Here is a 144,179-nt window from a genome sequence, read left to right as displayed (position 1 = left end):
ACTGTTTGCATTGTTTGGTCAAGGAACTACAAGATAGAAAGTTAATTAATGCTTCAGGTTGAAGGCCTGAAGGAAGAGGCATCATCAGTTACCCCCAATTGTCTGCTTGACCTTAACCAAGGGAGTTGTTAGCCGTGCCGGGAATGTGGACCGAACCTATCATGAGAGGTCTCTCCATTGGGCGCTACTTGGAGCACGAGGATGCTTGGGTGCTAGGGGGGGCTCTGGCCGTAAATCCCTTGCCTTCTGGGCCCTTCACAAGCAGCCAACGTGACTCGAGATTTGATCTTGACACCCGCATACTAGTCTATGGGTTAAATCTTGGATTAGTAGTCCCTATGGATTGCTGGATAGCCTTCAGACGGATTACGGATTGCCTTTGGGTGGATTTTGGATTAGCCTACAAGCTGGATTATATGATGTTTTTCAAATATAAATAAGATCAACTGTTGAAAAGGAATTTGGTTGACACTGCTTTTCTATGTCAGTGCTAAGATTACATGAAGGAACCGTTGTCTAATTGGCTAATTAAGAAAGTTGTTTTATGCATGTCCAACTAAATGTGGTAGGTAATTAGACAACCAAAACAACCCTAAGGAAAGTGCTGTGGATGTAGCCATGGGTCCATCCTACGGTGTTACGCGAGCGGTGATCGAGAGCAAGCCTCACTCTCACAACCCGATAACGAGACATTAAGGAGTGCCGGTTGGGATAATTGACTTTGTTGGATATACAACACAACTTGAAAAATTCAAATATTTGACAATACACCACAAAAAACAAAACAATAAAGAACTGCCTCTTGTAGCTCAAACAACTAAAACCCTAATTCGGGTAGAGCATTACACAACCACAACTCAACAAAAACAATCCAACAATTTGAAAACAAACCAAGTGAAAAAATATTCTCGTACCTTAACAACCATGATCCGATGCTCGGCCCTTTGACATCCAAAGGCTCTGACTTTCAAATTAGCATGACAAGAGCTCACTCTAGCATGCGACCCTCCACTCTCCTCTCTCACATATAATACAATTGTAAGCAAGGGGAAAGGCCCTTAACTCTCCATTCTCATCTCCTTATATAGTTTTCTATCCACACTCACACACATTAGTCTTTTTGCTTTCAGCTTTTGGCTTTTGCTTTTCTACTTCTTTTCACTATTTTCGTTTTTTCTATCTTATGCCTGTTTGCAACTTGTTTGGATCACAACTTCGTCATTTGAACTCCGAATATAGTTGTTCGGGTACTCAAAACAATTGGAACGCATTTGGTCAACAACCTAGCGCGGTCACAATTACGAAAATCCATCAAAATCGGGAAAAAATACTGATATTCGTAAATCACATCGTTTTTCTTCATCTTTTATCTTGGATGACTTATTCCATTCCTTGGCCTATTGTTCTTGTAATTGCACACACTTTTAGCATACATGTCATCTTTTTCTTCAAGAAATACTCGTTGATGATGTAAAGCATACGATCTTTTCCTTTGATCCTTGAGTCTTCAAAATAAATATTCTCTGGATATGAACCTATTTTTTTATGCAGTGTGTCCTAGCAGGAATATGGTTTTTTGAAATAAACTCTGTGCCCAATCATTCATTATTTGGAAAAATATGCAATGTTGGATCCATGATATGCAACCAATCAATCAATGCTCACACGAAAAAAATATGGATGCATAGAAGAACTGTGCCTAGACTATCTATATGTGATCATGCGTCATACAAAATGCAAACATAGTTTCTTGATTAATTTAAAATTCCTTATCCTCACCTCTCAACTCTCTTCAAAAAGATATGATATACTCCGCTCCTCCCATCCAATTCTCACAATTGCTCTAGAAAATGATGGTCCTCAAGATATTGACAAGATAAGAACAACCCTTCTCACTATTGATGGCGTCCTTCACGATCCTCTAACTCACCCAACATCCTTACACTCTCAACTAGAGGTTCCTAACTTTGTGATGAACATCCCAAATATCGTGTGTGCAAGAAATGTGTGTGCTCAATGACAGGTGCTCTCTCATGTGCGCGTGCATCTAAAATTTACTGCATATAGCTGCAGCCGATCTCATGCCATGATAGTGCTCAATGATGGTGCAAAATTTGCATAATCCCAACCCATGGCATGGAAGTATTTGACAAGAACAAGAGACGACCCCCGAGTGTTGTGCATCAACAAGTACAACATGAAGTGCTCATGAACCCATTATCCCTGTGATGTGTAAGAGTCTCGACAAAAAAACATACCTAGCTCCTCAATGTTCAGTAGCTATTAACAAACACAAGCTTGATCCTGTTCAAAAAAATACCAAGCTCAACCAAGGCTATCAAGTTTCACACTCAACAATTCAAAAAAAAAGACAAAAGCAAATCCTAGGCTAAAGAAACACAAGAAATCCAACTACAAAACAACAAAACAAACTTTCACACAAACAACTAAGCTAGCATAAATTAAACCTAACTACAATTTGACTAGGGGTTTTCAATTTTAAAAAAAATGCTTGACATATTTAGCCCTTCCCCTAGTCTGCAAACATTCATGTGCAGCAGTTGCCTTCATAAAACGATGCAACATTTATGAGCCAATCAAAAATCAAATCCAATGATCTATCCACAATCTTCTCAACAAACACAAATGGCACGTTTCTCTCAAACAACTCCTTTACAAGTAGACAAAACACATCCATAAAATTCTCATCAAAATCCTTGAGACAATCCTCACCATCTAAGGAAAATACATCATCCTCTAAATTCTTCAAATCCCAACCATAATCCAACATCTTCAAACCCCTCAAATCGCAACCACACTCAAAAATGTTCATATCCCACCCATCCTCCCTAGGAAAAACCATTTTACTTCTAGAGTCTCTAAATAAAGTTTTGACCCTTTCTTTGTTGCCAATCTTAAATTCATTCACTGATTCATCTACAACTTCTCCTAAAGATACTATGTAAGGATCTCCCAACTCAATATCCAAATCAAACACAACATCAAAAGGAGTCAACTCTGGACTCATAACACCACAAGAACCAACAACATCCACAAATGGGGTCACTTCATCATCAACAATACAAGACTCCATCGAGTCTTTCACACACAAAGAGTGGTAAACACCTTCCATAGTATCCTTACAAGAAACCTCACAAGAAATTGAAGAAAGTTTCACCTCTACATCATCACGAATAACATCTTTACTATACAACAATTTTGGGTCTAAAACCTCAACCAAAGACTCCTCAACTACCAAATCCTTAACTTCCTCCTCACAAATACCTTCCAACTCTATTTTCTTGGTTTTAAATCTCTCTTCCCTCAAATTTTCAATTCTTTTTAAAGCCTTACTCAAATTCTCTCTCACATCCTCATCAATGTCACTCTCAAGATCCTCAAAACCCCAATCAGAATCATTACAAATAATATCAAAACCTTCAGGGGAACTTAAAGAAACTAAAAGACTATCAAATGAAGTTTTCTCTTCGTCATTGTTGCCAAAATCAACCAAACAATTATTCACACAACTATCAAGAAGTAAGAGATTAGGTCTACTCAAAACCACATCATCAACACCACAAACAAAAGCCTCTCCAGGGCTACTCAAAACATCACCAACCAACTCACAAGACTCAATTGAGTCAACAACACCAACATCAAAATCACAACATGAGTCAAAACCTAAAACCTCAATACTCTCTTGATCATTAAACTCACAACAAATCTCAACAAACTCATCAGGCAACAAATTCGAACCCTTAACTTCATCTTGAAAACTTACAGTTTCTAAGCCCTCTCCCTCATCGTCTTCTAACAAACTCAAAAATTCATCCTCTATTCTCTCTTCTTCTTTTAAACACTCAGGTCCATCAAGGAAAATACACTCATTCTCAAAGCTATTACTACTCTCTTCAATACTCCCAAGACTTTCAGAACTTCCATAACTCCTTTTCTCATAAAAAATATCAGATATCTCTTGACTCTTATATCCTCACTCAAAGAACATAAAAACTCTTGGTCTTTAAAACAATCAGATCTCTCCTTTTCTTCCTTACAACTTAGATCCATCTCAGGCTCATCTCTATAGTCCTCAAGCTCCAAAGTATCATCAGTCAATCCCTCTTCTTTAGTTAAATCACTAATCACTGGACTTGAAGTATCCCTGGTCAATGGGTATGAATTTACACTCCTAGACTCTTCACTCAAATCAGTCAAATAAGTATTTTTCTCCTCAACCACCCTAGGGAGTTTCTCCTCACATACTTCAATTGATTTCTCACAAGTCAAATCATCTCTCCTAAATAGAGAATATAGTATACCTCTCTTAGGATAGGCATAACTAACTCTCTGTTGCTCAAAAACTTTTCTCTCAACTTGCCTTGAACTCAACCTTTCCCTTGGTTCATCAAACCCTAACTCTTTTTTTCTTTTGGTCTTCCTTTCTTGATATTGAGCTATCTTCACTGCTTCCTCAAAAGTCTAAGGGTTTTTTACCTCTAACTTCACTCTCCAATCTTCTAATTTTAACCCATTTATAAAATACATTATCTTTAACATAACTAGGGCTATCTCACCTTCTAACAATGTTAAACTCCATCGATTCCACAATCTTTCAGACTCCCTAGCAAAGTCCTCAACACACTGATCATCTTTTTGAACACAAGTTTCTATTTTTTCCCAAAACTCACTTTGACTTTCTCTTTTTTTAAATCTAGATAGAAAATAATTTTTAATAGTCTCATAGTCTAAATTTTGTCTCCTAAATTGCAAGCTTCTCTCAAAGTCAAGCAACCAATTTCGTGCTTCTCCCTGCAATTGATACCTAAGAATCTGGAGTTTATCCTTAGGGTCAGTCACTCTCTCTATCAAACAAAAAGCTCTATTTTTTCTAAAAATCTTTCAAGATCTTCAGTATGATTACCATGGAACTCAGGAAAATTATCAACTATTTTCAACAATCACAAAAAATCAAAACAAAATCACATTCAAAATAACAACAATGTTAATTTCGGCACTCCTCAGTGGGGGCACCAAAAAAGAGATGTTACACGAGTGGTGATCGAGAGCAAGCCTCACTCACAACCCGATAACGAGACGTTAAGGAGTGCCGGTTGGGATAATTGACTTTGTTGGATACACAACACAACTTGAAAAATTCAAATATTTGACAATACACCACGAAAAACAAAAAATAAAGAACTGCCTCTTGTAGCTCAAACAACTAAAACCCTAATTCGGGTAGAGCATCACATAGCCACAACTCAACAAAAAAAATCCAAAAATTTGAAAACAAACCAAGTGAAAAAATATTCTCGTACCTTAACAACCATGACCCGACGCTTGGCCCTTTGACATCCAAAGGCTCCGACTTTCAAATTAGCATGACAAGAGCTCACTCTAGCATGCGACCCTCCATTCTCCTCTCTCACATATAATACAATTGTAAGCAAGGGGGAAGGCCCTTAACTCTCCATTCTCATCTCCTTATATAGTTTTCTATCCACACTCACACACATTAGGCTTTTTGCTTTCAGCTTTTGGCTTTTGCTTTTCTATTGCTTTTCACTATTTTTGTTTTTTTGGTCCTATGCCTGTTTGCAACTTGTTTGGATCATAACTTCATCATTTGAATTCCGAATATAGTTGTTCGGGTACTCAAAACGATTACGAAAATCCATCAAAATCGGGCAAAAATACTAATATTTGTAAATCGCATCGTTTTTCTCCATCTTTTATCTTGGACGACTTATTCCCTTCCTTGGCCTATTGTTCTTGTAATTGCACACACTTTCAGCACACATGTCCTGTTTTTCTTCAAGAAATACTCGCTGACGATGTAAAGCGTACGATCTTTTCCTTTGATCCTTGAGTCTTCAAAATAAACGTTCTCTGGATATGAACCTGTTTTTTTATGCAGTGTGTCCTAGCAGGAATATGGTTTTTTGAAATGAACTCTGTGCCCAATCATTCATGATTTGGAAAAATATGCAATGTTGGATCCATGATATGCAACCAATCAATCAATGCTCACATGAAAAAAATATGGATGCACTAAAGAACTGTGCCTAGCCTATCTATATGTGATCGTGCATCATGCAAAATGCAAACATAGTTTCTTGATTAATTTAAAATTCCTTATCCTCACCTCTCAACTCTCTTCAAAAAGATATGATATACTCCACTCCTCCCATCCAATTCTCACAATCACTCTAGAAAATGATGGTCCTCAAGATATTGACCAGATAAGAACAACCCTTCTCACTATTGATGGCGTCCTTCACAACCCTATAACTCACCCAACATCCTTACACTCTCAACCAGAGGTTCCTAACTTTGTGATGAACATCCCAAATATCGTTCATGCAAGAAATGTGCATGCTCAATGACAGGTGCTCTCTCATGTGTGCGTGCATCTTAAATTTACTGCATATAGTTGCAGCGGACCTCATGCCATGCTAGTGCTCAATGATGGTGCAAAATGTGCATAATCCCAACCCATGGCATGGAAGTATTTGATAAGAACAGGAGACGACCCCCAAGTGTTGTGCATCAACAAGTGCAACGTGAAGTGCTTGTGAACCCATTATCCCTGTGATGTGCAAGAGTCTCGACAAAAAAACATACCTAGCTCCTCAATGTTTAGTAGCTATTAACAAACACAAGCTTCATCGTGTTCAAAAAAATACCAAGCTCAACCAAGGCTATCAAGTTTCACACTCAACAATTCAAACAAAATGACAGAAGCAAATCCTAGGCTAAACAAACACAAGAAATCCAACTACGAAACAACAAAACAAACTTTCACACAAACAACTAAGCTAGCATAAATCAAACCTAACTACAATTTGACTAGGGGTTTTCAATTTTCGAAAAAATGCTTGACAACGAATGGGTGGTCCCGGTTGGCTAGGAACTTTTCTCAAGAGAAATGGACAGCAATAAGCTCTTCTCAAAGGAAATGAACAACAAGGGCACTGACCTAGAGTTAGGTTACTAGAATCCCGATTTATGCTATTTTAGGGGAACGGAATGGGACTATGCCTTATGGGCAAAGAGGTCGAGATTTGCATCCCTCTCGTTTCCCATTCTCCTTGAACCAAGTGCAGCATGAATCCCCTGACGTTTTTGCGTAAAGTAGTTCGCCTAAGGCTCGACGCTAGAGCTGCCATTCTAGGAGTTTGACCACTAGAAAAACCCATATTTAGGTCGGTCCTAAGTGGGAACGGCCAGAATACTTCCGCTACGTGGCAGACTTAGGAAGACCTGGATCGCAAACCCCATAACATTCCAAGGGAGTGCCGGGCAGAGCTTTCTAGACCCTTTTTCCGATGGGCTGCTAAGACGTGTCTTGAAAGCGGACAGGTGGATACGTTATAGCAAAGTAGGCTAAATAGGAGAAAAGAATGCAATAAAATAATGCAATTGGCTAGCAAGGCCAACATAATTTGAAAACAATTGACTACAACATAAACAAACAAAATAATCACCAATCAATCCTCCAACTACCACATGGCACCATCACTTGCTTGACAAACTACTCATACACTATGTCTATTGAAAATTTGACTTTGACAGGAATAATGAATAATGCCCTTTGAGAGTACCTCCAAGAGAACTGATTGCACCAATACTAACTTGAGAAATGCTAGTCCAGGGGATGAATAATCTCTAAGATCCCCTCTCAAATCCTAGATGTGGCATCAGACTCGCAAATCTAGAGCGTTGTCATAGAAGAAACTAAGGAATCGCCTTCGTAAACAAATCTGCAAGGTTATCCTCAATCTTGCAATAAACCAAATCAATGGTCTCATCCAAGATCTTTTCCCAAATGAAATGGTAATGAATCTCACTGTGCTTTGATCTAGCATGACGCACTACATTCTGTACCAAAGCAGTGCAACTCTCATTGTTGCAATGAAGTATCATAGGACCTATCTGAGTAGAGCCAAGCTTTCCTAGTAAGCTATGATGCCATACAATTTCACGTGGTAGAAGATGCCACTCTATATTTTTCCTTAGTAGAAGTAAAGGCCAACGGTGTCCTACTTCTTTTGTAATATTTCTGTCCAAAAATATTATAGGACTTGATCACTGCGCGCCCGTGTATAAGCTGTGCAAAGTCATTCCCTGCGTCGACTAATGACAGTGGCTAAGCGGTTAACCCACGCACGTGATAAAAAAATCCCCATCCGCATTGTGAAATTGAGGCCAGGGTTGAAGACCGTAAAAACCATGGGAGAACTCCCTTTTTGAAGGGTCAATTGGATAATGATGAAATTTATGCAAATTTTTTTTACTAGTTATCCCCTCCCCCAGCCGATGCATGGCTGGAGGAGAAGGAGTATGAGAAGAATAAGTAGGTGTGGGGGAGCTTGTAGATGTGGAGTGCATGGGGAGAAGGGAGAAGCATGAGGGCTCCACGTGTGTGGAGTCTCTCCCCTCCCCCCTTAGCACTATAAGAACACCCCTTAGAGTGGGCACATGAGGAGGATCAGAGAGGAGTAGATGAATGTCGACGTACTGAAGGACCGCCGCCCTGCGCCGAGCTAGCCGCCACTGCTTTCACGCCACTGATCATCCTCATCGACTCAATCTCCCCCTCGTCGTCAATCTTTCTCCTTCAAATCATTGGCCTTCCCCCTCCATGTTCTCTAGGAGACAGAAGCTCTTTATAAGCTTCTAAAGGATAAACCCTTAAGCCTTGTTTCTACACGCTTCCCCCGATTTTAAAACCGGGTTTGTAAAGCTCCAATTCCTATGCAAGGGAGAAGGTATCAACCTACAGGCAATCTCGAAGAGTGAGAGTAAAGGCTAGAAGGAATCCATGGAGTCCATAATCTCGTCTACAATGGCTCCCAAGAAGATGCAAGGCGCATCCGCGGGAGGTTCTTCCCCGAACATACACGTGGACATCCCCACGGATCCACAAGCCCAGGTTTTACGATTTTAATCCCACATATAAGAAATGCTTTAAACACACTTAATTCCATAGGGAGAATGCATTTTACGCTTACCATTAATTCATTTAGTAGTGATAAAAGTACATTTGAGAAATTATCTCTGTAAACGATGGACAAGGATTGGTGCATATCATGCAATTGGATCGTTTGCATTTCCAAAGTTGTGAACATAAACTACTTGTTCGTCTTAGGAGCTAGCTGCATGTTTCTTTTTCGGGCACTTCGAAAGTAACAAGCCTAAGCACATATTGCTCAGAGTTAAAAGTTGAAATTGTTAAGTGCATCCTTGATTGGCCGTGGAAGGCGTATCTTGCATTTAGTCAATAACTTCCTTGTTATGACTCACATGGAAAGAATTGTTAACGTCCATTGCATAGCATGGAAATGGGACCGTAGACTTGCACATTGCATGCGAAGATATTTGTCGAACGAATTAAAGGTTTCATGCCACATGAACTTCATTAATGATGTTGTATCTAGAAAAGGGTTGCATGTTACATATTTGTCATGCATAAGTTTCATTAATCAAAGTTGCAATTAGAAAAGATCGTATATCATATCAAAACATGAAATTCAATGGCTTAGACAAAAGGGTTGTAGGCATAATTCCTTGATGTAAATCCTAGTAGGTCCTATGTAAGTTATTCTCCAAATTATCATGCATAATGACTTTAGCAAGAAAAGATAGGGTTATTGCAAACCTTTTGGCGCGTAGAAGCAAGGAATTGCATGTTTACATGTATTGTGACGTCTTGTAACTATTTACACCTTAGAACAAGTTAGCATCTCTAGGAAAGGATCGTTCCTTGTCGCAAGACAAGTAGTCCAATTTAGCTAAATCACCTAACCCTCAAGGGATTTGTATAGGCATAACTAGTCGATACGATAACACCTCAAGTACTAGCTAGGGCTTGGCATGTTAGAAATGCAGCCAAGTATCGCACTTGGATGCTAAGTCGAAGCCCTCAAACCCAAAGATCCTACCCACATTCACGGAATGTTTGGGTCAATTGGATGCTCATGCAAACAATGATCTAGGGTTTCTACCCTAAGGATCGTTCGACCTAATGCTAAAACTCGGATTGAGTTTGGAAACCCTAGGAGGCCTAGTACAATGATGGACCAAAAAACGGGCCGGCACTGGCTCATGCACTAGCCGGACCTCGTCACTACGCACAAGACAACCCCTCGGCCTCGCGGCCAGGAGCGTCTATCAAAATCTCTGCCTTCCTAAACATTGCGTTTGTAATACGTTGTAGTCCAACTGATCCTAGCCCACTACTCCTCAGGGGGAGTCCCTTTCACATAGCCAAAAGGCTCAAATCACATACACATGGGGTTCCTCCTACGGCTGAATGCCGTCAACCCTCTGCGACTCTCCTACACCTTGGGGATTGGCCCCTCGATGCGTCGCTCAACATTTAGACATTTCGCACAAACGTCGCTCACGGTACCCAATAAGCGTGTCCAGGAATGTACCATTGTCCTTACTTGATTTCCCCTTTAGGATCCCACGACTAGCCTACAGCATGGGTATCTCACTGCCTCTCAACGTAGGTCATGTCCTCATAAACCAATTGCAATGCATGTCCAGGAGCTGATCACTGATACTTTTAAATTCTTTTTCATGCTCCATGCATTTGGTGGATGCCTAGTGCTCAAACATTTAGCAAAACGATATCGTGCACAAGTGCAAAAAACATCCCTTTCATGGTTTCTTTCTAACGATTGTATGCTTCGTTGCATGGCATTTTACGGCTTTTTCCATTATTTCTCATATCAAAAGCGGACAAAACCGAACTAAAACACGGAAGCAAGGCTGATCTGAAGCGACTCTTCATGCCTCAGCCCCACTATACATTCACGGACATTACTCATAATTTTCCTAATTTTTCGAAGCCCAAAATATAATTTCCCCCTATTTTTTAGGGTTTTTCCACCATTTTCTTGCAATTTTTATCATTTTCTCCCATTTTTTAATTGCTGAAAATTAAGTTCAGTTTATGGGCTGTGGCCCTTAGTTCATTTCAGCAGAAAAAGAATTTTAGTAGGTGTGGATTAATTTATTGCATCATTTTTAGCCCAAAAACCCTATTTTCCTTCATTTTTATGGTTTTTCGTGTCTCGGTTTTCTATTTTATGCTATCCCACACATGCTTTTCTGATTTTTAAATGATGAACAGCCAGAAAACAACTCAAAGCATGACATACTCAAAACTCAATCCATATGAACACATTTTTATCAACCAAATTTGCATCAAAAGGCCATTTTCTTTGTAAAAACAATTATTACCGTGTCTTGCGGGTTTTTCCATTAAATTTGGCACGTCCCACGATTGATTTCCAGCCATGAATTCTGCTTGGAATCAGCAATCTACAATGATTTGGCATTGCCCTTCAGTCTCGTCAAGAATCGGCATCCATCCGGCCATCCATTTCCATTCTACTCTTCTACGCACGAACGGGGGTTAAGAGGAGAGAGAAGGAGGAGAGAGAAAGACTGATTTTCTCTCTCTCTCTACAGTCCATCATTGCGGGAGCGGAGACCGGCGATACGGAGCATAGGATTGATGCAGAAGCTTGGCATGATCATCTTCATGGCTTGCTTATCAAGCCCCATCATGATTGGGGGGGGCGCGATTTTTTCGGCGGCTGAAAAACAGCCGCCGCCCCCCCCCCCCCCCCGCTACATCATGGTTTTTGAAGGGGGGGGTGCCAAAGGTCACCCCCCCTCTCTTACACCTTTTGGGATTTCCAATTTGGGCCCCCTTTTGGGCACCCCGGCCGGTTTCGGGCCATCTTCCGCGTACGGACTCCGATCGTCAGTCTGAAAATTTCTATGAACTCGTCTCGACATCCCGCACTGACCGGCAGCTCCACTGACTGGCACAGGCACACGAAAAAATTATGAAAATTCTCGGAGTGTCGCACGGGCGCCCGTCAAGCACTTGACGCTTAAAATCGTCCTAGGTCGAGCTGCCGCCTTCGTGGTTGAGCATTTTCCCCCACATTTCCACATTTTTCTCCTATTTTTAGGCACGTTCTGGGGCCTAAAATCCATCCTTCATTGGCGACCACGGGATAGGACGACTCAGTCCGTCGAACCCACGAACATATCTGCACATAAACAACCAAAGAAGCATCAAACTGATACAAAACAAATATATAATAAAACTCAGCACAATGCTCCCCCTACCCCTGGACAGAACCAAGGCATGACATCCACAAGGAGTAGGCCTAGCATCATCTAATAGAAGATCTGAAGTGAGTCACTAACCAGCTGCTCCAACACAGCCAAACTAAAAAACCTATCAAAGAGGTTGCCCTAGGTGGTATTCTGAACTACTTACCAACTAAAGACAACACCACTAGGAGCTCCTGCAAGGCGAGGACTCCTATAGCCTGATCAAAGAGTATTTTCTTTCAGTACATTTCTTCTTTTAGGGTTGTTATTGGATGAACATACTTGGGCATGTAAAAAGGAGGGAGCTGAGCGTAGTGACCCAAGGAGAACAGGGCATCGGCCTCAGGACCTGTCTCGGTACCCAAGAACCTACCAAGCCCTCGCAAGGCGACACTTAATCCTTTTCTAACGCTCACTTTTATTTTCGCTCCAGCCTTCCTTGTTTTGCCATTTCATTTGGTTTTCAGCAAGAAGCCACCCCTAGGAAGACAAGGTATCGGCCCCGGGTCTGACTCATCCCCAGGAACCTACCAGGCCCTCGCAAGGCAATGATCAACTGCTTATATATTTTCATTCCTTTTCTTTTCTTTGATAGGGGTTAGAACCCCTTTTTACACACCTTCGTATTTATAGTCATCTTTTAGGATATACAAAGTTTCTGGGCATCATCATTATTATCTTCTGGCAGGCTTCTCTAACTGCCTCACTACTAACAAGAACTCCTAGAACGGCTGCCTAGCAGGCTAGCAGGACAAGGCCACTAGGACTTCCTTCTAAAACAGGTCTTTCAATGTCTAACAATGTCGTTGCAGGAGGCAATGACTACTCCGACCTCCCTCAAACATACTTAGCCTAAACTTGGGACTTCATGCCTTGGTTGCTGGTCCCCAACAAAAATATATCCCCTCAACAAGTACAGATACACACAGAACAGGAAAGAAAAGTACTCGTAAAGGAGAAATATCACCTGGATTGGCCACAAGAAGCTTCCATCGCAGCAAAGGCTCCTCCAGGCTCCACCAAATTCCACGAAACACGAAACCTGTCCAGCACAACACTTAAAACAAAAACCCGATTAAACGCACCTGCACTAGACAGGGAAATGGCCCTCTTGGCCTAATGAAATCAAACACTTCACTACAAAACTGCATCGGCCCTCTTGGCCTAATGAAATAAAACAATACTATGCATAACATACTCCTGGAAACAACTATGATAGACAGCAAAGCATACTATTCCCAGGGGAATAGAGGCTCGTAGCCCTAAACTAGGTGCATTAAATTATGACCCATCCCTCCTGCGTATATCGCAAGAGGGGTTTGCATCACATGTCGTCTGATCAGTCTATGGGTCCATGATAATAAAGGCAGATGAGTCTTGCTTACCCTCTGCATCACCCAAATCAACCATCGTCTGCCAAAGAGGGCATGTTCAGAAAGCATACCCCACAAACGACCAGGTCCTGTCTCACCATCAATAGATATATCGGGACAGGGGCCACAATTAAAGAAGAGGTCTTCTTCGTACGCGAAATTTGCCAATGAATCGGCAAACTGATTCCAATTCCGTGGAATCAGCTGAAAAGACACTCTATCGAATTCGTCTAGCAGGGCTATGGCAGTATGATGGTACATACAAAGGATGGGGTTTTGTACCATGTACGTCCCATTGAGTTGATTTAAAACCAACTGAGAGTCCCCTTTCACCAACAACTGGCGGATACCACCCTTCTTCGCAATATTCAAACCCATCATCAGGGCTTTGTATTTTGCCATGTTATTGGTAAAATTCACCCCGAGATAAACAACTAACTTCATGACAATGCGTCGTCGGGGGTCTCGGATGACAACTCCTACACTTCCTTTTTTGCATGGACCCCTGGACGCCCCATCAAAGTACAAGGTGTACGTCCATAAGGGGTTTACACATCCCGCCATCCAGAACTCTACTCGTAATTATGGTAATCGAAATTCAGCATATTCAACGGGTGGACTGTAGGCTCCATCCCTCCATCATCATTGAATTCAACAGGGATACTCGTCAAAATTTGTAGGCAGTGATGGCAGAAGACCTTGATCTCCCAAATAAATGTCCCGCCTTCTTGCTCAATCACCTTGTATCCTTTGCTCCACCAAATGAGCTTTCCCTGATGATACCTCTGTTCTAAATATGGGTGTTCTAAATAAGGGATCAGACGACCCATCAACCTCTATCACGATTTCCTTGCAGATGTTTGATCGATCTCGCCTAGACCTGCAAGGCAGTCATAGCATTAGTGCAGTCAGAAATAATAAGGTTTAATCTTATTAAGATTAACCTTATTTTTAAATTCTATCCCCTCAAGGTCAGCTAACAAGACTGTGGATTTATTCTTTCCTATCCTAACGATCCTATAGGGCCCATCCCATTTGGGTTCTAGCTTGCCTGGAAATAATTCTCGTCGTGCGTCATAATACAGAACAAGCTGTCCTTTCTTGAAGGTGTATTTCTTGGCTTTGAGGTCGTGTAGCTGCTTCATTCGGCGCTTCGCCACTTCTTGGTGCAATAAGCTCTGCAACTTAAGCTCATCTAAATGTGCCAGTGTCGTCAAGCGCTCAAAAAGTGTGTCTTTATCGCTCAAAGAATGATTGATGGCAAACCGAATAGTTGGCAGCTCAATCTCTAAAGGCAAGACACACTCCTCCCCATATACGAACTTGAACGGGGTATGGCCAGTGGCTCGTTTGAAAGTCGTATTATAGGCCCACACTGCCACGGATAACTTTTTATCCCAATCTCGTTTCTTTTCCGACACGATTTTGGACAGGATGCCCCCAAGCTGCTTGTTGGTACTTTCAACCTGACCATTGGCTTGCGGATTATATGGGGTTGTCTTGTTATGCTTGATTTGCCACATCTTTGTCAAACCTTTGATCACCTTATTCAGGAAATGGGTTCCGCGGTCCGACACTAATTCTTTCGGCGGACCAAACCGGCATATTATCTGCTCTAAAAGGAAACTAGTAGTTTCTTTAGCATCATCTTTCCTTGTTGCACGTGCTTCTGACCACTTTGTGAAGTAGTCAGTTGCGACAATGATGTACCTCTTTTGCGTAGTCGACGACGGAGTAATAGGACCCACAAAGTCTATTCTGCACTTCTCAAATGGAAGTATCGCCATAATAGGGGTGAGTGGTCGTTTCCTATTCTCTCGACTATCATGCCGTTGGCAAATATCGCATCGCTTAACATACGCAAACGCATCCTGGAAGATGGCAGGCCACCAATAACCTGCTCTTAAAGCCTTTTGTGCTGTAAGCCGTCCAGCAAAATGGCCATCGCAAGTAGAATCATGGCACTCTTCCAAAATGAATGGCACCTCGTCAGGCATCACACACCGGCGATAGATATCATCAACCCCTTGCCGATATAATGTACCTGCGATCAAGGAAAACTTTAACGCTTGCTGCTTAATTTTCCTTCTCTCAGCTTTAGATAATTCGGATCCCGCCTCTCCTATTGATAAGTAATGCGTTATTGCAGCATACCAGGAGGGAATAGATGCCGTATCTATCTTAAGTAACAACTCCATGTCACTACCTTCAGCCACAGATTCTTTCGTCTCCCCAAAGTCCACAAGACATTCCACGATGCCTTGCAACCTTGCTGGCTTACTCTTGATTTCATAATCAAATTCCTGCAAAGTGATTAACCACTTCGCTAAATGATCAGGCGGCTGTAACTTATTCATCAATAGTCGAAGTCCCTCCGCCTTCGTATAAAGCACGACTTTCTCATAGAGAATGTAATGCCTAAACTTCTTGGTCCCAAATACCATCGCTAGACACAGCTTCTCCATGTAGGTGTAATTGATTTCGGATACCCCTAGCTTCCGACTAGCAAAAGCAATCGGGTGGTACCACTTCTCCTCCCAAATTTGGGCTAAACAGCAGCTGATACTATACATCGTGGCTGCTGAAAATATATAAAACATCTCACCTCTTTTAGGTGCTTTTAAAACGGGCGCTCTTGCTAGCTCTTGTTTCACATCCTCGAATGCTACCTTACAAGGGTCACCCCATACAAACGAACAGCTAAAGGACAATAAATTCGTAAGCGGTAACGCTCTTTCTGCTAAGGCATTGATGAATCTACGGTAGTAACCAACCGAAGACAGAAAGCTATGCACCTCCTTCGGAGTGCGTGGTGGACCCATGGCAACTATAACTTTAACCTTCTCGGGGTCTGTCGCAATTCCTACCGAACTGACCACATGACCCAGCAATAGCCCATAAGGTACTCCAAAAACACACTTCCGTGGGTTTAGGGCGATGCAAAATTGTCTACAGCACTCAAAGCATTTTCTTAGAATGATCAACTGCCTTTCTCTCAAGGTGGCAGTCCCTAAGTCATCAATAAACATCTTCAACTCTTCAGGGGATATGTCACCGAATGTCTTATCTGCTGTTCGTTGCCACGAACCAGGCGCATTGCATAAACCAAAGGCCATCACATGGTATGCAAAAGTACCAAATACAGTGATAAAAGTTGTTTTCAACTTATCCTCTTTTGCAATTGCCATTTGGTTGTATCCTGCAAAGCAATCCATAAACGAATATATCTCCCTACCCGCTAATTGATCCAAAATCTGGTCAATAAATGGCAACGGGTAGTAGTCCTTAACTATCTGCTTATTCAGCTCCCTGAAGTCTACACATAATCGGATTTGATTATTCTTCTTCTTTCTAATCACAACTGGCGAACACCATTCCGTGTGTTGCACAGGAAAAATCAAACCCGCTTTTCGAAGCTTCTGTAACTCTTCAAACAGGCCGTCCCTCAATTCAAAAGGCATACGCCTTACTTTCTGCCGTACAGGACGACTGCCCTCTTTCAACGGAATTGTATGAACAGCAAGACTAGGAGGAATGCCACTCAACTCATCATAACTCCAGGAAAAGATATCACGGAATTCCTGGATCAAGGCCACATAGTCCTCCCTTTCTGCTGAGCTGAGCATAGAACCTAATTTGATCGGCCGCGAATCATCAAGCGTACCAAGGTCTAGCTCAATAACATCTGCATCTCTTATACGATCTTGGCCCTCTATGGGCTCGTTCAAAGTGATCTGATAGATGTCCTCTGTGGTGGATCCCTCTTTGGACTCATCACTCGAGGATGTCTCACTGGCAGATAAATCTTCTAATGTCTCCAATTCTGTAGAAGATAGAGGAGCTCTCTCACTCTGCGGGGACTCAGGATAAGCATCAACCACCACACGCTGGGCACCTCTGCCGAATATCAATCGACCGGCGGGTATATCTACTTGGCAGTCCGCTTGCAAGATCCAAGGTCGTCCAAGTAATACTTGATAACTTGGGCGGCCTGCAAAACGAATCACCCTAAAGTCCAACAGGCATTCTACATTTGCAACAGTGACATGGACCTTAGTAATGCAGCCTTCCGACTGTCTCAAACTATCATCTACCATTCTAAGAATTGTGGAGGTATCTTTCTGGATCGCAAGACCCAACCTTTCCATCAGTTCAGAACTCATAATGTTAACAGATGATCCCGTGTCGACAATGGCATAATCTACTAATATCCCATCGACATAGGCTGCAACCCTTGGGCAATGCTTCTCAGCATGCTCAAACCAGTCATCACCAACTCGCGCAATACCCAAAGGTTCTACGATATACCCGGTACGTAGGATCTTTCTAAATTCCTTGCGTACTCCTGGGGAAAGCTTAATAAGTTGTAAGAGGTTCACATCCGGCTTGACTTCGCAAAGAGAGCTCGCCAAATCGAATTCATGATAGTTTGATAGAGCTCGCTTTTCACGCCAAACCATCCACTCTTTAGGTCGCTGAATTGGCTTTATTGCCTCTTTCTTAACTTTCACCTTCTTCTTTGGTGGTTCCTTATCGGCTTTACTTTCTACGGGCTTCAAAGGTCCCCCTTCCATGGCAGGATCCAAAACTTGCGTTCCTTTGTCGCCTTGTTTAGGGTTTCCGTCGACAGGCTTATCCTTGTCGGCTTCTCTACCCTTTTGACCTCTTGTAAGAACAGCTCGTAAATTAGAGGTTTCAGCATCATTAACGCGTACAGCCTCAATCAAACTAACCCACTACCACTTGGTAGCTCCTCCACTGTAGTCTTTGGTCGTTGAAGTATTTGTTTAGGCCCATCTTCTCGCTGGGAATCATTTCCTTGGGCACGATGATTAACAGGTCCTGGTTGCCGACTTCCTCGCTGGAGGGAACTGATCTTACTCCAGCAAGTAGCTGCTAAATGGCCGGATTTTCCACAGATGTCGCACTTAACATTCGGGCAATTCCTTGGATAGTGCTGCCCACCACACCATTTGCAACTAAACCGTGATGGTGCACCCTCCTCCGGGTATCTACTTCCTATCAAATTTTATTGTTTTTTAAGGAAGTTGACATCAACGGCTATTTGCCGATACTGCTCCGTAATCATGTCGGTATAATGCTTCATCATGTCCTTAACCTCGCCAAGAACATTGGAAGAACTCGACTCATAGCCTTGGTCATTACCATGTCATTCCATCGGCCTAACAATTCGATTAGGCACTGGTTGTTGAGCCACAGGCATGGTGTTAGAATTGACCGCCTGGCCTCCACCACTTGAAGCCATTTGACTGCCCGTAGGGATCGACATGCTAGGAGGAGCTGGTAATAAAGGGACATTCTGTATCATGTTCCCTCTCCCATTAGGGTTAGCCATCGCTATCCCTTGGCTACTACTGCCATTGGCCATTGACACATTATTTCCCATTACTAAACCCATGTTCGAATTGCCTCGAGAAGCATAGGCTGCTTGTAGTCGGGATTCCACCTCTTGTGCTCGTGTAATGGCAGTATCTATATCCCCCAAGGGGACACTACTCAACTGCAATTGGATATTAAAGTCCAAACCATGTAGGAAATATTGCAATTGGGCAGCTGCGGCGATAGGAATAGAGGTGTCCAACTTACGGAAAACCTCTTTTATCTTCTTCGCATAAGCACGAATATCCTCGTGTGGTTCCTGATGGGTCACGTTGAGTACACGCAACCAATATTGCCCACCCCTTTCAGGGGCAAACTCCCTTTGAAAAGATCCATAAAATGCATCAATGTTCAATATGGTTCCGGCTTCTAAACCATGATACCATATAGCGGCTCTTCCTTTGAGAGTCATGTTGAAGAACATCATTAAATGTCCTTCTTCTTGGATGCGACAATTAAACATCAGCTTTTGAAACTCCCTAGTGTGGAGTTCCGCATCTTCCTCAACTAGCCCATTAAAAATGGGTAGCAGGTAACCTAGAGCCGGAAAATCCGTCGTTCCTGCTGGAATTGCAATAGGCTGCGCCATGACGAGGATTGGATTTGCACTAGGAATAGGGGATGGTGGGGTTACACCTCCCGTACTTGACGTGGACTGGCTTATCGAAGGAAGGGGAGCACTAGAGCTTCCACCTTCTCCTAACTTACTGCTTGTGGTACTAAGACCACTAGATCCACTCCCTCGTAAGGGTTCAGCACCGCTATGCTTAGGGGAATATCTCCTAAAAATTTCAGCACATCGCCTAGCTCTTTCGTCTCTTTCTTGCTTTTGGATTTCTGCTAGACGATGCTTATCAATAAATAACGGATCAATCTCAGTATCCTTTGGCATAAACTGCTAGTTGGTCCCTAAACAACCAGGATTCGAGAACCGCCACTTTTAAGCGGCTCCCGACAAACGCACCACTGATGGACCAAAAAACGGGCCGGCACTGGCTCATGCACTAGCCAGACCTCGTCACTACGCACAAGACAACCCCTCGGCCTCGCGGCCAGGAGCGTCTATCAAAATCTCTGCCTTCCTAAACATTGCGTTTGTAATACGTTGTAGTCCAACTGATCCTAGCCCACTACTCCTCAGGGGGAGTCCCTTTCACATAGCCAAAAGGCTCAAATCACATACACATGGGGTTCCTCCTATGGCTGAATGCCGTCAACCCTCTGCGACTCTCCTACACCTTGGGGATTGGCCCCTCGATGCGTCGCTCAACATTTAGACATTTCGCACAAACGTCGCTCACGGTACCCAATAAGCGTGTCCAGGAATGTACCATTGTCCTTACTTGATTTCCCCTTTAGGATCCCACGACTAGCCTACAGCATGGGTATCTCACTGCCTCTCAACGTAGGTCATGTCCTCATAAACCAATTGCAATGCATGTCCAGGAGCTGATCACTAATACTTTTAAATTCTTTTTCATGCTCCATGCATTTGGTGGATGCCTAGTGCTCAAACATTTAGCAAAACAATATCGTGCACAAGTGCAAAAAACATCCCTTTCATGGTTTCTTTCTAACGATTGTATGCTTCGTTGCATGGCATTTTACGGCTTTTTCCATTATTTCTCATATCAAAAGCGGTTGATTTCCAGCCATGAATTCTGCTTGGAATCAGCAATCTACAATGATTTGGCATTGCCCTTCAGTCTCGTCAAGAATCGACATCCATCCGGCCATCCATTTCCATTCTACTCTTCTACGCACGAACGGGGGTTAAGAGGAGAGAGAAGGAGGAGAGAGAAAGACTGATTTTCTCTCTCTCTCTACAGTCCATCATTGCGGGAGCGGAGACCAGTGATACGGAGCGTAGGATTGATGCAGAAGCCTGGCATGATCATCTTCACGGCTTGCTTATCAAGCCCCATCATGATTTGGGGGGGGGGGGGGCGATTTTTTTGGCGGCTGAAAAACAGCCGCCGCCCCCCCCCCCCCTACATCATGGTTTTTGAAGGGGGGGTGCCAAAGGTCACCCCCCCTCTCTTACACCTTTTGGGATTTCCAATTTGGGCCCCCTTTTGGGCACCCCGGCCGGTTTCGGGCCATCTTCCGCGTACGGACTCCGATCGTCAGTCTGAAAATTTCTATGAACTCGTCTCGACATCCCGCACTGACCGGCAGCTCCATTGACTGGCACAGGCGCACGGAAAAATTATGAAAATTCTCGGAGTGTCGCACGGGCGCCCGTCAAGCACTTGACGCTTAAAATCGTCCTAGGTCGAGCTGCCGCCTTCGTGGTTGAGCATTTTCCCCCGCATTTCCACATTTTTCTCCTATTTTTAGGCACGTTCCGGGGCCTAAAATCCATCCTTCATACAATTAGGGTTGGGTTGGTAAGAAGACACCCCAAACCCTGCGTCTTGCCTAAACATAATTCCTTGACCAGGAAACATCATCCAATGGGTGAAATGATCCCATGAGTTAGGTGCGACACTTGTGCAACAAGTTGCAACGTTGCGCGGCTTTGTGATTTAATCACAAGAGAGATTGGCCACTCCTTGGAACGAGGTTGGCAGGTTCTAGCACAAGTCTAACTTGCAAGAGGATGAGTAGTCATCCTGCTACATCACCTTTCTTGGGCTGATTTGCCAAGTTGATGGAAGTTATGTATTTTCTTGGTAAGCAAAGGATCAATCAAGTTAGAGCTACATGGTCACTAGGATTTACTATTAATTTATGAAACCTAAGGTGTTGGTTAAGTTGGATTAACAAGGTATGGCCCTAGCCCAAGGACAAAAGGATGAACAAACAAACCCTTGGGGATCTTGCCAAGTCACAATTGATACTGGATCAAATGCTGGATGCATTCGGAGAGAAGGATTTACTCCTTAGCAGTTCGCCAAATAAACGTCCACTGGATTGATTGTGCTTGTAACAGCTTAGGAGCATTGTTTGCATTGTTTGCTCAAGGAACTAAAGATGGAAAGATAACTAATGCTTTAGGTTGAAGGCCTAAAGGGAGAGGCAGTATCAGTTACCCCCGACTATCTGCCTGACCCTAACCAAGGGGGTTGTTAGCCACGTCGGGAATGTGGACCGAACCCGCCACGAGAGGTGTCTCCATTGGGCGCTACTTGGAGCAGGAAAACGTTTGGTTGCCAGGGGGCTCTGGCTGTAAATCCCTTCCTTCTGGGCCCTGCGCAAGGCCAGCGCAACTCAGGATTGGATCTCAAGTCCCGCATACTAGTCTACGGGTGAATTCTTAGATTAGTAATCCCTGTGGATTTATGGATTGCCTTCGGGCGGATTATGGATTATATGAATGTTTTCCAAAGATAAATAATATAAATTAATGTAAAGGAACTTGTTTGGAAATGTTTTTCTATGTCAAGTGCTAAGATTACGTGAAGGAACCAGTGACTAATTGGTTAATTAAGGAAGCTGTTTTTGCGTGTCCAACTAAATGTGGTAGGTAATTAGACAACTAAAACAACCCTGAGAAAAGTGCGGTGGATGTGGTCATGGGTCCATCCTACAGATGGGAGGTCCCGGTTGGCCGGGAATGTTTCTCAAACAAATCAACAACAAGGAACTTTTCTTGAAGGAAATGAAGCAGCAAGGAACATTGACCTAGAGTTTAGATCACTAGAATCCCAATTTATGATGTTTTAGGGGAACGGAATGGGACTATGCCTTATGAGCAGAGAGGTCGAGCTTTGCATCCCTCTCGTTTCCCATTCTTCTTGAACCAAGTGTAGCTTGAATCCGCTTCGACCCTGACGTTTTTGCATAAAGTAGTTCGCCTGGGGTCTGATGCTAGCCGCCGTTCTAGGAGTTTGACCACTAGGAAAACCCTGATTCAGGTCGGTCCTAAGTGGGAACAGCCAGAATACTTCCGTTACGTGGCAGACTCGGGAAGACCTAGATCGCAAACCCCGTAACATTCCATGGGAGTGCAGGGTGGAGCTTTCTAGACTCTCTTTCCGATGGGCTGCTAAGTCGTGTCCTGAAAGGGAACAGGTGGACACATTACATCTTTCTTGCTACTCCATGAGATAACACCCAGACCAAAAGTAAAACAATATCCTATCGTTGACCTCCTGTGGTCAACATCTTTGGTCCAATTTGAATCCATCTAATGTGTAAGAACCAAAGGGAAATCTCAAGTACCTGTTGGATAATGAATACCAAGATTGGGGGTTCTCCTTAGAACTACAAAATCCTCATAGCATCCTGCCAATGTACCATCTTGGGTTCAACCATGAACTTGGCCAACAAACCTACAAGAAAAGAAAACCAACCACCCCAAGTGTTAAGAAGCCAAATCAAAGGCCCAATCAACTTCTTGTAGTGAGTAGCATTCGTTGTGAGAGAATCAAGGACACCTATCCATTTGATGAGGAAAATCCAAGAGGCTTCTCAACATAGATCTCCTCCTTTAAATCAGCATTTAGGAAGGTAGACCTCACATCAAGCTAATAAACTAGCCATCTCCTATAGCTCGTTAAGTGCAAGAATGGCTCTAATGATAGCCATCTGAGCTGTAGGTGCAAAGGCATCATGGAAATCCACCCCTAGCCATTGTGCAAAGCCCTTTGCAACAAACCATGCCTTGTGCTTATCCAGAGTACACGACCCATTTGACACCAATTACCTTCCTATGAACAGGCCTAGACAAAAGATTCCAAGTGCCATTCTGCTCAATAGCACCTTGCTCCATATCCTTCTTCCAATGCTGTGACTACAAAGCCTCCTTTACAAATGTGGGCTCTCTATCCTTTAAGGCATGGGTAATCAAACAATAGTTGGTATGAACAAGCTTGATAGTATATACATGGTTCCTTTGAGACTGCCACAGTCCACATCCTACAATTTCTACTCATCAAGGACTCCCTCAATCCTTGAATCATGGAGTATATCTTGCACACAATGAGGAGGAGGCTGTATCTCTCCTCTACGTGCACCATTTGCTAAAGTCCCTGATACATCCACTAGTGGTGGCACAAGCAGAAAAGCTAGTGGGGAAGCAGTATCCTCGTCTAAGGATGAAGCATCTTCATGAGACCTGGGCTCCAAAGGTATGGTTGTTGGCACCCAACTATCTCCTATATCACCAAGCGTGGGGTGCTTCTCACCCCCATCTGAGGCTGAAACTTCCACAAACTCAATATCTCAACTCCTATGGACATCCTATTTAGTAGGATCATCCAAAAAATAACCCTGGGACTACAAGATGTAGACCACAAACACCTGTATTTGGGAAGCTCCTTCAAATTTATCACGTTGTATCTTCAAAATGTGGACATAGGCATCACACCCAAAAACCCTAAAATAAGAAACACCATGCTAAGACCCAAAAAATGTGTCATAGGGTGTCATACCAACAATGGCCAAAGTGGGGGATCAATTTGTGGTGCTTCCATGAGTGCTTCCTTAGTTGTCCATATGGTCATCTAGCCAAGTGACTTGATTAGTAAGCTTCTGTCATGTCTTCTCAACTAGATACTCATTAATCAATTGGCAAGTAAGTTGTTTCACCACCCTTTGAAGGCTATGTTTTCATTATTTGATTTGTTGTCACCCATCCAAGCATCTAACAACTGTTACCATCAGTTTAAGTTGCAAATTAATGTGTTTCAAGCCCCCTAATAGTCCACAATACTCCTCTAGCACTCACCCATCAATAGACATATGCATTTTTCTCCCAAAGATCATTTCCACATGCTACACTCTGCATTTTACTACTAGGTGAGCCATCAACTTGCAGTTGCCTAGTCTCAAGCTATTGACTCAATCAACTAACATCATCATCTTCTCAGATACACCTAAATTTTTAGAAATTCCCTCAAGCTATATCCACCTGTATAACTTAAATTTTTAATTAGTATTTAGTTTTACCTACATGTGGATACATATCGAATTAAGCAATGCTTTTCTATTATTTAGGGAGCTACTATTTGGGTAGAAAACTAAATAGAAAGCATCATTTCTTGAGTGAGTATAGAGGATCACCTCTTTTTTTCCCGATTCTAATGCTAGTTTCAATATTGTCCTTATAAAACAATTACTTTATCCCTTTAAATTCTAGTGATAGCTTATAGAAATGCACTACAAGACCCAATCAATACAATCATGGCATGACTTGCTTAGATGAAAATATCAAATCAGGAAAGGTCACACTAATATAGACAATGACTATTGGCCCTCTGATATGCTGCCAACTTTTCTAAAATTTGATGGCCATCTATCTTTGCAATCTACTTATTGTGTCATTTGGAGTAGATAATTGCATTATCAAAGTCCTCAATTGATACAAGACAACTATAAAAGCCAAGATATTTACCAAATCACCACTATACGTGATACACACTAGTGTGTTCAAAGTAATTGTGATACATTACTAGTACAAAAAACTTTTGCAATGAGATGAGGCATGATCTCTTTCACCTTAGCATTAAACTTATTGGTATCTAGCTTGTCAAAAAGATCTTCCCCAATCTTCTTTGGTGTAGTGAGAGAACTAAAGTATTAATACATCTCCCATGGAAAGCACGATTCTTCATCAATGAGGTATATTCAATTCATGTTCTAGTTCTGAGGGAGCATTGGTCACATGGGATGGCTATGATATCTTCCAACTATTATGCACAAAGGAGGAGGCATCTTCCAATCAAAACATACTACTTGAAGAAGACATATATGAGGTTGTCAGCTCATGCATAGGTCTACTTCTATGAAACTCTTCTTACAAAGTGTTGAGAAAGCTCTGAATATGTGGGCCATCTAATAATTTTTGCAAAGTTAAGCTTAAAAACCATCAATCATTAGTTTAATATGTGATAGTCCATGTGTAATTCTCTGTTTCAAGGCTCGCTTCAATCTTGCATCTCATTTCATTTGTGACCCTAGCTATGGTAATTATGAGCTAGAATATGCTAACAATGGTGCACAAATCGGATACTATATGTGCACTAGTGAACACTGAAAGGTCTCCAAGAACAAAGAACTCTACTAAAACTCATAAAGTAAGAAGGAGGTTTTGCACGACATGAAGCAAAAAGACAAATTGGGTACCATCTCCCCCCATGCCTTGTGTGAGCGCTTCACAAGACATGTATTTATAAATTTATTAATCTCCAAGCTAAAAAATGGCCCAATTTACAATTATCATGCTTTGGCTTTTGTGTTTTCTTTTGTCCAAATAAAGAATAAAGTGGTTAGGCGTCCCAAAAGTGGGGCTATGCCCAAATACAATGTCCAATAATGAAATATTTAAACCAAGTTCCTATGCACATACAAAATAATAAATATTTGTCAAGCACTTCAATAAATAAGTGTGCCTAAATAAATATTAGTGTCACGCCTTTAATGATAAGGCGCGCGCCCATCGAAAATGATAATTTTTTCTAAGTAATCTGAATAGACGTTATTGCCTGGTGCTTCCCAACTCCACCGCTGCATGCTCTACACATCAATTAAAGTATTCACAATTGTTAAAAAATAATAAAATTAAACTGACAAAAGTGAATACCTAGAAATCTTCAGCTACAAAATAAATAAATAGATTGGAACTCTATCCTAACCTTAATTTAATATAAGTGCACTCTAAACTCATGAATTTCCATTAATTTAAATATGTATTTTGCAGAATCACCCGTTGTGGAATCATCCACATGCACATTAAATTAATATGACACCCGGAAAGGACAAGCGTCCCCGCGTCAACTTCTTGCACAAGGAATCCACATTGTGTATGAGCCCCAGAAAATAAATATAGTTTTATGGAATCCACCGCAAAACCTCAGGGAATCTACCCATGGTGAGATAGAAATTGTCCTCAATTGCTATTAGCTCAATGTGGAGGGAGGAGTGAGGAATAAGTACTTAACCAAATATCTAGAGTATCAAGTATTTCAAGTTCAAGTATTTCGGTTTTTTCTTCTAACAAAGGAGGGTTTTCATAGATAGGGTCGACAGGTAATTGGCCTCTAAAAGGTTGTAACAAACTGATATGAGAAGTATTATGAATTTTCCAGTGTTGGGATAGTTCTAATTTAAATGCATTGTCATTGATTTTGTGAATGATTTTGAAAGTTTCATAAAATCTAGGTGCTAATTTAACAACAGGGTGTTTCTCAACACTTTGCAATCTTTTCTTTTCAATGCATAACCAAACATAATCATCAACTTGGAAACTCATGGCTTTTCTTTTCTTATTAGCTTGTTTAGTGTATGATTGCAGGGCTTTGGCAATCATATCTTTGACTTCAGCAAAAATAGTAGCATACATATTTGCAATATTGTTAGCAACTTTAACTTTGTTTAACAATGATGTAATATGTGTAGGCAATTTATATCCATAAATGATTTCAAAAGGTGCTTTTTATGTAGCTATATGTGGTGTATTATTGTATGAAAATTGAAGTAGATGCAAATGTGTATCCCATGTTTGTGTTTTTGAAATTGTGTATGCATGCAAAAGATCTAGAATTGTACTGTTAGATGCTTCTGCTTGCCCATTGGTTTCAAGATGAAATGAAGATGCAAAATTAATCTTAGTACCTAAATTAGCAAACAAGGTAGTCCAAAAATTATTGCAAAATGTAGAATCACGATAAAAAATAATAACTTTTGGCAAACCATGGTTAGTGAAAACAGTCTTCAAAAACAATTGTGCAACTTTAGATGTGTTGAAAGAGTAGAGAGAGAGAAAGGGAAAGACTCCATATCCATGAGCCTTCAGGCTCTCAAGATCATTCCTTCATTTCCACACACTTAACTGAAAAGCACACACACACTACAAGATAAAGTGACCTAGTGTAAATGTAGACTAGATTGACTAACTCTAGTCAGGTCACTAACTGACTACTAACCTGACTTATTTAATGTAGTCACATGTAGACAGTTGTACACACTAGCTGTCATAGATGTCGGTCATAGATAAAGACACACTGACGGTGAGCTTGATTTCTAACACTCCCCCTCAAGCTCAAAAACAAAACTCAAATCATCTGCATCACTCCAAGTAGCTGTCTAAAGTGAATGAACTTATCTTTACCAAGTGATTTGGTAAAGATGTCTGCTACCTGGTCTTCAGTCTTCACATGCTCCAAGTCAATTTGATCTGCTAAAACCATTTCCCTGATGAAATGGTAGTGAACCTCAATGTGTTTTGATCTTGCATGATAAACAGGATTGCTTGCTAACATAACACTGCTCAAATTGTCACAGTACAGCTTGACTTTGCTGTCCAAGTGTACTCCCAAGTCATTCAGTAACTTCTGTAACCACTTAGCTTCACAGGCCGCTAAGGCCGCACCACGATACTCTGCTTCCATACTGGACAATGCAACTGTAGGCTGTTTCTTACTCTGCCAACTCATCATGCTACTACCCAATCCAAATGCATAGCCACTGGTTGACCTCCTGTCATATGTGCAACCAGCCCAGTCAGCATCAGTGTACCCCATGAAGTCAAGGGTTTTCCCATATGCATAAAACAGCCCATGATCTGTGGTACCCTTTACATATCTCAGAATTCTTCTGACTGCATCCAAGTGTGGTTTGCGAGGCTTCTGCATGAACTGACTGATCAGCCCCACAGCATAACTCAAGTCAGGTCTAGTGATCGTGAGATAGATCAAGCTGCCTACCATCTATTTGTACATAGTAACATTCTCAATCTCTGTCCCAACATCAATCTGCAGTTTGACATTCTGCTCCAAAGGCGTATCCATAGGCTTGCAATCAGCCATACCATATTTCTGTAACATGTCATGAGCATACTGCTTCTGTAGCAACCATATGCCTCGAGGTGTAGAGACAACCTCAATCCCCAAAAAATATTTCAGCTCTCCAAGATCCTTGACCTTAAACTCAGCTTGTAAACATGTCTTTATTTCTGCAATCCCATTTTCATCATCTCCTGTAATGATTAAGTCATCAACATAGACAACTAGAAAAACATAACCACTATCTGTCTTCTTCGCAAACAGACTATGATCAACATCTCCCAATCGGAAACCATGTTGCTGTAAATAACTGCTGATGCGAGCATTCCATGCTCTGGGTGCCTGTTCATATAATGCCTTTTTCAGCCGACATACATGTGCTGGAAATTCTGGATGTACATAGCCTTCAGGCTGTTCCATGTAAACCTCTTCCTGTAATTCTCCATTGAGAAATGCATTCTTTACATCCATCTACCATAGTTTCTAGCCTCTAGCTGCTGCCAAAGCAATCACAGTTCTAACTGTAGCCATCTTTGCTACAGGGGTGAAAGTCTCCTCATAATCAAGACCATACTGCTGCGCATACCCTTTTGCAACTAGCCTGGCCTTATATCTTTCCAATGATCCATCTGATTTACAATTTACCTTATACACCCACTTGCATCCAATAGGTATTTTTCCCTCAGGCAACTGTACCAAATCCCATGTACAATTTTCAGCCAAAGCTGAATATTCCTCATCCATAGCAGCACGCCAATTCTCATCTGAAACTACCTCATCAAACTTACTTGGTTCTCTAAAACCTGTTACTTTTGTCATATAAGCATAATGATGGGCTGAATATCCAGTGTAAGTATACCTGTCAATAGGTCGTCTGACCCTCTCTTTTGAGCTGTGGCTCACTGTGAGCTTGCCTCTCATGAGGCGGCACATAACGGCTCTGTCTAGCACCTGCAGTGAGTGGAATCCCCAATTCACTATCTAAGCTGTCACTGCTAGATGAATCATAACCTGCAGTGAGTGGACCTGTTACATCTTCAAAAACCTTTTCTTTTCCCTTATCTGTTCTCCCCCTCACTGACATATCCATGTGAGTGGATGCAGTAGTGCGACTCCGTAATCGACCTGTCCAAGGACTCACTGTAGATGATACATCACCTGTCTGACCAGTCATGGAAGTACTCTCTGCAGGAGTGTTTTCAGCATGACATACTGGGTGAGCCATCAGTAGGCACTGCAACAGGATTCCCATACCAAGATGCTAACTCATCAAATACCACATCTCTGCTTATGAGTGTCTCATGCGTAGAAGGTACATAACACTTATAAGCTTTCCATTCCTGTGCATATCCAATAAACACACTTTTCACTGCCTTAGGATCCAATTTCTTCCTCTTCTCATCTGGTATATGCACATATGCAATGCTGCCAAATACCTTCAAGTGTGAAATATCAGGTTTATGACCATACAGCCGTTCATACGGAGTGACATCATGAATCCCTGCTGTAGGGGTTCGATTCAGCACATACACAGCAGTCACTACTGCTTCAGCCCAATAACCATTTGGCAGACCTTTTTCATTCAGCATAGCTCTAGCTGACTCCATCAAAACCCTGTTTTTCCTCTCTGCAACACCGTTTTGCTGCGGTGTATAACTGCATGTGAGCTGTCTTCTGATCCCATGTTTAGCAAGATACCTGTCAAAGTAGTTTGAGACATATTCACCTCCTCCATCTGATCTCAAACATGATATGTAACAGCCCAATTCATTTTCAGCATGTTTCTTGAAGTCTTTGAATGCATCAAACACATCATCCTTATGTTTCAAGATATAAAGCCAAGTGTACCTGCTGAAATCATCAATAAATGAGACATAATATCGTGCACCGCCAAAAGAAGCATTATGTGAAGGACCCCAGACATTAGAATGTACCAACTGTAAAGGCCTAGTGCTGTTTTTTACATGTCTCATGAAAGGAAACCGTGCCTGCTTCCCAAACTGACATGCAGGGCATACATGACCAAAATCATTATACTTGAATTTAGGTAATCCAAGTACTACTTCTTTCTGCTGCATAGATTTTAGCTTTTGTACATTGACATGTCCGATTCTCTTGTGCCAGATCTCTACATCTCTGATGGCACTCTCATCATGAGCAAACATAGCTGCTTTAAGTTCAGGAATGGTCGCTTCCAAAGTAAACATCCTGCCATCCCTTCTGCCCTTGGCAATTAGCTTGGAGCCATTTCCATACTCCTCAATGAAACATCCATCCTTGTTAAACCTCACTTGCAAATTCTGTTCTGCCATTTGACCCACAGACAACAAATTCTTTGTTATGGTTGGTACATGTAAGATATCATGCAGGCCTTTCTTCTTGCCATCAGGCATCATCAATGGAACAATCCCTTTATGCTTTATGTCATGTTGGGTATCATCCCCAGTACATACATGACCATGTGTACCTGCAACCATCTCATCAAACCACTCTCCATGCAGGGTCATGTGGTTTGACGCTCCAAAGTCAATGTACCATCTGTCATCTCTATCATGTCTCGATGCATTTTTAGATACATGCTGCATGGCAAAGAGTCTATCAACTGACTCATCATGACCACCACTAGAGGATGCATAATGCCCATGCTATTTCCCTTTTGTCTTCATGTCATTCTGCTTTTTGTAACATTCCTTCGCTATGTGCCCATACTTACCACAATAATGACAGTCCTTGTCCTTGTTGGACTGATCAGTAGACTGCCAAGATCCAGATCCACCTCCTCTTCCTCGAGGTGATCTCCCCTTGCCTCTAAACCCACCAAATCCACGCTGGCCTTGTGTATTTGCACCATGCCAATTACTTTGCTGCTGCTGCTGTCCATAAGTATTACGAGTGTCACCACGACCTCGAAATGAACCACGACCTCTAGATCCTCTGCCACACTGGCTAGAGTACAACACAGTGTCTCTACTCTGAGATGCACTAGAACCTGTATTCAAACCAAGTTTGACTTCCTCATGCAGCAACAAAGCAACTAGCTCTTCCCAGCTAGGGGGGTCTTCTCTGACAGAAATGGAAGTGTCAAAAGCTTTGTACTCTTTGCCTAAGCCATTCAAAGCAACAGCATGTCAAGATTGTGGGAGAGAAGGAAGGAGTCTCACTTGTAGCTTTCTTGCTTGCACAATGGGGGAATACACACAGAGGTGGAGGCTGAAAACAGTTTTCCTCTTCTTAGTTGTGTAAGCCAAAAAGAACTCAAGTACAAAGAAATAGAAGAACCCTATATATGGGTCTCAAAACCAAACTCAACTAACTAAGGTGGCATACTAACTGAGCCACGAACTAGAGTAGATAAGGATAGCTATCATGTAGCTATTATTCATGGGCGGTGTACCAACCGCGTCTGCAACAACTGACAAGTCGGTGACATAAATACACAATGGTCACCCTGGCGTATCACGAGTGGAGCTCGATATCTCAACACTCCCCCTCGAGCTCAATCCCAATTCCTGCACACCAAGCAGGTCTCTGAACTTGCGCAGCTTCTCTGCGCCCAATGCCTTCGTGAATATGTCAGCTACCTGATCCTCTGTGCTGACATAAACTAGATCAATAAGACCTAGTAAAACCCTTTCTCGCACATAGTGATAATGCACCTCAATGTGCTTTGTTCTAGCATGATAGACAGGGTTATTTGCCAAGTGTATACTACTCATGTTGTCACAATAAATGACAACTGGCCCATCTGTAGACTAATGCATATCATAAAGTAGCTTATGCAACCAAGCTACCTCACATGCAGCCATTGCTGCACCCCTGTACTCAGCCTCTGTGCTCGACAAGGCAACTGTACGCTGTTTCTTGCTGCTCGAAGTGACTGCAGCACTCCCAAAAGAGAATACATATCCACTGGTAGATCGTGTATCAGAAATACTACCAGCCCAATTAGCATCAGTGTATCCATGCAACTGTATCTGAACCCCAGTCTCATAAAATAGTCCATACTGCAATGTGGACTTCACATACCTGAATATGCGTCTAGCCGCATCCAAATGTGGTTTCCTTGGAGCCTGCATAAACTGACTTACCAATCCAACAGCATAGCTCAAATCTGGCCTCGTAATAGTCATATAAATCAAACTTCCTACTATGCGTCTGTACATAGTAGGGTCTTCTAGAAGCTCACCTGCATCTGTGCTCAGCTTCACATTCTGCTCCAAAGGAACTGAAATAGGCTTACAGCCTGTCATCCCATATTTGGACAGCATGTCCAATCCATACTGCCTCTGCAAGAGCTGTATCCCACTTGGTGATCTAATCACCTCAATGCCCAAGAAATAACGCAGCTCTCCTAAATCCTTCATCTCAAACTTCTGCTTCAATAGCATTTTCACATGAAGGATATCTTCATCACTGTCACCTGTCATAATCAAATCATCAACATAAATGACAAGTAGCATAATACATTTCTCTGTTTTTCTCACATAAAGTGAGAAATCTGCCTTGGAAATTTGAAAGCCAATAATGACAAGATACTGTCCTATCTTGTCAGACCATGCTCTAGGTGCTTGCTTCAAGCCATATAAGGCTTTCTTCAACCTGCAAACAAACTCAGGATGAACAGCATGCACATAACCTGGTGGCTGCTCCATATAGACCTCTTCTTGCAAATCACCATGCAAGAAGGCATTCTTTACATCCATATGATGTAAAGACCATCCCTTTGATGCAGCCATAGCAATGACTGCTCTTACGGTTGCCATCCTTGCAACCGGACTGAATGTTTCTTCATAGTCAATGCCATATGTTTGTGCATACCCCTTGACTACTAATCTTGCCTTGTATCTGTTCACAGAACCATCTGCATTGTGCTTCACCTTATAAACCCACTTACAGCCAATTGCATTTTTACCTTTAGGCAAAGGTACCAATTCCCATGTAGCATTTGCTTCCAAGGCATCCATTTCTTTATCCATGGCTTTCTCCCATTTTTCTTTTCCCATGGCTTGCTCAAAAGAAGTGGGTTCTGGTTCCTGTATCACTTTGACCATATATGCATAGTGAATGGCTGTAAATCCATCATATTTCAGCCTATCCACAGGATACCTAGCTCTCGTAGACCTGCGCAAAGTAGGTTCTCCCAGGTGCTCTCAAAACATCCCTGGTCTTCCTTACTCTAGGTGTAACAATAGAAGGAATACCCAACTCATCATCAATGCTCTGTTCTGAGCCACTGGATTCACCATCCACATAAGAGTGACTTGCATTCACATCAAACATGGGCTGATCAACCTTCTCTTTTCCTTTTCGTGATACCTGCATACCACTATCTGCATTACTTTGAGAAGATTCTCCTGATCTCAATCTGCCTGTCCATGGCGAAGAATGTGAACCACTGCTAGAGGACGCTCCAGGTCCACTAATAATTTGTGACTGCTGCTGTGAATTCTGTGCAACATTACCATTTTGTGCATCTACATCATCAATCACATTTACTGGTTTATACCAGCTACTCATCTCATCAAAAACAACATCTCTGCTCACTGTAAACTTACGAGTAGAAGGGTTATAGCATCTATACCCTTTTTGCTGCAGAGAGTAACCAATAAAGATGCACTTCTCAGCTTTTGGATCCAACTTGGATCTCAACTCATCTGGCACATGTACATAGGCAATGCAACTAAAAATTTTCAAATGAGAAATATCTGGTTTCCTACCAGTATACCTCTCCTCTGGAGTCATTCCATGTATTGCTGCAGTGGGAGTCCTGTTCATTATGTAGACTGCTGTAGCAACTGCTTCAGCCCAATAAAAATCTGGCAAGTCTTTTTCATTGAGCATGGCACGAGATACCTCTCTAATATGTCTGTTTTTCCTTTCTGCAATTCCATTTTGTTGTGGTGTATGACTGCATGAATATTGCTGCTTTATGCCATGCTCCTATAGGAACCTTGCAAACTCATTTGAGAGGTACTCTCCCCCTCCATCTGACCTTAGGCATTTTATCTGCAGGCCTGTTTCTTTTTCAACCATCGCTTTAAGAGTTTTGAAATGCCCAAAAACTTCACTTTTCTTTTTCATAAAATACACCCAAACTTTTCTGCTATAGTCATCAATAAAACTGACAAAATAATGACAGCCTCCAAGAGATGTAGCTTTAGTTGTCCACACATCATAGTGGATTAATTCCAATGGCTTCTTACTCTCTTGAACATGTCTAGGAAATGGTTTCCTTGCCTGTTTTCCAAACTGACAGGCTTCACATACCTTATGCATTTCTGCAACCTTGAATTTTGGCAAACCTGCAACAATATTTTGGGCCTGCATTGATTTAAGTCGCTGTACATTAACATGACCAATGCGTTTATGCCAAATATCAATATCTGCAACTACACCAGTCCCATGAGCAAACATTGCTGCACTCAATTCAGACATGTCTGCATCCAATGTAAACATTCTGTCCTTCTTCTTTCCTTTTGCTATCAAGCGACCTTTATTTTTCATATCCTCAACAAAGCATCCATGAGGATTAAATCTAACCTGCAAGCCCTGCTCAACCATTTGACCAATAGAAACCAGATTCTTGGTGATATTTGGGACATGAAATACATCGGACATGTATTTCTTTTTCCCATCCTGCATAGACAAAGGAATTTTTTCAATCTGCACAATAGGATGTGCAGTATCATCACCAGTCTCCACAAATCCTGGTTTTTCCATTTTCCTTGCATCCTCCATCCATTCTGCATGACCTGTCATGTGGTTTGATGCACCTGAGTCAACATACCATACATCATTGCTTTCTTCTGCACTTGTCACAGAATTGTTCATGTGCTGCACCATAAACAAATGCTCATTTCTGTCATCACCCTCTCTACTAGAAGATGCATAATTCCCTTGTTGCAGTTTTCCATTCATGATGTCATTCTACTTTTTATAGCAGTCTTTAGCCATATGATCCATTTTACCACAGTAGTAGCATTCAACATTACTGTTTGCATTTTGGCCTCTTTGCCATCCACCACGACCTCTTTGGCTCCCCCTGCCTCTAGAGTTACCACGTCCTCCTCCATAGGACTGGTTTTCTTGAGTTTGCTGCATATTCTGATTTCTGCCACGGCCTCCAAATCGGCCTCCTCTACCTCTACCTCTTCCAGCATTTGAGTAGAAGACAGCTTCTTTTGAAGTTCCTCCTGAAGAAGATGCACCACCATTTCTCTGCTCCTCAGAAATTAGAAGAGCAATTAACTCCTCAAATCAGGAAATCTTTCACGAACTGAAATGGATGTCCGAAACTGTGCATAATCCTTTCCTAGACCATTCAAGGTCACAGAAACTAAATCATCATCTTCCACTGGCGACCCAATGGAAGCAAGTGCATCTGCAATCTTCTTCACCTTCATGTGGTAGTCATTGATGCTCATATTTTCTCTTTGCACATTATGCAACTCTTGCTTGAGCTGCATTTTCCTGGCTTGCGTATTTGTGCTATACATTTTTGACAAAGTATCCCATGCCTCCTTTGGCGTACTTGCATCCTGAATATGCACAATCATAGAGTCTGAAATACTGATAGACAGCCAGTACATAACTATCCTGGCTCTCTCATGCCATGCTTTGAATGCCTGCATTTGCTGTTGATTGGGAACATCAGGAAGAACTGGTTCTTCTTCATTTCCTGCAACAAATTCCCAATATCCTTTTCCCATAAGGAAATTCGTCATTCTAAACTTCCATGCCTGGAAGTTGTTCTTGTCAAGCTTTTCAGTGACAATCTATGAAAGAGAATCAGACGCCATTACAGAAAACTGCAAAAAAATTCTGTCACTGCAAAAAACACGGCTTCACCCTCACAAGGGCAAATCTGCAAAACTGGCGAAAGTGGTATTTGACCACACAGTCACTTCCTAGTGACAATTTTGCATCAACAGGCAACAGGGATGATTCTGTAACTCCCAATGTCTCTGCGCATAAGCATACGATGCAATTTCTACAGTAACTTTTCACCGACCTGTAGAACAGTGGCTGCACAGCATAAAACTGGGCCTTTTCCTGAGTGCGTGCAGAAAACTTTCGCCTCCAAAATAGGCCCCGAAATGCCCTCTTGCTTTACCGCGAAGGGCGTCTCAACCTGAGACAATGCACTCTTGCAATTTCCGACTGTGCTGCCTGCAGAGATCTGCTCCCAAAACAGAAAATGAAAGCAACACTGCTCCTCTTACCAGAACACCGCGAGCTTGGCTTGCTTTCTTGAGCTCCTTACCACGAACAAGGCTCTGATACCATGTCAAGATTGTGGGAGAGAAGGAAGGAGTCTCACTTGTAGCTTTATTGCTTGCACAATGGGGGAATACACACAGAGGTGGAGGCTGAAAACAGTATAGACATGTTGTTGAACTGCTGTTTCAACTGGATCTTTCTTGCATGTGTCATGGTTCCATAATTTTTCATCAGTATGTCCCAAGCATCCTTCGGAGTCTCACATCCAGTGATTTGAATTACCATAGCATCAGATATACATAAGGAAAACCAATGCAGCACCTTGCATGCTCTTTCATTCCATAGCCTGTAGGCTCTTTTCTGTTCATTTTGGATTGTGTGCAGGCAACTCAGGAGCAACTTCATCTCCTGTACATAAATCCCAATAACCTCTGCCAACCAGAAAGTTTTTCATTCTGAATTTCCATAATGTAAAGTTCTTATTATCCAACTTCTCTCCAACTATCTGAGTGATATTGTCAGTCCCATGTGCATTAGCCATGATGCAATAGACTGTCTATCAAGTGCCTGACTCCCTGCAGTCCAATAAGTATAACAGTTTATGACAGTTTTCTGCACTAAATTGCAGAAAAAACCAGGGTATTTCAGCCCACTGACACCCCAAAACAACCCTCAAACAAGTGATCTCAACTGTAGACATAACTGTCAATACATAAGCTATGTGTTTGCTTCAGCTTAAGCTTATGTAACCTCACTGCCAGGGTACATACATGCAGTCTGAAAACTGTAAACTGTGAGTAACCAGCAGCAATTTCAAGTCCAAAACTGAGTGTGTCAACAAATTCAGTTTCAGGTTGCAGTCAACCAGAATTCAGCATACCAAGCTCCAAGCAGCTCCAAAATGTCTTTTGACCATGTCATACATTTACTTTGTAGTGGCAAGTTCAATACATGAGCATTTGAGTAGGCATAGACAACCTGTCTTCATTGACCAATGGCATAAACCTCATGAGCTGTTTGTAATTAACCAGGACAGTGTAACTGCATTTACTTCAGCTTCAAAATTCAGTTTTCAATGATGCTCATTGCTTACTTCAATTCTCTATGCATTCAGTATATGTATAGGCCAGTTCATATAGATGATGGAACCCCCAAGATGACCTGTATTGCTTCAGTAATGCACAGTACTTGTCATTGACTGTGTATGACAGTTTTCAGCCTGTCATTGATTTTCAAATCTGAGTATTCTGTCATTGACTGTGTATGACAGTTTTCAGCCTGTCATTGATTTTCAGATCTGAGTATTCTATCATTGACTGTGTATGACAGTTTTTAGCCTGTCATTGATTTTCAGATCTGAGTATTCTGTCATTGACTGTGTATGACAGTTTTCAGCTTGTCATTGATTTTCAGATCTGAGTATTCTGAGCAAGAGATCTCAGCTCCAAGACATTTGATCCAATGTATACATGCTTTGACACATTCTTGTGCTCCAAAGATGCCTTCTGAGTGTAGTACAAGACTCCTGTGTGTCAGTAATGACTAAATGCATGCTGTCCATTCATGTTTACAGCAGTTTAGAAATGATTACAGGTCTGTGTCTGTCACTCCAGCTCATAACAGAGCTCCCACACAAGCATTTACTCCTTCCACACTTCAAATACCTTCAATAGTGAGCATACATGCTCTATGAACCTTGTCCAGGTGCCCCACTGAAGATTGACAGGTTGCTGTCCACTCAGATCAGCAGGCGCAGATTTTCAAACCGGGGGCGCAGATTTTCAGGCACAGGTTGTTGTCCACTCAGATCAGCAGGCGCAGATTTTCAGATACAGGTTGCTGTCCATTCAAATCAGCAGGAGCAGATTTTCAGATACAGGTGGCTGTCCATTCAGGAGGCAGTCCACGATTTTCAGAAGGCAGTCCACGCTGATTCCTTCCTTTGACTATGGCTTCATTTGCAAGTTTCCAGCTTCTTCCTCATTCCTTACTTCCATCTCCTTTGCACTGCAAGTTGTCATGCCCATTCTCCCACAGCCTCATGGATGAAGCTCTGATACCATGTTGAAAGAGTAGAGAGAGAGAAAGGGAAAGACTCCATATCCATGAGCCTTCAGGCTCTCAAGGTCATTCCTTCATTTCCACACACTTAATTGAAAAGCACACACACACTACAAGATAAAGTGACCTAGTGTAAATGTAGACTAGACTGACTAACTCTAGTAAGGTCACTGACTGACTACTAACCCGACTTATTTAATGTAGTCACATGTAGACAGCTGTACACACTAGCTGTCATAGATGTCGGTCATAGATGAAGACACACTGACGGTGAGCTTGATTTCTAACAAGATGCAGTTAATGTTTTCTTGCATGGAAGAAAATATGCTTGTTTGCTAAATCAATCTACGATAATCCAAATCATATCATGATTAGCTTGTGTGTTAGGAAAACCAATTATAAAATTCATTGAAATATATTTCCATGTTGGTTCAGGAAATTGGTAAAGGCATTAATAAACCATATTGCTTACCATGGTGTCACTTGACTCGTTGACAAATTAAACATTCAAAAACAAAGTTAGAAACATCAGATTCCATTTGTTGCCAATAAAATTCTTCAACTAATAGTAGAAATAATACCTTTATGGCCTTGAGATGGGGGACAATGAGTTTTTGCAACAAAAATGATCTAAATGGAATACTGACACACAATCTTTTCTCATAAAACATAAATCCATCAGAATAAGACAGAATCAATTGGAATTCAATTATTAGCAACTAATTTAATCCAATCAGCTTGAAACCTGGGGTCTTGGTCATAGCTATCTTTCATAGAGATAAGGGAATCAAAAGATATAACTGAAATATTATGGATACTTGGTCTTCTACTTAATGCATCGACAACAACATTCTCTTTTCCAAGTTGATATTGGATAAGTGGATGGAAAATTTGAATGAAAGTAGCCCATTTAATATGATGATCAGAGCTTTGTGGCTAATTAAGGAGATGTTTGATACTTTGTTGGTCAGTTTTGATCATAACTTCAAATCCCATTAGATAGTGTTTCCAGGCTTGTACTAGAGCTAACAAATCCTTATCATAGGTAGAATAATTCAGCTCAGAAGGTTTAAGTTTGCAACTAGAATAGGCTATGGGATGTGAATCTTGCAGAGCTCCTATTCATGATCCGCTAGCATTAGTGACTACTAGAAAGAATGGTCAATTAAAATCAAATAATTGCAGAACAAGTGCATGTGTCAAAGCATGTTTTGATAAATCAAAAGACTTTTGTTGATTATCAAACCAATGATATGCAACACCTTCCTTTAATAATTTCGTTAAAGGCAATGCAAGTAATGAAAAGTTTCTCATAAATTTTCTGTAAAAGATAGCAAGACCTAAGAAAGAACATAACTCATGCACATTTTTAGGGATTGAGCAATTCAAATTTGATTCTATCTTTTTAGGATCAACTTGAATACCATCAGAAGAAATAATATGACCTAAGTATTCAATATGGGTTTGGAAAATTTCACTCTTTTCAGGATTAGCATACAATTTATTCTCTTTCAATAATATGAAAACCAAAGATAAATGTTCATAATGCTCATTCTCATTTTTACTGAAAACCAATATGACATTAAAAAAAACAAATACACAATGCTGATATTTCAAAAATATTTGATTCATCATAAGACTAAATGTAGCTAGTGTATTAGTCAAACCAAAAGGCATAACAAGGAATCCATAGTGACCAAATTGAGTTCTAAATGCAGTTTTGAAAATATCATGTGTATCCAATCGTAGTTGATGATATTCAAATTTTAGATTTATCTTACTAAAAATAGTGGCTCCTTGTAGTTTATCCATGAGGTTATCTACCCTAGGGATCAAAAATCTATTCTTGACAGTGATCTTGTTTAGGGCACAATAGTCAATGCACATCCTATAGGTATTATTTTTCTTCTTCACTAATAGGACACTTGCACCAAAATGAGAACTACTAGGCCTAATAAGTCCTCAGGTTAATAGTTCTTCAACTTGGGCTTGGATTTCTTTCTGTTCAATTTGATTGTGTCTATAAGATGCTTTACATGGTGGTTGAGAACCTGGGATTAAGTCTATTTTATGATCTTTGGGTCGTGTAGGTGGTAAACCAGGGGGTAAATTAGTAGCAAAACAATCTTTAAATTGTGAAAGAAATTGTGCATGCCTAGGATGCATCTGATTTTCCTTAGCTTCAATTTCATTCACCCATAGTAAGTATGATTTTCTACCATTTCTCAATGCATGTTTAGCCTGTGCGTGACTAAGCAATGGAAAATTATCAAAGGTGTGTGTTCCATGTAATGTAATCTGTTTTCCGTTAGAATGAATTTTCATTAATTTTGTGAAATAATCTATATCGGGATTATATTTGTAACGCCAAGGCATTCCTAAAATAATGTCACTAGCTTGCAATGGCACAATCAAGAAATTTCTACGCTTAACATAATCACCAATTTTAATTTCTAAATCATGAAATTCTTGTGTACCATTATATCTAGTGCCTAAGAATGCATGTTTTATGCGATAATGAGTTGGAACGGTATATAAGTTTAATTATTTTATCAGCTTTGTAGAAATAAAATCATGTGTGCTCCCATCATCATGTAAAACAATCTTTTTGTGACCATGCATAAGACATTTCATCATTAATAATGAATGAGGGTTTGGCATATCTAGTAAAATATATGAAGTAGTACCGATATCATCATCATCTTCTGTGAAATCTGGCATTTCTTCATCATCTTCATCTTCAATCGCTCCCAAGTAGTTGATTTGAACTCTTGGCTTCTTAGATTGACAATTTACTACTAAGTGTCCAGGTTGATGGCACTTGTGGCAAACTAGAGACTTTGCTTTGGAAATGTTATTGGTAATGGTTGGAAGTTTGGATATGTTGGGATTTGGCTGGAGAGAAGGCTTAGGATTTGAATTTGTGTTTGATGGTAAAGTAGGGGGTCATGTCCAGGATTTACGGAAAGAAGAAGAAACAAAGTGATTTTGATTGAATCTTCAAAATTTAGAATTGAATTGCTTTGTACTAAAGTTACCATTAATTGAAAATTGTTGTGGTCACTTTTCTCGTCCATGAATTTTGTCTTCAGTATCATGGGATTAAAAAATTGCATATTTCAATGTTTTTGGCTTGAACATGTTTACTTCCACATAGAAGTGACCAAGCAAACTGGACATATACTTGCACTTGTGGATCCCTTTAGGAACATCTTCAAGCATTCAAAGTTGCAGTAAGGCATTCTAGAAATGCTCAGTGTATTGCGGTATAGGTTTACGATCTCTTTGTTGCAGAAGATCCCATTGTTCAATTGCTTTTTCATGGAATTGAGATGGATGAAAATTCTATAGAAATTTCTTTTGAAAGTCTCCCAAGTAGTAAGACAATCAATACTCTTGCGGACAACAGTCCACCATAACGATGCTCTGTCCACTAAATGGTTAGTGACACATTTGAGTTTATCTTTTTCGGCATACTACTCTTCATGGAAATAATCATCAAACAGACTGATAAAAGCGAGAACAATTTTTCCATTACATTGCCCATTAAAAGTATGAAATTTGATTTTTTAAAACTTATATTGGCTTCTTTCCTGAGAGATTGTGCTTTGAGTGTCGCATTGATCGTACATCATATAACATCTTCCAGTTGCAGTCCATCTTGATCGACAGTGGATCGTTGAAGAGTAGCCACTTAAGCTTAAAAATTTTGATGTGCTCTTCATTCCTCTTGAAGTTGCATCATGATTAGGTCCAATTTTTGCTCCATCATTGGTTCCGATGAATCACCTTCATCCATAAAATCTTCTGTGTTTTGATCGGTCATCCTGCAAAATCTCAAAAAACCTCGCACACTCAAAATCTTGTTAGAGGGATGAGTGCAGCTCAAGTTTGGGTTTACAAGGCTTGCTTTTTTTAAAAAAATATGGCTTTTTGTGATCTTACTTCTTTTACGGTTCTTCTCTTCTCTTTTGCTCTTCTCTTCCCTTCTCTTTTCTCGCGCGTGCATGGCTATGGTGGATGGAAGTCAATGGAGGAGGCTTGAGCATGCTTGAGCTAGCATCTAGGATTGTGGAGCTACCGATGTGTGCAAGGGAGGAGGCAACTCATTTTGGCTTCATGGTAAGCTCACTACACTCATAGGTTCGAAGGCACATCGGCTAGGTGAGAGATAGCCATTAGAGCTTGCTTGAAACACTTGAAACAATAAGCCATTCGTGGGTCTTGACAATTGAGTGTGAGCTCCCTCTACATTTCGGTTCCATTACTAGGACCAATGGATTCAAGATTGAGCACTTACGCGCCTCATATCGAGCATCGAAGTAAGAGATTCATCCCCAAAATGGAGCTTGAGATAGGTAAAAAGTTTGGGTTTTTTATCTTTGATATAGTAAGTATTTTGGTTATTTTGGTTGTTTGATATTGGAAAAGAAGGGGAAATCATTTTAGTTATTTAATTTCAATTCTTGTTGCATTTACCATAGGATATGATTAAAAAATCAGATTGGAAAAGCGTAGGGTTTGCTAGTGTAAAACCAAGCAAAACATGGCATAAATCATTGTAAACGGGAAAAAAAAAGTGTTTAAAATGATTAATGTCTGCAAGTGAGTGATTGGGGGATATCAATTCCTTACCTAGGAAGAGGTTTAAGGGCAAGGAGACCATAAAAGAGCTCATTTTTCACCCAAGCATTGAGAGAGAGAGAGAGAGAGAGAGCTTCCATTGTTGATTCAATTTGATCTTGCCATCAGGGAGTTCCTCACATGCATCACATATATTAAACCCTTTCTCCTATATCCTTGTTGTGAATCTAGACATTTGTGTACCTTGTGATTGCTTGGATCACTAGATTTAACGAAATCATTCTCGGTGCTACCATCCTCGCATGCGACTCGGCCCGTCTGAGTGGCTTGGTTTCCAACCGAGTCCGAGAATTAGCCCTCGGACCTCTTGCATTTGGCCAATTCGGCCTGTCCGAACGGAAAAATTGGCCAACACCTTTAAATTCGGCCCTTGGTAGTCGCACCTCGGCCTACGTCTGAATATACCATTCGGCCATGTTTTGGATTCAGCCCTTGATCAACTTGATTCAACCCAAACCACTCAGCCGTCCGAACAATCGACTCGGCCCACTAACTTGACTCGGCCCTCATGTCCATTCGACCATTCGAGTCACAAATTCGGCCACTGCTCCCATTCGGCCCTCAGCACGTCTAAGTCCACCACTCATTCCTTGCAATTTAGACGAGTTGGGTGAGCCAAATTTTTGTAAATTTTTTGGAAAATTGCACTAGAACCATCAGCTAGATTTCAACTGCGCAAATCTTTGTGAGCCATCCCGATGCCCAGAACTCAATTTTGGCGCAAGGAATATGCAAACTCACAAGACAGAGCCGCTTAGTGTAGCTTGAGTAGGTTGTTGAGAGAGTCAGTGCCTTAATGGCAGCAACCAGTGGAGTCATAAACCCCGAAACGAACCTAAAACGAGTAAGATGATGCAGTAAGGAACCCTAAAAGATAATGTAGTAAGGAGCCCTAAAACCTATCAAGATGACTAGAAATTGATCGAACAAGCCTATCAGGAAACGAGAGTGCATAAGCCACTTAGACACTTATTCTTCGCACTCATCTTTATTTCTAGCACTTAAAGTACACCAAAGAACAATCGAAATCCTAATTGAGTACAAGTGCATGGAAAAGAACACACACATACACACATGCTGAGTGGAGATAATTCGAGGATTGTATGCAATAATTAAGGAACTCACTCAGATAAAAGAACTAGAAGGAACCCGCCTATAAGAGAAGATCTCAAGACATAGATTGGCAATCAGAGCCCAGCCTAGGACCAAGTGAACAGTGGACAGAGACGTGGATCTACGCAACTTGCTTAACCTTATCGACAGCTTGGTGGAGCATGAGAACACAACCATGTCACAAGAGAATTTAGATCGTAGGAAGAATGAGGAACTCGACTTAGAAGTTTTCCCAGAAGTGATCTAGCAGTTGGTGAACAACTATGATTCTCACACTCAGTATGAGCACTGCAATAGAATGGTAGAAGCCATCCTAGTTGAGCTAGAGGAGGAAAGGAAGCTAGCCCACAAAGCACTGCAAGGCATAATGGAGTACAACTGAGACCAGGAGAATAGGATCTTGAGGCAGAACACAGAGATGCGAGAGATACAGCTAGTGCTGAACCTAGCAGGTAGGAATCGAACATGAGAGAGCGCTAGAAGGAGACTTGACATTGAGTGAGCTTATCATGAAGTAATTGCTAAACAACACAACAGTAGAGCAGAGCGCTACAATGTTAGCAACGTCACTATTAGCAGGGTCAGGGATAAACCAAGCCTCCAAGTGCCAGCCTAAGATACCAGTTGTCGCTAAGCAGCTCAATAAGTACTAGCCCCACGACGATCCATACAGCTTTATAGAGTAGTTCAAGCAGGTCTGCAAGGCTAACGGTCTCACCAACTTGACTCAGTGTTCTCAAGCATTTGAGCTTTGCTTAGGCGACAAGGGTAGGACTTGGTGCACGAGTTTAGATGTGGCAGAGTGAGTGAACTTCAATGGCCTTAGAAACCTCTTCATTAAGAGATTTTTCGAGCCCGGATACTTTGACAACTTGCTAGTATGACTTACGAATGTCAAGCAGAAAGAAAAAGAGGACGTCCGCGACTATGTGACCCACATGAGTAGTCTCTTCAAGAGAATCCTGATGGGGCGAATGACCCCAACTGAAAGAGCAGTGTCAACGCTATTCATCAGTGGAATACAAAATGAGGAGCTTTATAAAGCCTTGGCAGGCAACTCAAGCTTGCAACGAGATGCGCTAGCTAGTGTGTTTGAAGAAGCCATTTGAGTAGACGACCAATTGAAGAAGAGGAGCTCCAGGAACTCTAACCAAGAAGAGAACAAATCTAGAATTTTGGAGAGAGCTTTAGCATCCAGTGAGCAATTAGACACAAGTACACAAGATAAGGGAAAGGCCACGGACACCAACTAGAAATTGGCTAACATGAAAATGGAAATAACCAAGATGCAGGAGATGCTGAGATGACCAATGTACCCACACGTTCAATGTGTGTACTATGGTAGAAACCACTTACCAGCTGAGTGTCAAGACCCTAGGTCACGACCTTGACCTAATTGCAGTAGGTTTGGTCACGACATTGTGCATTGTAGATTTCCTAGAAGACTTTCATACTCATAATCATACAGTTTGCCTTACCTAGCAAATAGGCCGCAAAAATTCTTTGGAAGGGGAGTCCCATTGGCCCTTCTTGTGCCAAACGAGGTTAAGTCAATTGTTCCTAGATGAACACAAATTCTACTAGAATACATAGATCACCTGGTCCCTATATGACCCATCCACCGAGCGATGCTCCAATCCACTATGTAGAAGAGCCAACTGGGGAAGAGACTTACATATACCCTTATGTCTCGCACGACAATGAGGGCAACACAATCCTTATGGACTATCGACTAGTACCAGTGATGACATTAGGTAGGGGATGAGGTAGAGACCTAGGAGGGAAAATCCAAGAACCAATCATGTGTTGGATTTGCGGTCACCCAGGACGCGTCTCATCACGTTGTCCTGAAAGGGAGCAACAAAATAGAGACAAGGCTGACCTAAGGTGCCCTGAGTGTGGAATCACTCATCTCTTCATTGACTTTCCAAAGCGATAACCATCCTCGAGTTTGGCTAATATGCCATCCACCCCATTGGGGCTATTCGATGTCAAGAATCACGATGGGGAGGCTACACCTATCCCATTATGTGTCATGACTTGTGCACAAACGAAGTAGACCGGCATATCACTGCCAAGTCTTAACAATCTTGACGGAGCCTCAATAGGAAAGAAGATCCATAGGCGAAGGGAGAAGAGGTCCAAATCTAAAGTCACGCTCAAAGTTGAGAGTGCCGCAATGCTACCTGCTAGAAAGAAAGTCAGTGACGCTGAGGTAGAGACATCAGTACCAAAGATAGCTGAAAAGAGAAGTGCTAAGGTCACCTGAACCGCCAACTAAAGGCCATCAAGAAGGTGAAGGAGTGGATAAAGGAGGCCTAAGAATACTTGAAAGATGCTAAGCCCATCTTAGAGGATGAGATTGGACCAAAAAATGAGTCACTGCCATTGGCCCCCAAGAAAATCCGGAATAGGAGAAAGATGAGCAGCCAACGACCTCTCACCACTCTATTACCACCCGTGTGACGTTAAGCCTAGGAGATCTGCTTAGGCAGCATCTGACCGTATGGCAAGACTTGAAGCAGTGGGTTGAAGGATCATGAGAGCAAGGTGCTGCAGACCTAAAAGAACATGATGCAGAGACATAGATACCGAGTTTGACGTTGTACTTCGTGCCCAAGTCTTTGCAAGTTAATACTTTTTAGGAAGGCACTGAGATGCATGCAGTCTTATCGGTCTTAGCCTTAGGTGACACAACAAGGAAAGGGATTATAGACATAGGGGCAGGAGTTAATGTTGAGCCATGTAGTGCTCCAGATTTGGGGCAACCCACTGGTCAAGACTACTAGGTTCAATGCCACATTAGCTAATGGAGTGAAAGTGAAGCCATTCGCGGTGCTAAAAATTTGGCCAATGAAAATCGCAGGAGTCCAATTCTCAATTGACTTTATAGTCAAGAAGGGAGCAGACTACAATATCCTATTGGGCTGACCCTAGATGCGCAATACTAGAGTGATCAAAGATTGGGGGAATGGTCTCATCTTCCTAGGCAATAGATCAGAAGCCGTAAGGGTAGAAATGGACTCCTGGAAGACTACACCAGTTGAACTTGACACCATTTCCACGATGCTTAAGGGTGATGCTCATATTAAGAAATCCTACAAGCCCCTGACTAAGTATATCCCATGTCTTGAGGAAGACGAGTGAAATTGGATGCGTTTCCTTGCTACCATCGATCTATCATTCTCAAACAATGAGGCATTTGAACAGGCCATTAAAATGATTGGCAAGCCCAAGGGTACACCCTCGATTCCGGTCTACATGATGGCACGAAATCTTTGCAAAAGACCCAACCCTATCACTTTCAAAGTGCCAAACAACAAGAGGGAACTTCAGGAGATTTTAGAGTATTTGATTGGCAAGCTGGCTAGGAATCCAACAGCAAATTTCAAGCCACTCCAAGATCTCTTAGATGAACCAAGGTGGCAATGGACCAGGATGCATGACCTAAACCTCATGTACAATTGGGCCCTAGTCCCCGATCAAAGACATGAGACATACCAAGATCTAGGAGAGGATGAGTGGTCAGATGAAAATGCTTCCGATGATGAATATGAAGACTACCACTCCTTTAGTGATGAGAGTGAGGGTGAGATAGATAGGATAGAATACGACACTAAAGGATGAGAGATAGAACAGATACGAGTAGACTCTAAGCCACAGAGGAAGAATGCCTTTAGGATAGAGCGAGGGGTCATGCACGTGGATTGTGATCACACTTGGTTGGAACATATAGGAGCCATAGAATTTGAACAAGCCGGCCTAACCCAACCACATACCACGCCAATACTTAGAACAGAGTGACCCTTTGAGCTGCGACCGCCGGGAGAAACTACCTCTTCTACCAAAGACAGGGAGTTTGATTATGAGTCGAAAGTGAGTTTGGAGAGCAACTCAGAAATACCTAGGCCTCCCAAGACCAGAGGTACCAAGGGGGACCTACCCATCCATGTTAGGTTCAAATGGTTAAAGGAAGAAAAGGAAAAACACCTTAAGAACGCAAGAGCAGATGAACAATAAAAACTACAGGACCTCCCTAAGAGATTTACGAAGTTCAAGAAGGGTGATAGGGTAGTGATCCTACTGGGTGCCAAACCTCAAGGGCAAACAAGTGAACCCATCGAGGGACCTACCACTGGACCTCCCTAAGAGATTTACAAAGCTCAAGAAGGGTGATAGGATATTGATCCTATTGGGTGCCAAACGTCAAGGGCAAGCAAGTGAACCCATTGAGGGACCTGCCAAAGTCAAGGAGGTGAACCTAGCCCAAGAAGGGGAGACACCCCGACCTATCTTTATTGCCAAAGACTTGACGAAGAAAGATGACACAATTCTTGTTTCTCTCTTGCAAGAGTATATAGATGTATTCTCTAGCTTGAGGGGGTAGATCCAAGTATAGTGACTCATAATGTACCTATGACACCAGATTCAACGTCGGTCAATCAGTGATCATACCCTATGACTCCAAAACATGATCATGCAGTCAATGAAGAGATTAATAAGCTGATGAGAGTGGGATTCATCTATGAAATTGAGCACATAGACTGGGTGTCACCCATAGTCATTGTAATGAAGAAAAATGGAAAGATTAAAGTATGTGTCAATTACAAGAAGGTGAATGTTACCACTAAGAGGGAAAAATACCCATTGTCGTACACCAAGCACATGCTCGAGAGAGTGGCGGGAAAAGAGAACTACAATTTTCTAGATGGCTTCTCTAGATATAATCAGCTACAGGGGCATCCTGATGATCAGCATAAGACTGCATTCGCCACTAAGTGGGGGGCCTTTGCCTACATAGTCATGCCCTTTCTATTGACTAATGCTCCAACCACCTTTCAACGCCTTATGTGCACTATATTTAAATACATGCTTAGGAAAGAGTTAGAAGTCTTTGTAGATGACCTGTGTGTTCACTCGAGCTAGAAAGAACACTTAAACTCCGAGCATTCTTTGAACAGTATTACCTATATCATCTCTCTCTAAATCCCTTAAAGTGCCAGTTCTAGGTAAAGCACAGATGCATCCTAGGGCACATGGTGTCGAAGAATGGCATTGCCACAGAATTTTTGAAAGTCAGGGTCATTTTGATCTTCCACCCCCAACTAACTATGAGGGATTTCAATGCTTCTTAGATCATATAGGGTATTATTAGCGATTCGTGCTGAATTATGCATTGATTACTAGATCTATGTACAAATTGTTGATTATATTCGAATGAATTGAAGAATACCAACGCGCATATGAGGAATTGAAAAAGGCTCTGACCACATCACTGATTCTACAAGATCTAGATTGGACCATTACCTTCCAGGTGCATATTGATGCTTCGAAACTTGTTGTGGGGGAAATGTTGTACCAACCTGGTGAACACAATCTTGACTATCCATTGAACTCTGCTAGCCGACAACTCACTAAGACCGAGATGAACTACTCGATGATAGAAAGAGAAGGTCTGGTCATGGTACTTGCCATGAAAATTTTTGGCATTATTTATTAGCCACACCTTTCACTTTCCTTGTGGACCATCAATCCTTGCTATATTTAGTAAACAAACCTTGTGCTATAGGACACATAGCTCGATGGCTCCTTTTGCTTTTAGAATTCAACTTCTCTGTGGTTGTATGAAAAGGAAAGCAACACTACATGGCCAACCACATGTCATGCATCCTGAAGGGAGAGACCCCTAGACAAGGTATTGTTGATGAGTTGCCAAATGCACACCTGTTTTGCGTATCCAATGAGAGAGATTTATTTTGAGCCGAGTTGACGCCATATTGAGCAAATAACATAGTCCAAGTGCTTGAGCATGGACTACATGAATGATTGATAGAGAAAGCCCAACTTAGGTGACTTATCCTCATGATCCAACCCTATGAGTTGATAGCATGATAGTTATATAGACTAGAGCAAGACGGATTGTTATGTAGATGCGTATGCAAGCATGAGATGCATGATGTGCTCTTAGAGGCACACATCAAAATTACTAAAGGACACTTTAGCAGACATATGACAACCCGCAAGGTGCTATAGTCTCAACTGTGGTGGCCCACGCTTTTTCGCAATGCAGCATGATTTGTTAAGCACTGTGACCAGTGTTAGTAGACAAAGGTCTCGATTTGCAAGGATCAGATGGAGCGAACCCCAATAATTGCACGACAACCCTTCGAAAAATGGGAAATTGATTTCATAGGACCCATTAGTCCTATTGCACAATACTCCTAAGCCAAGTACATCATTGTACCACTGACTATCTAACGAAATGGGCAAAAGCAAGAGCTACGAGAAAGAATGACGCTAGAATGACTACGAAGTTCCTTTGGGAGTAGGTAATTTCATGATTCGACTGCCCCACCAAATTGGTTGGGACCAAGGAATGCACTTCATTAATGAAGTGATTGCACATCTTCTATCAACCTTTCTAATTATCCATAAAAAAATCCTCGCCATACTACCCTCACGCAAACAACCAGGTGGAATCCACAAATAAAATTCTAGTAAACGTCCTAACCAAGGTAGTCTTTCCTTCGCACAGTGACTGGGATAACAAGTTGATGGTAGTCTTGTGGGCTTATCGCATAGCCTATAAAACGATTGTAAACTAGATGCCTTTTAGGTTAACCTATCAAATTGAAGCCATTCTACATATAGAGTTCTTCATTTCTAGCCTGAGGATCGCACTTCATGAACAATGGAAAGGGAAGGAGGCATGAACAGAATGTCTAGTTGAACTCAAATGCCTCTTGGAAACTCAACTTCTAGCTACCCATGCACTCATATGTGAGAAATCATGACGCAAAAGCTGGTTTGACAAGCATGTCAAGAAGCGTGACTTTGAATAGGGAGATTTAGTGCTCTTGTACTCTGTTAAGGGGCATAAACAAAAATGAAGTCTAAAGGTCTAAGGCCTTTCAAGGTTCGTGCCATCAGTCGAACAAGTATTGTTAAACTTGAGACTTTGGAAGGTGAGGGCATAGGCTTCTTCAATGGAAATCACATCAAGAAGTACTACCATCCCACGCATCCTTTGCATGAACCACCAATGTTAGAACCCCCTATCAAGGTACGAGTAGCCACAATCACGGAGATTTACGATGAAGATGAGAAAGCTGTAGAACCTGCTTACCTCCGCATCACAATCACTACCAAGCAGACATGCACTTTCAATGCCTTGATCAATGAGGGAGCATACTTCAATGTCTTAACCCACGATCATTGGAACCACATTGGCAAACCACAATTATAGCCCACTAACGCCAAACTAAGCCCATACGGGGGCCGATCATATGCACTCCTAGGGAAGTGCAGGGTCACAGTTTCTATTGATTCTGAGAGAATACCAATGATCTTTTATGTGTTGCCAAATACTAAAGATATAGGCACGATGTCACTACTAGATAGAACCTTTAAAAGGCAAGCTCACTGCAATATCAATTATGAGTGGTAGCGTATCCACCTAGCCATTGGCAATGTTCGCATAGTAGCAGCCTTTAGCAAGGGCTGCAAATCTCTTATGAGATCTGTAAAGCCACCGATAGAAACACCTATAACCAAGTCTAAGGAGGGGGTTGTGACTTGTTACAACTCGCCAAGCCTCTACGCCAACAACCCGCTAAGGCCAAAGCCAATGCCCGTGAACTCCAGTTCAGATGGGTACCTAAACATCATAGCCTACCACCGAGGAGAGATCGGCCACGCCTTTTCAAGGATAAGAAAGTAACCTCAAAACCTACGAGGCCAAGACAAAGCTATAGACAATGATGTACATTCAAGCCGCAATGGGTTCCTAAGACCCTATTGCAAGCGTAAGGCTATTATGAGGGTAATTCCAGGATATGGACCCCTAAGGCTAAAATAGCCAAAGGCACCAATCAAACGCCACCCTCACGCTTAACCGTCATCAGTCATACAATGTGTCAAGGCATAAAGCCGCATAAGCCTCAAGACACCAAGCCCATTGGCTCACAACTGATTATACCCATGAAGACCAACCAAGTCTATCAACCCAAATCTTAGCTTGCTACTCCCAAACCAATACCATGTAACTCTACCAAGACTCACAAAGCCGCATCCACAAGTAGCAGAGCCCCATTAGTAGTCCAGTCCCAGCCTATTGTACAAGGGACCCAACCATGATCTCAAGAACAAGACTCTCTAATTTTGTCAAACCCCAACCACCCACACGCCTTAGACCCTCCTATGAGCAGAAATCATTCTTGACACTGGCCATAAATCTAGCGAAAGACACAGGGGATGACGTGAGTGATTGCCTTAGTAGACGCTTAGATGCCACATTCATGTCACTGGCTCTAAGCTATGACCACTTGGACTTAGACAACTTGCAAGAGCCCCTAGCGATCGAAGTTTGTATGATGCCTTGTTTATGGGACACATTCAAATTTTCATTCGTCAAAGCACCCACTAAATTGCAGAGTTTCTCAGCACTGAGATATCTAGAGAGCAAGCCATAAAAAAACATCTCATTACATCATACGATAAGTGAGCTATTTCTGCTATCACTGATAAGGAAATCGAGGAGTTAAAATAGCTTGCTAAAATCGAATCCCCATTCTTACAGAATTGGTATGCTCTTCGATTGCAATGGGAACTCAAAGGATGCCAAATAATGACCAACTCTGAGCAGCAACACGCAATCAAGACATTAGAGTATGACCCAACTTATGTAACTCCAACTTTGTATAGGGTGTTAACAACTATTTGGGGGCCGACCCATGGAAGAGCACATCAAAGGACACCCTTACCTTGATCGCCTTCCTGACCGAGAAAGAATTGCATATTGCTAGCCGTATCGACTCCGACGGCTTCCTAACAGATGTCCTTACTTACATCACACATGTAGGCAGTCGACCCTTCGATCTGGACCGTGAAGCTCAGTTGGAGTACAATCCACACTTCTATGCTAGGCTCATGTGAAAGTAAACACTTGACCCGTATGCTGAATGCCCTTGGCCCGCTAGCCTTCAATCCTAGGAAGGATTCTTCTCAAATCTAGAAGGGGAGGGGGGGTAAGGTAAGTCAAATCAAAACCAATCAAAAGGTGAGTCAAATCAGAACCAATCAAAATCAAGCAAACACATAAATACATAAGAAAAAACACACCACTGTGAAAACCTCAATCAACAAAAACACAATGCTCTGAAAACCTCAGTCTACACTTAAATGCGGAAAGGAAAGAAACATGTTAACTTGCAATTGAGGAAGAATATCGCAAAAAATTTGAAATAAAGGATGGAAAGTCTGAAAGGAAGTTTATGTTGGAGCTTAAATTTTTTCATTCAACAAACATGAAGTCTTTCTTTTCAGCAAATAACTATTTTGAAAGCACTAATGGGAATGATGGTTCATGACATGAATGAAAGATGTCGCATCAAGATCTTGCTCATCGACTCCCTTTCACAGAGGAGGAGATGACATAATATGACATTAGCTTAGAAAACCGTACTTATAATCAGCTGAAATTTCGCAGTATCCACAACTTCAAGAAGGTGGTAGCCAAGGAGGAGGCTGCAAGGAGAGTGGTGGAACACTGTAACCTCTCAAAGTACCTAGAGAAGTTTTCACAAGAGCCTGATCACACAAAGTGTATGGAATTTCTAAGAACGTACAACCCTAATCAAGAATGCAAAATAGTGACTATGGGAAGAGGGGAGAATGCTAAACAAGTGTAGGTGCCATTAAACCAAGCTTTGGTGGAGAAGGCACTGGGGTTGGAACCTAAGGTGGAGAAGAAACATAAGAGAGATGTGTATGCTATGCTAAAGATGAAGAGGGAGGATGTTTTGACAAACGACGGCATCAGCATATAGGATATTCCCGATGATGAGGCCTGCATGTAGGAAAAATTGGTGCACTCACTCTTCTCTAGCCAGCGCTATAGAATATGCCCGATGATGAGGCTTGCATGTAGGAAAAATTGGTGCACTCACTCTTCTCTAGCCAGCGCTATAACTCCCTCATTCACCAAATCAATGTGCCTGTGCTGGAGAATTTGGCAGCCCACACCTTGGATGAGGTAGACAGGAATGGCTACATGCGCAAGATTATAGACCAAGCAGCCAAAGCACTAGCCCTGGGTAGTAGCAGACAGGCAAGTAGAGAGTTCCTAACCTCTAAAAGTACCGAGAGGAAGAGACCTTCCTTAAAATCCTCTTTCATCGAATATGGAATTGTACTGACAACCATCATCTAGGAGGCTATAAAATAAGCTCGAAAAGGAGAAGAAGGAGTTGATGAGACTCCAGATAGGTTGCTGATCCACCAAGAGGAAGAGCCATCGAGAGCACGACATGATAGAAAGTGAGACAACGAAGGAAGATCAGGAGGATCAATCCAAAAGGAAAAAAGCAAAGAAGCCTACTAAAAATACAGCTCAGAAGAAGAAATAGGATGAGGGCAGGAAGAAGGAAAAAGAAGATCTAGAGAGAGCCAAAAGGAAATACTTAAGAGAGGCTGAAGAGAGGGAGAAGAAGAAGAACTAGAGAGAGCCAAAAGGAAATCCCTAAGAGAGGCTGAAGAGAGAGAAGAAGAAAAAGTAAGAGGTAGAGGAGTTGAAAGAGGAAGCCAGAAAAGCTAAGAAGGAGTAGGGAAAAGAGATTGAAGAGAGAAAGAAGAAAGAGAAGGAAGAAGCTGAAAAGCTAGCCGAAGAATTGGGGTAAACAAAGGAAGAGAGAGAGAAGAGTTGCGGAAAAGGAGGCAGAGTTTATGAGAAAGGAGGAAGAAGACATGGCGAAAGCAATTCGCTGGTCCATAGAACAACAAAGGTGACTCAATGACCTAGGGGCCTTAAGTCTGCCTAGGGATGAGAGACCTGGCTCAAGCACTCATGTACTCGAAGTCATACCACATGTTGTCATCGAAGGTAAGGGCAAGGCTCCCAATCCATCCCATTTCGCTCCTCTTGGTGGCCAACCAGCGAGGCAACCACTCCCACGCCAAGCATCCCTACCAATGTTGATGTAAACAAATTTGTGGCATGGATGCAATACTTCATTAATAAGGAACTGGCCCAAGGAAAGAGTGTGGAGATGTTTCTGGGCAAAAAAGACCGGCCACAGGTGTCGAGTCTAGGCAGGATCCAAAACGCCAAAAGGTGGAAGCTTCTACCACTCCAATCCCTACTACTATGACGCCACTGGCAAACCATGATGAATATGTTGTTGAATTGCTCTCTCAGCTAGAGAAGGAAAAGGAGGAAAGAAAGATAGCAGTGGTAGCTGAGTTGGAAGCAGAAAAGGAGTTGGCAGCAACCTTCCAGCTTGAAAAGATGAGGCAAATAGCTATACAACAAAAGGAGATATTTGACCTAAAATAGGAACTAAAGACCAAATATGACAAGGAGGAAAGCTGGAGAAAATAGCTCGAAGATGAAAATCAAGAGCTAGTGAAAATGCAAGAGAGTATAAATTGTTAATTGTACAATATGAGGATTTGGCAGCAAAAATAGATCAGATCATACGAGGCAGGGAAGAGTTTTCCACAAGGAAAGAAGAAAGGAAGCAAGAAGAGGAGCAACACCATAGAGAGATGGAAGCCATGATCGAAAAGTTGAGCCATGAAAGAAAAGAGCAAGTGAGAATGAGTAGGGAATTGGAAGACAAGAAGCAGAGACTCTTGGCCCTTGTACAAAGATAAGGAGAAAGTATGGAGGAGATGAAAAAGAGAGCCAAAGAGTGGGCAAGCCAAAATGAACAAAGAGTGAAGACCTTGGCGCATCGCCTGGCTCTCGTAGAAAAAGTCCTAGCAAAAAGCAGAGCAGAGGCAGCCCAAGTGGGCTTCAACACTCAACAACGAGATTTCCTGAATACTTTGATGGATGCCACTCATATGGAGGAAGGGGAGTCCCTTGAGGTGGTAAAGAAGAGGATGAGCATAGCACGCGGAGCTCTGCAAGTAGGGCTATACATGCTGCCATAAACCATTGTAGTTGGATTGAGCCTTGATGAACAACGCAAGTACGTGTTGTTGGCCAGCCAAACCCCCCAGGAGATTGATGCACTGGGTTTTGTAGAGGAGGTATATCAAAAGGATCGCCAAAGGAGTGAAGCTGAACTCAAAATTGACATGGGCAGATTCAAAGAAGAAGCGATCCCACAACCCCCTTCACCCCACCCTGAAGAACAACAACAGTCAACAGACACATCCTCGAAAAGAAAAACCACCTTGAGGGAAAGGAGAAAGAAAATGATAGAAGAAGCCAAACAGAGATTGAGGGCCAAGCCTATTGCACAGTCTTCCACACCTCTTCCACCATGCCCGAGTGACCTATCGGCCAGCGTCCATGCAAAACTCGTAGTTTGGGAGAGACAAGAAAAAGAGAAGCAGCCCTTTAACTTCAGCTTCCTCCTCCCCAACAGCCTGTGTAGAGTCCTTTGCCTTAAAGTAGTGGAAGAGGTGATCGGTGTTGGAAGCCGGCTAGGCCAACAATGGCTAGAAGAAATAGAGAAAAATCCCACCCTCTGGGGCACTAAGGATGCAGAGTATTAGCAAAATAAGGTTTTTGAAGTGCCTCGGTTTGTGCTCGAATACAAGTGTCAACCACTGTGGTGGAGACGCATTTGCAAAAACCATGTGTTCTCCTGGATGGCTTTTTGTAATACCCTCCCCTTTGAGAGAAACAACCCACCTTCATGGCGTATCCTCGTAGGATAGACATAGATTTTGATACAAACATCCATGGTTTCCACGACCTCCCTATCATATATAACCTCGAATTACTATCTTAGCACAAGCCCTAACTTTCACCTTAGGCAATTAGAGTTGGATTTTAGGACCTGATTTGGACCCATTCTTGAAGCATTGAAGCTCATTTTGGAGCTGGAAAGTGCCCAAGAGGTGTTAAACAGCCAATTTTCATGAAAAATCAAACGGTGTTGGATGGCCGAGCTAGAGTTTTCCTAGATGCATTTTGACATCAGGAATCCAACACAGGTCTCGATTTGTCAATCGGAGGTCGTTTGACCCTCCATTTAATCCCCACAAGGTTCAGCATTATAAAGCAGCTACCGGATCGAGAAGCCGTAAAGTGTGTGGGAGAGGCTAGGTTGATGGAGTTCGACGCCATGAAGCCGCTTGTCCAATTGGATTACAAATCGGAGTTCGTTTGGGCCTTCAAATTTGAAAAATCCACTTGCGGGACAGTGTGAACACAAAAAGATGAACCGTTTATTTTAATGTTTTAAACCTTAGGCTTAATAAAAGCCTTAAAACTAATGCAAAAGTTGTCAAACAGAGGGAGGCATCAATGCGTTTTTTGCTCGTTGCCTCTCTGATTCAATCTTGTTTGGAGAGAGATGGAGGTTCTCAATCATGGCAGGGAAAGGAACAAGATGGCTACAAGCTTGCCCGTTTGAATGGAGGATTTAAAAATCTCATTTCTTAGTATTTCTCTCTCCTCCCTCTCTCTCCTACAAGGGGCAGTTCCTGCGTGTGAAGAAGAATGAAGCCTGGTTGATAAATGCTCGTTCGGCGTGGTACCGAATTGCTTCTAAATCAAAGGTGGGCTGAAGATGGTAGTGTGGAGGTGGGTTGAGCATCAAATGGGCCTTGATTTGCAAACCCACAACCAGTTTCAAAACCCGAATTAATAAGAAATACACGGTAATGACATTTTTACAAAGAAAATGGCCCTTTTTTCACATTTGATAAGGTTAGCAATGTTCATATGGGCTGAAAATTTATGGACATATTGTTTGTTGTTGGTTTAAGTCTTTCATAATAAAAAAATTAAAAAATATACACTTAAAGTGTGGGAAATAAAAAACCCCGAAAAGCATGGTTTTTAGAGTAAAATAGGGTTTTTGGGCTTAAAATTGAAAAATTATAAAACAAAACACCAATAAAATATACATGTTTGATGTTTAAAGACTCAAGAGCCATAGCACTAAAATATTGCTAGTTTTCTTCCATTTTTATTGATAATAAATAAGAAAAAAATTAGGAAAAATGCTTTTTAAAAGGAAAAAAAATAGGGAACCGACTAGGAAAATTATGGAAAATTATGGATGTGTTTGTGAATGTATAATGAGAATAAATAATGAGGGTTTGCCTTAGGTTATCCCCATTTTTATATTTTTGTGAGTATTTACTACTTATTTGGTGCGAAATACACATAAAATCACCCCTTTTCCTAGCAACGAAGCAAAATTCTAAACGGTAGGGGAAGGAGGGAAGTTTGAGCATTGAAATATAATATAAAACCTGATGCATTTGTGGCATTATTCATATAGGATGATGTTAAGTTAAATAAAGGAAAGTACAGCAGGAGTGTAAGGCTCAGTTCGGTGTCTTCTCTCATCTCAGTAATTATGCGTTGGTGTATGGAAACATGAAAAGAATGGATTTGCACAATGCAAGAGACAGTTTTTCAATTGTTTGAGCACTTAAGCATATACACATTTGCATAAAGAATCGTTAAATGGTATCAATGACAAGCTCCTGGATGCATAGCACTTGGTTTCTCTAGGACTTGACCCACATAGAGGGAGTGAGCAACCTGGATGTAGGTCTAGAAGGTGGGTCCAAGGGGACTGAGAAGTGAGGATAGTGTTGAGAGAGAGAGAGAGAGAGAGTACGAGAGAGATACACAAGACATGCTCCCAAAGAATGATTCAAATTGATGTAGAGTTAGTATGTATAGGTGAGACCCAAGTCAAGTGAGAGATGATATATATAGTTGTAACATCCCCACTCAAACAAAGGTCTCTGGCTGCGAGTGAAAAAACCCTTGGGGAGAACAAGGGAAAAACCCGACCCCCTACACATATCTACGATACAAAAATTATTTACCACAATTTTTTCTTGAATACAATGATACATGAGACCCAAATCAAGTGAGAGATGATATATATAGTTGTAACATCCCCACTCAAACAAAAGTCTCTGGCTGCGAGTTAAAAAACCCTTGGGGAGAACAAGGGAAAAACCCGAGCCCCTACACATACCTACGATAAAAAAATGATTTACTATAAAGTTTTCTTGAATACAATGATACATGCCTCAATCAGTGAGAAAAGAACTTGGAACAATACCAAGTGCATGTCTTAATGAACTAAAGTGAGCTTCACTAAGAGCTTTTGTGAAGATGTCTGCAACCATTTGAACACTGGGAAAATGCTCCACCATAATGGAACCTTTCTTGACTTCATGACGAACATAATGATAATGAATAGCAATATGCTTTGATTTACTATGTTGTATATAGTCTTTGGTAAGACTAATAGCACTTTGGTTGTCGCATCAAAGAGGTGTACTAGATGATGAAGGATGTCCCAAATCTGCAAGTAGTTGTCGAAGCCAAACTAGCTCGTGACCTGCTAATGATGCAACAACATATTCGGTCTCAGTTGTAGAAACCGCAACACATCGTTGTGTGGGAGCCTTCGCTCAACCGCTAAGACCCACGGACCGGTTATTGTTCAAGCATTCCAAGCGAGCTCTAATGGCTATCTCTCACCTAGCCGACGCACCGTCGATCCTACAAGTGTTATGAGCTTACCTTGATGCCCGATCGAGTACCCTCCTCTCTCTTGCACTCCGGTAGCTCCACGATCCTTGATGCTAGCTCAAGCATCCTCAAGCCTCCTCCATCTCCAAGCTCCATCCTCCATAGCCACGCGTGCAAGAGAAGAAGAGAGAAGAGAAGAGAAGAAGAGGAGAGGAGATGGTGAAGAGCTTCACCCTCTTGATTCCTCACTCTCACACACACTCACTCCCTCACACTCCCTCTCTCAAGAGCACACACAAGAAAGGAGGGGAGAAGAATAGAGAAAGAAGAAGACTCTTTTTGCCACACACCAAAAGAATGAGCTCCTCATTCTCTTTTTTCAACTTTATATACAAAGCCCTAAATCCTTTTTGGGCGGTCATTCCTCTTTTACATGGCCGGCCATAGCCTAGGCCCTTTTTCCCATTTCCCACCATTCTAATTTATCATATTCCCAACTAATGCCTACACTTTGCACAGGAGCAAGCCTGGCACTCTTTTACACAGATTCGAGGGTGCTTCTGCATTTTAATGGTGCGCCTTTTTCCTCTTTCGTTGCCTTGGCCCGACACCGACGCTTCTTGCGGGTCGTGTCCGATCATTTGAATTTTTTAGGGATTGGTTGCCAGTCAAGGTGCCTTTTTCTATTTTTATATTTTTTTGCTTTTATCCTGTGCCTTTTTGCTATTTTCTCTTCTTTCCATTTTCCACTCCTTTGTGCTGTGGAACCACGGTCGAAAACACGATAACATTACCCCCTTCCTAGCCAAGTGCCAGTCCCATGGCACTGCGGAGGGATATAGTGGCAAGTTAGGCAGAACAGGTAGGTGGGTGGTTAGGGATGATGATCAGGAGAGATTTCGGCGTGCTTTAGGCTCGACGGAGATACTCGACGTCTATCACATGGTTGTGGCGTTGGTTATGTAGCCGATCATCTTTTGAGTATGAGAAACGCTTGAAGTAATAAGCAATCCCTTAGGATGGTGGTATTGGAGGGATTTATTCTAGAGAAACCCCTCGAACACTGTTTGGTTTGAAAACCCATGGCTTCGATTGAAGATCCTTGTCTTTGATTTAAAGGTCTTCAATTCTGAGTTAAAGGTCTTCAGGCTGGTGGAATCAATAAGTGATCTGTAGATCTTGGGGCATTGGGCATGGATCATTGGACGGTGAGGTTTCAAGATCTATGCCAATGGCAACTCTGCCTTGACTTGATTCACTCAGGGTAGCCATCAGCACAGGCAGGTGGCCAGATGCTGGTACAGGAAAAGAAGTGTTGATCATGAAGGGAAGCCGTGGGCGATCCTCCTCCGCGTGTTGCCATGTCTTGAAGTGCGAACATAACCTGCAAGAAAAGTTGTGCACTCCCTAAGGGGTGTGTCTGTCTTGCTGTGTAGTGCGTGGTGCGTGTGGCAGTGGAACTGGAAGATGGGTCTGGCCATGGGTAAGCCCTTGGTAACGTCCCACACTTGAGGACCCAGTTCGTGCTTTGTTGGCGGTGCAGTGCAAGTCTTAGGGTGACAGGTCTGAAAGTCCTGCCCTTGATGTACCCTAAGTGTGAAGTGGGGGGGGGAGGCTAGGGAGAATCCTAGGTGCGGTGATTGTGGTGCGTCTTTCTTTCTTGTTCTTTTTCTTTCTTTCCTTATATATATATATATATATATATATATATAATAGCATGAGGAGGCGTATACATGGAGGCAAGCAGTACAAGGGCATGACAGGAGTTTACTCCTCGTCATCTGAATGGTGGGTAGGGGTTGGCGGAGGGCGGGGGGCCTTGTTAAGGAATTTTTGACTTAACAAGTAGCCTTTGATGTAGAGGCGGGTTTTGAGGGTGGTGGTAGAAAGGAAGGGGTGGTTGCATTGGGTGAATTTGTTGTTATTCATGTCTTCGAGTAGTGCAACACAGAAAGATGGTAAAAGAGAAGCATGCACCATGAGGCGAGTCATGGTGTTGTTGTCTATGGCGTTGGGGTCAAAATAGAGGGGTGGGAGGTGGTGTTCTTGGGGTGTGGGCTCTTGGTGGACTAGGATCCTAATTAGCCTAAGATAATTACAAGTGGTGATGAATGCGGGGTTGGGACAAGAGGTGAACTCGCTAAGAAATCTATCTATAGAGCTATACAAATCGGGGAGGGTGAAGAGAAGGGCATCCCTATGGGAGGTGCTATTGGTATTATAGATAATGGGAAAATCGAACGTGCCGTAGATGGATGGATTGAAGTCTACCCCTACCCTTCGAGGATACGGCATAAAAGTAGGGTCGTTTCTCTCCGAAGGGAGGGTGTTGCAAAATGCCATCCATGTGTCCAGGTTGACGTCAAAAATGCATCTTCTCCAGGTGGGTTGGCAATTATAGCCTTCCACTGATCTAGGCACCTGGAGGACTTTATCTTGCCAAAATTTGCGGTCCTCAGCTCCCCAAGCAGTTGGGTGAGCCCCACGCTCCGCTAACCACTTGGCTTTGAGCCTTGCCTCCATAGCAATGACGTCCTCTACCAATTGAATGGGCAGCACCCTTTTCAAGGCAGTGGGGAACTCAAAGCGCAAGTCGAAGGGGTCGTGGTTATGCTCCTGATGTTCCCAGATAATCAATTCGGCACGGAACTTAGTAGGGGGATCTTGGGTGCGCGGTAGGAGAGGGGCACGCTGTCTTGGAACGGGTCTGGTATTCAGCTTTCTTCTTGCCTTCTCCACCATCTCTTTCCTGCGATTGGTTTGGGCCGCTCTTCTCTCGGCAGATGTATCAGGGAGCTGCACTTCCGCTTGTTGTGGGCTGAGGGGGTGGGGGGACGTATTCCTCCTCCTGAGGTCCCAGATCGTACTCCGGTTCACCCCCTTCTGCTTACTTATCTTCTTGTGCTTTTGCCTCTGTGAAACCAAGGTCATCTATTTTCTGCGTCGTCAGGCCTACCTGTGCAAGATATCTCCTCTGCTCCTCTAGGCTCTGTGGCGGGCCTCCTAGCTGTAGCGAAAAGTGTAGCCTACTGTGAGAGCTCTGCATGCAATGGTTAGTTTCCTTTGCAGCTGATCATTGGCTTCATCTCCTTCCAGTCTGGTGGAGTGGAGCAGCGTATTGAGAAAGATGTGTTGCTGGGCTATCATGGAGAGTTGGGCCGCCTCTGCCTGATTCTCGGCCAGCACCCTGTCTCCTTCGGCCTTGGCTAGCCAGCATGCTAAGTCCCGTACTCTCTGCTCATTGTGATCGGACCATTCTTTTGCCCTTCTTTCCATATCTTCCAGACTCTCCCCCTGATGGAGGGTCATTGCCATGATCTGTTTCTGCTGGGCCTCGAGCTCACGGTGCAGGCGGGACTCCTCGGCGTTCATCTGCGATCTACGCATTGAGCTGGTCCAACTTCACCTGCATCCTTCGCACCTATTTTGCACTTAACTAGTCCAGCTCTGCAGCCTCCTGTCTGATCTTGTCAAGCTGCCTTTGCGCTTCCAGGTTGACTGCAGATAACTGATCATTTTTGCGTCGAAGGTGGGCATTCCTTTCCCTCTCCCCGTTGAGACGCTCCATCAATATTTTTCTCCTTCCCTCCCAGGCAGCGTCACGTTCCTTCAGGGATTTTAATTCTTCCACCTCCTTAGTGCTAGCTTCCTCCCTGAGCATAGCGATTTCCCTTTGATATTCTGTTATCTGCTTCGTTCTTTCCAGCTGGAGGGCGGCTTGTGATTCTCGTTCCGCTGCCAGCTCCTCCACGGCTATCTTCCTTTCTTCCCTGGCCCTTTGTAACTCCGAGAGTAGTTCCTTAACATACTCATCGTATTGGCCTGCTGGAGGTGGGGGGTGGGGCATGGTCGTAGTGGTGGTGACATCTTCTATTTTTTGCCTTTTCAGTTCTAGCCCTGGCTCTAGTTCAGCCATGGCTGCCCTTTTGGCTCCTGAAGTTGGGGTAGCCACAGCCGCTTCCCTTGTCAGCTCCCTTTCCACCAAAAATTGCAGCCAAGTGACCACATTGCTCTCGTCAACTTTTGGGGTGGGCCCTTGGGTGGTGGTGGTAAGGGGTGTCTTCATGATAGGAGTGGCTGGCATGGACGATATGAGGAGGGGGGAGTTGGCCTGATCACTTCCTTTCTTTTTCCTTCTGCAGGGGGCAGGGCACGATTTTCGGCACACCGGTACTGGGACGGGTGCCTCTAGTTGGTGCGGACCCTTTGCTCCTTCCTCGTCTCTTCTGTGGTGCTCCTCGATGGAGCGACAGGTTGCCAGCTCCAATTCTTCCTCTTCCTTCCTTCTCAGCTCCTCCTCGGCCTTCTTTTTTCTTTCCTCCTCATCCTTCACCGACTCCCTTCGAGCCCTTTCCACATCTTCCTTCTCTTTCTTCTTTCGCTCCTCCTCTCTTTTTCCATGCAGGGCCTTGGTTCGTTGTTCCGCATGCCTTTGTGGTGTAGCCTGATTCTCCCTCTTCGTCGGCGTCCGTCTCCGTTTCATCAGACGACCTCTGCTGCTTTTCTATGTGAGGCGGGGACTGTGACAGTGACTCGCCACTTTCCTCGTCACCTCCCTCTTTGTCTTCTCCTGCTTGTCCCTGCCCTATCGCTTCTTGGATGATTGCCGTAAGGACAACTCCAAACTCTATGGTGGAGGCCTTGGAGGATGATGCCTTGCGGGTCGATCGGGACGACGGGGACTCTCCTGCCACGGCTCTTCCTCCTGTCGCCAGGGCCTTCGTCGAGGCCTCAATTGTCTTTCTCACGAACCCATTAAGGTTCACCTCATCCATCGATTGCACCGCAATGCTGTCGAGCAGAGGTACATTGATTCGGATCATAATGTTGTTGTACCTCTAGCTTGAGAACAGGGCGTGCACCATCTTTGCCTGCAGCTGATATTCTTGGTTGGGGATGTCTGCCAAGCTAATTTCGTCATTGGTGTGAACCTTCACTTTATCCATCCCCAACATGGCGTAGATGTCTCTTTTTGGCTTCCTTTCCACCTTATTTGGCAACCCTAGTGCCCTTTCCACCAACTCGAGGGTTAGCTCGATCTGCACCTGTCTGATAGCTTCCTTGTCATGCACCGTGATGGTGCCCCTGTTTCTGTTGAAGGTACGCAAGAAATCAGTGCACAGGGTATAATCTATCCTCTGGCCCACTACGTCCAGGTACTTCTGTAGGTGGCACTGCTCTATGATTTGACGTATCGCTGGTTCTTCGATGGCTACGTCTTCAAGGTTGAAGATGTGGCGGAACCTTGACTGATTGAAAGCTCTTGTTTCCACCGTGAGGCCGTACTTTACTTGTTCCTCCTCCGAGAAGGGAAGCTTGCCTGCTTTGTCCTGGCTTGCCATGGTCGCCACCTGCACATTTAGCCGTTTCCATCTTTAGTATTTTTTGACAACTAATTTGTTGGAAAAACAAAAGCATAGCAGATTTTATTGAACATAGCCTTAACTTTGCCTTTCAAACTTCTATCACCACATTTTACTTTTGCATTTCAATTTTAAGCAATTCACACTTGGTTTACTTTTTAGATTTTATTTCGTTTATCCACCTTACTACCCCTTCCCCCTTTGGAAAAGAAGAATCCATCCCAGGATTGGAGGTTGCGAGGCCAAGGCGTTCATCTTTATTTGTGTAGGAGCCAAGTATAGAAGTTGGGGTTATATTCCAGTTGAGCAGCGCGATCCAGATCAAAGGGCCGAATTCCTACATGTGTGATGTATGTGAGGACATCTGTGAGGAAATCACCAGAGTCGACCCGACTTGCGATGTGGAGCTCTTCCTCTGTTAAGAGGCAGTCAAGATAGGGATGTCCTGTGATATGCTCGTCCATGGGTCGATCTTGAAGAGTGGTTAACACTCTATACGAGGTAGGCGCGATGTAGGTGGGATCATACTCGGCCGTTTTGATGGCTCGGCATTGTTCGGCATTGGTCATTATGCGACATCCATCAACTTCCCATTGAAACCTAAGAGTGTACCACTGCCTCCAGAAGGGTGATCCCATATCAGCAAGGTGGGATAACCTTGTGATCTCTTGGTTGGTGATTGTCCGTGGGTTATATGATGTGATGAGGCATTGCTTAATGGCTTGCTCTTTGGAGACCTCGCTAGCGAGCAACTCAGTGGGGCAGAGTGAGAATCCTATGCAAAGGCAAATTCAAAAGTCTCCCAAGAGCAAGGCATATTGCGCACTTTTCTTGCAAAGGGTTTTGTTAATAGACCCAAGTCCAAGCGGTCATAGCTGAGAGCCAGAGCTACAAAGGTGGCATCGAGATGTTTCATGCAGTCCACCACATCATCTCCGGTGTCCTCTGCAAGGTCAGTGGCTAGCGTTAGAAATGACTTTCGTTCATAGGAGGGTGTAAGGCCGATGGGTGGTTGAGGTTTGCTAGAACTAGAGGTTCTGACTGTACAGAGTTGCGGTTGGGAGTCCCTTTGAGTCGGCAACCTGGCTATTGGCAAGATGGGTGGATTAGGTTCGGTCCCAGCAGCTGGGCTGTTTCAGTCAGCTAGGCTGCAGAGAGGCGGGTTGACCTGGTCGGATGATGCCACCTGTGGTGGTGGAAGTTGTTTGGGTCAATAGGTTTTTGCGACTCTCTTGGGCCGACGCATAGAGGAGTCGGATGGCTGGGACTCTGGAGAGCACTGCAACCTATGGTTTTGAGGTGTCGGGGGACATGGGTTGATTAGACTTGAGGTCGGCATAGGACTAGTGCCCTTGGCAGTAGTGGCCTTAGGGATCCACAGCGAGGCATTCCCCTCATAGTATCCTTGCGCATGCAAGAGGATTTTAGGGACCCATATTTGCTTAATCACGTGGCGCTTCCGGTGATGGCGTCTTGGTTTCCTAGATTTAGAGTTGTAGGTCTTATGCAGATATGCGCGTCTAGTCCTAGGTGGTTCTCGAGGATATTTAGGCACCCATTACAAGCGAGGCTGTTGGGGTTTTGCTTTGGTTACTGCGGCCTGGGGTTTATGGGAATCTGGGAGCGGCAGACATGCATTACCCCCTCCTTAGTCTTGCCTACAGCTGCTTCTATCGGTGGCCCTGTGAACGGTGATGGTGTTACGAGGCCCTTGCTGAAAGCTGTGACAATGCGCACATTGCCGATTGCTAAGTGGATGCGCTGCGACTCATAATTAACATTGCAGCAAGTCTGCTTTTTAAAGGTTCGCCCGAGCAATGACTCCATGCCTGCGTTCGTGGTACTCGGCAATATGTAAAACAGCATGGGGACAGTTTCAGACTCAATAGAAACGAGGACTCTGCATTTGCCGAGAAGCGTGTAGGATTGATCCCCGTATGGGCTTAATTTGGCCAATGTGGGATGAAGTAGTGGTTTGCCAAGTTGGATCCAATGCTTGTGTGTTAAGACATTGAAATCTGCCCCCTCATCAATCAAGGCATTGAAGGAGCACATTTGCTTGGCAATGACCGTGACATGGAGGTAGGCGGGTTCTATAGCTTCCTCCTCATTATCGTAGATTTCAGTAATTGTGGCTACTCGTATCTTGACAGGCGGTTCTAACATTGGTGGCTCATGCAAAGGATGAGTGGGAGGGTAGTACTTCTTGATACAGCTGCCATTGAAGAAGCCTATTCCTTCACCGTCCAGTGTCTCAAGCTCGACATTACCAGTTCGGCTGATTGTCCGAACCTTGAAGGGTCCGAGACCTTTGAATTTCATCTTTTGCTTATGTCCTTTAACTGAGTAGAGGAGCACTAAGTCACCCTGCTCAAACTCCCATTGCTTGACATGTTTGTCAAACCAGCTCTTGCGTCGGGCTTTCTCGCAGATAAGTGTGTGGGTGGCTAGAAGACGAGTCTCTAATAGGCGTTGCAGCTCGACCAAGCGTTGCGTCCATGCTTCCTTCCCTTCCCATTGTTCTTGGAGCGCTATTCTCAGGCTAGGGACGAAGAATTCTAATGGGAGAATGGCTTCAGTCCCATAGGTCAGCCTAAAAGGTGTTTGACCGATGGCCGTTTTATAAGCCATTCGGTAGGCCCACAAGGACGTTGATGAGAATTTTTTTGGTTGATTCCGCCTGGCCATTAGTCTGAGGGTAGTATGGTGAGGATTTGCAATGGATAATAAGAAAGGCAGATAGGAGATGGGCTATCACTTGGTTGATGAAGTGTGTTTCTTGGTCGTTAACCAGTTCGATGGGGCACCCAAAGCACGAGATTACTTGCTCCCATAAGAACTTGGTAGTTGTCCTAGCATCATTTTTTCGTGTGGCTCTCGCCTTTGCCCATTTTGTGAGGTAATCCGTGGCCACCACAATGAACTTGGCTTGTGAGTATTGCGTTGCGGGGCTGATGGGTCCTATGAAGTAAATCCCCCATTTTTCGAAGGGTTGGCGAGAAATAACAGGGGTTAACTCCATTTGATCCTTACGAATTAGGACTTTTGTCCATTGGCACTCGTCACAATGCTTGACGAATTACTTAGCATCATGGAAAAGTGTGGGCCACCATAGCTGGGACTGCAGCACCTCCCGTGCTATCGTGTCTCCACTACAGTGTCCTCCTGCAATGCTGTTGTGCACCTCTGAGAGCACATCATGCATCTCATGCTCACACACGCACCTACACAGCAATCTGTCTTGCCCCAGCCTATAGAGTTGGCCTGCAATCAGCTGGTAGGGCTAGATTTTCAGAATCAAGCGCCTAAGTCGTGCCCGTTCTATTGGTCGTTCGGGTAGTCCATGCTCGAGCACTTGGACTATGTCGTCTGCGCAGTATGGTGTCAGATCGGCCCTAAATAGATCTCCTTCTAAGTGGCTGTCAGGTAAATCGTCCATGATGCCTTGTCCAACAGCTTCTCCTATGGGTATACGGGACATATGATCAACCATGTAATGTTGTTTTCCCTTCCGTACCACCACGGAGAAATCGAATTCTAGGAGCAGGAGGAGCCATCGAGCTATACGTCTTGTAGCACAAGGTTTGTTCACTAAATAGAGCAGGGCTTGATGGTCCACAAAGAAGGTGAAGGGGGTGGCCAACAGGTAATGCTGGAACTTCTTCACGGGGAACACCATGGCTAATCCCTTCCTTTCCGTTGTTGAATAATTCATCTCCGTCTCAATGAGTTGCCTAATAGCAAAACTCACTGGGTAACACTGCCCCCACGGAAAACTTAGAAGCGTCAATGTGTACGTGTAAGGTAATGGTCCAGTCTAGGGTTCGTAGAATCGGTGCCATTGTCAGAGCCTTTTTCAATTCTTCGTACGCCCGTTGGCATGCCTTGGTCCACTCGAAGACAATTAGTAGCTTGTACAATGGCCTAGCGATCAGTGCGTAGTTCAGTACAAACCACCGATAGTATCCTGTGTGACCTAAGAAACATTGAACTCCTTTGTAATTACTTGGGGATGGAAGGTCAACAATAACCCTGACCTTCGAGAAGTCTGTGGCAATGCCATTCTTCAACACCACGTGTCCTAAGATGCATCCGTGCTTCACCCAAAACTGACATTTCAAGGGGTTCAGGGAGAGACGATATAAGCGGCACCGTTCAAAGACTACGCGGAGTCTGTCTAGGTGTTCGATCCAGGTCGAATGGACACACAGGTTGTCGACAAAGACCTCTAACTCCTTGCAAAGCATGTCCTTGAAGATGGCGCACATGAGGCGTTGAAAAGTGGCAGGGGCATTGGTCAACCCGAAGGGCGTGACTACATACGCAAAGACGCCCCACTCAGTGGCAAAGACGGTCTTGTGCCTGTCTGCAGGATGCACTTGCACCTGGTTGTACCCTGAGAAGCCATCCAAAAAACTGTAGGCTTCCTTGCCTGCCACTCTCTCAAGCATGTGCTCCGTGTACGGCAAGGGATAGTTGTCTCTCTTTGTAGAAGCATTCACCTTTTTGTAATTGATGCACACTCGAATTTTGCCATTCTTCTTCATCACAATGACTATGGGTGATACCCAGTCTGTGTGCTTAATTTCGTAAATGAATTGAGCTCTCATTAGCTTGTCAATTTCCTCCTTGATAGCATGGGTGTGTTTTGGATTCATGGGGTACGGTTGCTGCTTGACTGGCATTGCGTCCGACGTCATGGGTATGTTGTGAGTCACAACACTCGGATCTACCCCCCTGTAGCTCTTCTAAGGACCAGGCAAATACGTCCATGTACTCCCGCAAGAGAGCGACAAGACTCAACTCTTCCTTACCAGTCAAGTCATCGGCAATGAACACTGGTCGGGGTATCTCCCCTTCTAAGGCTAGATTTACCTCCTTGACCTTGGCTGGTCCTTCGATCAATTTGCTTGTTTGCCCTTGACGCTTGGCACATAGCAGAACCACTACCCTATCCCCTTTTTTGAATTTAGTGAATTGCTTAGGGAGGTCCTGCGGCTTTCGCTGCTCTTCTGATCGTGTCTCTTTGGGGTGCTTTGCCCTATCCCGGTGTGACCGTCTGCGTCTCAAGTGGACGGGTAAGTCCCCCTTGGTGCGTCTGATCATGGGCGGCCTAGGGATCTCTGGGTCGCTATCTGAAGTAACTTCCAATTTAGAGTCAAACCCTCCATCTTTGCTAGAAGAGGTGGTCTCCCCTGGTGGCAACAATTCGAATGGCGATTTGGTTCTAAGTATTGATGTCATTCCTGATTAGGCTAGGCTTGCTTGCTCCAGGTCTATGGCCCCCATACATTCCAACCACACACGATCACATTCCATGCGCATGACTCCTTGCTCCATTCTAAGGGCTTGCCTTTTTTGTGGCTTGCCGTCTGCTCGTATCTGCTCAATTTCCCGTCCATCTGTGTCGTACTCTATGGTATCCACTTCACCCTCGCTCTCACCACTGAAGGATTGGCAGTCTTCATATTCATTGCAGGAATCTTTGTCATTCAACTGCCCATCGTCTCCTAGGGCTTGGAATGCCCCGTCTTGTTGGTCTGGAATCAGGGCCCAGTTATACATGAGGTTCAGCTCATGCACTCTGGTCCATTGCCACTTAGGATTCTCTAAGAGATCCTGGAGCAGTTTGAAGTTGGCAGCCGGGTTACCCGCTAGTCTGCTAGATATTCCAGTACCCCCTGGAGTTCCCTTTTATTGGATGGTACTTGGAAGGTGACATGCTTAGGCCTTTCATGGAGGCTTGCTGCCATCGTGTAGACGGGTGTAGAGAGTTCTTCGTGTGTCTTGTCAATTGTCTTGATGGCCTTCTCATACACCTCATGTTCTGAGAATGGCAGGTCAATTGTAGCGAGAATGTGCATCCAATCCTGCTCATCCTCTAGGCATGGGATATACTTAGTCAAGGACCCATAGGGTTCCCTGACCTGAGTGTTCCCTTTGAGCATAGCAGAGATGGCATCTAGGTCGACTGGTGAGGTCTTCCAAGTGTCCATCTCTATTCTTACGACGTCAGTTCTATTGCTAAGGAAGATCAGGTTGTTACCCCAATCTTCGATGACTCTAGCATTGCGCATCCAGGGTCGGCCCAATAGGATATCATAGTCCACTCCCTTCATGAAGAATCCTCTCAACAATGATAAATAAGACCAAATTCCTTAGTACCCTTGAGGTACTTAAGAATATGTTTTGCAGCACTCCAATGAATAGTGGAAGGGGAAGAAAGATACTGTCCCAAAAAGTTAGCTGCAAATAAAATATCTGGTCTTGTGTCTAAACCAATAAATTGAAGACAACCAACAAGATTAGCAAAAGGTTGATGAATGGTTGATTCTTCATTACGTGTTGTAGATGTACCTTTGGTAGAGCTCGAAAGAATGGGAGTGTTGACAGAGTGCGCATTTGTCAACCCGAACTTCTTAACAATATCATTAATAAACTTTGTCTGGGAAAGAAGAAGAATGCCTTGTTGACGGTGTCGTTGAACTTGAATACCCAAACAAGAATGTATCTCACCAAGATCCACCATTTCAAATGTAGTCGATAAAAGCTTCTTCATAGCATCCAAGAAAGCAATATTATTTGACACAAGAATAGTATCATCAACATATAGAGCAAGAATAATAAAACATTTGTCCTCCCTTTTGATGTAAAGATTTGTGTCAGCAAAACATGCAACAAAACCTTTAGATGTGAGGAACTGATCAATCTTAATATACCAAGCACGAGAGGCTTGCTTCAATCCATATAATGCATGATGAAGCTGGCATACAAGATGCTCCTTTCCTGCAATCATAAGACCTTCAGGTTGCTCCATATAGATTTCTTCTTCAAGATCTCCATTGAGAAAATCCATTTTAACATCCATTTGGTGAATTTCTAGATCAAATAGTGTTGCAAAATCCAAAATCATACGAACAGTTATGGAGCACACAATGGGAGAATTTAATGTTTCTTGATAATCTACTCCTGCAATATGCGAGTAACCTTTTGCAATAAGTCGTGCTTTGCATAGCTTGTTGCCATTGATCCCTTTGAGACAAATTGATAGCTTCCATATACGATATTGGATCCTCTTGGACAAACATAGCATCATCAAAGACATCATATTCAATAGAATAGAATCCATGCTCTATCTCAATAGGAAAATCGACATATATCTCCATTTTTTCATCAATCTTCTTTGGAGGTGAAGGAGGTTTATGATCATCAGAATTAGTAGACTCACAAAGCAAGTAAGGAAATGCACTAAGCAAAGACTGTGTATCATCTGAAACATTTGATGATCATGTGCCACCCATAGTCTTCTCATCAAATATAGCATCACAACTAATGATAACCTTTTGAGTAGAAGGATCATAAAATTTGTAACCTTTGGAATGATCTGAATAACCAAGAAAAACAACCTTCAAACTTGGAGGATCCAACTTATGTCAAGTGTTCTTGGGCACATGAATATAAGCAATGCAGCCAAATGTGCGAAAGTGAGAGACTGAAGGTGTCTTCCCTGTCCAGATTGTTATAGGAATTTTACCAGCAGGTGTAGTTGTTGGAAGATGATTTTGAATAAAAACTGCTGTTAGAAGTGCTTCAGTCCAAAACTTTTGAGACAAACCACAGTGTATAAGCATGTAATGTGTAGCATTAAGAATAGTGCGATTTTTGCGCTCAGCAACACCATTTTGCTGAGGAGAATAAGGAACTGTAAACTCATAATGAATACCTTGATCCTTACAGAAGTCATCAAATAGATTGGATACATATTCACCGCCATTGTCACTGCGAAGAGTCTTTATAGAGAATCCAGTTTGAAACTCCACACTTATCTTGTATTGTTTAAATATAGATAAAGCCTTAGACTTATGTCAAAGAAGATAGACATGTGTGTACCATGAGAAATCATCAATGAAAGTTATAAAATATCGATATTGAGAGTTTGAGGCAGGAAAAGGACTGCAAATATCTGTATGAACCAAATCCAAGAGAGCACATGAATGTGATGAAGTAGAAAGGCGAACGATGGTGTTTTCCAAGTGCACAGTACTCACATATTCCCATACGTGGATGAGATTTAAGATCCATACCTTGCACAAGACCATGACGATGAAGATCAAGAATTTTAGCAAAATTGGAGTGTGCAAATCGTTGATGCCATAATTTGCAATCTGCATCTCCAGGGGCAGTAACAACATTTGCAATCATATCATTCAATGATAGCTCAAATAGATTACCATGTCGAGGAGCCACTACTATAGTATGTCCGTCTTTCTCTATACGACATTGATTATGATCAAAGCCAATAAACAAACCAAGATCAACTAGACGAGCAACAGAAAGAATACTTCTTTGCAAATTTGGAACATGAAGAACTTCTCTTAATATTATAGTGGATGAAACAGTCCCCAGATATAAATCACCCACTCCTTTGACTTGACAAGTCGTATCATCCGCAAGGTAAACAAACTTCTTAACAGGAAGAGAATGATAATTGTGAAGCCACTACGATTGGTATGTCATGTTTCTAGTGGCACCTGAATCAACGATGAATATCATGAACATGAAGCACCTTTTCTAGAGAGATATCATGATGGACAAAATTGAGCTCCTAATGAGTATGATCATCATCAGTTGTAATTTGTTGAACAATATAAGCTCGAGAACATTCTTCATCATATCTGCGTTTATAACAACGACGAGATGGATGATCTGTATGTGCACAATAATCACAAGGAGGAAAACTTTTGGACGAGTGAGGTTTCTTTGTAGTAACTCCATGCTCCTCATCATATTGACGTGCCCAGCAATCAAAAGCCACATGGCTTTTCTTATCACAATAAGAACAATGTTTGTTAGGATAAGCAAGACGAGAAGACTTACCACCTTGATTAGGGCATCCACCCTGTTGAAAACGTGAAGTGGGACACTTGCGAGCAACAAAAGTAGCATCAGATTTTTCCAAATGATGCTCATGACATTGAGAATATTCAATAAGAGATATACATGCTTTGTCAAAGTGGATATCATCCTTGTTAGACAAAATAGTGATGATATTGTCATATAAAGGATCTTTGATGGTATGAAGAAGTTGAGTAGCAATCTGATTTTTAGCAACAGGAGCACTGGCAGCACCAAGCTGATTGATAATGTCTTTAAAATCCTCGATATGAGAGTGCATAGAAGTACCAACCTTGTATTGAAGATTCTTCAAACAAGTTTGGAGATATAAAATTTTGGTGACCGATTTCTTCTCAAACGTTGAGATAAGATACTCCCAAACAGCATGAGAGGTTTCTAGATGAAAGACATCCAATATAAGTGAGTCAAGAAGTACAGAAAGTATATAACGACGAGCCTCTTTGTCATGACGAATCCAATCAGTATGATCAATTTTCCATTGTTCAAATAACGGGCCATCAGTTAATCAGAGAATTGTTATTCATCACATCAATAGGTTGAGCTGGGCAAGACAGGTCGCCCAAAACAATATCAAATAATTCGTCACCTTCAAGAATTAGCATCATCTTTGCTTTCCACCCAAGAACCTGTATCTCGAGAGAAAACAAATAAGATGAGATCGCAGAATTTGCAAACCATAAACAAGACGAGCGTAGTTAAGACGTGTGACAATCAAAATAGGGAGATGCATGTAAGAACAACAAAAAGTATTGAGTGACTAAAAAGAAAGCCCGAAATAGAAAGACGTAACCTGCAAGATGAGATGACGTGTATAAGAAAAGTGCTATTTCGATCGAATAAAGAACGTGAATGATAATAAAACATCGCTAAAAATAGCAAGATGTTTGCTTGTCGTAATCAACATCATTAACGAAGACGAGCAATTAATGAACTGTAATTGGGGATTAACAAACTGTAATTAGAATTACAGTTTTAAGTAAAGAATCACAAATTCAAGCATAATTCTTGTCTTGAATCCTAAACTGTCATAACTTTTGATCCAGAACTCCGATTGACAAGCGGTTTTGACAGAATTCGAGAGCACGACGAGAGTTATGTACTCAGACCTGGTTTTTTTAAAAAAGACAAAATTAACTAATACTTCTAATTTGAACAAGTTCATGTATCAAATTATCACTTGTGCAAAGAATTGAATCAATTATAAACAATGAAACAACTTATCTTCCTTGTTGTCGCTACGTATCCATAGCTCTAATACCATGTTGAGAGAAAGAGAGAGAGTACAAGAGAGATACACAATACATGCTCCCAAAGAATGATTCATATTGATGTAGAGTTAGTATATATAGGTGAGACCCAAGTCAAGTGAGAGATGATATATATAGGTGTAACAGATAGGTGCATTCTTGGAACGTTAAATATATTGGCACTAAGAGGGGAGTTTGTTTCGAATGTGTCTATGTGTGGAAGGAGCGCATCGAGGGGCCAATCCCCAAGATGTAAGAGAGATGCAGTAGGGCCGCGGCAATCAGCCGGTGGGATGCCCTTGGGTTTGTGATATGTGGCATTTTCATGCCGATATATGTATAATATTTCTCTAAGGAGATGGGAGAAGGGAACATCTGTTGGATTACAGACTATAAACGCGCAGTGATTAGTGTTTAGGATAGTGTATCCCTCGACATAAGCTTCTGGTCCGCAAGGCCGTGTGGTGGGGTTGTCTGTTGAGAGCATGAGGTCGGGCTAGTGCCTTAGCCAATGCTGGCCCATTTTAGGTCCCATTAGTGGTGCATTTGCCAGGGGCTACCTATAAGTCGCGGTCTCCGAATCTAGGTTGTAAAGGAACCTAAGTTTATAATTTCCATTAGGACTAATCTAAGCTAACCAAATGGGATTTGTTCAAGGATGGAAAACCTTGGCTTTCCCTATACAAAACTTACTGATGGACATAGTTAGTTATGTAAAGTATGAGTCCTCTACAGAAGATGATCTAGGTGATGAGAAGAGTAACAAATTAGTGGTTACCCCATCCTTTAATGCAATGGCATGGGTCGAGGTTCGCCTTGGTGTGGTCTCTACCCAAGAGAAATCATGTATAACCATCCATCAACCTAGATGGCATGGAATAAGTATGTTGGAAGCTATGGTGGTCATGGCATCAACAAGTGATTATGTTAAAGCCGCAGTGCCATGGAAAAACTCAACACACAGTGGAGTGCAGTTATGGCTGAAACATCGCATGTGGTGGGGCATCGCGCAAAAATTTTAAGTATTGTAGTATTTTCACTCAAAAAATATTATTAAACTTGACTCCCTGCATGCCGCATAAAACGTGTGCAAGGTTATCTCCCGCATTGTAATTACTGGTAGCTTAATCCGTACCTCGCACACGCAAAAATGAGGCCTCCGCATTGTGAAATCGAGGCTGGGGTTGAAGACCATAAAAACCCATGGGAGAACACCCTTTTTGAAGGGGTAAATGGATAATAATGTAAATTTATGCCAATTTTTTTTCCTAATTATCCCTTCCCCCAGCTGATGCATGGCTGGAGGAGAGGGAGTAGGAGAAGAGTAAGTAAGAGTATGGGGAGCTTGTTGAGGTGGAGATGCATGGGAGAAGAGGGAAGCATGGGGGAGCTCCACATCAGTGGTGTCTCTCCCCCCCTTGGCCTATATAAACACCCCTTAGGCCTTGAGGGGAGGGAGGATAAGGGAAACGTTGCCATCGCCAGACCACATGCCGTCGTGCCGTGGAGAGAGGAGGAGGGACTGCTACACCACCGCTATGAGAAACGCCACCCCCACAGCACCTGCTTGCTGCCGCCACATTCCCCCTGCCATCGTCAATCCTTCCCTCTTCCCAATCATTGGGACCACGTCAACTCTATTAAAAAAATTAGACGCTTCTTTAAGAAGCTTCTAAGAAGCTCCTATTCCTATGCGAGGAGAAGATATCGACCTCTAGGCAGTCTCGAGAGCAAGAATAAAGGCTAGAGGGAATCCGCAGAGTCCATTATCATGTCTATGATGGCTCCCAAGAAGTCGCAAGGCGCACCAACGGGAGGTTCCTCCCCGAACTTACACGTGGACATCATTGCGGATCCACAAGCCCAGGTTCCATGAATTTATTTCCACATAAAGAAATGCTTTAAACACACTTAATTCCATAGGGAGAATGTGTTTTACGCTTATCGTTAATTCATGTGGTAGTGATAAAAGTACAGTTAATAAATTATCTCTTTGAACGATAGATAGGGATTGGTGCATATCATGCAATTGGATCGTGTGCATCTCCAAAGTTATGAATGTAAAACTTACTCGCCCTATGAACTTAGTCACAAATTGCCTTGTTGTGCATTTTCAAAGTGGAAGTCTAAAACGCATATTTCCTAGGGTTAAAGATGAAATTTTTAAGTGCATTAGCCGTGAAGGAAAAGATTATATTGCATTTAGTCAATAACTTTCTTGTTATGACTTGCATGGAAGGAATTGTTAACGTTCGTTGCACGGCATGAAAATGAAACAATGGGCATTGCAAGTTGCATACAAAAGATGCTTGGAAATGGAATAAGTCAACACTAGTCCTATAATATTCGCTTTGCATGAACTTCATTAACTACATTGTAGCTAGGAAAGGGTTGCTTGTTGCATATTCATCATGCGAAAAATTCATTCATCAAGAGTTGCATTTAGGAAAGGTTGCATGGCTTATCAAAGCATGAAATTCTAAAGCTTCGATAAAAGGGTTGTAGGTATGATTCTTTGATGTAAATCCTAGTAGGTCCTAAATAAGTTATTCTTCAGATTATCATGCGCAATGACTTTAGCAAGAAATGTTAGGGTTATTGCAAACCTTTTGGTGCGTAGAAGTAATGATTCACATGTTTACATGTATTGTGACATCTTGCAAACTAGTTTAGCATCTCTAGGAAAGGATCGTCCTTGTCGCAAGATAAGTAGGTCAATTTACCCAAATCACTTGTGATATTATAACCGTTAGGGTTTCGTATAGGCATAACTAGTCGATACGATAAAAACCTCAAGTACTAGCTAGGGTTTGGCACGTCAGAAATGCAGCCTAGTATCGTACTTGGACGCCAAGTTGAAACTCTCAAACCCAAAGGTCCCACCAACACTCATGGAATGTTTGGGTCAATTGGACACTCATGCAAACAACAATCTAGGGTTTCTACCCTAACGATCGTTCAACCCAATGCTAAAACTCGGATTGAGTTTGGAAACCCTAGGACATTGTCGGCCTAGTACCATTAGGGTTGGGTAAGAAGACACACCAAACCCTGCGTCTTGTCTAAACATAATTCCTTGACCAGGAAACCCCGTTCAATGGGTGAAATGATCCCATAAGTTAGGTGCAACACTTGTGCAACAAGTTGCAACATCGCATGGCTATGTGGTTTAATCACAAGAGGGATTTGCCATTCCTTGGAATAAGGTTGGCAGATTTTAGCACAAGTCTAACTTTCAAGAGGATGAGTAGTCATCCTACTACATCACCTTTCTTGGTCTGATTTGCCAAGTTAAGGGAAGTTATGTATTTGCCTCATAAGCAAAGGATCAATCAAGTTACAGTGACACGGTCACCAGGATTTACTGTCTTAATTTATGAAACCTAAGGTGTTGGTTAAGTTGGGTGAACAGGGTATGACCCTAACCCAAGTATAAAAGGGTAAACAAATAAACCCTTGGGGGATCTTGCCAAGTCGCAATTGATCCCAGATTGAATGTTGGATGCATTCGAAGAAAAGGATTCACTCCTTAGCAGTTGGCCAAATAAACGACCACTAGATTTATTGTGCTTGTAACAGTTTAGGAGTACTTTTTGCATTGTTTGATCAAGAAACTAAAGATGGAAAGATAATTAATGCTTCAGGTTGAAGGCCTGAAGGGAGAGGCAGCATCAATTACCCCCGACTGTCTGCCTGACCCTAACCAAGGGGGTTGTTAGTCGTGTCGGGAACATGGACCGAACCCACTGCAAGAGGTCTCTCCGTTGGGTGCTACTTGGATCATGAGGATGCTTGGGTGCCAAGGGGGACTCTGGCCGTAAATCCCTTGCCTTCCGGGCCCTGCACAAGAGGCCAACGTGACTCGAGATTGGATCTCGGGGCCCGCATACTACTCTACGGGTGGAATCTTGGATTAGCAATCCCTATGGATTGCTGGATAGCCTTTGGGCGGATTATGGATTGCCTTCAGGTGGATTATGGATTAGCCTACGGGCTAGATTATATGATGTTTTCCAAAGATAAATGAGATAAACTGTTGAAAAGAAACTTGTTTGACATTCTTTTTCTATATCAAGTGTTAAGATTGCATGATGAAACCGGTGTCTAACTGGCTAATTAAGGAAGCTGCTTGACGCATGTCCAACTAAATGTGGTATATAATTAGACAACTAAAGCAACCCTAAGGAAAGTGTGGTGGATGTGGCCATGGGTCCGTCCTACAAATGGGTGGTCCCGGTTGGCCAAGAACTTTTCTCAGGCGAAATGGACAGCATGGAACTTTGCTCGAAGGAAATGAATAGCAAGGGACGTTGACCTAGAAATCTAGGATACTAGAGTCCCGATTTGTGCCATTTTAGGGGAACAGAATGGGACTATGCCTTATGGGCAGAGAGGTTGAGCTTTGCATCCCTCTCGTTTTCCATTCTCATCGAACCAAGTGCAGCATGAATCCACTTCGACCTTGACGTTTCTGCGTAAAGTATTTCACCTCGGATTAGACGCTAGCTACAATTCTAAGAGTTTGACCACTAGGAAAACCTTGATTCAGGTCAGTCCTAAGTGGAAACGGCCGGTGTTACACAAGTGGTAATCCAGAGCAAGCCTCACTCACAACCCAATAACGAGACATTAAGGAGTGCCGGTTGGGGTAATTTACTTTGTCGAATGCACAACTCAATTTGAAAAATTCAAATATTTGACAATACACCACGAAAAACAAAACAATAAAGAACTACCTCTTGTAGCTCAAACAACTAAAACCCTAATTCGGGTAGAGCATCACACAACCACAACTCAACGAAAAAAATCCAACAATTTGAAAACAAACCAAGTGAACAATATTCTCGTACCTTAGCAACCATGATCCGACGCTCCGCGCTTTGACATCCAAAGGCTGCGACTTTCAAACAAGCATGGCAAGAGCTCACTCTAGCATGCCACCCTCCTCTCTCCTCTCTCACAAAATACAATTGTACAAGAGGGGGCAAGCCCTTAACTCTTCAATCTCCTCTCCTTATATAGTTTTCTATCCACACTTACACATTAGGCTTTTTGCTTTCATCTTTTGGCTTTTGCTTTTCTACTTCTTTTCACTATTTTCGTTTTTTCTGCTTTATGCCTGTTTGAAACTTGTTTGGATCATAACTTCATCATTTGAACTCCGAATATAGTTGTTTGGGTACTCAAAATGATCAGAACACATCTGGTCAACAAGCCACCACGGGCAAAATTAGAAAAATCGCTCAAAAATGGGAAAAAATACCAATATTCGTAAATTGCATCATTTTTCTCCATCTTTTAACTTGGACGACTTATTCCCTTCCTTGGCCTATTGTTCTTGTAATTGCACACACTTTCAACACACTTATCCTCTTTTTCTTCAAGAAATACTCGCTGACGATGTAAAGCGTACGATCTTTTCCTTTAATCCTTGAGTCTTCAAAATATTCTCTGAATATGAACCTGCTTTTTTATGCAGTGTGCCCTAGCAGGAATATGCTATGAAAAAGAACTCCGTGCACAACCATACATGATTTGAGAAAACATGCAATATAAAATTGATGCTATGCAACCACTCAACCGATGCTTCACACAAAATTAATGTATGCATTGAAGAAATTGTGCCTAGCCTATCTAGATGTGATCGTGTGTCATGCAAAATGCAAACAAAATTTCTTAATTAATTAAATATTCCTTATCCTCACCTCTCAACTCTCATAAAAAAGATATGACATACTCCGCTCCACCCATCCAAAATCTCACAATCACTCTAGAAAATTATGGTCCTCAAGATATTGACCAGATATGAACAACCCATCTCACAATTGATGGTGTCCTTCACGACCCTCTAAACTCACCCAACCTCCTTACAAACTCAACCAAAAGTTCCTAACTTTGAGATGAGCATCCCAAATATCGTGCGTGCAAGAAATGTGCGTGCTCAATGGCAGGTGCTCTCTCATGTGTGCGTGCATCTAAAACTTACTACATATAGCTGCAGCGGACCTCACGCCGTGCTAGTGCTCAATGATGGTGCAAAACGTGCATAATCCCAACCCATAGCATGGAACTATTCGATAAGAACAAGAGATGACCCCCGAGTGTAGTGCATCAACAAGTGCAACGTGAAGTGCTCGTGAATCCATTATCCCCGTGATGTGCAAAATTCTTGACAAGAAAACATACCTAGCTCCTCAATGTTCAGTAGCTAATAGCAAACTCCTACTTTAACCTGTCCAAAAAAATACCAAGCTCGACCAAGGCTATCAAGTTTCACACTTAACAAATTAAACAAAATGACAAAAACAAATCCTAAGCTAGACAAACACAAGAAATCCAACTACGAAATAACAAAACAAACTGTCACGCAAATAACTAAGCTAGCAAAAATTAATCCTAACTATAGTTAGACTAGGGGTTTTCAGTTTCAAAAAAATGCTTGACAAATTAGCCCTCTCCCTAGTCTGCAAACGTTCATGTGTAGTAGTTTCTTTCATAAAATGATGCAACATTTATGAGCCAATCAAAAATCAAATCCAATGATCTATCTCTGAGTTCTTCAAATTCATAAATAAAAAAAATCCATGACACACCATTCTCAAACCACTTCTGAACGGGCATACAAAAATCATCAAAATTTTTCTCTTTGAAATCCTCAAAATTTTCAAATCCAAATTTCTCAAAACAACTTGCATTTTCAAAGCAAAACATCTCATCACCCACAATGACAATCCACATACCCTTCCCATCCTCCCATATGGAAAACATGACAAAGCTAGGTTTTTGAAACAAAGTTTGAACTCTTTCTATGTTACCAAAATCAAACTTATCCACTGATTTATCTATAACTTCTCCTAAAGATACTATGCAAGGATTTTCCAACTCAATCTCCAAATCAAACACAACATAAAAAAAAGTCAACTCTGGACTCATAACACCACAAAAACCAACAACATCCACAAATGGGGTCACTCCATCATCAACAATACAAGACTCCATCGAGTCTTTCACACACAAAGAGTGGTAAACACATTCCATAGTATCCTTACAAGCAACCTCATAAGAAACATCATCATTACAAATACCATATTCACAATGCAACAACTTCGGGTCAATAACCTCAACCAAAGACTCCTCAACTACCAAATCCCCAACTACCTCCTCACAAACCTCTTCCAACTCTATTTTCTTGATTTTAAATCGCTCTTCCCTCAAATTCTCAATCCTTTTTAAAGCCTTACCCAAATTCTCTCTCACATCCTCATCAATGTCACTCTCAGGATCCTTAAAACCCCAATCAGAATCATCACAAACTTCATAAAAAACTTCTAGAGAATTCAAAGAAACTACAAGACTATCAAATGAAGTTTTCTCTTCAACATTATTGCCTAAAACAACCAAACAATCATCATCACAACTATCAAGGAGTAAGAGATTAGGTCTACTCAAAACCACATCATCAACATCACAAACAAAAGTCTCTCCAGGGCTACTCAAACCATCAACAACTAACTCACAAGACTCATCAGAGTCAACAACACCAATATCAGAATCACAACAAGAGTCAGAACCCAAAACCTCAATACTCTCTTGATCATCAAACTCACAACAAATCTCAACAAACTCATCAGGCAACAAATTCGAACCCTTGATTTCACCTTGAAAACTTACAGTTTCTAAGCCCTCCCTCTCATGGTCCTCTAACAAACTCAAAAATTCATCCTCTATTCTCTCTTCATCTTTCAAGCAATAAAATCCATCTATACTATCACCAAGGCAAACAAACTCACTCTCTAAATTGTCTTTACTCTCTTTAACACTGCCATGACTATAAAAACTTTCATCACACCTTCCCTCATCAGAAATATTGAAACTTTCTTGACTCTCATCCTCTCCCAAGGAACATGAAAACTCTTTGTCCTTAAAACAATATGGTCTTTCTTTTCTTCTTTACAACTCAGATCCATCTCTAGCTCATCTCTATAGTCCTCAAGCTCCAAAGTATCATCAGTCAATCCCTCTTCTTTAGTTAAATCACTAATCACTGAACTAGAAGTATCCGTGGTCAATGGGTATGAATTCAGGCTCCTAGACTCTTCACTCCAATCAGTCAAACAAGTATTTTTCTCCTCAACCACCCTAGGGAGTTTCTCCTCACAGACTTCAATTGATTTCTCACAAGTCAACTCATCTCTTCTAAATAGAGAATATAGTATACCTCTCTCAGGATAGGCATAACTAACTCTCTTCTCCTCAAAAACTTTTCTCTCAAATCGCCTTGAACTCAACCTTTCCCTTGGTTCATCAAACCCTAACTCTTTTTTTCTTTTGGTCTTCCTCTCTTGATATTAAGCTATCTTCACCGCTTCCTCAAAAGTCTTAGGATTTTTTACCTCTAATTTCACTCTCCAATCTTCTAATTTCAACCCATTTACAAAATACATTATCTTCAACATAATTGGGGCTATCTCACCTTCTAACAATGTTAAACTCCATTGATTCCACAATCTTTCAAACTCCCTAGCAAAGTCCTCAACACATTGATCATCTTTTTGAACACAAGTTTCTATTTTCACCCAAATCTCACTTTAACTTTCTCTTTTTTTAAACCTAGATAGAAAAGCATTTTTAATAGTCTCATAATCCAAATCTTAAATTGTAGGCTTCTATCAAAGTCAAGCAACCAATTTCGTGCTTCTCCCTACAATTGATATCTAAAAATTTGGAGTTTATCCTCAAGATTAGTCACTCTCTCTATCAAACAACACAGCTCTATTTTTTCTAAAAATCTTTCAAGATCTTCAGTATGATTACCATGGAACTCAGGAAAATTATCAAACATTTTCAAAAATCACAAGAAATCAAAACAAACTCACATTCAAAATAACAACAATGTCAATTTCGGCACTCCTCAGCAGGGGCACAAAAAAAGAGATGTTACGCATGCGGTGATCCAGAGCAAGCCTCTTTCACAACCCGATAACGAGATGTTAAGGAGTGTCGGTTGGGATAATTGAATTTGTTGGATGCACAACACAACTTGAAAAATTCAAATATTTGACAATACACCACGAATAACAAAATAATAAAGAATTGCCTCTTGTAGCTCCAACAACTAAAACCCTAATTCGGGTAGATCATCACACAACCACAACTCAACCAAAAAAATCCAACAATTTGAAAACAAACCAAGTGAAAAAATATTATCGTACCTTAACAACCATGATCCGACGCTCGGCGCTTTGACATATTCCAAAGGCTCCGACTTTCAAATTAGCATGACAAGAGCTCACTCTAGCATGCGACCCTCCTCTCTCCTCTCTCACAAAATAAAATTGTACAAGAGGGGGCAGGCCCTTAACTCTTTAATCTCCTCTCCTTATATAGTTTCCTATCCACACTCACACACATTAGGCTTTTTTCTTTCAGCTTTTGGCTTTTTCTTTTCTACTGCTTTTCACTATTTTCGTTTTTTCTGCTTTATGCCTGTTTGAAACTTGTTTGGATTATAACTTCATCATTTGAACTCCGAATATAGTTGTTCGGCAACTCAAAACGATCAGAACACATCTTGTCGACAAGCCAACGTGTATAGAATTACGAAATCCCTCAAAAATGGGAAAAAATACCGATATTCGTAAATTGCATCATTTTTCTCCATCTTTTAACTTGGATGACTTATTCCCTTCCTTGGCCTATTGTTCTTGTAATTGCACACACTTTCAACACACTTGTCCTCTTTTTCTTCAAGAAATACTTGCTGACGATGTAAAATGTACGATCTTTTCCTTTAATCCTTGAGTCTTCAAAATATTCTCTGAATATGAACCTGTTTTTTAATGCAGTGTGCCCTAGTAGAAATATGCTATGAAAAATAACTCCGTGCACAACCATACATGATTTGAGAAAACATGCAATATAAAATTGATGCTATGCAACCACTCAATCGATGCTTCACACAAAAATAATGTATGCATTGAAGAAATTGTGCCTAGCCTATCTAGATGTGATCGTGCGTCATGCAAAATGCAAACAAAATTTCTTAATTAATTAAATATTCCTTATCCTTACCTCTCAACTCTTATCAAAAAGATATGACATACTCCACTCCACCCATCCAAAATCTCACAATCACTCTAGAAAATTATGGTCCTCAAGATATTGACCAGATATGAACAACCCATCTCACAATTGGTGGCATCCTTCATGACTCTCTAAACTCACCCAACCTCCTTACACACTCAACCAGAGGTTCTTAACTTTTTGATGAGCATCCCAAATATCGTGCGTACAAGAAATGTGTGTGCTCAATGATAGGTGCTCTCTCATGTGCGCATGCATCTAAAACTTACTACATATAGCTGTAGCGGACCTCACGCCATGCTAGTGCTCAATGATGGTGCAAAACGTGCATAATCCCAACCCATGGCATGGAAGTATTTGATAAGAACAAGAGACGACCCCCGAGTGTAGTGCATCAACAAGTGCAACGCGAAGTGCTCGTGAATCCATTATCCCCGTGATGTGCAAAAGTCTTGACAATAAAACATACCTAGCTTCTCAATGTTCAATGGCTAATAACAAACTCCTACTTCAACCTGTCCAAAAAAATATCAAGCTCGACCAAGGCTATCAAGTTTTACACTCAAAAAATTAAACAAAATGACAAAAATAAATCCTAAGCTAGACAAACACAAGAAATCCAACTACGAAATAACAAAACAAACTGTCACGCAAATAACTAAGCTAGCAAAAATCAATCCTAACTACAGTTAAACTAGGGGTTTTCAGTTTCAAAAAAATGCTTGACACCAGGATACTTTCGCTACGTGGCAGACTCAAAAAGACCTAGATCGCAAACTCCATAACATTCCATGGGAGTGTCGGGTGGAGCTTTCTAGACCCTCTTTCTGATGGGCTATTAAGAAGTGTCCTGCAAGCGATCAGGTGGACACGTTAGAGTTGGTATCAGAGCGAACCAACGAAGGATCTGTCTTTATAAGAAAACTTTAATAAGAAGAAGTAAAGCAAATGTTGATGTTAAGAACATTTCCTTACTTATCGATGCTTTCTTGCAGAGTCATGAAGCATGGAACAGGTTCATGGTGTTCCAGGTCATGTTTATGACCACGATGCATGCCTCGAATTATCGAAAAAGGATCGATATGATGAACATCCTAGACCGTATTTACAATCCATCACCTCTGTACGTGAAATGAAGATGGACGGGTGATTCAGGAATCTATTACATAGCTGCCCACCGGTTTACATACCTTCGAACCAACCTAAAGAGAATCAAATGGTTGGAGGACCTGAAGATCGTGAAGCTATTCATCTTTTTTGAGGCTCACGTAAATGCAACTTTACATGTCGAAGGTCGGAAGGTCAAGCTGAACACGTATGTGTACGAGGAAGTGACTTGCATAATCCCTGTCGACAGGATCAAGGTGTTGGGATGCTACGAGAAGAATGGGTACCAAAGGAAAGGATACCCTAATCTTCCGATGACTTATTGATTCCTAAATATCCATGACCCAAATCCATACTATTACCCAGTTCCCGTAGCTGAATGTAACACAACCTTATTCTCCCCGAATTAATGTATCAGTTTGCTCTAGTATCCTAAGAAATATTGTACTTCAAAAGGGCTATGCCCATACGAATGAAATAAGACTTCTTTTTATCAATAATTGTCTTGACTATGAGTATTGATAAAAAGTTTAGTGTTTAGGTCTCTTGGCTGAAAGCTGAATTGGGTATGAACTGTAATGTAAGTAACGATTAGCGAGTTGTTAACGTTAAGAATCTCTTACTCAGGCACAACCCCAAGTAAAGATTCCTAGTCCAACCCCTACACCAAGTACGGTCGTGATTCAAGAGAAGAAGTTTCTTCTCAAGCAAATCAAGCCACGAGAATTTGACGGGAAAGGAAGGACTATCCAAGATGATACTCAGATTTGGATCGAGTCCATGGAAGATTACTTTGAAGTAGCCGGTATTGCACCTGCCAACTAGGCAATGCTCGCCAAGCTGAAGCTCATCGGCGAAGCCAGACTTTGGTGGAAGCAATGGTGCAGAGACCAAGGGATCTCCGAAGGGTTCGTTACATGGGAAAATCTGAAAAAAGCTGTGCAAGGAAGATAATTACCACCTGCATATCGCATGCAAAAGATGAACGAGTTCTATGAGCTGAAATAGCTTGGTCTGACCCTTGACACATACTACTCAAAGTTTGTCTCTCTTTTGAAGTATGCGCCACAAATGGATATGACACAACAGGTGTCGAAGTTTTGTGCTGGATTAAACCCACCTGTAAATACCTGCCTCGAATCAATGTGCCTAACAGATCTTCAGGACGCACTCATTCGAGCTGTGCCCATAATTCAGGAGGTGTAGACCAGGCCAAGAAATAACAAGACTTGGTCTTATAATGATCAAAACAAAGGTATATATATATTTCCCAAGCAAAGAGAGTTCAAGGTCAAAACCGGGGACAAAGGAAGAAAGCAAGGACCAACAATGTCAATAACTTTGTTCCTATCCAAGGTATAGGCCGCAATCTCCGTTGCTTCCATTGCAACGAGCCCGAAAGGCAATGTCCCAAACTTGGTAGAGGAGAACGTCAATGACCTTTCCAAGGAACTACCCGTGGCCAAGGAGCTGCCACCCGGGGCAGAGGAAGAACCGCTTGTGTTGCCAATAGGGAAATGTGCGAAGAAGAAGATCCGACTATGGAAGAAGACTTTGAGAGGGCAACAGTTCATGCCACCCTTCACAAGAAAGGCCCGAATCGCCAATTTTTGGTGATTCAGACACCATCGGACTATCAAGGTAAAGCCTTCAAAACCTTGATTGATTGTGGCAGTACACATTCCTTTATCTCACTAGCTTGTGCAAGAAGATTAGGAATAGCCACAATAGAAGCACTACCTTGCTTGTGGAATTAGCAAATGGTCGTGAGGTCACTTGTACAAGGCAAACTGCTAAGGTGGAATTCTTTCTGGGAGGAAAGTTGACTTCAATCATATTCAGGGTCATGAACCTAGGTATCCATGAGTGTTTTCTCGGAATGGATTGGCTTAAACCCAATGATGCCCACATTCATTGTGGAAAGGGCCAAGTTTCCTTTCAAAAATCTAAAGGGGAATTGGTCACAACTCAAGGAGAGGCTGGAAAGCCGAAAATTCAATTGGCCAAAGCATCTCGGATAATAAAGGGAGTTAGAAAGGGACTACCTGTCTACTTGATTAAGCTTAACAAGCTAGATCAGAATCAGGAGTCTAGTGAATAACCTTCATGGCTAAAGGAGTACACAGACGTATTTCCTGAAGAGCTGACAGAACTTCCACCTCAAAGGGAAGTGGATCATGAGATTAAGCTAGTGCCGGGAGCTGCGCCAATTGCAAAGAGGCCATATAGGATGTCCATCCTGGAAGCAATTGAGCTGAAGTAGCAACTCGAGCAAATGTTAGATCAGGGCTACATCCATCCCAACAGTTTGCCATGGGGAGCTCCAGTGCTATTCCAGAAGAAAAAGGATGGAATGCTTCAGCTATGTATTGATTACAGAGGGTTGAATCAATCAACCATTAAGAAGTACCCTATTCCAAGAATAGATGAACTTCTTGACCATCTTCAAGGTGCGAAGATCTTCTCCAAGATTGATCTCAGGTCTGGATACTATCAGATAAGGATCAAGGAAGAAGATATCCCAAAGACGGCATTCAACACAAGATATGGACACTTTGAGTTCGTAGTCATGTCATTCAGGCTTATGAATGCACCTGCCACCTTCAACAGGTTAATGCAGGATATCTTTAGGCCATATCTTGATGACTTCGTACTCGTCTTCTTCGACGATACCTTAGTCTACTCCAAACAGGAAGAAGATCATGAACCCCAGCTATGGATTGTCCTTGAGACAATGAGAGCACACAAGCTTTATGCCAAGATGAAGAAGTGTGCATTCTTCAAACGTCAGATTGAATATCTAGGATTCATTGTGTCAGCGAAAGGAATCTCAATGGATCCGGCCAAAGTCAGAGATGTTCTAGAATGTCCAATACCAACAACTGTCAAAGAAATACGCAGTTTTCTTGGATTGACAGGATGGTACAGGGTCTTTATCAAAAACTATGCTTTGATTGCAGCACCTCTGACCGATCTACTAAAGAAGCAAACATCGATTGCATGGTCAATTGCCGAACAATCTAGCTTTGATAGATTAAAGAAAAGTTCGGTATCAATACCTATCCTGAAACTTATGGACCTCAGTAAGGAGTTCGAAGTAGTAACTGATGCTAGCACACTTGCCCTAGGATGTGTGCTTATGCAAGAAGGTCATCCTGCATACTCTTCAAGGAAACTGACGAGCCACGAGAAGAATTATGCTACCCATGATCGAAAACTGTTAGCTGCCATTCATGCCCTCAAGCTTTGGAGACACTACCTGTTGGGTAACAAGTTTACCCTAGTAACAGATCATAAAAGTCTCAAGTGGATCTTTATCCAGAACGAGCTCAACATGAGGCAACGTCGGTGGATTGAAGTGCTGGAGGAGTATGATTTTGAAATCAAATACCGGATGGGAAAGGAGAATGTAGTTGCCGATGCACTTAGTCACAAGGCATTCCTTAATTCTCTAATCTTGCAAAATCCATCAACAACTAGATCTCTAGCCACAAAGGTATCCATGCCAAGCAACCCAATACTTGAGCTAGCTAGAGAAGAAGTATGCCTTGATCCAACCTATCAAAAGATGCTAAGGGACATCCCTATCAAGGATCAAGACCCAAAGCTATAGGCTAAGTATCAAGAATTCTCTATCAATAGTGGACTTGTCTACTATAGAACGAGATTATGTATACCGGCAAGCCAGTCACTCAAGCAAAAGATACTTTGGGAAGCCCATGATTCCCCTTTATTAGGACATGCTGGCTATGCCAAGACCCTCAATGCAGTCAGGAAGAGCTACTATTGGAAGAGGCTTAAGGGTGATGTTCTCAAATATGTCACTAAGTGTTTGTCTCGTCAACGTATTAAAGCCGAACATGTCAAAATGCCAAGAAAGTTGCAACCACTTGACATTCCCCAAATGAAATGGGAATTCATCAGTATGGACTTTATTGTTGGCCTACCCCAATTTCAAGGAGGATACAACTCCATTATGGTTGTGGTGGATATGCTCACCAAGGTTGCACATCTTATTCCTGTTAAGACAAAATATAAAGCCTCCGACATTGCAAGGTTATTTATCAAGGAGATATTCAAGCTACATGGGTTGCCCAGAAGAATCATTAGTGATAGTGATTCTCTCTTCACATCACACTTCTGGAGAGCTATCTTTGAAGCCATTGGGACTCAACTCTGTTTTAGTACAGCTTACCATCCCCAAACCGATGGTCAAATGGAGCGAGTCAACCAAGTCATCGAGGATATGCTAAGGGCACACTGCTGCCGTGAACCAAAAAGGTGGATTCAATACTTGCCACTGGTTGAGTTTGCCTACAATGCTTCTTACCAACAAAGCATTCAGATGACCCCTTTTCAAGCATTATATAGGCATGACTGTCGAAGTCTTTTAAACTTCTTGGATCCAACCTTGAGGGTTGAAGCTTCAAGGCAGATGATGGAAGATATAGATGACCAAATGAAGTCAATAAGACAGGACATCCAAGCCGCCAAGGATAGACAAAAGGCATACGTGGATTTGAAACGTCAAGATAGAACCTTCGCTGAAGGAGACACGGTCTTCAATCGCGTACGACCAAAGAAGAGTTCCCTATTCTTAGGAGATTGCAAGAAGCTAAGTCCAAGGTATTGTGGACCCTACAAGATCCTCAAGTGCCTAGGACCCAATGCTTATAGACTGCAACTCTCTGAGAACCTAAAGGTTCATAATGTATTTCATATTAGCCTACTGAAGAAGTATGTACCTAATCCTAGCCATTTACTTGATGATCAACAAGTTTTAATGCCTAGCCAAGGAGTCCTTGAGCTACGGCCTGACAGGATTTTGGATGTTAGGGAGAGACAATTGAGATCTAGAACCTTCAGAGAATGCCTTGTCCAGTGGAAAGATTATCCCTAGGAGGATGCCACTTGGATGGATGAAAGCACTCTCAACCAACAATACCCCCAGTTCTTCTTAAAATGAGGACATCTTGATTCCTCCAAGGGGGAGAGAATGTAGTATTTCCACTCAAAACATATTATTAAACTTGACTCCACGCATGCCGCGTAAAACTTGTGCAAGCTTAACTCCCGCATCGTAATTATCGATAGCTTAATCCATACCCCGCATGCGCAAAAGAAATTTATGCATTTTTTTTTCCTAATTATCCCTTCCCCCAACCGATGCATGGCTAGAGGAGAGGGATTAGGAGAAGAGTAAGTAAGAGTATGGGCAGCTTGTTGAGGTGAAGATGCATGGGAGAAGAGGGAAGCATGGGGGGCTCCACATGTGTGGAGTCTCTCCCCCCTTGGCCTATATAAACACCCCTTAGGCCTTGAGGGGAGGGAGGATAAGGGGAACGCTGCCCTCACCTCACCACCTGCCGCCGTGCCGTGGAGAGAGGAGGAGGGACTGCTACACCGCCGTTGTGCGAAACCCCGCCCCCACAGTGCCTGCCTGCCTGCTGCCATATTCCCCCTGCCGTCGTCAATCCTTCCCTCTTCCCAATCATTGGGACCACGTCAACTCTGTTAAAAAAATCAGAAGCTTCTTTAAGAAGCTTCTAAAGGGATAAGGCCCATAGGCCTTATTCCTACGTGCCCTTCCCCGATTTTAAAACTCGGTGCATTAAGCTCCTATTCCTACGCAAGGAGAAGGTATCGACCTCCAGGCAGTCTTGGAGAGTGAGAGTAAAGGCTAGAGGGAATCTTTGGAGTCCATTATCATGTCTACTATGGCTCCCAAGAAGTCGCAAGGCGCACTCGCGGGAGGTTCCTCCCCAAACTTACACGTGGACATCACCGCGGATCCATAAGCCCAAGTTCCACATAAAGAAATGCTTTAAACACGCTTAATTCCATAGGGAGAATGCATTTTACACTTATCATTAATTCATGTGGTAGTGATAAAAGTACATTTGATAAATTATCTCTTTGAACGATAGATAAGGATTGGTGCATATCATGCAATTGGATCTTGTGCATCTCCAAAGTTATGAATGTAAAACTTACTCGCCCTATGAACTTAGTCACAAATTGCCTTGTCATGCATTTTCAAAGTGGAAGTCTAAAACGCATATTGCCTAGGGTTAAAGAGGAAATTTTTAAGTGCATTGGCCGTGAAGGAAAATAGTATCTTGCATTTAGTCAATAACTTTCTTGTTATGACTCGCATGGAAGGAATTGTTAATGTCCATTGCATGGCATGAAAATGAAACAATGGACATTGCAAGTTGCATGTAAAAGATGCTTCGAAATGGAATAAGTCAACACTAGTCCTATAATATTCGCTTTGCATAAACTTCATTAACTACGTTGTAGCTAGGAAAGGGTTGCTTGTTGCATATTCGTCATGCGAAAAATTCATTCATCAAGAGTTGCATTTAGGAAAGGTTGCATGGCTTATCAAAGTGAGATTCTAAAGCTTAGATAAAGGGGTTGTAGGCATGATTCTTTGATGCAAATCCTAGTAGGTTCTAGGTAAGTTATTCTTCAAATTATCATGCGTAATGACTTTAGCAAGAAAATTTAGGGTTATTGCAAACCTTTTGGTGCGTAGAAGTAATGATTCACATGTTTACATATATTGTGACGTCTTGCAAACTAGTTTAGCATCTCTAGGAAAGGATCGTCCTTGTCACAAGACAAGTAGGTCAATTTACCCAAATCACTTGTGATATTATAACCGTTAGGGTTTCGTATAGGCATAACTAGTCTATACGATAAAAACCTCAAGTACTAGCTAGGGTTTGGCACGTCAGAAATGCAGCCTAGTATCATACTTGGACACCAAGTTGAAACCCTCAAACCCAAAGGTCCCACCCACATTCATGGAATGTTTGGGTCAATTGGATGCTCATGCAAACAATATCGATCTAGGGTTTCTACCCTAAGGATCGTTTGCCCCAATGCTAAAACTCGGATTGAGTTTGGAATCCCTAGGACCGAACGTTGTGGGCCTAGTACCATTAGGGTTGGGTAAGAAGACACCCCAAATTTTGCGTCTTGTCTAAACATAATTCCTTAACCAAGAAACATCGTTCAATGGGTGAAATGATCCCATGAGTTAGGTGCGACACTTGTGCAACAAGTTGCAATGTCGCACGGCTATGTGGTTTAATCACAAGAGGGATTTGCCATTCCTTGGAATGAGGTTGGCAGGTTTTAGTGCAAGTCTAACTTGCAAGAGGATGAGTAGTCATCCTGCTACATCACCTTTCTTGGGCTGATTTACCAAGTTAAGGGAAGTTATGTATTTGCATCGTAAGCAAAGTATCAATCAAGTTAGAGTGACATGGTCACCAGGATTCACTGTCTTAATTTATGAAACCTAAGGTGTTGGTTAAGTTGGGTGAACAGGGTATGACCCTAACCCAAGGATAAAAGGGTAAACAAACAAACCCTTGGGGGATCTTGCCAAGTCGCAATTGATCCCGAATTGAATGTTGGATGCATTCGGAGAAAAGAATTCACTCCTTAGTAGTTGGTCAAATAAACGACCACTAGATTGATTGTGCTTGTAACAGTTTAGGAGCACTGTTTGCATTGTTTGCTCAAGGAACTAAAGATGGAAAGATAATTAATGCTTCAGGTTGAAGGCCTGAAGGGAGAGGCAACATCAGTTACCCCTGATTGTCTGCCTGACCCTAACCAAGAGGGTTGTTAGCCGCGCTGGAAATGTGGACCGAACCCACCGCGAGAGGTCTCTCCGTTGGGCGCTACTTGGAGCAGGAGGATGCTTGGATGCCAGAGGGGCTCTGGCCGTAAATCACTTGCCTTTCGGGCCCTACATAAGAGGCCAATGGGATTGGATCCCTGGGTCCGCATACTAGTCTACGGGCCAAATCTTGGATTAGTAATCCCTGTGGATTGCTGGATAGCCTTCGGCAGATTATGGATTGTCTTCGGGCGGATTATGGATTAGCCTACGGGCTGGATTCTATGATGTTTTTCAAAGATAAATGAGATCAACTGTTGAAAGGGAACTTGTTTGACATTGTTTTTCTATGTCAAGTGCTAAGATTACGTGAAGGAACCGGTGTCTAACTGGCTAATTAAGGAAGTTGCTTGACGCATGTCCAACTAAATGTGGTAGGTAATTAGACAACTAAAGCAACCCTGAGGAAAGTGCGGTGGATGTGGCCATGGGTTCGTCCTACGGATGGGTGGTCCCGGTTAGCCGAGAATTTTTCTCAGGCGAAATGCGCAGTAGGGAATTTTGCTCGAAGGAAATGAACAGCAAGGAAAGTTGACCTAGAAATCTAGGATACTAGAGTCTCAATTTGTGCCGTTTTAGGGGAACAGAATGGGACTATGCCTTATGGGTAGAGAGGTCGAGCTTTGCATCCCTCTCGTAATGAACAGCAATGAATGTTGACCTAGAAATCTAGGATACTAGAGTCCCAATTTGTGCCATTTTAGGGGAACAGAATGGGACTATGACTTATGGGTAGAGAGGTTGAGCTTTGCATCCCTCTCGTTTCCCATTCTCCTTGAACCAAGTGCAGCATGAATCCACTTCGACCCTGACGTTTCTGTGTAAAGTAGTTCGCCTGGGGTTCAATGCTAGCTACCATTCTAGGAGTTTGACCACTAAGAAAACCTTGATTCAGGTCGGTCCTAAGTGGGAACGGCCGGGATACTTCCACTATGTAGCAGACTCGGAAAGACCTAGATCACAAACCCCGTAACATTCCATGGGAGTGCCTGGCGGAGCTTTCTAGATCCTCTTTCTGATGGTTTGCTAGGATGTGTCCTGCAAGCGATCAGGTGGACACATTACAAGTATCACAAGGATGTTAGAAGCCCTAGATGTAAAGGGAAAACCATTGCTTAAAAGGCACGGTCCACAGGTCCTAAATGCTAAGCAGTTGTTGCAGAGTGGACAAAGGAAAGTAAAGACATCTTGTGTAGAGAAGATGCGGCATGCCAAAGGTCCACCTGTACTAAATAGAAGCCATAAGGCTGTAAGGCCATCTGGTAATGGTGATAAATCCACAGTGAGTCCATTGGATCAATGTGGGTAGATGAGGTAGTCTAAGAATATGAAAAGGAATATGAGATGGATTTGGAGGCCCAAAACCCCTAAAAATAGAGTTGGTGTGTCAGATGAAGGGCCAGGAATTGCATGTGGACATGTTTTGATGGATTTCCAAGAGGATGCGACTAAAGGCCATAATGTGACATTTGACAATAGGGATCGCCGCCCTATGATGCATCTATGTGATGGGTCTAGGCTTAAATCTTTGTCTAGTTTGGATCGTATCATTGACATATGTAATGGTCCAATTAGAGAAGAGTTGAATGATCATAAATCCATGATTCTCCCTATAGGAGGAGTTACTAGAAAGTTGGGACAAGTGATCCGTTTGAATGATGACCAACAGGATGAGATATATCAACCTAATGATGTCATTCATTCAACTTATAATACCCAAGAAGAGATGGCCATTATTACTGAGATATCAGTAGAAAGACTTGGGCTAGTGGATCTACAAAGAGCGTAGATCAAGCTTTTAGCTGACTTGCATGAGGCTAGTCCTCGTATTTTATGCTATCCTTGGTATCCTGGTTAGTTTGATAGGATGTGATGTATATGCCAAGGAGATCATATATTGCATGGATTAGAATGAACTATCCATTTTAGGCCGAGAGGGCCAGCTAGTTTGCAGTGAAATGTTTTATTTATTTAGGCCAAGAGGGCCATTTTTCTATTTGGTGCAGGTACAATTAATGGATTTTTGTTGTAGTGATTGCATCATACAAGTTACCAAAGTTGTTGGAGGGAGCCTTTGCTGTGAAGGAGTTTCTTATGTCCATTCCAGGTGGTTTCGTCCCCTTTTCGAGTCTTTTCCCTTAAGCGATTTGATATATGTGTGTGTAAGGGTTACTTTCTTTTGTTTGGTGGGGACCAGCAACAATCGAGGCATGAAGTCCTAGGATTAGGCTTTATATGTCTGGGGGAGGTCTGAGTAGTCATTGCCTCCTACAAGGCATTGTTAGGCATTGTAAGACCTATTTTAGTTGGGAATTCTAGTGACCCTGTTCTGCTGACCTACTAGGCGGCCGTTCTGGGAGTTCCTCTTAGTTGTGAGGCAGTTAGAGAAGCCTACTAAAATAATGATGGAAAGAGTCAAAACCCTAAATATCTGAAAGAGAATATATGAATATATAGAAAAAAATCTTTGAGATGTTGTTTATTGCCTTGCGAAGGTTTGGTAGGTTCCTGGGGATGAGACAAGACCAAGGCTGATGCCTTGTCTTCCTAGGGGTGGCTTCTAGCAGAAAAATAAGAATAAAAGAAGGTTGGAGCGAAAATAAAAGTAAGCTTTAGAAAAGGATTAAGTGTCGCCTTGCGCGGGCTTGGTAGGCTCTTGGGTACTGAGACAGGACCTAAGGCCGATGCCTTGTTCTCCTTGGGTCACTACGCTCAGCTCCCTCCTTTTTACATGCCCGAGTATGAAAAATAAGAGGCTAAAGACACAATGTGCTAAAAGAAAATATTTTTTGATCAGGCTATAGGAGTCCTCACCTAGTAGAAGCTCCTAGTTGAGTTGTCCTTAGTTCGGTAGATAGTTCGGACCACCACTTAGGATGACCTCTTTGATGGTTCTTGTTAGCTTGGTTGTGTTGGCGCAATTGGTTAGTGAATAGCTTTCAACTTTCTGTTCGATTATGCTAGGCCTACTCCTCGTGGATTTCATGCCTTGGTTTTGACAAGGGGGTAGGGTGAGCGCTGTGATGTGTTTTGTTGTGTATCTATTTTGTATCAGCTTGATGCTCTTTGTGGTTGTGTTTATGATTCGTTCGTGGGATTCAAGGGCTGAGTCACCCTATCCCGTGGTCCCCAATGAGAGCTGGATTTTAAGACATGATTTGGACCCATTCTTGAAGCGTTGAAGCTCGTTTTGGAGTCGGAAAGTGCCCGAGAGGTGTTAAAGAGCCAATTTTCATGAAAAATCAAACGATGGCAGATGGCCGAGCTAGAGTTTTCCTAGATGCATTTTGACATCACGAATCCAACACAAGTCTCGATTTGTCAATCGGAGGTCATTTGACCCTCCATTTAATCCCCGCAAGTTTTGGCGTTATAAAGCAACTACTGGATCGAGAAGCCGTAAAGTGCGTGGGAGAGGCCAGATTGATCATGTTCAACGCCACGAAGCCGCTTGTCCAATCGGATTGCAAATCGGAGTTCATTTGGGCCTTCAAAATTGAAAAATCCACTTGCGAGACAGTGTAAACACAAAAACGATGAACTGATTATTTTAATATTTTAAACCTTAGGCTTGATAAAAGCCTTGAAACTAATGCAAAAACTGTCGAATAGAGGGAAGCGTCAATGCGCCTCCTCATTTTTTCTCGTTGCCTCTCCGATTCAAACCCGTTTGGAGAGAGAGAGGGAGATTCTCAATCAGGGCAGGGAGAGGAACAAGATGACTGCAAGTTTGCCCATTTTAATGGAGGATTTAAACATCTCATTTGTTAGTCTTTCTCTCTTCTCCCTCTCTCTCCTGCAAGGGGTAGTTCCTGCGTGTGAAGAAGAATGAAGCCCGGTTGATGAATGCTCGTCTGACACGGTACCGGATTGCTTCTAAATCGAAGGTGGGTTGAAGGTGGCAGTGTGAAGGCAAGCTGAGCATCAAATGAGCCCTGATTTGCAAACCCGCAACAAGTTTCAGAACCCAAAATAATAAGAAATACACGGTAATGATATTTTTACAAAGGAAATGACTCTTTTTTCGCATTTGATGAGGTTAGCAATGTTCATATGGGCTAAAAATCGATGGACATGTTTTTTACTATTGGTTTTAGTCTTTCATAATTAAAAAATCAGAAAATAAACACTTAAAGTGTGGGAAATAAATGAAAAAACCCCGAAAAGCATGGTTTTTATAGTAAAAATGGGGTTTTTTGGGTTTTAAATTGGAAAAGTATGAAACAAAACACCAATAAAATGTACATGTTTGATGTTTAAACACTCAAGAGCCATAGCTATGAAATAATGCTAGTTTTGTTTCATTTTTATTGATAATAAATAAGAAAAATGAGGAAAAATAGGAAAAATTGCTTTTTAAAAGGAAAAAATAGGGAACGGACGATGAAAATTATGAAAAATTATGGATGTGTTTGTGAGTGTATAATGAGGATAAAGCATGAGGGTTTGCCTCATGTTATCCCCATTTATATGTTTTTGTGAGTATTTACTACTTATTTCGTGTGAAATACACATAGAATCACCCCTTTACCTATGCAATGAAGCAAAACTCTAAACGGTAGGGGGAGGAGGGAAGTTTGAGCGTTGAAATATAATATAAAACATGATGCATTTGCTACATTGTTCATATAGGATGACGCTAAGTTAAATAAAGGGAAGTACAACACGAGTGTAAAGCTGGATGTCTTCTCTCATCAGAGCAATTACACATTAGTGTATGGAAACATGAAAAGAATGGATTTGCACAATGCACGAGGCTGTTTTTCAATTGTTTGAGCACTTAAGCATATGTTAAATGGTATCAATGGCAAGCTCTTGGATGCATAGCACTTGGTTTCTCTAGGACTTGACCCACATTGAGAGAGTGAGCAACCTGGCTCTAGGTCTAGACGGTGGGTCCAAGGGGACTGACAAGTGAATATAAGTGCATTCCTGGAATGTTGAATATATTGGCACTAAGAGGGGAGTTTATTTCGAATGTGTCTATGTCTGGAAGCAACGCATTGAGGGCCAAATCCCTAAGATGTAGGAGAGCTGCAGTTGGGCTGCAGCAGTGGGGTGCCCTTGGCTATGTGATATGTGGCATTTAATGCCGATATATGTATAATCTCCCTCTGAGGAGATGGGGAAAGGGAACATCCATTGGATTACAGACTATAAATGCTATCAAAGGGTTTTCTGTTCATGGCATAAAACATGGAGTTCTTATGTTTGCAGAAAAACTTCATTAAGATCCACATAAGAAACTTTCATACATAATTCAGTTATTATTCCCTTACATTTGACTTAGATGTCATTTAATCTCATAAGTTCCTTTGTAACTTGATATGCAATTTTTAGTTTGTATCAAGAAAAATGGCAATGATAGTGTGTATGAGGACCTTCAACTTGATCAACAGGTGGTAATTGATAGTTTACAGGTTATATCACATTGGTTTACAAAGTTCATTAGCTTGGAAGATCCAACTGTTGTCAAGAGCACTCCAAATTTGACTAGGTCCACAAGAGACACGGAGTAATAGTTGTACAGGACTTATATGACTTGTATATGACTTATATGAACTTTTTTTTGTGTGGAAGAAGGAGAGGAATGCAACCCACGTTTTGCGGCGCATTTTTTGGGCCTGCACACCTGTAGAAGATGGAGGGAGAGTTGAAGACTATGTTGAATGCTCCAAAGCATGCAAACACAAAGCAAACTGAAGATAAAGAGGAGATACAAACAAAGAAGGTAAGAGTCCTTTTTGCCCATCCATTTGGTATCACGAAAATGAGTTGTATGACAGTCCATGAAAGGAAAAAATAGAGAAAAGTATTCAGCCTGCTCTTATGAGCGTCTTCTTCCATTCTCTTACCATATTCATATACCATTGAAGCCCTTCTTGTGCCCAAGTACTTGAGTGACTTTGGGGCAAGTCAAGAGGTGATTTTTGCCAATGTATGGGCTGAATAGGCTCTCCCAAAACCATCATAAACAAGGCAGCCATTAAAACTCATTCATTTTGAAGAGGTTTCTTGAAATCTATTTACTTCCTTGTGTAGACAATGCTCCTGAAACAATAGGGCATTGGTTGAGATTGTAATGAGAGACTTTCATGAGTTTGTATACATTTATGAGTCAAGTGTGAGGGCTAGAAATTACTATTTTAATGTAGGTTTGAAGTATATTTGTGGTTCTATTGATGTATTTTTATCATCCTTTGGACTTTATGTCAGTTGTAATGAGTTCTATCTCTCTATACCTTGTATCTTGAAGTCTCAATACATGTATCTTCATGAAATGGAGGGAATTAGAGCTTGAATTTTGTTGAGATGACAAGCTCAACACATGCAGACATTGATGATGGACCGTCTAGTTAGATAGGTCCACATGTCTACACTTAGCACGTCGGTGGTCATTATGACTCTTACATGGCCACTGACTCATTACTTATTATATTCAGGTTGTTACACCTATTTACAGCTGGCATAGTTATAGCGCCAGTCGACTAGTGTAGTCGGTTATGTATTGTTTGACTTAGTAGGCCACTTTCCTTTATGTTGTATCTTATCTATACTTTGTGTACATTGTATAGAGTGTGGAAGAAGAAGAAGAAATCAGCAAGAAAACGTTTTGGCCTCCATCTCTCTTCTTGTCTCTTGAGTGAGCTTCTCCTTGTGCATTCTGTGTGTGTTCGGCGCAGCATCATGAGCAAGTCCCCCCACCACGCGATTCTTGACATGGTATCAGAGTTGCGCCACTGAGAGAGGCTGATTTCGAAGGTTGAAGCAAAGGAGAAGAAGCAAGGTTCGAGCAAGCAAGCCACGGGTAAGAAGCTCTCCCATCCTTCCACTCTTTCTCTTGGATAGTGCCTGTGGAGGCACCGGAAGCAGGGCAGAGCAAAAATCTCAGATTGCAGTGAGATTTGGTGTGTGCAAAGAATGCTGTGTATTCTGTAGATAAGCCCTTCAAGGCTTACCGCAGTTATTTTGGGCATCTGAGGCCGTTTCAGGGCCCGTTTTAGAGCCGCAAAACTGTGGACAGCAGTTTCAGGATACGCTGTGACTTCGACTGTATTGACCAAAAGTGGGTGCGCAGGTTACAAATTTCAGATCTGTAAGTTCAAAGATGTTTACAGCAAGTAAACACAAGGTTTATCTGCAAACTGGTTTCAGATTGCATGTATTGTTAAGTAAACAGTGAAAAAGGCTATCTGGTGTATTGCTGTGCACTACAGGTCGAGGGTTGCAGAAGACTTGCTTGCTGTTTGGTATTAATTTTGTGATAATGGCAGAGAACAGTGGAAGCCCCATCATTGAGAAGCCCAACAAGAACAACTACCCATCATGGAAGTTTCGTGTCACGAACTTCCTTATTGGAAAAGGCCTCTAGGAGTTTGTTTCAGGTGAAGAAAAGGAGCCAGAGGTGAGTGATCCTCCAACTGCAGAAGAGACAAAGGCATGAAAGGAATGGAATGCAAAAGACAAGAAGGTCATGTATTGGATGTCAGCAGTAATTGACAATAATATGCTGGGACATATTAGAAATGCAGAGAATTCATATGCAGCTTGGACCATACTTGAAAGTATGTTTTCTGTAAATACAAAGGCACGAAAGATTCAACTCAAGCAAGAGTTGAATACATTGAAGAAAGGGAAGATGTCCATCAATGAGTATGCACTGAAGGTAAGAAGCATTGCAGATGCATTGGCAGTGATTGATGCAATGCCCGATGATGATGATTTGGTGTCGTCTACCTTGGGTGGACTTAACAATGAAAAGTCTTGGAAGTATTTTGTAACTTCCATATATGTCAAAAAGCCATTTCTAGATTTCGATGAGTTGGTATCCCTTATGATCACTGAAGAGATCAACATGCAGAGTGAGACATCTGAAAGAAGTGGTGAACAGGTCCAGGCTTTCTACTCCATTTCAGGAAAGGGACATGGCCGGTTCTCTTCAAGAGGTTGTGGTACAGGACGTGGTAGTGACAACTAGCAAAACAGATTAAATCAGCAATTTGGCGATATGCAGGTTTCAGGAGGTCGTGGTAACTTTAGAGGCAGGGGGAGCTTTAGAGGAAGAGGTGGATGGCAAAATAGAGGCTCTAACAATTCTTGTATTGTGCGTCACTACTGTGGCAAAACAGGTCATATTGCAGCCCAATGTTATGCTAAGAAAGATGATATTCGGAGTGGTAACTTGCAGCATCGTCTTCACGACAGAATGAAGACAAAAATGAACATTTGTTTGTTATGCAGCATATGTTGAATGCTATTACAGGAAAGGGAATACATGAAGATGTTTGGTATGTTGATTCAGGTGCATCCAATCATATGACCAGCCATGTAGAATGGTTTGGAGAGATGCAGGATTTGCAAAATGCAGGTTATGTGCAGACGGGTGATGATTCATGCCACCCAATTTCACACATTGGAAAAGTTCCCTTGTCCTTGCATGATGGTAAGACAAAGAGTCTTTCAGATGTATTACATGTGCCATCTATTACAAAGAACTTGGTGTCAGTGGGTCAGATGGTGGAGCAAGGGTTGCAAGTCAGATTTAATGCAAAGGACTGCTTTGTAGAAGACTTCAATGATAAGTGCAGGTTGGTAGCAAAGGGAAGTAGAGTTGGACGTGTGTTTACTATGGATGCTGGAATTCCTACTATGAATGCTGCTATGTATGCCAAAGGAAAAGGTGTTGTTGCAGACATTGAAATTTGGCACAAACGCATTGGATATGCAAATGTACAGAGGCTGAAATTAATGCAGTCCAAAGGGTTGGTTACAGGTTTGCCTACATTTAGAGTTGCAGAATTTCAGAAGGTATGTGAAGCATGTCAGTTTGGTAAGTAGGCAAGACAACCCTTTTCACATGACAGAGATGTAAGTAGAAATATCCTTGATGTTGTGCATACAGACATTTGGGGGCCTACACAAAATGTATCTCTTGGAGGTAGTTCATACTTTGTCACATTCATTGATGATTGTTCTAGAAAACTGTGGGTATATTTTATGAAGGAAAAGAGTGAAGCTTTTGAGCACTTTAGAACTTTCAAGGCTGCAGTTGAAAGAGAAATAGGCTTGAAAGTAAAGTGCTTGAGGTCAGATGGAGGGGGAGAGTACCTCTCAAATGAGTTCAGTGATTTTCTGAGGTCTCATGGGATAAAGAGACAGTTCACATGCAGGTATACCCCACAGCAAAATGGGGTTGTAGAAAGGAAAAACAGGCATATTGCAGAAGTTGCACGCGCCTTGATGGCTGAAAAGAATATGCCTAAGCATTTTTGGTCTGAGGCTGTTCATACTGCTGTTTATATTATGAACAGAACTCCCACAGCTGCAGTTCATGGTATGACCCCCGAAGAATGTTTTATAAGTAAGAAGCCTGATGTTTCACACTTGAAAGTGTTTGGCTGCATTGCGTATGCTCATGTGCCAGATGAGTTACAGAAGAAACTGGATCCAAAGGCTGAAAAGTGTGTCTTTATTGGATACTCTTTAGAGCAGAAAGGGTATCGCTGTTACAACCCTGTCACATGTAAGTTCAGAGTGAGCAGGGATGTCATCTTTGATGAAATGAGCAGTTGGTATGCATCTAGTGGTGATGCATTGGATGATGATGATGATCATGACACTCATGTGCAGGCTGAAAAGCAAGAATCACAGACTTTTAGTGGACTAGAGACATCATCTGGTAGTCCTTGGTCTGGGAGACTAAGGAGTACCTCTATATTTTCGGGTGCATCTAGTAGCACTACAGGTAAAGATAAAGGAAAGAATAAAGTGTCAGAAGTCATTGATGCAGTTCTTGATGGAGATTCCAGTGGCTCAGAGAGCTTGGATGATGAGCTTGGCATTCCTTCAATGAGGACTCCAGGTGTGCATAGAGCACGCGTTAATGCAAAGACTCCATTGAGTGATCCAGTGATACGCAGGTCTAGCAGGGTGAGATACCCTGTTAAAAGATTTGGTTTTGAAGGTTATGCAGCTCACCATTATGCTTATATGGTGAAACTAGTTGAAGATGTTGAGCCCACATGTTTTGAGGAGGCTGTTGGTCATGCTCATTGGGATGCAGCAATGGATGAGGAGATGGCTGCATTAGAGGCCAATAAGACTTGGGATCTAGTATCATTGCCGAAGGGTAAGAAAGCCATTGGATGTAAATGGGTTTGTAAGATTAAGCACAATGTAGATGGTTCTATTAGTAGGTACAAAGCTAGGCTGGTTGCAAAAGGCTATGCCCAGACATATGGCATAGATTATGATGAAACCTTCAGTCCAGTTGCTAGGATGGCAACTATCAGATGTATGATTGCTTTGGCAATAGCTAAAGGTTGGAGGTTGCAGCAAATGGATGTGAAGAATACCTTCTTGCATGGTGATTTACAGGAAGAAGTGTATATGGATCAGCCAGCAGGTTATGAAGATTTAGAGCATCCCACATATGTGTGCAGGTTGAAGAAGGCGCTCTATGGACTCAAGCAAGCACCTAGAGCATGGTCTGACAAGATCAGAGAGTATCTTGTCAATATTGGCTTTTATATTTCTAATGCTGATCACTCACTTTATATGAGAAAGGGAGATGTAGGTTTGGTCATCATAGTCATCTATGTGGATGACTTGATTATTACAGGTGATAGTGATAGTGGGATTGCTGAAGTCAAGGGCAATTTGAAGAAGAAGTTTGAGATGAAGGATTTAGGTGAGCTAAGGTACTTCCTTGGCATTGAGGTGATTAGATGTGATGATGGTATATGGTTATCCCAAAGACAGTATGGCTTGGATATGTTGTCCAAGTATGGTATGACAGCATGCAAACCACTTTCAGTCCCGTTGGAGCAGAATGTAAAGTTGAGTGATGATATTGGAGATGAGATAGAAGACCCTACTATGTTCAAGAAGACAGTGGGGAGTTTGATCTACATGACCATTACAAGGCCAGACTTGAGCTATGTTGTTGGTCTTGTGAGTCAGTTTATGCAAGTACCTAGAAAGCCACATTTGGATGCAGTCAGACGCATATTGAGATATGTGAAGTCCACATTACATTATGGACTTTTCTATGAGGCAGGTACAGATGTACAGGTGTTTGGATACACAGATGTAGATTGGGCTGGTACTATGTCTGATAGAAGATCTACAGGTGGATACATGTTCTCTCTTGGTAGTGCAGCAGTTGCATGGAGCAGCAAAAAGCAATCTACAGTTGCTTTGTCGAGTACAGAGGCTGAGTATAGAGGTGCTGTTGTTGCAGCATGTGAGGTAGTATGGCTGCAAAAGTTATTGGCTGATTTGGATGTGCAGGTGGAAGGTCTAGTTGTCATTTATTGTGACAACATGAGCAGTATACAGTTGGCTAGAAACCTTGTGTTCCATGCCAGGACAAAACATATTGAGGTACACTACCACTTTGTGAGAGAGAAGGTACTAGCAGGTGAGATTGACTTGGTGTATGTCAGCACACAGGATCAGATAGCTGACATCTTCACGAAGGCATTGGGTACAGAGAAGCTTCAAAAGTTTCGAAGCTTACTTGGAGTTGTAGAGATGCAGTTGAGCTTGAGGGGGAGTGTTGAGATGACAAGCTCAACACATGCGGACATTGATGATGGACCGCCTGGTTAGATGGGTCCACATGTCTACACTTAGCACGTCGATGGTCATTATGACTCTCACATGGCCACTGACTCATTACTTATTATATTCAGGTTGTTACACCTATTTACAGCTGGCATAGTTATAGCGCCAGTCGACTAGTGTAGTTGGTTATGCATTGTTTGACTTAGTAGGCCACTTTCCTTTATGTTGTATCTTATCTATACTTTGTGTACATTGTAAAGAGTGTGGAAGAAGAAGAAGAAATCAGCAAGAAAACGTTTTGGCCTCCATCTCTCTTCTTGTCTCTTGAGTGAGCTTCTCCTTGTGCATTCTGTGTGTGTTCGGCGCAGCATCTTGAGCAAGTCCCCCCACCACGCGATTCTTGACAAATTTGTTGTAGGAAATGGAACAAAATCTGATATAGATTTATGCATAAACCTCATGGTTATTGATATAATCTGATCCAAGTTTATTATGGTAAACTTGTATGACACGGCTATTTAAGATATTGGTTACTCTCTATCTCATCTACTCTCTCCATAACCCAAGAATCCATCAAACCCCAATCGTTTTCCTCTCTTCCCTTTGAATCTCTCACTCCTCTTCTGCTCTAAACCCCAGTGGTAGACCTTCAACCCCCAACACGACGAGAGCGTGTAGTGATTAGTATTTAGGATAGTGTATCCCTCGATAGACGCTCCTGGTCCGCGAGGCTGTGTGGTGGGGTTGTCTATTGAGAGCATAAGGTCCGGCTAGTGCCTTAGCCAGTGCCCACCCATTTTAGGTCCCATCAAACAGCCTAGATGCTACCATGACCCGCTTCATTACTGACTTCTCCTCCTGTCCCAATTCCACCTTCATTACCATATGCAACTACGTTAGGCTATTAAAAATCTTACTTAATTAGGATCCCACCCTAGTAGAATATGGTCTCCCTCCACTCTTTTTTTATCCTAACGCCATAGATAGCTACTCAATGACCCACCTAATGATGTGAGCTAGCCTTCTACCTTCCTTTTTCCTTGCTTTTCTCAAGGATATGAGTGACAATGAATTCGCCCGCTGTAACCACCCATTACTCTCCACCACCTCTCTCCATATCCTCTTGAACCTTAAGGGTACATGTAGAGCTAGAAATTTTTTAGTCACTCAATTAAATCCCCTTCCCCATCACATTCTGATGTTGATAACTAGCAATTAGCTACTGTCCCAATCATGTAACTTAGCAAGGCACAAAAACAAGCACACACATAGACAAAGACAACAAACAAATAACAATGAAAGAAGCATACGACATGTCCAAACACAAGTCATGGCACATAGCTCACAATCATTGTACCTAGGGGTCCTCAAGTTAGGCACGTTCAGTGGCCTCGGTCGGCTGACTCCGTTCCTAACCCCCCCTAGCCATTTTCAACTCCCCACTTCATGCTTAGGGCACCTCAAGAGCAGGACATACGTAGGGAGATAACACTCACCTATGGTTAGACCTGTCACCCTAAGCTACATACACATCACCTTCTTTTGCACAAACGGGGTCCTCAAGGGTGGGACATCACCCAGGCTTGCTTGTGGTTAGACCCGACTCACTGTTCCACCAACATGAGCACAGAGCACTGCACATTCAGGTAGACACTCCCCTTAGGTAGAGCACTTTCTCCTTGTAGGTGCAACAAGATGCTATAAACCACCAACTTCGGAGGCCCCCATCATCCACTCGACATACCTTGGGTTCTCCATCCAGCTTCCCAATCAAGGGATTCCACATGTGGCCCTATCATAACTCCACCAGCCCCTTGCCCATAGCCCACCCTTCCACACTTACGAGCTTGAAGTGCCATGGGACTGGCATCCATCTCCGAGGGGGGTAATGTTTACCTCAATTTAAGATGGCGGATATATGAAGCAAAGAGTGAAAAAATGACAGAAAAAGAGCAAAGGCACAAAGGTAGCCCCTAAAGCTAAGCTGAGGCAAAAAGTGCAATTTTAAATGAAAGGCACCTCAAAAAACTCTAAAAGCTCTTGTAAAAGAGTGCCAGGCTCTCTTCTATACCATTTGTAAAAGAATAGATCGGTGTAGGATTAAGAAATGAGACAAGAAGAGGGAAATGGAAAAAAGAACCTTGCCACAATGGCTAGTCATGTAAAAAGGGATGGGTTCCCATGGGATTTTAGGGTTTTGTATATAAATTTCAAAAAGTGAATGGAAGCTCATTCTTTGGTGTGGCTAATAAGAGTCCTCTCTTCTTCTCTTCTTCTCTTCACCTTACTTGTGTGTGTGCTCTCGAGAGAGGAAGTGTGAGAGTGTGAGAGAGTGAGTGTGTGGGAGAGAGGGATCAAGAGGGTGAAGCTCTTCACCATCTCCTCTTCTCTTATTCTCTTCTATTCTTCTCTTCTCTTCCCTTCTCTGAATCTCTTCTCTTCTCTTTTCTTGCGCGTGCACGCGCTGTCGTCGTGTTGGGGGTTAAAGATCTACCATCGGGGTTTAGAGCACAATAGGAGTGAGGGATTCAAAGTCAGGAGAGGGAGAAAAGAATAGGGTTTGATAAGTCTTGGGTTTTAGAGATGATTCAGTTGGAGAACAAGACCTCAAGCTTTCTCATATACTTAGCATACATGAAATGTGTATGAGGTTAATAGACCAATACATGTAGAGATTTTATCTCAGATTTAATCTAAATACATATTTCAAATGCAAGCCCAAAAGGTTTCAATTTCATGAATGCCAATGAAAAACAACTCCAAGATACAAGTATTTAAGTTGTAGAATCCACTACTTCCAAGACATAAACCAAAAACTCTTGAAATGCATTGACAAAGCTTTGAATTCACTTCAGCTCTGTTTTATAACAGTAATTTCCAGCCCATAAACAAGCTCCAAAACTGCACATAAACTCAAGAATAAGCCTCACTAATCACTCTCAAATGAAGCCCTGATATTTAGAGGTCAATACCATCACTTGCAACCACATAGATAACTTGATTTCCCTTCAAGAAGACAAGAACAGTGGGCTGCCCTATTTATGACAGGTTTTAGCAGTCCAAAACAACTCCAAATACCTCCAAGATCTCTCCTTTACTTGCCCCAAAGTCACTTAAGTACTTGGGCACAAGAGGGGCTTCAATGGTCCATGAATACGGTAAGAGAATGGAAGAAGACGTACATAAGAGCAGGATGAATACTTTATCTCCATTTTCCCCTTTTATGGATTGTCATACCTCTCATTTTCGTGATACCAAATGGATGGGCAAGAAAGACTCTCACCTTCTTTCTTTGTATCTCCTCTCTATCTTCAGTTTGCTCTGAGTTTGCATGCTTTGGAGCATGTACCATAGCCTTCAGCTCTCCCTCCATCTGCCACAGGTGTGCAGGCTCAAAAATTACGCCGAAAAATGCGGGCTGCACTTCTCTTCTTCTTCTACACAAAAGTGGACCATATAGGTCACTTACCATTACTTCAGGTCCCATACAAACCAAGTGGACTTTTGGGCACTCTTCTTGATTTCCAAGCAAATACACCTCATGAACCAATGCGATATAACATGTGAACTATCAATTACCTCCTGTTGATCAAGTTGAAGGTCCCCATAGACTTAATTTTTGTCAATTTACATGATACAAACTGAAAGTTGCATGTCAAGTTACGAAGGAACTTATGAGATTAAATGGTATCTAGATCAAATGTTGGGAAATAATGACTGAATTATATATGAAAGTTCCTCATGTGAATCCTAATGAAGTTCTTCTGCAAACATAAGAACTCCATGATTTATGCCATGAACATAAAACTCTTTGACATTCACCCCCTCCTAACCTGCACATCTTTCGGCATGTGCCACTTCATGAAATAGCAGGTTAAGGAGGCTCTTCTTCTGACATATCTTCATCTTCATCCTCTAAGTCTTCTTCTTCTTCCTTGTCTTCAAGTAGATGGCTCACATCCAAGTTTTCAAGCTCATAAGTAGAAGACTCTCTTCGTTTGAAGAGCTTGATACATTTGCTGGCTATTGGTATCTTGATCATGGTCCCATCCATTTCAGCCAAAGTGTAAGTAGCATTATCATGTACCACCTTCACCACATATGGTCCAAACCATCGCTTGGCTAGCTTCCTATGAGCACTATACTGATTGTCCAGGCTACTGTCATAGACAAGTACCCAATCATTCTCTTGGATAGCTCTTGGATGGAGTCGATGACACTTGTCAAACCTCTTCTTATTCTTTAACCTTGCTGCCTTCAGCCTTTCAATGGCAGTCTTGACATCCTCTGGCCTTCTTTTAAGCTGCCTTATGCGCAAAATTAGCAGCTCTTCTCTATTTATGCCTTCATCCCAAGGCAAGATACTCCATGTGATAATAGACTCCTCAAAAGGCATAATAGGTGTGCCCATATATTAGTTCAACTGGCATATAACCTGTTACTGCACTATGGGTAGTTCTATCAGCCCATAATGTGAATGGAAGCATTTTAGGCCATTCTCTCATCTTCCCACTGCAAGACTTTGCCAAAGCTTTGAGAATCGGTTGATGGCCTCTTTCACTCTTACCATTGCCTTCAAGATTGTAGGCTGATGTAAGAGATAGCTTGATTTCCAATTGATCAAAGAAATGGCGAGCTGTATCAGCATCCAATTCTCCTCTATCAGCAGTTACTTTGGCAACACAACCATACCTGCAAAACACTTCTTCAATTAAAAATCTACAAACAGCTTGAGTGGACTTTGTTTTCAAGGCTTTTCCCTCCACCTGATTTGTGAGATCTTCTCTAGCAAGTACTAGATATCTCATGTTCCAAATTCTTTGTAACGTTCACGTAAATTACCTCTTAGGGATAATGATATAACTTTTTTTTAAATGAATAATGGTAATTTTTTTTTCCTTATTCTCCCCTAGCCCCGACGGTCGTGCTGGAGGGGGGAGAGGGAAATAGAATGTCCAGCAAGCTCCTTGCTGGAGCTTCCTCACCTCTAATCGCCATAGAGTCGACACGTAGGGAGGGAGGATCCCCCTCCCCTCCCCTATTTAAATAGAGGGGGCTGCCTCCATGAGGGAGAAAAAGAGGATGCTGAGTGCCGTCCGGTTGGCTGAAAGGAGGGAGTGAGTCTCCCTATTAAACTTGTGGGAGTGAAGGCCTTTGCTGTGAGGAAAGACGGGAGGTGGAGGGAGTGGACTACCGTGACGACTAAGGGAGGGTCATAAATCGTGAAGAAGGTTGTTGTCGCCTTTGTGGAAGGAGGATTGACGCATGCCATCGGGCCCTAACATCCCAGTCCGCGTTTCCCCCCAGCTGTCAAATTGCCGCCCGAGTCGTTGATGGTCTTCTGCTTCCACGTGGCCTGGAAGCTTCCTGGGAGAGGAAGCTTCCAAGGGGCCCTTAAGCCCCTTTTCACCCCCCTTCCCCCCCCCCCCCCCCCCCGTGTCTTATCACCCCTCTTATCCCTTAAGCCTACAACACCTCCGTGTCTAAATACATTATATGGCTCTCTCCCATGGGTGTTGGAACCCCATGTTTTACCCTTAAGTCCTTTCTTTTGGGATTATTATCTTCCCTGTGATTTTAAAGTTCACTCAACCCCTATCCTTAAGCCCCTTTTGTTTTTTTCCCTTGGAACCACACCCCCGTGCTAATCCCTTAAAACCCCTATCCCTTTCCTTGGAACCACCCCTCTTTCCTCCGTGTTAAAACCTTCCCTAGCCCTTCCCTTATGGCGTATTGAAACCCCTTCCCTCCAAGTTGACCCAAGGTCCTTCGACCTTACTTATAATCCTTGCGGTTACTATATTTCCTTGGAGTTCTCTTCCGCACCTTGTGTTTTTTCCATCCCTTTTTGTTCCTCATTTGAGCGAGTCATTAAAAGACCATTAAGCCTTCCCCATGGCTTCAATGGGTCTTAATCGTAGAAGACTCTGAAACACCCTTTCGAATTTCCCTGACTTCCAAGGAGGGAGCCTTCCAAAAACTACTATCGACAAGCGGTGCAAGGAAGCGACGGTGGAATTCCTAGGAGGAGTTGTGGAGCTGCTTCCACGTTCGAAAAACTACAATTGCAATGCCTCCTAAGAAAGTCCAACGGGTAGCCGCGGGAGGGTCATCTCCCGGTATCCATGTGGATATCTCACCCCAAAACCAGGTTTTTCTTCTTGGCTTTAATTCGGTTTTAAGTCGATCATGCAAAGAGAAATTGTTAGGGATAGGATATATTTGTCCGAGTTATTTGTAATGAAGGAGTTTAGCTTATTTGAATGAATGATAATGTATAGAACCTAGTTTCCTTCGAATTGCATCAAGCATTATAAATTACGAGCAAGATTATCCATTTACTATAGTAGTATATTTTAGTTAAATCCTAAAGGTATAGAAATTATATCTTGCACCATTAGTCTTATTTCTTTCGCAACGAATCATTGTAAATGATTAAATTCATGAAAGGTTTCTTTCGTTGCTCAAATTACTAGGAAGTTATCATTGCTAATTGCACATCTTAGCAAGGGAAATGTTTGTTATTTGGCATGAGTTCTGTGCAGAAGAAGAGAAGAATGAGAGTCTAAATGAGCAAGGATGCAGATACTTTGTGGCTGATCATATTTCAACTTGTGAGAAGATTTTGGCCAGGTTAGAAGAAGTGAACTTGACACTATCAGGGCAAAAATCTATTTTTGGAGTAAATGAGGTTGCCATTGTTGGACATATGTGTGGATATTATGGCAAGAAACCCTCACCTGATAAGGTGGATGCCATAGGCAAGATTACGGAGTATTGTTCTACCACTTCAGAGGTATGGAGGTTCATTGGAGCTTGTGTGTTTTATATGATTTGGATACCTCATTTTGCACACATAGCAGATTGTTTATATCAGTTGCTTCGAAAGGGGCAAAAATTTTATTGAGATGAGAGCCACACTAGAGCCATGCAGAAATTGAAGAAGTTATTGCAGATTTCTCCTACTCTCAGGAAAGCGGATTATAATTGTGGAAGGCCTATTGTATTAACAGTTGACACTAGTCCAATTGCATAGGTTGGGCTGTGGGTCAAGATGATGCAGATGGAAACATGTATGCTATTCGGTTTGGAGCGAAAGTCCTAAACGAGAGACAGAGGAGATATCCGCAAATCAAGAGGGAGTTACTGGGAATTGTTATGGCTCTCAAATGTGACAAGGAGTACTTTATTGGAGCTTCAGTTGTGGTAGAGACAGATTGCTTGCCATTGATTGGAATGATTACGAGTTGCTCTACTCCGGATATAGCTATGCTGAGATGGATTGCATACATTAAGTCATTAAATCCAGAATTTAAACACATAGCAGGGAAGGATAATCCAGTGGCAGATATGCTGTCTAGAGCCAGATATGATGATGAGGAGACTCTACTTGCAAAAGAGGATGATGCAAAATTTTCAGCCACTATGGTTGATCATGTTTGCCATGTCTATGATATTGTGGCTTTCATAGAAGAACTCTATGTTGGAGATTGGTTGCAGATTGGCAAGTACCTTAGTACACTAAGCAAAAGAGATAAATGGACAGATGAAGAGTTCATGAAGATCAGAAGGAAATCCTATGGTTATTTTCTCAAGGACGGATTTCTTTGGAAGCATCCGAAGAAAAGAGGCGGATTACCTTTGCGGGTTGTCTGTGATAGAGAGACACAATTACAGGTGATGAGGGAGTTTCATGAGAGTCCTTGGGCTGGTCATAGAGGAGTGTGGGCTACTTATGAGAAAATCAAGGAGAAATATTGGTGGAATGTATTCGATAGTGCGTCATCGAGATGAGCTTCATCCGACCTATCCGCTATGCATTCATTATAAGTGGGTAGTTGACTTGGTTACTATGCCTATGGGTCTATGGCAGATGAGATATATTGTTTTGGCTAGAGAGGATCTTACCAATCATGTTGAGGGAAGATCTTTGAGAACGAAGACCACTAGTGCAGTGTGTAAGTTCTTATTGGAAGAAATTTTTTGCAGGTATGGCTGTGTGGGTAAGATCACTGCGGATCGTGGTGAATTGGATGCAGATGAAGCTAGGGAGTTTTTCTCTCAACTAGGAATCAAGTTGGCTCTAACCACAGCATACAATCCAGAGCGAAATGGAAAGAGTGAAAGAGGGCATCCGCCGATAGTGAAAGCATTAGCCAAAGCATGTAGAGGACGGATTGGAGAATGACCGAGACTTCTACCATTTGCTTTGTGGGCTGATCGTACGACTCATAGTGTTACCACAGGATATATGCCCGCAGAGTTGATATATGATCAGAAACCTGTTATGCCGACGACTGAGACTTGTGCTTTGACTTGGTCAGTTTTACCTTAGCAGGAGGATTTGACGAGAGAAGAGCTCTTAGCTCTTCGGATTCGGCAGTTGGAGAGAAGACCAGAGGATATTCAGCTAGCTATTGACAGGTTGAAGGTTGCTAGACTAAGAAATAAGGATAGGTTTGACAGCAGGCATCGCTTGCGGCCTAGAGCAATAGAAGAGGGAGATTGGGTATTAGTCTTTGATAGCAGCCTTGAAAATCAGCATACTGCACTTTGGAAGATGGTGAAATGATGGTTTGGGCTGTACATAGTTAGACATGTCTTTGATAATGCAACATATGAGCTGACAGAATTGGATGGGACAGTGCTTAGAGTGCCTATTGCAAGAAAAAGAATTAAGATTTTCAAGAAAAGAGATGATGAAGATTATGCATTGGAAGAATTTGCAAGAGAAGAGCAACGAGAAAAAACTCCAATGGAAGAGACAGATGATATGACAGATAATCTTGTTGATATACCGGAAATGCACAATGAAGAGATTGATCTGTTTGTGGATCTTGATGATAATGATCATGGGTAGTTGGCCCATCCGGAGGATGCGGAGGATTAGAGGGGGTGGATGTCGTATTGCTACGCATTCGAGGTGTGAAATCCACCCAAAAGTTGTGTGTGTGGGATTTGATACTTTGTACATATTTAGTTGTTGTGTTTATACTTTTGTTCTGCGTGGAAGGGGGTTTGGAGCAAGAGGAATTTATCTGTAATGCTCTGGTTGACATGTATGCAAAATCTGGTATGCTTGGAAACTCGATGGTATTTCTCCAAATGCTTTCACGTTTGCCTCTGTGCTGAAGGCATGTGGTAACATGGGAACCATTGACAAATGTGAAAAATTACTTTTGGACATGGCAAAGAGTGGATTGGAAACAGATACATCTATTGGAAGCATCATAACTGAGATGTATGCCAAGTCTGAGATGATGTCAAAGGCTTAGGAGGTTTTTGATAAGTCGCCAGCTCGTGACCTTGTGTTGTGGACTTCGCTGATTGCAGGCTATGCTGAACATGGACCATTTGTCAAGGCACTTGCTTCTTATCATCACATGCAATTAGAGGGTGTCTGTCCAGATGTTGTCACTATTGCTTGTGCCTTGAAAGCTTCTATGTGCATGAAAGATTTGAGTAAGGGCCAAGTCATTCACATGGAGATTGGTTTAAAAGGATTTGAACAAGATCTTCCTATTGCTAATACACTTGTTGGACTATATGCACAATGTGGCTTACTTTGGATGCCTAAGACAATTTTGACAAGCTCTCAGTCCATAATGTAATTTCGTGGGCAGCTCTAATTGCAGGATATGTTGAACATGGATTTAATCAAGAAGCCATTCATTTATTTGTTGATGCAGTTCATACAACCGTATCTTCTGCACCATTAGGAAGCCATTTGGACAAAAATTCAGTCACTGAGAGAAATGATAAAGCATACAATCAGAGTAACAGTCAACAGACTGGTCAACAAACTACAGTGCTGCAAAAGCCGATGTCATTGGTCAAGAAATAATACTGCAATATTAGCATGGGAGAAGCACTTTTCTGGTCAGAAAGGGGCCGCTTTTCTGGTGGAAAAAGGGGGCCATTTTCAGGGCGTGTGTTGTAAGCCTGGTGGAAAAAAAGCATCGGGAAGAAGATTTTTGGGAGATTATGGTGGAAGGAACAGGCGATGGGAAAGAAAAGATGAGAGAGTGGCCCATCATTGAACAAGAAATGGAAGATGAGGACTAGCCTACAAATGCCCATCTCAATCCTGCTATCCTACGGTCCTGATGTACTCAATTTCGGAGATTGCTGCTCTGGGATGTGCCTATTATTCTTGTGCTGGTTGATGATGCTGCCGACCTTGCTTTAGTGCAAGTAGCCAATGATAGGAAGGCAGGCAGAAGAGGAAAATTCTGATATGAAGGGGAGGATTGTCCTCTGGTTTTGGAGGGCGAGCTCTGCGTTCAGAGTGAGAGGAGCAAGACATCGAAAAGGAAAAGAAACGAAAGAAGTTGGAGAAAAGGCGTGTTGTAGGCCGCCTGGGGGGGGAGGAAAAGCAACAGTTGAACAGGTTAACAGAAAAAGAAATTGGAGAATCATCGTAATAGCACAGGAGCAAGAGCTTATGGAAGATCTTCTAGGTCCTGATTTTCGAACTCTAGGAAAAATCCATGATGAGAGAGCTCATCTTCTCCACCAACTCCATTCGGCATAGCTAAACTGGCTACTCAGCATTGATTCGAACCAACAATCGCAATGAGGATTTCATGCTTTGTCTCTCGCACACATGCATATGTCTATATATTAGAGTCGAGACTGCTCTGGAAGACGCCATTACCTTCTTCATCAAGCTTCTTAGAGCTTGAAGCCTGTTGAGGAATGACATCGTATCATCTTCTTCAACCTCTACTCCTCTTCATAATCTGGTTGATTCAGAGATGAGATTATTCCTGTGAAGACAAAGTTGGTGGATGCAAAAATTGGGGCAGAGAGGCATGTTGTTGTTTCGGTTGATGATGGGATCAGACCTGGAACTTCCCTTGCCGACCTAGCCAAATTAAAACCTGTTTTCAGAAAAGATGGTACTACACTTGAAGGAAACTCGAACCAGCTAAGTAATGGTGCTGCTACAGTGCTATTTATGAGAAGAGATGTGGCCTTACAGAGAAATCTTCCAATTCTCGATATATTCAGGAGCTATGCAGCAGTAGGTGTTGATCCAGCAATGATGGGGGTTGGACTTGCTGTTGCTATTCCAATAGCTGTGAAAACTGCTGAACTAGAAATCTCTGATATTGATCTTTTTGAAATAAATGAGGCTTTTGCATCTCAATACACATACTGTCTATAAAAATTGGGGCTAGATCCAGAGAAAGTAAATGTAAATGGTGGTGCTTGAATCCGATAGCTCTTATGTTTCTCACAAGAGCTCAGCTGGATACTTGTAGAACTATGATCTCTTATGTTGTACCTCCATCATAACAGGGCAGCTTAGGAGAAAGCTTGTGCCTTTGTATTTCTGGCATCCTCCACAAGAAGCTTTTTATGGTCTTACTAGACAGCCTGAATCCAAGAAGATCACGATAGTGTTGTATTTTTTTGAATCCTAGATTTCTGCACATAGCGTTTGAGGTCAAGGATCTACAAATGCAGCAGAATTAAATTGGGTGGCCTAAAATCAGTGGACTGATCAGATTTGAAGTCATCTTGTATTTTGCAAACTTCATGGCAGTAATATAAAAATTACTTGGCATCATTTTCTCGTCTTGCTTATTCACATGCTGGATCTTCTATCTTGAAATTCGTCAAGGTCCTCTGTGGTCGCGACTTTGCTTTTGAAAACCCTTCGACATCGTCCATGATCTATTTTCCTTTTTATTAAACAATAAAACAAATAGATCAATCCAAAAAGGAGTGTTTCTATGCATGAACCAAGGATATATGTTGATAGATTGTAGAAGCCTTCATTTAAGCACATAATGAAACTAGTCTTAGGAAGTGTCCTCTTATCGTCATAGAACTCATGGAATCATAAATGTCATCGTAGTTACAACATTGAGAAAAGAAATATCAAGCTTTTAGGAGGATAAAACTAGTAGTTGTGAAATGAAGACTCTTGATAGCCAATGGTTGAGTCCAATGTGAACAAGCCATTAATTCCAAACTCAAGAGAGGCACTGATGGCCAAGCGAAGTGCTTGGAGTTGAATGAGCCAATACACCATCTTATGTCAAGTTCTTGGAGTTGAATGAGCCAATATACCATCTTATAACAAGTGCAGGGTGTATTATCATAAAAAACAATCCTTTGAGTAGGACTCTTTAGTATCTTAGGTCTTTCTAGTCTTCAAAATAACTTTGATCTTCAATGGTACCTATCTTTTTAATTCAATGTGAAACCTACCAAAATTCACACTTGAAGATGTACTCTATGCCCATAACAATCTTGCAATTTGAAAGATGTGCGATTTTGAATCAATGTTATGCAACTCAAGCATACAATGTGTAACATGTCCACTTGTATTTTCAGGACATGTCTTAGCTGTCCATCGGAAAGGATGTCTAGAAAGCTCCGCCCGGCACTCCCATGGAATGTTACGGGGTTTGCGATCTAGGGCTTTTCGCATTTGCCACGTAGCGAAAGTATTCTAGCTGTTCCCACTTAGGATCGACCTGAATTAGGGTTTTCCTAATTGGTCATTTCCTAACAGCAACTAGTGTCAGACCCAAGCGAACTACTTTACGCAGAAACGCCAGGTCCGAAGCTGATTCACGCTGCACTTCGTTCAAGGAGAATGGAAAACGAGAGGGATGCAAAGCTCAACCTCTCTGCCATAAGGCATAGTCCCATTCCGATCAGGTCTTTTTGCAATTGGCGCAGCTCCTGGTACTAACCTAATCTCATGATCCACTTCTCTTTGAGGCAGAAGTTTAGTTAACTCTTCAGGGAATACGTCCACGTATTCCTTTAGCCAAGAAGGTCCTTCATTAGACTCTTATTTCTGATCTAACTTGTTGAGTTTGATCAAGTAGACAGGTAATCCTTTTTTGACTCCTTTTATGATCCGAAATACTTTGGCCAATTGGATTCTTGGCACTCTAGCCTCACCTTGAGTTGTGATTAATTCCCTTTCAGAGTTTCGAAAGGAAACTTGACCCTTTCCACAATGAATGTGGGCGTCGTTAGGCTTAAGCCAATCCATTCCGAGTAGACACTCATGGATACCTAAATTCATGACTCTGAATTTGACCGAAGTCTTCTTTCCTCCCAGAAAGAATTCCACCTTAGCAGTTTTCCTGGTACAAGTAACCTCATGACCATTTGCCAATTCCACAAGCAAGGTAGGTGCTTCTACTGTGGCTATTTCTTGCACAAGATGGTGAGATAAAGGAATCTGTACTGCCACAATCAATCAAGGTCTTGAAAATTTTACCTTGATAGTCCGACGGTGTCTGAATCACCGAGAACTCGCGATTCCGCCCTTTCTTGTGTAGGGCGGCATGGACTGTTGCCCTTTCAAACTCTGCTTCCATGGTCGGATCTTCCTCTTCTTCTTCTTCGCACATTTGCCTATTGGCAATGTAGGTGATTCTTCCTCTACCTCGGGTAGCGGCTCCTTGACCACGGTCCATTCCTTAGAAAGCTTCTTGGTGATGTCCTCCACCAAGCTTGGGACATTGCCTCTTGAAGTGACTGGGTTTGTTGCAGTGGAAACAATGGAGGTTTCGGCCATTGCTTTGAGTAGGAACAAAGTTGTTGACATTGTTAGTCCTTGCTTTCTTTCTTTCTCCCTGATTATGACCTTGAAATCTCTTTATCTGAGGTCTGAATGCTCCTCTGTTCAGGTCATTATAAGACCAAGTTTTGTTACCCCTTGGTCTAGACTGCACTTCCTGAATTATAGGCACCGCTCAAATGAGTGCGTCCTGAAGATCTGATGGACGCATAGATTTGAGACAGGTATTTACTGGTGGATTTAAACCAGCACAAAATTTGGACACCTGTTGTGTCATGTCCATCTGTGGCGCATACTTAAGAAGTGAGACAAATTTGGAATAGTATGCGTCAAGAGTAAGTCCCAATTGTTTTAGCTCGTAGAACTCATTCATTTTCTATGTGCGATATGCAATTGGTAAATATCTTCCTTCCACGGCTTTCTTCAGCTTCTCCCAAGTAACGGATCCCTTTCGATCCCTTGATCCCTGCACCATTGCTTCCACCAAAGCCTGGCTTCGCCGGTGAGCTTTAACTTGGTGAGCATAGCCTGATTGGCAGGTGCAGTACCGACTGCTTCGAAGTACTCCTCCATGGATTCAATCCAAATTTCAGCATCAGCTTGAACGAACCTACCTCTCCCGTCAAACTCGGGTGGCTTAATCTGGTTGAGAAGAAACTTTTTCTCCTGGATTACAGTAGTATTTGATGTAGGAGGCGAACTAGGAACTTGTACCTAGGGTTGTGCCTGGATAAAGGTTTCTTAACGTTATTATACGATAATCGTTATTGATTTATATTACATCTTCAATTCTGCTATCATGTAAGCAATGTAGCTACTTAACTTTTTATCAATTCTCATGCACAATCAGACATTGATAAAAAGAAGTCTTATTTGTATTTATATGGGCATAGCCCTTTCGGAATACAACATTTCTTGCGATGATAAGCCAACTGTTACATTTAGTTTGGGGAGAACAACGTTGTATTACATTTATCTACAGGAACTGTATAGTAGTATGGTTTTGGGTCATGGATCTTCAAGAATCGGTAAATCATTGGAAGTTCAGGATATCCTTTCCATTGGAATCCATTCTTCTCATGGCGGCCCAACACTTTAATCCTGTCAGCGGGGATTACACGGGTTACTTCCTCATATACATATGAGTTCATCTGAACCCTTCGACCTCGAATATGTAAAGTTGAATTTACCTGAGCTTCCACAAAAATGAACAGCTTCACGACTTTTAGGTTTTCCAACCACTTGATCCTTTTTAGGTTGGTTTGTAGGTAAGCAAACCGATGGGCGGCTATATAGTAGATTCTTGAAGCATCCGTCCATGTTCGTTCCATGTACAAGGGTGATGGATTATAGATTTTCTCCAAGATGTTCATCATCCCAGCCCTTTGTCAATAATGCGAAGAATGCATTACAGTCATAAACATGACTCGAAATACCAAGAACTTGTTCCACGCTTCATAATTCTGCAAGACAGCATTGAAGATAATGAAATGTTTGGACAGTAACATTTGCTTTACCTCAACTTATTAAGATTTCATAATAACAATTCCGTTGTTGGTCAGTTCTAAGGCTCTAATACCAACTGTAACGTGTCCACTTGTATTTTCAGGACACGTCTTAGTAGTCCATCGGACACGATGTCTAGAAAGCTCCGCTCGGCACTCCCATGGAATGTTACAGGGTTTGCGATCTAGGGCTTTTCGCGTCTGCCACGTAGCAGAAGTATTCCGACCATTCCCACTTAAGATCGACCTAAGTTAGGGTTTTCTTAATTGGTCATTTTCTAACAACAACTAGCGTCAGACCCAAGCAAACTACTTTACACAGAAATGCCAGGTCCGAAGCTGATTCACACTGCACTTAGTTCAAGGAGAATGGGAAACGAGAGGGATGCTCAACCTCTCTGCCATAAGGCATAGTCCCATTCTGTTCCCCTAAAACAGCGTAAATCAGGTTCAAATATAACTCTAGGTCAACGCTCTTGTTGTTCGTGTTCTTTGACGATCTTTCAACTGTCCATCGTGATTTGAGAAAAGTTCCCGAACAACTGGGACCACCCATTCATAGGACGGACCTACGGCCCATCCTCCGCACTTTCCTTGGGTTCTTTTAGTTATTTAATTACCTAACACATTAGTTGGACATGTAACAACCAGCTTCTTTAATTAACCCGTTAGGCACTGGTTCTTTCACGTAATCTTATCACTTGACATAGAAAAACAATATCAGACAAGTTCCTTATTAACAAGTTATCATATTTATCTTTGAAATACAAAGAATCCAACCCGTAGGCTTATCCACAATCCGCCCGAAGGCTATCCAGCAATCCACAGGGATCACTAATCCAAGTTTTCTCCTGTAGACTAGTATGCGGGCCTCGAGATCCAATCCCGAGTCACGTTAGCCTCTTGTGCAGGACCTAGAAGGCAAGGGATTTACAGCTAGAGCCCCCCCTGGCACCCAATCGTCCTCCTACTCCAAGTAGCGCTCAACGGAGAGACCTCTCGCAACGGGTTCGGTCCACTTGCCCGGCGCGGTTAACAACCCCCTTGGTTAGGGTCAGGCAGGCATTCGGGGGTAACTGAAGCTACCTCTCCCTTCAGGCCTTCAACTTGAAGTATAGATATCAATTTATTTTTTAATTCATTGATCAAACAAAGTCAAACAGTGCTCTAGAATCTGTAGCAAGCACAAACATTTCCATTTATGTTTTTTGTTGGCAAACTGCTAAGGAATGAATCCTTCCTTTCGATTGCATCCAACACTCGATCCGGGATGACTTGCAACTTGGCAAGATTCCCTACATCCTGGGTTAGGGCGTACCCTATTAACCCAATTTGGTCAAACCTTAAGTTCATTGGTTACTTCAGTTTATCGGCTAGTCTTTAGTTTCCAATCAATCTTCCTTACTCAAGAAGGATACATCCTCTTGCAATATAACTTGCGTAAGGATCTGCCAACCTCATTGCGAGAATTTGGCCATTCTCTTGTGATCCAATCACAAGATCATATGACTCCGCACTTGCTGCGCAAGTGTCGCATCAAACTATGAGACTTATTTTACTCATTGAACGAAGTCATGAAACAATCGATTCCTGATCAGATTAGACTGACCTTGTTAGACCTAGGGTTTCCAAGTTCCATTTTGTAAGAATCTTAGGGACAAACCCTAGTTCACTTTACAATTGCATTTCACTGTCCCTACATCCGGTGAATGTGGGCAAGTATTTAAGGTATAGGCATTTCTTGGAATTTAACTTATTCCGAACGAGTACTCCGCGGCTTAGGTGTTTTAGTTTTATGCCAATTTAGTTAACTCTAGAAGATAATTTCGAGATTACTTCCACATGATTCGTTGACTATGTGTAAATTGATTTTTCAACCCTAACTTATCTGTTTGAGGTCAGGTATAGGTTAGGTTAATTTCAACTAATCTTCCCTTTTCTTTGCGAACAAAATTCATGCTAAATAAGAAACCTTTTTCTTGCTAATTTATGCAATTGACAACGATAATTTCATAAAGTTTATGCATCGTAAGAATCGTTTCATGCTTTGCACTTTCCATGATGATTCATTGCGATATGGGTTAATAGTGCAAGATGCAGTTTATACTTCTAGGCTTAACCGAAGTATACTATTTTAATGGATAATAATCTAGTCTTATAATTCATTTCAATGCATAAGCTATTTGTTAGAAATGCTTTTATGCTTTCTTTATTTTGCATGTTTCATTAAAAGTATTAACGACTAAGTTCCTTCGTCGTGAGCATCTAGGACAAAAATATATCCTATTTCTAACAATTAACCTTGCATGATTGAATCACAACAATATCAAATAAAAATTAGGAAAGAAAACATGGGTTTGGGGTGAGATATCCACATGGATACCCGGAGATGACCCTCCCGTGGCTGCGCCCTGGACTTTCTTAGGAGGCATCGCAGTTGTAGTCTTTCAGACATAGAAATAGCTTTACAACTCCTCTTTGGAATTCCACCGTCGCTCCCTTGCACCGTCCGTCGAAGTAATTTTTAGAAGGCTTCCTCCTTGAAGTCGGGAATTCGAATGGGGTGTTTCAGAATCTTTCACGACTAAGACCCATTAAGCCATGGGGACAGCTTAATGGCCCTTGTAAACTCGCACGAACGGGGAATAGAAAGGTGTGGAAAAGAAATAAGGTGCGGAAGAGCTCCAAGGGTTATTTTTGCATGGCCTAGGGGGATTTTTAACAAAACACGAGGGGGGGGAAAGGAAAGGTTATTTGGAGTAACCTTTTATGGGGGAAAACCCAAAGGGGGGAAAACTCCAAGGGAAAATAATAACCGTAAAGGTTATAAGTAAGGGTCTAAGGACCCTTAGGGCAATTTGGAGGAAAGGGGGTTCAATACGCCACAAAGGGAGGGAGATAAGGGAATTTACACACGGGGGGGATAATAAGACCTTTAAGGCCTTAGTTCTTTTGTGGGGGGGAAAGGGGCTTATAAAGCCCAAGAAAAAAGAAGGCTAAAGGGTTTTAAACACGGTGGGGGGTGTGGTTTCAGGATGCCCAAGGAAAGGGTTTAAGGGTTAACACATGGGGGGGTGTGGTTCCAAGAACAACGGTCGTTCTGATCTTAACCTAGAAATGAGGCCCAATCTCATAATCATGGACATCCTATAGGACCCTTGATATCACCTTTCCTCCTCTCTTACTCAACTTGAGGGTCCTAAATAAGGACAAAAAATACCCAATGTGTGTGTAAGAAACTTTGCATGCATAATGATAGGCGCTCTCTCAAGTGTGCATGTGTCTAAACTACATATAACGATAGGGAGTCTTATACTATGCAAGTGCATAATGAAGATGCAATTATGCATCAACCCAGATCCATATCATCGAATTAAATTTGATCTAAGGAGATGACCTCTATGTGCATTTTTGTGACAATATATACATATGTAATGCCCATGAACCAAAATTTGTGAAGTGCAAAGTCGATGCCAATGAAAACTACATGTTCTCCTCAATGTTTGGCAACCTCGATGATGTTGGGGGTAAAGGCGCATGTGCCTAGCTACTTGTGTATTATTGAACTGACTATACCCACACACTTGTAACTGCAAGTGGCAGGTGCCTATCACTGTCACTTATTATTTTTTCTTTCAATGATATTTAAATAAAGGGAAGACTTGCCACACATTGTGACTGTTGGAGTTCCTACATCTTGTTCTCTCTCTCTCTCTCTCTCTCTCTCTCTCTCTCTTTGTCTCTCTCTCTCTCTTTCATGTTGATGCTCCTTCCACCATAGCTCTTGCTTCTACTTGCTTCCTTCCACTCCATGCTCCCTCCCTTCAATCGGTATCAAAGCCATCCTCCCCAAGAGCTCGAGTCCACTAACTCGACATTGCTTTAGCTTCCATTTGAATACCTATGGTAGTTTACAGTCAATGGCAGCCATGGCTTCTTCCATTCAAGGTGAGCAATGACCTCTATTGCTTCGAGACTTGTTTGTGCCTTCTCTAGGACCTTCTTTGTTGGGTTGCATGAGCCTTATCTAAGCCATCATTAAGGACAGAAATAGCATCAGGGCTAGTAGGAATAGCTAGCATGATTTGCATCATGTAGTTGTCATGCCCTCTTTGCCGCCCACATTCCAACTCCCATATGGTCTTTGGCACTTGGGCAATCATCTTTGACACACCCTAGCATTTGGCCACCTATGCATTGGAGCTCCGAACCTCTATTACTTTGCCTAAATATATAGCAAACCTACTATTATACAGATCTGAATAGAGTTTTCTTAGTCATTGGAGCTTGTACATGCTTCCCAAGATGCTTGTATGCACGTGTATGGATGTTGGATACTTGCAAGATGATGCGACATTGATATTAGATACTATTGAGATAATTTGAACCCATATTTGGCTCAATTTTCTGTGAGATTTCATTGTTAAAATAATAGGGCTAAATGTCATTTATTTAGAAAAAGCATATGCCTCTTGTCATTTGATGCTTTTGGGGCTTGGTATTCATGCCTAAATGTTAGCTTGACACTTGGGGATGCTTGATACATGTCTTGGAATGCTTTTGGGCTTTGATTGATCTCTCATGAGCTCATTTTGAGCTATCATATCACTGTTGTTCATAGTGGATAGCAAAGACTATGCTCATTATGCTTTAAAGCAGTTCATAGTGGGCATAAGAGATTATGCTCATTAAGCAGTTTCCTAAAAAGGATTATGCTCATTATGCTTTGAATCTGCTTGGGTATCCCATATTGGATTTATCAACACTTTGGTTGTCATGTATGCCTACGGATATGTTGATCACATGCTCCTGAGCTGAGGTTAGAGCTTGGATGCTTTGACATTGGTTATCATTCTTGTCTTTGGATGTTACTTGGATGCTATAGTAAGAGTCTTGCAGACTACTTGGGTTCGATGCTTTTGGATATCTATCACTTCAAACTTTGATGTATGGATGCCATTTACATGATGTTTTGAACTTTATTTGCTCTAATATTTGACTTTTGTTTTAGTAGAAGATATTCAACTTTATGTATTGAGCTACATTGGCACTTGGATGTACTACAAAGCATTTGGTTTGTGTAGTTTATCTTGAGATTATTATAGTGAGACAATGTTACTCATTGTGACATGTACATACTCTCTTGATATGTATTGGATGTAGTCACCCTATCATCAAATGATTTGATCTCTTGGCTTGGACATGATACTAATGTTTGTCAGGGTGTTGTTAGTGGTATTTATATGCTTCTTAGTTATGTATTGAGCTTTGCTCAATGTGTTATGCATCTGGTAGTTCTCTTCATTTATCCTTGAGACCTACCATGTGCATGATATTTATGCCTAATGCATGTATGGTTATTGACACACAGTTGTTGTGACAGTCTTTAGTGCTGCCAGTTGTTCTTGGATTCTTCCTTCTTGGTTGCTCATAGTTTGTTATGCACATATTGTTGCAGTTTATTACAGCACCCTATTATTTTAGTTTTGTTCATTCTATTTGAGGACACTCACTTGTACTTAAAAGTTACTTGCCTACAATTTGTGGATAGCTCATACCTTTGGCAATAGCTCTTGTCTCTTGCTTGATTTAGTAGTGGTTTTGGGATTAATTTGCATAGTATTAGAGCATCCCGTTTTACCCTTCTATACACTTTCTTGGTCTCATTATGGTTAGTGGTTCTTGTGATAGTGCTATTCTCAATATTGGGAAACTGGAAGGGCCAACTACAACTATTGGAATGTTACGATACCAAGCTTAGCATGTGTGGACATTGATGATGAAACACTTGACTAGATGGATTTGCATGTCTAGACTTAGCACGTTCGGGGTCATTATGATCCCCACATGGCCATTGACTTATCAATTACTATATTTAGTTTGTTGCACCTACCTACAATTAGCATAGTTATAGCACCAATCAACTAGTATAGTCAGTTATGTACTATTTGACTTTACATGCCACTTTTATTTATGTTGTATCTTATATATATTTTGTGTACATTGTATTGTCTGTGGAAGCAAAAGAAGAAACTAGAAAAAAAATGTTTTGTCCTCCATCTCTCTTCTTGTGTTCTTGAGTGAGCTTCCTACTGTGTATATGGTGTGTGTTTGGTGCAATAGCTCAAGTAAATCCCTCCACCATGCGATTCTTCACATGGTATCAAAGTTGTGCCACTCAGAGAGGCTGGTTTTGAAGGCTCAAGTAAACGAGAAGAAGTAAGGATTCAAGAAAGCAAGCAACAAGTAAGAAGCTCTCCCATTCTTCCACTCTTTCTCTTAGATAATATATGTGGAGGCACCGAAAGTAGGGTTGGTATAGAGTGAAAATCTCATATTGCTATGAGATTTGGTGTACAAGCAGAGCACTTTATATTCTACGAATTAGCCCTTGAGGACTTGCTTGTAGTTTTTTTAGCCATATAAGGCCATTTTCGGCCTTGTTTTAGACACACACAATTATGGATAACAATTTCAAGTCATACTGCAATTTCATTTGTGTCGATCAAAAATGGATATACAAGTTAAACTTTTCAAATCTATAAATTTTGAGATATTTTCCAGGAAGTAAACATAAGTATTATATGCAAACAAGTTACATATCACATGTACTTTTGAGCACTCACAGTGAAAAAGGTTGCTTGGTGTATTGCAATACACTTACTGTGAGAGATTGAATAAGACTTTCTTGCTATTTTGTATCACTTGTAAGATAATGGCAGAGAAAACTAAATCCCATCATTGAGAAGCTAGACAAGAATAACTACTTATCATGGAATTTATGTGTGATGAACTTCATTATTGGAAAAGGCGTTTATGATTTTGTTTGAGGTAAAGAAAAGGAGCCAAAGTTGAGTAACACTTTGATTAATGCCAGATGAATTAAAGGCATGGAAAGAATGGAATGGAAATGACAAAAATGTTGCTTGGTGTATTGCTGTACACTTGTTGTGAAAGATTGCAGAAGACTTGCTTGTTGTTTTGTATCACTTTAGTCATAATGGCAGAGAGCTGCGGAAATCCTATCATCAAGAAGCTGGACAAGAACCACTACCCATCATGGAAGTCCCATGTGATGAACTTACTTATTGGAAAAGTGTTTATGAGTTCATTCTAGGTAAAGAAAAGGAGCCAAAGTTGAGTAACCTCTAAGTGTAGATGAATTAAAGACATGGAAATAATGGAATGTAAAGGACAAAAATGTGATGTATTGACTATCTCTAGTCATTGATAATACTATACTTTGGTATATCAAGAATGCAAAAACTTCACATGGAGCTTGGACAATTTTTGAGAATATGTTTTCAGTAAATACAAAGGCATGAAAGATTCAATTCAAGCAAGAGTTGAATACTTTAAAGACATAAAAAATGGCTATCAATGAGTATATTTTGAACCTGAAGACCATTGCAAATGCTTTGTCAACGAGAATTGATGCAATTCCTGATGATTATGATTTGGTTTTATTTACTTTGGGTGGCCTTAATAATGACAAGGCTTGGAAATCATTTGTTACTTCTGTATATGTATGGAAGCCATTTTTAGATTTCGATGAGCTGGTCTCTCTCATGATTACCAAAGATATTAATATATAGGGTGACTCAACTTAAAAAAATGGTGAACGAGTCTAAGTATTTTACTGAAGTTCAAGAAAGGGACATGGCAGATTCTGTGTGAGAAGCCATGGTATGGGATATGCTGGTGATAACCAGTAAAATAGGTTAAATCAACAATTCAATGAAATACAAGTTTTTGGAGGTTGTTGAAACTTTAGAGACAAGGGGAGCTCTAGAGGAAGAGATGGATGGTAGAACAAAGATTTTGGCAATTCTTGTATTATTTGTTACTATTGTGGCAAAACAAATTATATTGCAACTTACTATTATGCTAAGAAGGATTATTGTCTTCACAACAAAATAAAGATAAAAATGAGCATTTATTTATTATGCAATCTATGATGAATGTTGTTATAAGAAAGGGGATACATGATGATGTATGGTATATTGATTTAAGTGCATCCAATCATATGACCAGTCATGCTGAATGGCTTGGAGAGATGCGAGACTTATAAAATTCAAGTTATGTGCAGACGGGTGATAGTACATGATACCCAATTTCACACATTGAGAAGGTTCCCTTGTCCTTGCATGATGGCTAGACAAAGAGTCAATCAGATGTATTACATGTACCATCAATCACAAAGAATTTAGTGTCTATTGGCCAAATGGTAGAGCAATGGCAGTTGCAGGTTTGTTTGACTAAATGTAAAAGTTATTTTGCAGAAGACTTTAATGATAAGTGTAGGTTAGTTACAAAAGAAAGTAGAGTTGGCAACATGTTCACTTTAGATGTTGGAATTTCGACAATGAATGTTGCTATGTATGCTAAAGAAAAAAGAGTAATTATAGACATTGAAATATGACATAAACCTATTGGACATGAAAATGTGCAAAGGTTAAAATTAATATATTCCAAAGGATTGGTTACAAGGGTACCTGCTTTTAGAGTTGAAGAATTTCATAAAGTCTGTGAAGCATGACAACCTTTTTCATATGATAGAGATGTGAATAGAAACATACTTGATATTGTACATATAGATGTTTGGGGACCTTCATAGAATATATATCTTGGGTGGCAACAAATATTTTGTTCCATTCATTAATGATTTTTCAAGGAAGCTATGGGTATATTTCATGAAGGAAAAGAGTGATGTATTTGAGCACTTCAAAACTTTCAAGGTTGTAATTGAATAGAAACATGCTTGAAAGTCAAGTGCTTGAGATCAGATGGAGGAGGAGAGCTCTCTAATGAGTTTAGTGTCTTCTTGAGGTCTCATGGGATAAAGAGATAATTTACTTGTAAGTATATCCCACAACAAAGTGGGATTGCAGGAAGAAAAATAGGTACATTGTAGAAGTTGCACGAACATATTCATACAACTATCTATATTATGAACAGAACTCCCACAACTATAGTTCATGAGATGAGCCCTGAAGAATGCTTTACAGGCAAGAAGCCTAATGTGTAACACTTGAAAGTGTTTGGCTATATCACATATGCTCATGTACCAAATGAGCAGCAAAAGTAACTTGATCTAAAGGCTGAAAAATATATTTTTATTGGACACTCTTTAGAGTAGAAAGGGTATTATTATTATAACCCTGCCACAGTTGATTTCAAAGTGAGCAGTGATGTTATTTTTTATGAGGAGAGCAGTTGATATATATCTAGTGGTGATGCATTGGATGATGATGATGATGATCATGTTAGTTATGTGAAAAAAAAAGACAATAATCACAGGGTCATAGTGTACTAGAAACATCATATGGTACTACATCTACAATTAGCCCTTGGTGTGCGAGACTAAGGAGTAGCCCCACATCTTCAGGTGGATCTACAAGTGCTGCAGGTAAACACAAATGAAAGAAGAAAGTATTTGATGTTAATGATACATCTACTAGTCACTTGGGATTATTTAATGGAGATTTTAGTGGTTTAGACAGTTTGGATGATAAGCTTAGTATTCCTTCAGTCAAGACACCAGGTATACAGAGAGCACATGGTAATATAAAGGCTCCATTAACTAATCCAATGGTATGTATGTTTGACAAGATCAGATACCCTCTTAAAAGAATGTGTTTTTTAAGGTTATGTAGCTTACCATTATACTTATATGGCAAAGGTAGTTGAGGATGTTGAGCCCACTTGTTTTGAGGATGTTGTTGGTCATGCTTATTGGGATGGAGCAATGGATGAGGGGATGGCTACATTAGAAAATAAGACTTAGTATTTGGTATTCTTTCCTAAGGCCAAGAAAGCTATTATCTTTAGTGGATTTAAAAAATCAATCATAGTGTAGATGGTTCAGTTAGTAGGTATAAGGCTAGGCGGTTGCAAATAGCTATGCTCAAACATATGGCATAGATTATGAAGAGACATTTAGCCTAGTTGCTAGAATGGAAACTATTAGATGTGTGATTGCTTTGGTAGTAGCCAAAGTTTGGAATTTGGAGCAGCAAATGGATGTCAAGAATGCCTTCTTGGATGGTGAATTGCAAGAAGAGGTGTATATGGAGCAACCACAATAGGTTGTAAGGATTTAGAGTATCCCACATATATACATTAAAGAAAGAACTCTATGGATTAATGGAAGAACCTAGAGCATGGTCTCAGAAGATCGAATAGTATCTTGTCAACATTGGCTTTTATGTTCCGATTGTTGATCACTCACTTGATGTCAGAAAGGGAGATATAAGCTTGGTCATCCTAGTCATCCAAGGTGAGTTGAGGTACTTTCTTGGTATTGAGATGATCAGATGTGATGATGGTGTATGGCTATCCCAAAGGAAGTATGGCTTGAGCTATACTGTTGGCCTTGTCAGTCAGTTTATGTAGATGACTAGAAAGCTCATTTTGGATGCAATTAGATGCATATTGAGATATCTGAAGTCCACTTTACATTATGGACTTTTTTATGAGGGCAAGTAAGGATGTACAGGTGTTTGGATATGCATATGTGGATTGGGTTGGTAGCATGTCAAAATAGATAAAAGATCTAACAACAAATTCATGTTTTTCCTTGGTAGTACAACAATTATATGGAGTAGTAGCAAAAAGCAACCTACAATTGCTTTATTGAGTACAAAGGCTGAGTATAAAGGTGTGCTATGGCAACATGTGAGATGATATGGTTGCAAAAGTTATTGAGTGGTTTGGATATATAGAGAGATAGTTCAATTGGTCATTCATTGTGACAACATGAGTAGCATACAACTAGCTAAGAACCCAGTGTTCCATGCTAGGACAAAACATATTGAGGTGCACTACCACTTTGTGAGAGAGAAGGTACTTACAAGAGAGTTTGACTTGGTATAAGCATGCAAGATCAGATAGTTGGCATTTTCACAAAAGGCATTGGGTGCAAGAGAAGCTTCGGAATTTTCAATGCTTACTTGGAGTTGTAGAGATACATTTGAGCTTGAGAGGAGTATGAGATGGCAAGCTCAAAAAGTGCAGACACCGATGATAGACTACCTGGCTAGATGGATATGTATGTCTACACTTAGCACATTGATGGTCATTATTATCCTCATATAGTCAATGAATTATCACTTATTATATTTATTTTGTTGCACCTACCTACAGCTAGCATACTTATATAATCAGTCGATTAGTATAGTCAGTTATGCAATATTTGACTTTGTAGTCCTCTTTCCTTTATGTTGTATCTTATCTATACTTTTTGTACATTGTATTGTGTATGGAAGAAGAAGAAGAAAACATAAAGAAAAAATTTTGGCCTCCATCTCTCTTCTTGTGTCTTAAGTGAACTTCCTCATGTGTGTATGGTATGTGTTTGGCATAGTAGCTTAAGCAAGTCCCCCCACCACGTGATTCTTGACATGGAAGGCCCAAATATGGTAGGTTTTAGTACAAAATTTGCAAGTTAGACCACTCCAAATTGGGGATGCCAAAACCAAAAACATTGCAACAAAGGATTAGGATGAACTGGATGAGCTATGCAAAACCACAATCATCATTTTATCACTCGCTAAGCAGTTTCACTACAATGTTGTAACTGAAAATGAGACTATGTATGAGCTTTGGACATAGATTAAGAATCTTTATGACAAGAAGAGTCCTACTCTCAAATGTATTGGTTGAACTAGTTGATGGACCTTGCTTGAAAGGAAAGACTTCTATATTTGCACACTTGAATGAGTTTCACTCCATCATCAGCCATTTAGCTTTATAGGAGATTGAGTTAAATGATATTTTTTATCCTTTATTTGTATTTGGTACTCTATTCAGTCATGGGATACTTTTTGTATGGCTCTCTATGCTAATGATGGGATGAAATTGCAAGATGTTGAGAGTGCCCTCTTGACAGAAGAGGTAAACAGAAAGAATGTGGATGCTTCTTGTATGTCATATGTATTAAATGTGAGAGGCCGATAGGATGGAAATGGCTATAGTAGAAACTCTAACAGGTCTCTATCTACGACACATGGATAGTCTTGCAATAAGTCCTATAGTCATAAGTCTAGTCTTACTTGGGACTATTGTGGGAAAGCAGGTCATATTTGGCCATAGGTCCATAAAGTGCAGGAAGACAAGCAAAAGGAAAATAGAAAGTATAAAGTGCATGAAAATAATGATGATTGGAGCATTGTGCCTAGCAAGTCTAGCATTAAGATTGAGAAGATTAATGTGGTGCAGGCTTGATGTAGCAGTGTTGATTGATAGATTCAGGGGCTTCCTTTCATATGATCTCTCATAGGGAGTGTTTTCAGTACTCCTATTGCAGTATGATTGGATTAGTCTATTCAGGTAATGACTTGGACTTAGAGATAGTTGGTATTGGTGATGCCTAGTTGCAGTTTGTCTCAAGCAGCATGTTCACTCTTCATGATGTACATCATGTGTTGGCTCCTGACGAAAAGCCTTATCTCTACTAGCATTTTGGATGATGCAAGTTATGTTGTCTCTTTTGATGATTTCTCATGGAAGATTACATGTGGGAATATTGTTATTGCACATGGTGCTAAGTTTAGTACCCTCTATCCTTTGCTTGTATCTAGGTTAGTTGACCATATTTTGGTTGTGTCTACAGTTCCACATGTATCTTTTTTACATCGTTGCCTTGGGCACATGTCTTTGAAAGGAATGAAAATGCTTACCAGTTTGCAATATCTTTTTCCCCTATATTGTAAGTGTTATGAGATTTATGACCATTGTTTATATGGTCGGCAAACACATAGTACTCATAAGCAGTGTGGCATGAAGTGCATGGGTGAGGCTTTGGCTCTTGTTCACTCCGATGTATGTGGTCCCCTGCCCTATTAGTCACTAGGTCGTGCAAAGTAATTTATCACATTCATTGATGATTACTCACATAAGGATTGGGATTACCCTATTAAGAAAAAATCAAATGTCTTGTCTACCTTCTTGCAGCATTGTGTTGCTCTTGTTAAGAACCGGTCTAGGTATAGGCTGAAAATCCTATGATCTGACAATGGGGATGAGTATGTCTCTAAAACATTTGAGAATTTTTGTGATGAGACGAGTATTCGGCATCAATTTATTGCCCCTTACATCCCTTCCAAGAATGGTATTGCCAAATACATGAACGTGACTATTTAGGAGAGAGTCGACAATATGCTTAGCTAGGCAAGCTTGCCAGAACACTTTTGAAGTAAGGCAGTTACTACTACCATTCACTTGATTAACACATCCCCTTGTAGTACTCCTCATTGCCACATTGTAGAGGAAGTATGGACTGGAAAACCTCTATCACATACTCATTTTCATGTCTTTGGTTGTGTGACGTATTCTGCTATGTTTCCAAGGACAAGCACAATAAGCTAGATCCCAAGTCCATGAAATGCATACTTCTTGGTTATGGGGATGTAGGTGAGCTGGGCTATCACCTATGGATCCATAGTCTCACAAGGTTATCCGCAGCCATGATGTAGTTTTCCATAAGAAAAAGATGTATAAGCAGCTTGAGCAAGTGGTTGAGGTACACAGGTGATCTTTCAAGAGGAGCCTCCTACTCCCATACAACTAGCTAGACAACCTGTAGCAGTTGATGCTCGAGTTGCCCAATATCTACCTATTGTGTAGGCTCAACCTATATTGAGATGCTCTACTAGAGCTAGATGTCAGCTTTAGTGCTTCACGCCCTCCATGGATTATGTTATGGTAACATATGTAGGCAAGTCTCTCTCTTATGATGAGTCCATGCACAAAGATGATAGTTACTCATTGGACATGGTTGTGGAGTCAAATTTTGACTCCTTACAGACTAACCATATGTGGGATTGGTTCCTTTGCTTGGTGGATCGGGGGCTCACCTTGTAGAACATGTAATATACCACATAAGTTCAAAAAAATGGTATTTTTATTATATTGACTTACCATTTTTCAAAATTTAAGGGGGTTTATAAATATACCTCATGTAAAATTTACCTTAGGGGTTTTTTAATTTGAACATTTTTCGAAGCACACTTAGGGGTGGGAGGGGAAAGGGGGAGGTAAGTGAATACTTAGACTTGGTTCACACACACACACACACACACACACACACATTTAGCTATAACATGCCATTCCTAGGCAGTTTCCATGCCTTGTGTCTCTCCAAGTGATTAAGTAGTTTTATAGGGGAGCCCTACGAGAGGCGGTTGATGAATTTACACACCAAAATTCTCTAAGGGATTCACAATGGGAAAGTTACAAAATCACATAAGTGCAGGGGAGGGGGGGTTTTCCAAAAGGTATATGAGCATATACATTAGGGATAGACCCCCATTAATTCCCTCCTCAAACCATAAAAGTAAGGATGGGGTTGGGGATTTACCATCTTGGGAAGGAGGGATGGGGGTGAGGGGGTTTAATACTTTACTACTACTATTTTTATTATACCCCTAGCAACATATATTCCATAGTACTAGTAAGGCATACTTTGAATGCATTGATTTAGGTACTTTAGTCCAACCTCTACTTTGAAGTAGATACTAGATCTTGAAATTTATGAATGAATAATCCAAAATACCAATATGATTAATATGATTTTTTAATCTCATGAGACAAGCATTTGATGCACATAGACATATTGTATCTTGAGACCAGATTTTGAACTATGAAATACATTATATGATACCTTTAGAAATCTAACTAATTGAAGGAAAGACTTATATCACTTGAAATCTTGGGCTAAAGTAATAACCTTATTGTGAAATCAAAAATATAACCTACTAATATGTGAAATAACAGCTATATCTGGCAAGAGTCTTACTCTAGGAGAGAGAGAGAGAGAGGCAAAAAAAGGCAATGTGGCCATCTTATAATGATAATAAGTTGATAATTTCATAAAAATTTGGTAAAAAGAGATATTAAATGTATTTATATCATAAGGATAGCTCAAAATTATGACATAATCTTGCTGGGTTTAATGACCTTAATAATTGTTTTGTTATAATAATAATAAGATGATAATTTCATGAAAAATTGGTAAAAAGAGATATTACATATACTTATATAATAAGGATAGCTCAAAATTATGACATAATCTTGCTGGGTTTAATGACCATAATAATTGTTTTGTTTAATGACCATAATAACTATGCAAACCAAGGATGTGTCTTTTTCCACTTGTCTCCTTAGGGGGTTTGCCATTGTAATCATTTCTTAAAAGATACTATTTTCTCCTCAAGCTACATGAGAGCAAATAAACACTATATAATCTTTTGAATGATTATTGGGAGAAGTAATGCTTTTAAAAAATATGAGATATTGTGTTATTGGTAAATCTTGTTTTTCAATTAGAAAATGTGTGCCTAATGGCTATTTTTATTCTTTCATATTTTTCACGACAAGTGTCAAGCCATCACAACAACAACTGGGAGGATTTGATCTTTGGACTCATAGAAACTCATGCACCCACCTCTACTAGTTGGGGGCTACAGCTCATTGGTTGGTAGATATTATTGATTGCAACAATTGTGTTAGGTCCTTTATTCATCATGATGGAACATTACTGCCATCAATTTAAAAACATTAATAAGTATACAATATTTTTTTAAATAATAGTTTCATTTTCTTAAGAGAAACTTTAAAAATAAACAAATACATGTCATCTTGTGCGAGCTGGCAGATTAGAAAACCCATGTAAGAGACTGTAAGATTCTTAACCTCTACAATATGCTTTAAGGCATGTTGTCTTAATGGTAAGGAATAGATGTCTTGTAATTTTTTAAAATTTTAATTTCTTTATATCGAATGCATACACATTAGGCTTGGTATCATTTTTAGTTGAATCACGATTGTTGTGGATACCATCAATAGAGATCATGAATCTTCTACCATACTACAAGATCCATCATAAAGTGTCATGATGGATAAGCAAAATGATGAAGATGATAGATTCGTGAAGTGCCTCATGGATTTAAAAAAAATACTAAGGGGTAGAAAAGATAATATCATTACTATATAAAGAGAGAGATATTATCGAGAAAATAAAGATTTCAATGCACCCCAATCAAATGCATCACTCTGACTGACTACGTAAACCCTTCTAGTTGCTTCTTCGAAGAGAGAAATCAAGGCAAAAGGCTTTTGAGAGAAACCCTATAAGCCTTGCATGCACTATCAAGATTGTGGGAGAGAAGGAAGGAGTCTCACTTGTAGCTTTCTTGCTTGCACAATGGGGGAATACACACACAGGTGGAGGCTGAAAACAATTTTCCTCTTCTTAGTTGTGTAAGCCAAAAGAACTCTTGTACATAGAAATAGAAGAACCCTATATATGGGTCTCAAACCAAATTCAACTAACTAAGGTGGCATACTAACTGAGCCACGAACTAGAGTAGATAAGGATAGCTGTCATCTAGCTATTATTCATGGGCGGTGTACCAACCACATCTGCAACTGACAAGTCGGTGACATAAATGCACAACGGTCTCCCTGGCATATCACGAGTGGAGCTCGATATCTCAACACTCCCCCTCGAGCTCAATCCCAATTCCTGCACACCAAGCAGGTCTCTGAACTTGTGCAGCTTCTGTGCGCCCAATGCCTTCGTGAATATGTTAGCTACCTGATCCTCTGTGCTAACATAAACTAGATCAATAAGACCTAGTAAAACCCTCTCCCGCACATAGTGATAATGCACCTCAATGTGCTTTGTTCTAGCATGATAGATTGGGTTATTTGCCAAGTGTATACTACTCATGTTATCACAATAAATGACAACTGGCCCATCTGTAGGCTGATGCATATCATAAAGTAGCTTATGCAACCAAGCTACCTCACATGCAGCCATTGCTGCACCCCTATACTCAGCCTCTGTGCTCGACAAGGCAACTGTAGGCTGTTTCTTGCTGCTCCAAGTGACTACAGCACTCCCAAAAGAGAACACATATCCACTGGTAGATTGTCTATCAGAAATACTACCAGCCCAATCAGCATCAGTGTATCCATATAACTGTATCTGAACCCCAGTCTCATAAAGTAGTCCATACTGCAATGTGGACTTCACATACCTGAGTATGCGTCTAGCCGTATCCAAATGCGGTTTCCTTGGAGCCTGCATAAACTGACTTACCAATCCAACAGCATAGCTCAAATCTGGCCTGGTAATAGTCATATAAATCAAACTTCCTACTATGCGTCTGTACATAGTAGGGTCTTCTAGAAGCTCACCTGCATCTATGCTTAGCTTCACATTCTGCTCCAAAGGAACTGAAATAGGCTTACAGCCTGTCATCCCATATTTGGACAACGTGTCCAATCCATACTGCCTCTGCAAAAGCCGTATCCCACTTGGTGATCTAATCACCTCAATGCCCAAGAAATAACGCAGCTCTCCCAAATCCTTCATCTCAAACTTCTGCTTCAATAGCATTTTCACATGAAGGATATCTTCATCACTGTCACCTGTCATAATCAAATCATCAACATAAATGACAAGTAGCATAATACCTTTCTCTGTTTTTCTTACATAAAGTGAGAAATTTGCCTTGGAAATCTGAAAGCCAATAGTGACAAGATACTGTCCTATCTTGTCAAACCATGCTCTAGGTGCTTGCTTCAAGCCATACAATGCTTTCTTCAACCTGCAAACAAACTCAGGATGAACAGTATGCACATAACCTGGTGACTGCTCCATATATACCTCTTCTTGCAAATCACCATGCAAGAAGGCATTCTTTACATCCATCTGATGTAAAGACCATTCCTTTGATGCAGCCATAGCAATGACTGCTCTTACGGTTGCCATCCTTGCAACCGGACTGAATGTTTCATCATAATCAATGCCATATGTTTATACATACCCCTTGACTACTAATCTTGCCTTGTATCTGTTCACAGAACCATCTGCATTGTGCTTCACCTTATAAACCCACTTACAGCCAATTGCATTCTTACCTTTAGGCAAAGGTATCAATTCCCATGTAGCATTTGCTTCCAAGGCATCCATTTCTTCATCCATGGCTTTCTCCCATTTTTCTTTTCCCATGGCTTGCTCAACTGAAGTGGGTTCTGGTTCCTGTATCACTTTGACCATATAGGCATACCTAGCTCTGGTAGACCTGCGCAAATTAGGTTCACTCCCAAGTGCTCTCAAAACATCCCTTGTCTTCCTTACTCTAGGTGTAACAATAGAAGGAATACCCAACTCGTCATCAATGCTCTGTTCTGAGCCACTAGATTCACCATCCACATAAGAGTGACCTGCATTCACATCAAACATGGGCTGATCTACCTTCTCTTTTCCTTTGCATGATACCTGAATACCACTATCTGCATTGCTTTGAGAAGATTCTCCTGATCTCAATCTGCCTGTCCATGGCGAAGAATGTAAACCACTGCTAGAGGACGTTCCAGGTCCACTAATATTTTGTGACTGCTGCTGTGAGTTCTGTGCAGCATTACCATTTTGTGCATCTACATCATCAATCACATTTACTGGTTTATACCAGCTACTCATCTCATCAAAAACAACATCTCTGCTCACTGTAAACTTACGAGTAGAAGGGTTATAGCATCTATACCCTTTCTGCTGCAGAGAGTAACCAATAAAGATGCACTTCTCAGCTTTTGGATCCAACTTGGATCTCAACTCATCTGGCACATGAACATAGGCAATGCAACCAAAAATCTTTAAATGAGAAATATCTGGCTTCCTAGCAGTATATCTCTCCTTTGGAGTCATCCCATGTATTGCTGCAATGGGAGTCCTGTTCATTATGTAGACTGCTGTAGCAATTGCTTCAGCCCAGTAAAAATCTGGCAAGTCTTTTTCGTTGAGCATGGCACGAGATACCTCTCCAATATGCCTGTTTTTCCTTTTTGCAATTCCATTTTTTTGTGGGGTATGACTGCATGAATATTGTTGCTTTATGCCATGCTCCTACAGGAACCTTGCAAACTCATTTGAGAGGTACTCTCCCCCTCCATCTGACCTTAGACATTTTATTTGCAGGCCTGTTTCTTTTTCAACCATAGCTTTAAGAGTTTTGAAATGCCCAAAAACTTCACTTTTCTTTTTCATAAAATACACTCAAACTTTTCTGCTATAGTCATCAATAAAAGTGACAAAATAATGACAGCCTCCAAGAGATACAGCTTAGTAGTCCACACATCAGAGTGGATTAATTCCAATGGCTTCTTACTCTCTTGAACATGTCTAGGAAATGGTTTCCTTGCCTGTTTTCCAAATTGGTAGGCTTCACATACCTTATGCATTTCTGCAACCTTGAATTTAGGCAATCCTGCAACAATATTTTGGGCCTGCATTGATTTAAGTCACTATACATTAACATGACCAATGCATTTATGCCAGATATCAATATCTGCAACTACACCGGTCCTATGTGCAAACATTGCTACACTCAATTTAGACATGTCTGCATCCAACATAAACATTTTGCCCTTCTTCTTTCCTTTTGCTATCAAGCGACCTTTATTTTTCATATCCTCAACAAAGCATCCATGAGAGTTAAATCTAACCTACAAGCCTTGCTCAACCATTTGACCAACAGAAACTAGATTCTTGGTGATATTCGGGACATGAAATACATCCGATATGTATTTCTTTTTCCCATCTTGCATAGACAAATGAATTTTTCCAATCTGCACAATAGGATGTGCAGTATCATCACCAGTCTTCACAAATCGTGGTTTTTCCATTTTCCTTGCATCCTGCATCCATTCTACATGACCTGTCATGTGGTTTGATGCACCTGAGTCAACATACCACACATCGTTTCTTTCTTCTGCACTTGTCACAAAATTGGTCATGTGCTGCACCATAAACCACCCATGTAGCTTGAATATCTCCTTGATAAACAATCTTGCAATGTCGGAGGCTTTATAGTTTGTCTTTACTGGAATCAGGTGTGCAACCTTGGTAAGCATGTCAACCACAACCATAATGGAATTGTATCCTCCTTGGACTTGGGGTAGGCCCACAACAAAATCCATACTAATGAATTCCCATTTCATTTGGGGAATTTCAAGCGGTTGCAGTTTCCCTGGCATCATGACATGTTCGGCTTTGATACGTTGGCAAGACAAACACTCAGTGACATATTTGAGAATGTCACCTTTAAGCATCTCCCAATGGTAGCTCTTCCTAACTGCATTAAGAGTCTTAGCATCGCCAGGATGTCCTGCGAAAGGAGAATCATGAGCTTCCCATAATATCTTCTGCTTAAGTGACTGGATTGCTGGTATACACAGCCTTGTTCTGTAGTAGACAAGTCCATTATCAATGGAAAATTCCTGATACTTAGCTTGCAACTTCTGATTCTGCTCCTTGGTAGATATTTTCTTTATCATTGTTTGGTAGGCCAAATCATGGCATGCTTCCTCTCTAGCTAGTTCAAGTATAGGGTTGTTTGGCATAGATACTTTTGTAGCCAGAGATCTAGCCGTTGATGGATTCTGCAAGATTAGGGAATTTAGGAATGCCTTGCAACTGAGTGCATCGGCAACTACATTCTCCTTCCCTGGTCGGTACTTGATTTCAAAATCATATTCCTCCAATACTTCAATCCACCGATGTTGCCTCATGTTGAGCTCGTTCTGGGTAAAAATCCATTTGAGACTCTTATGATCGATTACTAGAGTAAACTTGTTACCCAACAGGTAGTGTCTCCAAAGCTTTAGAGCATGGATGACAGCTAGTAATTCCAGATCATGCGTGGCATAATTCTTTTCATGACTCTTCAATTTCCTTGAAGAGTATGCTACTGGATGACCTTCCTGCATAAGTACACACCCCAAGGCAAGAATGCTAGCATCAGTTACTACCTCGAACTCCTTATTGAGGTCAGGAAGTTTTAGAATAGGTGCTGATATCAAACTTTGCTTCAATTTGTCGAAGCTATTTTGTTCGGAAGTTGACCATGTAATGGAAGTCTGCTTCTTTAGTAAGTCTGTAAGAGGTGCTGCAATCAAAGCATAGTTTTTGATGAAGACCCTATACCATCCTGTCAATCCAAGAAAGCTACGTATCTCTTTGACGGATACTGGTATTGGCCATTCAAGCACATCTCTGACCTTGGCTGGGTCTACTGATATTCCTTCTGATGATACTATGAATCCCAGATATTCAATCTGACGCTTGAAGAATGCACACTTCTTTATTTTTGCATACAGCTTATGAGACCTCATTGTCTCAAGGACAATCCGAAGTTGAGGTTCGTGATCTTCTTCCTATTTAGAATAGACTAAAGTGTCATCGAAGAAGACAAGTACGAAATCATCAAGATATGGTCTAAAGATATCTTGCATTAATCTATTGAAGGTGGCAGGTGCATTTGTAAGCTCGAATGACATAACCAGGAACTCAGAGTGCCCATATCTTGTATTGAAGGCCGTCTTTGGAATATCTTCTTCCTTGATCCTTATTTGATAGTAACCTGACCTGAGATCAATCTTGGAGAAGATCTTTGCACTTTAAAGATGATCAAGAAGCTCATCTATTCTAGGAATAGGATACTTGTTCTTGATTATTGATTGATTCAACCCTCGGTAATCAATACATAGTCGAAGTGTCCCATCTTTCTTTTTCTGGAATAGTACTGGAGCTCCCCACGGTGAGTTGCTAGGCCGGATGTAACCCTGTGATCTAACAGTTGCTTGAGTTGTTCCTTCAACTCAATTGCTTCCGGTATGGACATTCTATAAGGTCTCTTTGCAATTGGTGCAGCTCCAGGCACTAGCCTAATCTCATGATCTACTTCTCTTTGAGGCAGAAGTTCAATCAATTCCTCAGGGAATACGTCAGCGTATTCCTTTAGCCAAGAAGGTCCTTCATGAGACTCTTGCGTTTGATCTAACTTGTTAAGTTTGATCAGGTAAACGGGTAATCCTTTTCTGACTCCTTTTATGATCCGAGATACTTTGGCTAATTGGATTCTTGGCACTCCTGCCTCACCTTGAGTTGTGACAAATTCCCTTTCAGAGTTTCGAAAGGAAACTTGACCCTTTCCACAGTGGATGTGGGCGTCGTTGGGCTTAAGCCAATCCATCCCGAGTAGACACTCATGGATACCTAAATTCATGGCTCTGAATTTGACTGAAGTCTTCTTTCCTCCTAGAAAGAATTCCACCTTAGCAGTTTGCCTGGTACAAGTTACCTCACGACCGTTTGCCAACTCCACAAGCAGGGTAGGTATTTCTACTGTGGTTATTCCTAAACTTTTTGCACATGCTGGTGAGATAAAGGAATGTGTACTGCCACAATCAATCAAGGTTTTGAAACCTTTATCTTGATAGTCCGATGGTATCTGAATCACCGAGAACTGGCGATTCGGCCCTTTCTTGTGTAAAGCGGCATGAACTATCGCTTTTTCGAATTCAGCTTCCATAGTCGGATCTTCCTCTTCTTCTTCTTCGCATCTTTGCCTATTGGCAATGCAAGCGGTTCTTCCCCTTCCACGGGTAACGGCTCCTTGACCGCGGCCCGCACCTTGAAAAGGCATTTGATGATGTCCTCCGCTAAGCTTGGGACATTGCCTCTTGAAGTGACCGGGTTCGTTGCAGTGGAAAAAACAGAGGTTTCGGCCATTACTTTGAGTAGGAACAAAGTTGTTGACATTATTTGTCCTTGCTTTCTTCCTTTGTCCTTGATTATGACCTTGAACTCTCTTCATTTGAGGTCTGAATGCTCCTCTGTTCGGGTCACTATAGGACCAAGTTTTGTTACCCCTTGGTCTAGCTTGCACCTCCTGAATTATAGGCGCCGCTCGAATGAGTGCATCCTGAAGATCTGATGGACGCATAGATTCGAGAGGGGTATTTACGGGTGGATTTAAGCCCGCACAAAATTTGGTGACCTGCTGCGTCATGTCCATCTGTGGCGCATACTTTAAAAGTGAGACGAATTTAGAGTAGTATGCGTCAAGAGTGAGTCCTAGCTGTTTTAGCTCGTAGAACTCATTCATTTTCTGTGTACGATATGCAGGTGGTAAATATC

General features: G+C 41.7%; 1 pseudogene; it reads left to right on the top strand.

The window, feature by feature from the left end:
- Positions 1-55,829: 55,829 nt before the first annotated feature.
- LOC148040897 (3-ketoacyl-CoA thiolase 2, peroxisomal pseudogene) lies at positions 55,830-117,302 on the top strand (annotated as a pseudogene).
- Positions 117,303-144,179: the final 26,877 nt, after the last annotated feature.

This window comes from Lygodium microphyllum, chromosome 1, assembly GCF_053477565.2.
Source record: "Lygodium microphyllum isolate KBCC chromosome 1, Lygodium_microphyllum_v1.1.10, whole genome shotgun sequence".
In the NCBI taxonomy this organism is placed as follows: domain Eukaryota; kingdom Viridiplantae; phylum Streptophyta; class Polypodiopsida; order Schizaeales; family Lygodiaceae; genus Lygodium; species Lygodium microphyllum.
This window is presented reverse-complemented; position numbering and strand designations above follow the sequence as displayed.